This window comes from Nelumbo nucifera, chromosome 1, assembly GCF_055504915.1.
Source record: "Nelumbo nucifera cultivar China Antique chromosome 1, China Antique-T2T, whole genome shotgun sequence".
NCBI lineage: Eukaryota > Viridiplantae > Streptophyta > Magnoliopsida > Proteales > Nelumbonaceae > Nelumbo > Nelumbo nucifera.
The window spans coordinates 123,764,780-123,908,958 of NC_142649.1; the positions used below are offsets into that span (position 1 = coordinate 123,764,780).

The 144,179-nt window shown below is 39.2% G+C and overlaps 2 protein-coding genes, 1 long non-coding RNA gene and 1 other non-coding gene across 7 annotated transcripts; 2 read left to right on the forward strand and 2 right to left on the reverse strand.

The window, feature by feature from the left end:
• The first annotated feature begins 16,838 nt into the window (after positions 1 to 16,838).
• LOC104590381 (adenylyl-sulfate kinase 1, chloroplastic-like) lies at positions 16,839 to 38,519 on the forward strand. Of its 3 annotated transcripts, none has more exons than XM_010249027.3 (7): positions 16,839 to 17,449; positions 19,171 to 19,311; positions 35,912 to 36,061; positions 36,285 to 36,403; positions 36,553 to 36,637; positions 37,088 to 37,134; positions 38,180 to 38,519. In XM_010249027.3, exons 1-7 carry the CDS (start codon positions 17,152 to 17,154, stop codon positions 38,273 to 38,275), a joined length of 936 nt encoding a protein of 311 aa, XP_010247329.1. In that variant the 5' UTR covers positions 16,839 to 17,151; the 3' UTR covers positions 38,276 to 38,519. The 3 variants fall into 3 exon arrangements, with proteins under 3 accessions (XP_010247329.1, XP_010247331.1, XP_088750268.1); XM_088894142.1 differs by lacking the exon at positions 16,839 to 17,449 and adding an exon at positions 17,468 to 18,229; XM_010249029.3 differs by lacking the exon at positions 37,088 to 37,134.
• A 9,568-nt stretch (positions 38,520 to 48,087) lies between these two features.
• On the reverse strand, positions 48,088 to 88,038 carry LOC104609709 (WD repeat-containing protein ATCSA-1-like). 2 transcript variants are annotated; one of them, XM_088894144.1, is made up of 9 exons: positions 87,765 to 88,038; positions 83,350 to 83,610; positions 83,107 to 83,266; positions 82,504 to 82,679; positions 75,156 to 75,396; positions 50,614 to 50,768; positions 50,418 to 50,507; positions 48,467 to 48,535; positions 48,088 to 48,327 (listed from the first exon to the last, which is right to left on the reverse strand). In XM_088894144.1, the coding sequence occupies exons 1-9, from the start codon at positions 87,912 to 87,914 to the stop codon at positions 48,268 to 48,270; spliced, it is 1,362 nt and encodes a 453-aa protein (XP_088750270.1). In that variant the 5' UTR covers positions 87,915 to 88,038; the 3' UTR covers positions 48,088 to 48,267. The 2 variants fall into 2 exon arrangements, with proteins under 2 accessions (XP_088750270.1, XP_088750269.1); XM_088894143.1 differs by having other exon boundaries at positions 48,467 to 48,547.
• Positions 88,039 to 119,967: 31,929 nt separating this feature from the next.
• Positions 119,968 to 120,039, forward strand: TRNAG-UCC (transfer RNA glycine (anticodon UCC)). The gene has a single exon. It is a non-coding gene; the product is annotated as a tRNA-Gly (tRNA).
• A 2,557-nt stretch (positions 120,040 to 122,596) lies between these two features.
• Positions 122,597 to 123,319, reverse strand: LOC104609710 (uncharacterized). Its single transcript, XR_737315.3, has 2 exons — positions 122,765 to 123,319; positions 122,597 to 122,655 (listed from the first exon to the last, which is right to left on the reverse strand). It is a non-coding gene; the product is annotated as an uncharacterized LOC104609710 (long non-coding RNA).
• Positions 123,320 to 144,179: the final 20,860 nt, after the last annotated feature.

Here is a 144,179-nt window from a genome sequence, read left to right on the forward strand (position 1 = left end):
GAGAAAATTTCTCTTATCTATTTATTTCATTTTGAATCAAAATGATTTCAATTTGGAAAGACAATTTGAAGAATGGAAAGTTGCGATATGTTCCGAATTGCCGCCTTGAAATCATGTTGCCCCTACCCACTCCCATTTTGTTTCTAGCCAATTCAGCATCAACTTGTGTTTCTTCTAGGCTTCTTCTAAGATCTTTTCGGAATAACAGATAGAAAACAAATGCATTAAGTATCGTAAGAAGATTTGAAGAAGAAGAAAAAAAGGGAACAACGACAGAAACAAATGCATTAGATTTTGGATTTTTTTTTTACTTTGATTCTTTTCTTTCTTTATTCATCCAAGGTTCACATGTGTATACGAAGAAGGATTGAAGATAATATAGGGGATTGGATTTTTCAAAATTCCTCCTTTTTGATTGTTTGATTTGTTATATCTCATGGTGGATCTCTTCTTTACTCGTTATCTTTCAAAGAAGTTTGTCTATACATTGTTTCATTTGGGAACGTTTCTGGCACCCACGTGTGGAGAGGTGGTTTTGATTTCTCATTCTCTTTCAAAGAAGTTTTATCAGTTTTTATTCAGCCCATATGTTTGTAGATTGATTAGTTTTTCTTGATTTGATTTTTTCTTATGTAACGTCTTTCATTCATCTTTTGGATTTTTTTTATCAGTTGAGTTTTATTTTCAAAAATTGAAAAATAGTAGAGGACAAATTTGATATTTTATTTTTTTTGTTATGATTTAATGATGGCAACAATTGTCAGAAACAGAAGGGGTATTTTAAGACGACAGTCAAATAGTAAGGGTAAAGTTAGTCAATTATTTGCTAATACGACTGCCCATATACAAGGGTGTTCTACGTATTTTCGTTTTCTATTGATATTAAACTAGGGTTAAGGAGAGAACTATTGTTCTTCAGGAGCTATTAAGAACAAGATAGGTTTGTAATTCTAGTTGACAACCTGGTGAAATTTTGGTGGGTTCATCTGTGGACATAGGAATAGATAGCCAAACCACGTTCAATCTAGTTCTCATTGTCTATTTATTTGCTTTGTTTCTTGTTTACAGTTTGCCTCTATAAGTACTTGTAGAATTGTATCTTACTAGTAAGACAAACGAATAATCACAAAAGAATGTAAGATCTAATGATTCATTCTACATAAAGAAAAACCAAATAAATAAGTTCATAATGATTGTAAGTACTACCAACCTGCCTTCTAGAGTTTTGAACTTTCAACAAGATATTATTTCAATACCAACCCCCAATTGGTATATTTTAATCGAATATAATGAAAATGTCAAAAAAACAACTTCGGGATGAGCCTATTTGAATTAAGGGTGAGCAAACGACTTGTTCGGTTTAGAACCAAACTAGAAAAATAAATGAATTTTCCAAAACTGAATTAGCAAAATTGAAAACTGAACCAAAACCAAAGTGTGATTAAATGAAACCAAATTTTTTTCAATTAATTCAGTTGTTTCGATTAAAACCGAAATGGCTAGCTTCACAAGCCAACATGGGGATCTTTGACTTTGAGTGGTTCTGGTGAAGGTTAAACCAAAAGGTAAATATAATAAGGTTGTGTTTGGTTCTCAACTTTCTGGTCCTCTCATATTTTCTATCAAGAAGATGCCAAGTGATAGCAACATCTAGTCATCTACTGCAACCGACTACAAACTACAGTCCACAATTCATATCTAAATGGCTAAAAAAATCAATAAGAGAATAACTGAAGAGTAAAAAAGGCGAAAACAAAAACAAAGAAAAAAAAAAAGAAAAATTACATTTACCTTAAGTTGCAGTCTCACCAATGTCCGATGAGGTAGGTTCATAGTTGTAGACTCGTAGATGCTTATAGTTGAAGAGTACATTCTTCACTGAACAAATACAGAAATAATCATTGCTTGAGGCTGAAATAATCTAGAGAAGTTGAACTGGAAGTTGCCGCCGCCGGACTAACTGACGTCACTGGTCGCCGGTGGTAGATAACGGAAGAGGAAGCCTAAAGGTTGCCGACACTAGGGTTTTAACTATAATCTTTGGAGGGTATTCAAGGAACTAGGTGGGAAAATGAAGGGGAAGGGGTTTTGCATTTTTTTGGAAATTGCCTAATGCCCATTACTATTAGGAGTAAGGAGGGAAGCAATTTTACCTATTTACCCCTATACATATATACATTATACATGTATATATTTATATATTTATAATATATATCATAAATATAAAACCCAAAAATAGAAGAATCTAAGTGGTCAAAAACCAAATCCGATCAACTAGTGGTACCAGTTGTTATGGAACCAATGATAAGGCCCTACATAAGTAATAAAATATATGGAATTGAGAAGTTGAGTGGATGTAGATTTGAAGGTCTAGTGTATTTCAATCACCAATGTGTAAGGCTAACGGTGTGTTTGGAAGCGTGTCGTCAACCACTTCAGAACACCGGTTTCAATATTTGTAAAATTTCTCCGTTTCTCATAACAATTACAAACGCAATAAATGGTGAGAACGGCTCGTATCCACAGGGAAGCGAGGGAAAAATCGTTACAAACTTTAATCCAGATAAAAGAACACAAAGGGAAATTGCAGAATCACAAAACTTTAATTAACTAATTTGGAATTCATTAAAAATAAAATTCGAACACTACTGAAAGTGAAAAGTTCATAGAAATAAATAAATAATAGAAAATAAATAAAAAAAAGTATGTAATCCAATTAGAGGTAGCAGTCTCCGGATATCTCCTTTGACCCTCGAACTTCTCGAGCTACGCCTTCTGTATTACCTGGCCGAATTCCAGATCTACAGAAAACAAACAAAGCAAAAATTAAACTAGATAAAAGTAAATTTGCAGGAAGGAAAAATCAGACTGGAAATTAAAGTACAGAAGTTAAATCTAAAACTGAATTAAAATGGTTGGGATCCGATTCCAGAGGTGGCAGTAATGGCTTTGGCGAACTACAAACTGGAACCCCTCCTCTTGCCTGGACATATTCTCCTCTTCCTCTACCCTTGAACTTCTCAAGATCAGCTTTCCGTCTTACCTGGGGGCAGAATCCAACCCCTTCTTAGGAGTCTTTGGATCCTTTTTATAGGGAAAGGTGGATAAAACTTGGATTAGAGAGAAAGAGGGGGCGGCAACTGGGTTTTAGCAAAAATATGGGTGCCCTAGGGTTTAGAATGAAGGGTTATGATGGTTCTAAGGTGATCCTAAGGATGAGAAGAGAAGGAGAGGGCGCCCAATATTATGTAAGGCTGAGATTTGGGCGCTCAGAGTGAATTGCTGAGATAGAAAGTGGAATAGAGGGTTGAGATCTAGTGGCTAAATGCTGAATGGTGAGAATTAGAAGTTAGGTGGCGCCCTAGGGTTGGAATGCTAAAAAGAGAGTGCCTTATAATGAATGGTGGAGATTAGAAGGGATGGAAGGTGAGGATTTAACAGTTAGGGGCGGTTAGGGTTTGTTAGAGATGAAAAGAATGAGTGGAGAGGCGCCCTAGGGTTTTGTAGGGAGAGGGGAGAATGCTAATATAGTAGGAGGGGCGCCATTCTGGGTTTAGCAGATAAGAGGCGCCCTCCTGTGCTCAGTTTTTCACAAAAATACCCCCTCTCTCAGCTGGAGTTCACACCAGCTTCCCAAAAACTATATTTCAGCCTTGAAACTTCCCCAGTTTTCCCCAATATTTGCACGAGACCCTTAGAGGTCACAATATTGAATTTAACTGGGAAAAGGGGACATTTTAGCTATTTTAAAGCCTAAAGTACCTCTAAAATGATACTCTTAAGGCATCAAACTACAGAGTTATCACACCCCCAACTTAACCATTGCTAGTCCCTTAGCAATGCAGCCTTAAAATTACATTGAGTAAAGAGATTATTCCCATAAAATATAAAAATATATTTTTGTATTCCATATAATATAAAAATATATATATTATAAAAATATCTATATATAATAGAAATAGAAAAAAGGGAGGTGAGGGTCCTATCACCACAGAGCTCACACGTACCTCCTCCTCCTCTCCATTCTCAGACATGTGCATATTTATTTTTAGATTAAATCATTAAAATCTCATGGGTCTATTGTCTCTCATAAAATCCATATACAAATATATTTACTTTCAAACCGAACTCAAGTTCATTGAATATTTAATTGAATCGAACTCAAACCGGAAAATATATTTTGAATCGAATGCAATCTCAAACATGAACCTATTAGTATTTTAGTCAAATTGAGCTAAGACATGCTAAAGTTCGGCTTGGATCAATTGCACCCCTATTGGCGAGGGGCGTTAATATTGGTTCCATAGTGTAGTACTTCAGAAGAAAAATAAAAAGCCCACTAATGATAATAGTGGAGAGTGGGTCATGATCAGTTGTAGGAGGGAGCTTGTTAGAAATATATTTTGAGGGAGACCACTTAGAAGAAAGAAAGAATGTGTTTAGAAAATAAAACCTAATTGTTAGGTAATGCAAGAACTTTTCCTCTTTTCTCTTTTCAAACCTAATAGAAGGTGAAGACAATCCATTATTAGAGAACCAAGGTGGGGATTTATCTTAGTGATTTTTTTGGGCACCAAACTGCTCATTAGGTAAGCCTTTTTTTCCTTTGAACTTTTTTTTTCATTTTCTTGTGTATTAACTTAAAATTAGGATTTTTTTATTAGATGATCATTTTTGGGTCATCTATGGCAAGGAAAATAGTTTTAATAGAGATCTCTTGACTTTAGGAACCCAACGAGTCTGGTCTCTTTTGGATTTGTTGAAGGAAAGCTATATTAAATTTTAGATTGAAACATAGTGGACGTCAACCAATTTTTGGTCTCCGGAAGCAGGCATTATGGTGACATTTTTTTTCCAGATTTTGGTTCTTAATTGTAGTTCTCAATGAGATCTTCAAAACAACACCTAGAACTCCTCGTTTGGAATTTTGTAATAAAAATTATGATTTTTTTTTAAAGTTGGTATTCTAAATATGTTAAATATGGGAATCTGAGAAAACTTTAGAAATCAGCCAGTTTTAGGCCACCAGAAAGGGTCTATCTAGTGATATCTTTGGTTGAGAGTAATGTTTAAAGTGTAGTAGTCCGTGAGACCTTCATGGCAATATATCACACTTGTGAAATGGACTTTTGAGCTAGAAGTTATAAGTCCTAAAATTTGGGTCCATGAGCACAGTAGATTTGGAAATTCCAGGAATGTTGGTCGAAGGCCTAAATTAATGTAAATCATGATTTTGTGATATTCCTAAATGGGCAATGATTCTAAATTGCAACATATTGTGAGAAATTTATGTTCGAAGGATAAATTCTTATCTTAGGGTGTTGGAGTGTATATATGCTATAGATGCGAAAATTTGGTCCTATAAACATTTAAGCTATAAACTAGAAATATAGGAGTCTTACAACCTAAGCTAGTAAACTGTCGGAGGTTTAGGTAGACCGATAAAATAAGTTAGAAGTTTTTACATAATGAATTTAGCAAAACTAATCTTGAAATTAGTTGGAACAATTACTCATTGATTTATAAGCTCTTGGATATGCTGTGACTCACTTATATTGGTATTTTGGACTTGCCATGTTAAGTAAGTGATTTTTTGTCTTCTAGTTATTTTATTTCCTTTCATTTTTGTCAACTTTTAATTAAAATAGAAAATGATTTATTAGTCATATACACGTGTATTTGCTTAAGTTTATTTGAATTAGGATCCAAGTATGTTGATATTATGAATTCGAAATATAAAGATTTTTGTTTTGACTATTGTAATACACTAATATTATTCCAAAACTTATTTGGTACTTTGTTATCCCTTAAAAGAGTGAATTGTTTTTTTTTGAACTTGTTATTCTTTATTTTGCTAAATTATTATTTTTAGGTTAAATTAATTTTGTGAAACTCATGGGTGGATTGATGTGTTTGTTATACTCTAATAATATATGGCTATATTTTCAATCCCGCCACTAGGGATAAATACGATGGTATCTTAGACTAGTATACGTTTGTGAATTGCTATATGATTCTGAATTTGAATTGGAATATATCAATATTAGCCCATGACATGCATTCTATTTAGCTTGTTCTTATGATTTCGTAAACTTTTAGAAAATTTGATACTTTTTTTTTAGTGTATGAATTTTCTTTTCTAAGATAGATTAAGTTGTTTTGGAACTTATATTGTGAATAATATGTGGATTTTATGAATTATTATTGTTATTAGTATTTTTATTATTCTTTGGCATGCTTGGTGCAATTGGGATGCTAAAATGTTACTTACTGAGAGTTGTACTCATTATTCTTATTATTCTTTTTTTTTTTTCAAATGTCAAAAAAGAATAACTACCTAGGATTATAGTATCGATATCGTGTATTGTACCGGGCAGCTCGAATACGGATACATATACACTATGGATACTCATGAATACCATGACTGGAATAAAAACACTTGGATACACTTTAAAAATGCATACAAATCATATAAATACAATAATAACATAAAGTTTAAAGATGAATTATATATAAATAAGGTATAAACATATGGAAAATGCATATTTTAATAAGTTGAAAGAAGAAAAACATTATAACTAACAATAAACAGTAAATCTAAATCATGTACATGTCATAATAAGATTACAAATTTTACTAAACAATGTTTATAGTTTTAATTTAATAAAAAATTATTATTAAACACATTAATTACAATGAAATGAAGATGATATAAAATAAGATTGTACCTTTGAAGTTCAATATCTGCAATCCAAGTGAATTCAATCCAACAATTTGAAAATTTTCTCATTACCTAAAAATATATAATTAAGAATGAGAAAATATTGCATATAAATAAAATTGTTAAAAGATAATAAAAAGGCTTAATCATTTAACAACATACTTAGTATTAATACCACATGGAGCTACGTGGTGGTTGATAATAAGGGTCGAGGTGGTTAATCTCAATGTTATGCATGTTTTTAATATAATTGCAATATTGGTCCCAACTCATGAAATTGCGCTGATAATTTCTGAATCCATTCAAAATTTGTTGATATCTCTATTAAGGGACGTATTGTGTTTTAAATTCATGTAAAGATACACCACAACGATTGCAATTTTGAATCGTGGACATGGTTATGTTCATATGAATCATAACAATACGTCCCTAAAAAAGGACATGGTTATGAAATTGCCATGTCCCTCAAGAAGGACATGGTTATGAAATGGCAATTTCATCATTATGAAATTGACATGGTTGTGAAATTTCCATGTCCACCACGACTGATTGTCCACGATTGTCCATGGTTATGAAATTGCAATTAATTCAAACATAATCACTCAGAAAGACCATAATCAAAAAGCTAAAAATTTACTGCAGTCTGTTATGAATTACCATCTCCATATGAATGATAACCATAACCATATGAATCATATCTTGAAGTTGATGAAAACAAAACTCATACTACTAAAGTCTTGCATCAGTTCATCATAATAAAGAGATCGTCTTGTACGATTACAACTTGGTTATCTAGTTCTACGACTAGAATGATCTTGATCTTGTGTGGCATAATCAAAATATTGTTTTTTAGTAAATACAATCCTATTATCATTATCAAAATTGAGTATTGGTGGTGTATATTGAGTTTTACTATAACCACAACCACCACATTCCTTATCATTGCCACCTCCACTATCACCACTATCACTACCATGACGATCATTTCTATCATTATCATCAGCTGGTTGTGTTTCATCAATATCCCTTTGGGTGCATTGTTCTTCAACTCAATTATTAACATCTAGATGTAATTTTTCAACAATGAATGTGCTGTGTCTAGGTGGATCATCTGGTTCATTTAACAACATTGTATCTTTTTCAATACTTTGAACTTGTAGTCATTTAATTAGCGGATCATCATCATCATATATGTCATCCAAATTTATAGGATCAAAATATCTATCTGAATGTTTCCCATCATTTATAAGATTTATAATATTTAACCTCATGTTGTAGTGGACGTAAACTAACATTTTTTTATATGATAGACGATTTCACTGATTTGAGTGTATAAGGTCAAAAGTGCTCCAATTACGTTCACACTCACTAGATGATGCAATTTGTAACCATACTTTCATTGCAATGGATTGTATATTTATAATGTTTTCTCCAAATGAAAACCACAATTCAGTTACAAAAAAAAGAAAGTCATATATTAGTATAATACATAATTTATCATCAAATATTTAATATTATAAAGGTTATAAAAATTAAATTACCTGGATCGGAATTGTCTCTTAATCCCTACCTGCCTTATTTTCATCTCTTTCTAGCTTCATTATAACAAGCCTTAAGGATCTTAATAAATCTTGATTAACACCGAGATCCAAAGAGTATTGATATTTTGGGTGTAAATAATATGCTAAAATTCAAAAATAAAAAATATTATTAATATCAATTTGAATATTCAAATTATGTAAATATAATTATAAATGACTAACCTACTACATGCAAATCATGAAGAAGCTACTTATTCCATATATTTTTTATAATAGTTAATATCTGTTTGCAAGATCTTGGAGCGACTTTTTCAATAGTAGGACATTCTATGCATGACTTCATAGACAACACCCATCGTTAAGATCTTGGGCCGATTTTTTCAATAGCAACACATTCTATGCATGACTTCATAGACAACACTCATCGTTACTTGTTTCTCACTATCTATAATTCTTAGCAGTTTTACAATTGGTTCAATCATTTGACAATATAATTCACATTGCCTCCAAAAGTTAATGTTACTGGTTATGGTTTATACATCTCTCCCAATTGATGTTGATTTTGCTTTGAACTGTCTCAATTCCTTAGAATCTATCATAACCTTCAAACCTACTTTTTGACTAAAAATGTTTTGGAGTGCAATAAAATTTGTTGCAAATCTAATAGGCCATGGGCGTACTAGCTCACGATTTGTATCTTGTCTCATTAGATGAAAGATTAAATGATGATTATAAATAAAATTTGTAACTTTTCGACCTCCTCAATGAGTTTAGCAACATGTGGAAGTTTTGAAATATCCTCCAACATTAGATCAATACAGTGAGTTGCACATGGACTACAATATAAGTGTTTTTTCTTATGCTCTAATAACTTTCTAGCTTTTTTTGTATACACTCCCAGTGTCAGTGATTATTTGAATGACTTTTCCTGTTCCAAATTCGTCAACAACTGTTTCAATCAATTTATACAAATAATTTGCATTATATGTCTTTACTGATGCATCAACTGACTTGTGAAAAACTATTTGTCCATTACGATAAACCATGAAATTGATGATAAAAAATCTTGTAGGCCCCGTCCAATCATTACATATGATGGTAGTCCATATGTATTAGTTTTTTGAAAATAAGAATTAAAATATTGTTTAAGTTTTTCAATTTTTCATGAAGAAAAGTGCTTATAATCTCATATAGTGTAGAGCCTTTAACTTATTTTCCTACTGCTTCTATCTCATCAATCGTTACTTGATAATATGGGGAGGTGTCAAAATGAGCTGGTATGTGATTATAAAACATAAATTTTTCAATTGACCTTTTGGCATTAAATCCATAACATTTACCTGAAGAAGCTCCTTCATAGCATTCCTTTATTTTCTTTTGTCTCACATCTTGACGTCTATACATATATGGGTCAATTTATTCAACACTTTGAGATTGTCCTTTTGATCTTGATTGCTTTTTGGAAAAGCTAAATTTACCTAACAACTCTTTTACAAAAGATGATCATTGTGTTGTTGTACTTTGGCTTTTATTTAATGATGGTTGGGATAAGCCTCTTTTTTAATGTTGTGATTCTTAAAATTTATGTCTTTCTTTTTCTAATCTGCGTCTTTGCTCTTGGTCCAATCCTCAGCTTGGGACATATGCCTTGTTGTATTAAAAATTCTTTCTTCTTCATCATGTTCATCATAATCATCATCCTCATCAATAATACCACAACTCCCACCTCTTAGTGATTCTTGTAAATGTTGATTCTCTATTTCTTTTTGATTCCTAAGTGCTTTTTGCTTTTTAAGATGTTGCTTCATTAGTATAGAAATTTCCCATGGATATGCATTGCAATCATTAGAGTTTGAAAAGCCACCAGCTAAACGTTGTTTAAGTCTTGTAATGCCACCACCTTTTGATATAAATCCACAAAAATTGCATTTAATGTGAAATCTATTCCCTTCAACCTTAATTCCAAACTTCCATCCAATATCTTCTTCTCGTTGCTTCTTTGGTGCCATTTCAATACAAAAATCTTCTCATAATATTTGCTTAGACTTTGATAGTGATGATACAAAAACAATATTTATTTTATTATGCAAGAACAATACGCAAATTTTGTATATGTATAAACAAATAACATATATAAACAATTTGTATAAATAATAAATATGCTTTCATTTTAGTTTTTTATATACTTATTTTTTAATTTTATTATAATTATAAATATAACTTTTTATTTTACTTATTTTGTATATTTATATAAACGATAAGTATGTTTTCATTGAATTGTTTTATTAAATATATACTTTTTCATTTTTATAATTATTGGTTTGTATCACTCTATTTTAGTTTTTTTCATAACTTTAATTTTGACATTTTATGATTTTTTAAAAACATATTTATTTATTTAAATAATAAATATGTTTCTAAATAATTACCACTATATTTTAGTTTTATGATTTTAACTTTATTTATAATTATAATTATAATTTTTTTATTTTACTTACTTAGTATATTTAAGTAAATGGTAAGTATGCTTTCATTGTTAAATATATAATTTTCCATTGTTATAATTATGGGTTGATAATTTTATATCACTTTGTTTTAGTTTTTTTCATAATATTAATTTTAATTTTTATTATTTTCAAAAAAAAATGTTTAATTATTTAAATAATAACTATGACTTTTAAATAATAAATATTTTTTAAATAATTGTCACTATATTTTGGTTTTTATGATTTTAATTTTAATCTTTATTATACTTATAATTTTTTTATTTTACTTACTTAGTATATTTATATAAATGATAAGTATGTTTTCATTGTTAAATATATAATTTTCTATTGTTATAATTATGGGTTTATAATTTTATATCACTCTATTTTAGTTTTTTCATAATTTTAATTTTGATTTTTTATTATTTTTAAAAATTATTTATTTAATAACTATAATTTTTAAATAATAACTATGTTTTTAAATAATTTCCACTCTATTTTAGTTTTTTTTATTTGAATTTTTATTATAATTATAATTAAAATTATAATTAAAATTTTTTATTTTACTTATGTAGTATATTTATATAAATGATAAGTATGCTTTCATTGTTAAATATATAATTTTCTATTCTTATAATTATGGGTTTATAATTTTATATCACTCTATTTTAGTTTTTTCATAATTTTAATTTTGAATTTTATTATTTTTAAATAATAAATCTGTTTTTAAATAATTGCCACTCTATTTTAGTTTTTTTTATTTGAAATCTTATTATAATTATAATTTTTTGATTTTACTTAGTATATTTATATAAATGATAAGTATTCTTTCATTGTTAAATATAAAATTTTCTATTGTTAAAATTTTGGGTTTATAATTTTATATTACTCTATTTTAGTATTTTAATAATTTTAATTTTGTTTTTTATTATTTTTAAAATTTACTTATTTATTTAAATAATAAATATGTTTTAAATAACTGCCACTCTATTTTAGTTTTTTATTTTTATTTTAATTTTATTATAATTATAATTACAATTTTTTTATTTTACTTGCTTATTATATTTATATAAATGATAAGTATGCTTTCATTGTTAAATATATAATTTTCCATTATTATAATTATGGGTTTATAATTTCATATCACTCTATTTTAGTTTTTTCATAATTTTAATTTTGTTTTTATCATTTTTTAAATTATTTATTTATTTTCTATATAAATAATAACTATTTTTAAAATAATAAACATATTTTTAAATATTTGCCATTCTATTTTGGTTTTTATTATTTAATTTATGAATTTTATTAAATTATAATTTTTTATTTTACTTATTTTGTATATTTATATAATTGGTAAATATGCTTTTTGGAAATTTTATTTATTTAGTATTTTTATTATTTTATATAAATAATAAGTATATGTTTTCAGATAAAAATATGCCTTAATTTTAACATATTTTTAGAATAAAACTTATAAATTTGTTATATTAAATTGTTTTTTATTTTTTATTAATTTTTAGTTTAATTTTTGTAAAATTATAAATAGAACTTCAAATTTGAGCATGAGTCTTCAAACTAACAATAAATGTTTCTATAAATTAAAAAACACAAATAGAATATAGAACTACAATTGTAAATATATTCTATATATACAAAATAAACATATAATTCATAAAATTTTAAATAAGAAAATATTTAAAAAATACCTTACTAATGAATTCTCTTCCTCCTCTGTTTTCTCCTTCTTTCTTCCTTCCTTCTTCTTCTTCTTCTTCTTCTTCTTCTTCTTCTTCTTCTTCTTCTTCTTCTTCTTCTTCTTCTTCTTCTTCCTCCTCCTCCTCCTCCTCTTTTCTCTCGTTTTCACTCCTTCCCAAGTCTTACAGAAACTTTTTTTACTCATCTTTTTGTCCTAATGCAGGTTTTCAATTGTGGAATATACTTTCCACCGAAAGCAACTCAAGACCGACCAACAAAAGCTGAAGCGTGGTCCTTTTTAACCAATCATGAACCCAAGCTTGGATACGGCTCCATATCGGAGCGTATAGTATCGATACCGACGATCGGCACAGGAGTGTACCGATTGTAAAGTATCTCGTATCCCTGCTCTGCAATACCGACACAATATGCCCTGTATCGAAGGTATCGTATCGATATTTTAATCCCTGATAACTACTATATGAGATTACTTAGAGAGAGAGCATTAATATAGATTTCCTTACATTAAAAGTTGTTGTAGACTTTATTAATTAGATTTTAGATTTATAATGTTTTTGTAGATAAATCTTTAGATTAAATTCAAATTATTAGAAACCATATGATTTTACATTTTTTAAATTTTATTTTAAGAATTTTGGATTTTGATTGTAAATGATTAAGGCGTTAATTTTAGAAAGGGTAAATTACAAAGACCCCCCTATACTATGGGGTCTGTGACAAAGACCCCCTGTACTTTGTTTTGCGACAAAGACCCCTTCCATTAGCCTTCCATTGAAATCCGTCGTTGCAATATCTTTAAATCCACATACTACCCTTGTAATAACTATTCGGAAAAAATACTATTCATGTTCCCCGATCTCACGACTCTCTCTCTCCCCCGATCTCTCTTCTTCCCCTTCCCCTTTCTCTCATCCCTTTTCTTCTACCCGATATCAAGGAGAATAAGCTATGCATAACAATCACTACGAGCTAGCAGTTGTATAGTTAAAACATACGAATTTGGATGTACTTTGAGTTTTTCCACAGCCGCACTCCATAAGTACTCAACAATGATAGCGACCAAATAAGCAGGGTCTCCAGCCATCTCTTCTTCAACGAGAGCAAATACAAAATTGTACATTTCCTCAGGTGAAATTGCCACAAAAGGAACTTGTGACTACACAGAAGCATTAGAGTCAAATCGATTGCTACTAGGAATTTTGACCTCATTTTCATATGTGAACAAATCCAGCCCACTAGTTTTTACAATTACAACATCGCAAGTTGGACAATCTGTCCAAAAAAAACCCAGTATGCTCTCAGACTCCAACCTACATCTATGAATTAGAGCCTCACCAATTTCTCTGTTCTTGAACTGAATCTCATGATTTTATTGTCTCTGAGCTTTATAATTCCGAATATCTTTTGTGGAAAGACAATTTCAGCTCTATCTTGAGTAGTCACAGAAAATCCAATTCCACAATACTTCATTGAAAAAACTTCCGCCCTAGACCCCCAGTTCATTCAAACTTCATAGAGAAACTAGAGGAGTATTTCTTTTTCTATATTTCCACCTCTTCGTTAGTCATTACTCATTACCACACATGGAAAGATTCAGAACCAGAGAATATCCTCTTGTCTCCATTCTTCTCCTCTTCCTGCTCCTCACCTTCTTCTCTGTTGTTGCTTCTAACCAGTCACCCATCAAAACCATCGTAATCCTTGTCCTAGAGAACTAGTTCTTCGATCACATGCTCGGATGGATGAAGAAATATGTCAACCCATCAATCAATGGAGCCACAGGCAAGGAATGCAACCCTGTGTCAACTAAAACCCCACAATCCCAATCAATCTGCTTTACCAATGATGCCAAGTTTGTTGATCTGGATCCTGGACACTCATTCAAGGCTATCCAAGAACAGGTCTTTGGACCCAGCCTCATTCCTTCTATGTTAGGATTTGTCAAACAAGCTCCGACAATGTCTTCCAATCTCTCAAACACCGTGATGAAAGGATTCAAACCCGAATTTGTACCCATATACGCCTTCTTGGTGCGTGGATTTGCCATCTTTGATCGATGGTTCTCTTCGATTCCTAGGCCAACCCAACCAAACAGGCTCTTCGTCTACTCTGCAACGTCTCACGGTTCGACCAGCCATGTCAAGAAGTAGCTAGCTATAGACTACCCGAGAAGATAATCTTCGATGAGCACGGTGGGTTCATGTAAACAATAGGTTAAATAGGGTTGGGAGAGAGAAATAAAGAGAGAGGACGGTGAGGGAGGCCACGACGGTTCATTTCGGAGAGTTGGGAAAGAGAAAGAACGATAGAGGACGATGAGGGAGGGGAAAAGAAGAGAAGAAAGGGAAAGGAATAGGTTAAATAAGTTTTAAGAGAAAAAGGGCAAAAAAAGAAAATAGAAAAAGTTTAGTGGGGTATTTTGGTAATTTAATGCATTCCATCATCTCATTTAATGGTCAAGGGGGTCTTTGTCTCACAGTTGTAGTACAGAGGGGTCTTTATCGCAAAACAAAGTACAGGGGGGTTTTTGTCACATACCCCATAGTACGGGGGTCTTTGTAATTTACCCTTTTAGAAACAAGGCGTGGGCATGTATCATCGACTGTTTGCTTTTACCTCTTTTGGTCTTATGGAATAAGCGCAAAACTATGTGCCTGTTTGACAAGTCTTTTCCAGAAGATCTAATAGTTAAAAGACAGGGTGAGATTTTGCAAATAGATCTTGGAAGACCAAAGACTGTTTGGTTGAAATATTTTTCATAGATCTCACGAAAGATCATAAAAGTTAGAAGACCGTTTGGTAATGTAATGAAAATATGTGTTATGTATATATGAATGCCTTGTATGTGGGCAAACAAACCTTTCATTTAACACGTGGGATCCACATACATTTTCTAAGGTGGGCCCACATACCATTGGTGGACATGTATGTGGGGCCACATACATTTTACAAGGTGGGCTTGACATACCATTGGTGGGCATGCATGTGTGGATATGTATGTGGGGCCCACATACATTTTTTGGATTATAACAAATAAGGGCAACTTTAGGGCCCTAATATCAATAAAAGAAATATTTAAAAAAAATTCAAAAATAGGTTAACTTTTTTAACTTTAGGGCCCACATCGCCGTTCGCCGCCGCTGCCTCTGGCAATGCCTCTGCCTATCTCCGCCCACCTCCACCTCCGCCGCGGCGGCATTGCTGGTGGTCTTTGCCCAACGCCGCCACCTCGGCCCACCAGTGCCATCGCCACCTCGACCCACCAATGTCGTCGCCACCGCCCACCTCCAGCAACGTTGCTAGAGGCGAAGGTGGAGGTGGCGGCGTTGGGCAGAGGAATGACCACCAGCACCATCGCCACCTCTGACAACGTTGCTAGAGGCGGAGGTGGCGGTGGGTGACGACGGATGGCGGTGCTGATGAATAGATTGCAAGAGGAAGAAGATGAATAGTGTTTTTGCCCTAAATTGATATTATTTTAAAAAAAGTTAACCTATTTTTGAATTTTTTTAAAAATATTACTTTTGTTGATATTAGGGCCCAAAAGTTGCCCTTATTTGCTATAATCCCTACATTTTTCAAAGTGGGCCCACATACCTTTAGTGGACATGTATGTGTAGTTCACGTACATTTTACAAAGTGGGCCTGACATACCATTAGTGGACATGCATGTGGGATCCATGTGTGGACATGTATGTGGGGCCCACATATATTTTTCATGGTGGGCCCCACATACCATCGGTGGACATGTATGTAGGGTTCATGTGTGGACATGTACGTGGGGCCCACATACCATTGATGGACATGCATGTGGGGTCCATGTGTGGACATGTATGTAGGGCCCACACATTTTTCAAGGTGGGACCACATACTATTGGTGGACATGTATGTGGGGCTCACATACATTTAACAAGGTGGGCTCGACATACCATTGGTGGCATTGCATGTGGGGTTCATGTGTGAACATGTATGTGGGGCCCATATACATTTTACAAAGTGGGCCCGACATACCATTGGTGGACATGCATGTGGGGCCACGTACATTTTACAAGGTGGGTCTCACATGCTATTGGTAGACATACATGTGTGTCCATGTGTAGACATGTATGTAGTCCCACATACATTTTTCAAGATAGACCCCACATAGTACCTAATATAGACCCACATATTTTTCCCAAGGTGAGCCCCATATATCAATTTGGTGGATCCCACTTGCACATTCAAATAATTTTTTATGGAAAGATAACGGATTTTCTCCAAACATGTGCACCGTGCCACACGTTCGAAGATTGGGCGCGCTAAAAGATCGTAAAAGCTTCATTTTAACCTACTTAAAAAAAGCGGGCTGTTAGCTTTTTTATGCGCTGGAGCTTTTTTCCGATACATCTTTTCATGCGAGTTCCTGCCGTCGCTCGAAGCCTCAGACCATCCGTTTGCATTTTTCATTTCTTCTCCCGCCAGCACCTAAATGATATTCACTCTCTTTCTGAAAAACCAACAAAAAGAAAATGGGTCTAAATAAAGGACAGCAAGACCGTTAAGTGGATCTCCTGGAGATAGATTAGCTTCGATTCATGTCCTGATCCATTCATCGCCACTTGTTGTAATAAAAATTCTCTCTCGTTTCTATTTTTTTTTCAACCAAATTCTCTACTTCTTCCCATTTGAACAGCTGCTCCCTTTTAAGATGACTCCCGCCGGAGTTAGGCCTCTGCGAGGTTGTTATTCGTCGTCGGGCCTTGATAATTTAGTTTTCTTCGCGTCTTCCAAGATGAATTCAGGGCTCCTGAATTTTCCCGAGTCCAATGTGGCTGGATTCCACCGCAGGGATAAGAATGTGGGTCTATCCTTTGTCAATGCAAAATCACCACTCTTGCAGCCAATGAAGGCCACTCAAGATCAGAGAACGGATTACATGAATGGAGAGGCAAGAAAAATTGGAGGGTCGGAAGAAGAATTCAGGGACGATTGTGCCGGAGCTTATGGTATTCTTTGCTCTGTATACCACATTGTTTGGTTCTTGCTAGTATTTTTAATTATATTAGACAACACTACTTCATTTGGTCCCCCCCTCCCCCCGGCGAGGTAGCCACTCCATGATCGTGTTTTTTTTTTTTTTTTTTTCGTTAGCTATGTTTTTGACATAATACAATTTTCAGTTTCATTTGCAATTCCTGCTTGTTGCTTATTCCTCAAGTATAGTGTTTTAGTTTCTCTCTCTCTGGGTTATTCCGTCACCTTTAGTTATTGCATGCTTTTTTAATGGTCTCTATATAGTTGCTTCTGGGGTTCAACTTGCAGAAATGACTTTTTCTTTCTTTTTCTTTTTTATTTTTTTTTGAAATTGGCTTTATTCTGACATTGCTTATCTGCAATGATTTTATTTATTTATTTCCTATAAATAAAAGCTCTAATTTTTTTGGAGCATTGCTAGAAAGTCTGGGACATGCATGCATATGTATATGGTATTGGTTACAGTATTTTATATATAAGGTGTTGTGCTTTTACTTCAAGGAAATGACTTTACCTTCAGATCTGTACAATATATTATGAGGTTGGGTGTCGGTGGAGTAGGTGCGTTTCTACCGTAGTCATATGATTGAGAAACTAGAGATGGCCTTCAGTTGGTTCTTTTGCATTTTTTTGGCTGAAAGTTTTTCATGCTCGCTCCAAATGTGTTCAAAATGTTGGAGAAGTGGCCTGCCTACATGGTTCTAGGAGCTAGGAAACTCCTACAGGAGTTGTGGTTTGAGTTCTGTAAATTTGTAATACTCTTGTTCTCCCAGGCTTGCGATCCATTTAATTGGCATTGCTATATTTAGATGTTCATTTAATTGTTGTTTAGTTATACTTGTTAGTTGGTCTGGCTTTTGGTTCATGCTTTCTGCCTTGTTGATTAATATTAGTTCCTCTCTTAATAAGTTGTTAGGCATCTGCTATGCACACTTTATTAGATGAATCTAGTTGCTATGAATTCAGATGAATGAAGAAAGTGTCCCACAAGTGGTTCATCAATATTTCTACCTCACATGCTTTTTTTAGGTCCATGAAAAGTTAGTATCATGATACAAGAACAACAAAAAAGCATGGATGGTTAATCTAAACTATCTGTTGAATTGGCTTTTATCTTGGTCAGACACTAATTTTTTTCTTAATTTTCAATGGAATTACATCCAATTGAGATATTAGCAGAAGAGGCCATCATCTTGATGGGTTTGTTCATAGAATATCTGCACCCCTGTGCTACAGCATAATTTGTCATCAATTTGTTGCTATTAAGTATTGACAGGGAAATGCAAGCCAGTTAGCTGAAAACATCAATATGGTTAATTACCAAATTAGCAAATAGATCTGGAAGATTCCGACCAATTCTACCTCCCATATCTGCATTGCATATGATTCTAGATGAGCTTACTAGCTGATCATAAATGGCTTGGACAAAGTAGGCATTTTGCTCCAGTTCAGACTACTTTTTCTTTTTATGGTTTCTTGGGCCGAAGCTCCGGTACAATGTAATTGGTACTACTATTCTGTTTGAGTTTGAGAACTAAAGCCCTTATGATAATGTCAAAAGATCTATCAATTCCTATACTGTTGTTGCTGTAGGAGGTATGGTTATTTGATATTATCTTTAAAATCCATACGGTTCAATCATTTAGTTTTTGTTATCTGGATCCTACAGGGTACTAATATTCTATTTGGATAGGGAAAAGTAATGGAATAATGTCTACTGTTGGAAACTCAACAAACATTGTGTGGCATGAATGCTCAGTTGGGAAACATGAAAGGCAGAAATTACTTCAGCAAAGAGGATGTGTTGTATGGATTACAGGTCTGAGTGGTTCAGGTTTGTTGATATAACTTTTAGTAATCACCATCCATCTTTGGCTTATGGATACTTTTCTTTCCAACTGCTTTCAGGGACTTCTATTTTCTACAATGCATTCTTTTATGACCTTTTAGATCTTGAGGAGAGGTGCCTACTGTAATTCTTACCTATATTCTAGAATCGTGATGCAACTTTCTTAAAATACTGGGGTTGCCAGTATTTGTCTGGCAGGCCCAAATAGTGGATATAAGACTTTGTTGAATGATTGGTTTGATGAATAAGCATATTGGTGCAAAATTCATTTCCTTCTTATTCCTAGATATTAAAGTTAATTAATACTTCAAGGTGGTTCTTTATCATTTTAATTCTTAATATTTTTCTTCCTTTTCACATTTCTTTCAGTCATATGTTATTTTATAAAGAACTTTTTTTTTTGTCATTGCACACACACATACCTTTCTGTATCAAGGTTTTATATTTTGATGAAGTTTTGTTTATAGTGAACTTTGGTTTGACAGTGGTAAATTTTGAAAATTTTAATATTTCAAAATTAAGTCAGTTCCAGATATTTTATTTTCTTTTCCTTTTAAGCACCACTACATTTCTATATTGAAAGCCTATGAGATTTGTACCATAGAGTTGGGTTTTCACTTCTTACAACAACCAATTCTTGTCACCTTGTTGTGACTTGCATCACAACGTAAAGCATGCCTGGTTCTGGTAATCCAAGATGTCTTGATATTTTTTGTGGTAATAAATAAAAAAGAAAAAAATTATTAAAGAAATAGAAAAACAATACAACAAGGTGACAAGTCATCACCCACACAAAACTCAACACCCAAAACTCAGAACCCTCCAGCCCCTTAGATTACAATCTTTTTTCTTTCCAACCCTTAAACAAACTACAACCTCACTACCAAGACCCAGAGCCTTCAGATCCCAAGAAACTCTTCCTCCTATACCATCAATCCAGGAACTAGCCCTCATATAATCCCTTTATGACTCAGATCTCCACTTTAAAGTTTTCCATGCTCAATGGATATTTCATTTTCAATTCCCTAAACATATTCCTTGGAAAATCTTCCCCCCTCTAACACAGATAATCCACAGCTTGCTTACTTGGACCTCAGTTTCCACTACCTTTCCCCCCTCCTGAAAGTATAAGAATGCCACCAGGCCATCAGATCCATAATGTTGAGGAGAAAGAGACAAGACAATTCAACAGTATTGAGGAGGTGAGATTAAACTGGGCTAGCTACTTCATAGTTCACAGAGAGATGATTCATTGAATTTCCATCCTTTTTACCCATTAAACAAGTATTTGGTGACAGGGCCTTTAGTTTCTCATATTCTGGAGCATTCACATATTGATTTCTTGAGGCATTCTAATATGATCTATCTCACATGAAGTTTCTTGCATTTTGGCCAACTTTTGATTTGAGATCTAAATATAAATTTTGACCAATACTGGGAAAAAAAAATAAATCTCCTCTTGTTTTCATTTTTTCATGTTATAAGTTCTTTTTGTTATTTTTATATTCAGGATACTAGCTGAGATGCACTCTAAGATGCATTGTTTCTTTGACCAAACCTGAATTGTTGGTTTTTATTGCGCTGTTTCATAATAACATTTGAAAATTTTATCCAGCCAGGCCATATAGGAATTTTTTTGGGAGGTGCGGTGGGGTGGGGATTTTCAGTAAGTATATGAAAAAAACTGACAAAGAACAATGCATTGAAATAAAGTTTGTATATGCATGATATAGTTTGGACAATTAGACAAACCTAGGGCTGTCAATGGGTTGGGTCCAACTCGGCAGACTCGATGGATTTGAATCGATTGGGTCGGTTTTGGTTCCATGAACCGGAATCGATGTGTTGGTTCCAGTTCTTGATATATCGTCCCGATTATTATCAGTTTGGAACCGGTTCTAAAATCCAACCCAATTATATTCAACAGGTTTATTACAATCAGTTGTAATGTTTAGAGATGTTGAAGAGAGAAGAAAAGGATTGACAACATCAGTTGCAGGAATTGGCCTACAAAAGGGAGTCCGATTTTCACTAACATCCTCCCCCTGAAGAGAAGGACGGGAGATAGAGAAGAAGGGAGTAGATTCAAAGAATGTGACATCTTTGGACACATACATTTTTCCAGAACAAGGGTCATAACAATGATGTCCCTTTTGGACTACAGAACATCCCAAGAAGACACACTTAATAGACTTTGGATCAAATTTCAGCCTAGAAGGACTCATGTCATGGACGAAGCAAACACACCCAAAAACCTTGGGAGGAAGATGGAATGTATCTTCATCAGGAAAAAGAAGTTGATGAGGAGACTGAAGATGCAGGGTCCGCGAGGGAAGTCTGTTAATAAGATATACAACCGTTTGAGCAACATCCCTCCAAAACCGAGTTGGAACATGCATTTGGAATAACAAGCCTCTGGCAACTTCAATCACATGTCTGTTTTTCCTCTTCGATACCCCATTTTGTTGGGGAGTATGGGGGCAAGAGTTCTAGTGAATCACTCCTTTTTTTTCAAGGAAGGTTTGTAAGTGCTTCTCAAAGTACTCATTGGCGTTGTCAGATCTAATAATCTTAATCTTCTTCTCAAACTGTGTCTCCACTATAATAAAGAAGCCTTTCACAATTGAAGGAACTTCATCTCGGCTCTTCATCAAATACAACCAAGTATACCGTAAGTAGTCATCAACAAAGAGAATGAAATATTTGTAGCCACCCATACATGGAATGGAAGAAGGTTCCCAAACATTAGTATGTATTAAATGAAAAGCAACATTACTTCTTTTGTTACTTGCAAAAAAGGTTGTTCTACATTGCTTTGATAGTTGATAGACTTCACATTGCAGACCAGAACTATACAAGGACTCAAAAAACTAGGAAACAAAAACTTCAAGGAACCAAAAGACACATGCCCAAGACGATGATGCCACAATTTCAATTGACTTAGTTTCTCATCATGACAAGACACAGACTGACACATCAACCCTAACATTGGAGATTGATCAAGAAGATAAACTCCATCGGCTTCATTTCCACTGCCAATTGTCTTCCCCGTACTCAGGTCCACTGCCAATTGTCTTCCCAGTACAAAGTTCAAAGAAAGGCTATTGGTAAGTTTAACTTCACCCAAACCCGATATTGGGGTCTGGGATACATCGACAACGGTAATCGTACCTTTCCCTGAAAAAAGTCTATAAGTGGTAAAGTAGGAGGGCATACCAGTCATATGATCATTGGCTCTTGTGTCAATTATCCAAGAGCTAGAGGGTGGGGCATGATACACAAGTGCAGTACCTGATTTTGCGAAGGCACTAGAAGAAGCATTTGAACTAGTAGATGTAGGCAACCTGCTCTTTTCAAGATGGAGTAAGATGCCTTTCAATTTTTCCATCACATCAGAGGTGTTATGAGTAGATGCCGGAGCAGGAGGATTTCCCTTAAGCATGTGAGTCTGAGAACCATGACTTGCAGTAGCAACATGAGCATTTACTTTCTTTCCAGTTTTAAACTTCTCAGGTTTCAAGTGGGGATTTAGTTTCCAACATCTATCCTTGGTATGCTTCGGCTTCTTGTAGTATTCACAAAAAACCTCTTCATGTTTACCAAAACTCTGCTTAGGCTTTGTGGACACGAGTAGTGTGCTCACCTACAGACACTTGCATCATATTATTCCTCCTACTCTCTTCATTCTGTACAAGAGAATACGTTGTGGAAAGTGACAAAATATCAGCACTAAGGATGTGTTGCCTAATGAAGTCATAATTAGCATTCAACCCGGCAAGAAAATCGAAAACTCGAGTTTTTTCAATGTACTTTTTGTATTGTTCAGCATCAATAGGATCTTTCCACTCCAAAGCCTCAAGATGATCAATTTCTTCCCAAATTGATTATAAGGAGGAGAAATACATGGCCACTGACTTTTCCCCCTGTCGCATATTACATGCTTCTCTTCGCAACTGATAGATTCTAGTAGTGTTTTTCGCTTGAGAATAAGTTGCAGTTAGTCTGTCCCAAATATCTTTAGCTATTGGAAGGAACATATAGTTACGGGTGATGTGTGGCTGCATAGAGCATACAAGCCATGACATAACCAACAGATTATCCTGCTCCCATTTGGAATAGTGTAGATCTTCAGGCTTCAACTTAGCTTCCTTATCAGTAATAAATCCGAGCTTACCTCTTCCACCGATTGTAAGCTTGGCTGATTGAGACCATTCAAGAAAATTTTTCCCATCAAGTTTTACAATAGTAATCTGTCCTCTGGCATTGTCATTGCTTCCTAGGAGAACATAGGTAGGTATGTGGACGTCTTTGTGTGAGTCCATTGATCACAGCCCCTCCAAAAAAATTTCTCACCAACACCACAGTCTTCTAACAACAACTGAACTCCCAAACACCTTTTCCACAAGGTTAGACATGAGTTACAACAAAAAGCCTAGGAAAAATAGGTACTGGTAGCAAAATATGGGAAGAAAAAAATTCCCAAAAAAATTTTTAGGGCTCTAAAAAATTCAAGACTACTTCCTACAGTCCCAAGGGTTTACCTCAATTCAAACACAAGAGGTCTCAGCAGCAACCAATCCACCATGTGAGCATGTGAGCCCTAAATTCCTGATCTAGATTTTTCGCTAATTTTCATCCGAAAAATCCAAGAAAAATCCAAAACAACTTCAAACCACCATGAAACTTATACCAAAATTCCCCTAAAATCAGGGCGAATCAGCGACTATAAAAAACCCATGAAGATGCTACCGACTATACGAATTGTTGACGTCAACCGGTGGCATGCTGACGTTAGCAGATCTGTCTGTGAGTCATGACCAACAACAAAGAGTTTTCTTGATCGTGCGTAGCTCTGATACCAAGTTGTAAAGTTTAGAGATGTTGAAGAGAGAAGAAGGATTGACAACATCAGTTGCAGGAATCGACATACAAAAGGGAGTCTGATCTTCACTAACATCATGATCAGGTCTATTGGCTCATACCCGATTGTCCCAAGAACTAATTAGTTCGATTGGGGGTCTAAAATTACAGACCCTATTGGGTCTGGTTCGGTTCCAAGTTCTTAGTATTTCTTATCAGGTTGGTTCCAGTTCTACCTGGACCTGACCCATTGATAGTCCTAGACAAACCCAACCTGTATTGTTTAGCAATCAAAAGAAGGAAATTATGAGCAATTTCCATGAAAATTTTAAAATAGTAGGTATTTACAAGATAAATTGTTTCAAGCACCTGAAAGATACATTAAAGAGCCACTCTTCCCCATAGAATCCCCTTTTTTATTGCAAGGTTTTTAAAACCAAACCCGACAGGGAACCGTTTTAGGGCCGGTTCCTGGGTTGAATGGTCTGACCGTTTGGTCCAAATGGATGGCCTACTCTAACACAAAAAATTAAAAAATAAAAAAATTTAAAAAGATTAAAAAAACAAAAAAGGCCAAAAACCATTGTCCAGGTTGACAGTTCGACGGTTCAACCGCCCAGGTTAGCGTCTCATTGACCAAATCAACGGTTTTGGCCAAAAAGCGATTTTGGGGTAAAATGGAACTGATCAGGTGACCGGTTCCAAGTTTTTTCGGTCCAACCGTCTGGTCCGGTCCAATTTTGAAAACACTATTTTACACAAAGTTCTCTTGCTCCCTATGGGTGGACTACCAATATATTTGATCCCTTTTCACCCCTCATCTTGCTAGTGCATCTAGCATATCATTGGCTATTCTCCTTATCCATTTTTTTGGTAATATAATTCTCCTTATCCATTTTAAAATGGCTATCATCTTCCTTGCTAGACATGTTATTTCTCTCATAGTGACATAGCGTGCCTACAGAACCAAGGTCCTTTCTCTCATTGTGTAAGTAGGATCTTGTGGGACCTTTTCTTCATAGTTTATGCCAATGATTGGGTGGTGGACCAAACTAATCAAACTTGTCAAGTTGAACTGGTGCCTTTATCTGATTATTTGGAGGGCAAGCATAGTTGGACAATAGGTTTCAAAGATAGTTTCCTGATTAGATCATCTATCTTATTGGAGGCACATAGTCTTATGTTACATTATTTGGATTACTCATATTATATCCAAAGATGTATTCTCTACTTTGATTATAGAAATAGAGAACATTTCATTCTAAAGCACTTTCACATTATTATTCCCCCTCACCCCACCCCAGCCTTCTTGGAAGGTTGAGAGTCTCTTTTCTGGTAAAGCATTCGGAGTTCCCATGTTTTCTTTAAGGTTGCGTTGCTCAGCTTTTAATGCTGACCTCGAAAAATTCCTAACTATCATTTGATTTTGAGGAAAATTATCATGGGCAGCTTATGTTTCTTTCATTAAGAGAAGAGAAGGAAATGAATAAAATGAAGTATAATTTGAAACCCATCATTTCTATTTTACTTCATTGTAGTTTCTCCTAGAAGCTATGGTCGTTGCTTTGGAATTTGGATCCATTTAGTTCCATCATATCATTCCTCAAAATCTATCAAAATTTATTCATGCATGGTGATATGGGTATATTTGATTGGCTCACCAACGAACAACACGTGGCATACCTGAAGGGTAATTTCATCATCTCGGCCTCGACCAAGGGCATCATCATCATTCCAGACTGGTCATCAATGTAATGGCATTAATCGCGGACGTTACGATCTCGGCCGAGGTCCCCCCTTGCATTAGTGGCATGGTAATGCTCGGTTGTGGGGATCTCACTCCATTAATTGCTATAGTCATGGCCCCTGATGTATGGAACTATTACATCTCACCCACTACATTAGCCTCTTGGGCGAATCCAATTATAAAATGGATTCATGGCCTCAGGTACCTATCTTACGCATACTAATTCACTCGAATTGCTTTTGCTCTTTGTGCCCTCGACCTTCTCTAATCCCTTGGCTAACTTGACCGTCAGAGTCTTTTCCCTTGGGACCACATCCTGGGGACTCTGACATCTTTTGACTCCTTGTAGGTGGGACCCTCAGCCTCTTCACCTCAAAAGTTACCAACCTGCCCTTAACTCTAGATTTGGCAGGAACAATTGGCATTGTCTGTGGAAACGATTGACAAATCTTCCCTTTGAACTTTAATTCTCGTACTTCCATTGAACAAATGGCCTATCATCAAGACGTTCCCACTGCTCCTTAGAATTTGGTCACCATGGAGCAATTCAATGTGGTACTACAAAGATTGGACTACTTCACTAGTCAAATGGACAACCTGCAGCAACCAGTGGGAGGCCAATCCTAGAACAGCTGACCCATTGACGTGCAGGGCAACCAAGGTAGAAGATCTGCCCATCTCTTCATCATCCAGCGGTTGGGAGGAAGAGTCAGAGAAGAGCCCTCAGAGTCTGAGAGCAGCAACCGCCGAGCAAGCTGATGCCGCTCTCGCTCCTCCAGGCACCATTCGAACCAGCGCCTAGATCACAAGGCCTCCCACCATCACGGAAGTGTGAATGACCACAAAGAACACTCAGCCGACAGATCCACCAATAACCACAATGGGGATGGGGACGAGCCCACAGAACGCCGTAGCCCCTCTCATCAACTCGAGGCCAGCCGACGTCGTGCTTCCCCCCCTCCAAGTTTTGGACCTCTGCGAGCACCTTAACTATGAAGAATCACATTGATGTATATATTTCTGTAGTTCATGTTGTATTGTATCACCTAGTTTATTTCTTGTTTTTTTTTTCTTCTTTAGCCTTGCAAGGGCTTTTCTGTAAATATCATTATTTCATTAATATATATTAAGGCTCTTGGGGTGCTGTTGAACTCATTTAGTTCACCCCAGAATTCTGTCTTCTTCTCTGGTACAAATAGCTTGTTTGACATGGGATCTGAGTAGGCTTCTCTATAATTTGCACTCCTTGCTCACTCATTGGTCTCACAAGGGCTATTGTTTTCTGGGTGCTTCGATTGAAGATAGAGCTGTACTGTTCAACCCTAACCCTAGTTCTCTGTTCTGTGATTTCAGCAAAAGAAGTCTTCTTAGAACTCTCTTGGAAAGCATCTGTTTGGAGAGAAACTCGATTGGTTGTCTCACCTAGGCCTGTTTTACTCACTCAAAAATCTCTTTGGGATTTGACAAGTTTTGGAGGAGTTCTGGTCTTCTCTCTAGGGCGACAGCAGTCTTCTTCTTCCTTCTGTGGACTGGTTTATTCCCAAATAGCAGTACAAGCTTTGAACTTTTTTTCCTGGTTACTTATGCTTCAGACTGAGGAGTTTCAATAGATATGCGTTTTTCTCTTCAAGCTGCTCATCTAAAATCTCTTGGTTGCTGTCTTGAACTGCACTGAGTAATTCCCTCTTTGGAAAACTTCTCATTTCAGGTTGGTAAATCTCTCTATTGTCTTAATCGACTATTATCAGTCCTTGGAACCCTAGTTTTGTGCTGCCCTAGGGTATTTTCACTCCTCGGTTACTGGGTAGGAGTTTGTAATTTGTTCTGGAGGATATTTGATAATCTCCTCAGTTTCACAGTCCTGAAACACTCGGGTTTGGACTGTCAACACAGAACACAATCTAGTTGGTGCTGTTCTGGGTTGTTTCTTGGAGGATTTTCATTCCTCCATAGAGTGGCATATCTTTTCTGAAGTTGTTCTTGGTTGGTGTTGTTCTGGATCAGGTTTCATTGCTGTTTGTCTGCATTACTTGCTTCAGCCTTGATATTAATATTTTTTTTTGAGAAAGTACTGTGTTCAGCTGTTGTGATTCATTGCTTATTTTGTTGCTGATTTAAGTGAACTAATTAACAACCTTGAATTGCAAATATCAGGTGAGTAAGCGAAGCCCCCCAGCTGAAGGGGCAGGAGGAAAACCACTTTCTTTCCCCCTATATTTGCAAATCGCTTTTCAAAGATGCCTAACATTTTTCAACTGGATGTGAAAAATGCTTTTTTACATGGGCATCTAAAGGAGACAATATATATGAAACCCCCTCTAGGGTACTGTAGTGATCCTTCCCTCGTCTGTTGGCTGAAGAAATCTCTCCATGGGATGTAGCAAGCTCCTCGAGCTTGGTTTGAAAAGTTCAGAGATGTTGTGCAAGCTGGGTATAGCCAGAGTGTGTTTGACTACTCTCTTTGTTTAGAAAGACCACAGGGTCTTACCATTCTCCTCCTATATGTGGATGACATGTTGATTGATATAGATGAAATTCAGTACCTTAAGACTCTTCTCCACAATTCCTTTCACATGAAAGATTTGGGCCTCCTCAACTATTTCTTGGGACTTGAAGTTCAACGGAGTTCCCGGGCATATTTTATTTGCCAACATATGTGTGCCTCTAATCTTGTCAAGTTGGCTGGCCTTACTGATGATAAATGGGTTGATAATCCTTTGGAACTGAATATAAAATTGTCCAAGTCAAAAGGTTTCTTACTTACTCCTCCCTTTATCGACAACTTGTGGGGTCACTCATCTATCATACAGTTTGTCAATGCTCCTCATCAACCCCACTTGACTGCTATACATCGGATTATCCGCTATGTACGAGGCACTTTATCACAATGTCTCTTTTTCTCTTCGCCCTCTATAACTAAAGGCCTATGCTGATGCAAATTGGGATGGATGCCCTAATACACATCGTTTCACTATTGGATGGTGTGTTTTCATGGGTGACTCCCTTATCTCATGGAAATGCAAGAAACAACAAATTGTCTCCAAGTCCTCTACGGAAGCTGAATACAGGGCAATGTCCTTTGTTTGTAGTGAAGTTGTTTGGCTTCAATCTCTATTTCAGGAACTAGATCATTCCTCCCCTACACCTATCAAAGCTATGCAGACAACACTAGTGCTATAAAGATTGCCTCTAACTTAGTCTTTCATGAAAGAACAAAGCATATTGAGGTGGACTTCCACTTAATTCGCGGCTTGTTTCTTGTTGGCTCTATCTCTCTCCCTCATGCCGTGTCCGATGTGCAAGTTGTTGACATCTTCACAAAAGCCATGATGAAATCCAAACACTTATTCCTTGTGAGCAAACTGATTCATGCCTATGCATCAGTTTGAGGGTGAGTGTGAAGAGTCACATTGATGTATTATATTTCTGTAGTTCATGTTGTATTGTATCACCTAGTTTATTTCTTGTTTTTTTTTTCTTCTTTAGCCCTACAAGGGCTTTTCTATAAATATTATTATTTCATTAATATATATTAAGATTCTTGGGGTGGGGTCAAACTCATTTAGTTTTTTACCCCCAAACTGTCTTCTTCTCTGGTACGAATATCTTGTTTAACATTAACAACCGACAGGTTGTGGAGGGCAGGACCCGACAAACTCGGGATACTCTCGGAACCATCTAGACCTTTCTCGAGTGAGGAAGGCGCCCGAACAAGCCGGGGTCCCATTGCCTCAGGAAGACCGTCGCTTCCGCGACATTGACACAAAGCTCAGTGCCATCTGAGCTGAGATCAGGTAGGTGAAAGAAGGCAAAGCCGATGCCTCCACTAGCCATCACAACTCGGCGAGTCGCATGGAGGCCTTTGCTGACTCAATCATCACAGAGCCACTCCCCTAGAACTTTAAGGCTCTTACCTTGGATACCAACGATGGAACCATAGATTCGGAGGACCATTTAGAAAGCTTCCGCGCTATCATGCTCCTCCACGGGTACTTTGACACCTTGATGTGTAGAGCTTTTTAGACCACTTTCAAAGGGCCGTAAGGAGATGGTTCTCAGGCCTCACTCCACGGTCCATCAACACATGGGACTAGTTTGGAGACCTCTTCTTGTCCCATTTTGTGAGCATCTGACAATGCCAAAAGATCTTGGTTGCACTCATGGCAGTGAAGCAAAAGCCCAGAGAGTCACTCTAGAGTTACATCAAATGCTTCAACACCAAGGTGCTCGAAGTTAAAGACCTGGACCAAGCGGTAGCCGTAGCTATTGCCACCAACAGCCTCCTCTCGTCTCCCTTCAACTTCTCCCTTGCCAAGAAGCCACCTCGTAACATGGCCGAGTTTCTACAGAGGGCAGAAAAATACATTAGCACTGAAGAGATGAAGGTTAGCAAGCGTATCCCGATGCCTAAGCCCGTGGGTAAGAAGAGGAAAGAAAGAGCCTAGTCGAGACCAAATGACTCAAACGGCAGAACAAAGGACAAGAAGGAGCCTATGCCATCATTCAACAACTACACTCCACTAAACACATCCTGAACCCATATCCTAATGCAGGTTGGGAAACAGGAGTATATGAAGTGGCCGACCAAGCTAAAGATGAACCCTAGGAGGGGTAACCCGAATAAGTTCTACAAGTTCCACCATGGCACTAGTCATGACACAGAAGACTACCATGAACTCAAAATGAAATTGAGTCCCTCATTCGACAGGGACATTTGAAGGATCATGTCAATGGCGAGATCCCAGCAGGGTTGGCCTCGGCATCAGCTGACCCCGAAGCTAACCGACCCCTTGCAGGGGTTATCCATGTCATCTCAGGCAGAGCAACGTTAGGAGGGGAAAGCACCTTTGCTTGAAAGGCCTATGCTCGACAAATGCAAGTCCAGCACAGGTCACCAAAGAAACAAAAGTCGGAGGATATCATCACCTTCTTTGACGACGACTTAAGAGGGGTCTCTACACCCCATGATGATGTATTGGTGGTCTCCCTAATAATTTCCAACTTCGAAGTCAGAAGGATTCTCATAGACAATGGCTCTTCAGCTAACATCCTATTCAATGAAGCCTTTGAGAAAATGCAACTGACCTCGGATTGACTCCAGCCTATTGATGTACCTCTAGTCGGTTTCTCTGGGGCAGCCATAAAACCGGAAGGAAAAATCACTCTACCTCTCATGGTGGGGATAGAGCCTCAACACGTGACCCGGATGATCGAGTTTTAGGTTGTGAAGGTCGGCTCACCTTACAATGCCATCATCGGTCGGCCGACGCTTCATGCCCTCAAGGCGGTGATATCTTCATACCACCTCGCTATGAAGTTCCCTACAGAACATGGCGTAGGAATGGTTTAAGGTAACCAACAACTAGCAAGGCAATAATATGTGGTAGCACTGAAAGGAAAAAGCAAAGAAGCCGTGCTGGTAGAAGGGCTCGACCTCAGGGATGAACCTGCCAGCCGAGGTCAACCAATGGAAGACCTCATCACAATGCCCTTGGACGAGGCCGAGCCTGAAAAAACTGTACAAGTCGGGTCTGCAAGTTCCACCCTAAAAAACTGAACCCGTATCCTAATGCAGGTCGAGAAGTAGGAGTATATGAAGTGGCTGACCAAGATAAAGAAGAACCCTAGGAGGGGTAACCCGAATAAGTTCTGCAAGTTCCACCACGACACCGTTCATGACACAAAAGATTGCCACGAACTCAAAATAAAATTGAGTCCCTCATTCGATAGGGACATTTGAAGGACTATATCAATGGTGAGATCCCAGCAGGGTCGGCCTCGGCATCAGCCTGCCCCCAAGCCAACTGACCCCTTGTAGGGGTTATCCATGTCATCTCAGGTGGAGCAACATTAGGAGGGGAAAGCACCTCTGCTTGAAAGGCCTACACTCGACAAATGCAAGTTGAGCACATGTCACCAAAGAAATAGAAGTCAGAGGATATCATCACCTTCTTTGACGACGACTTGAGAGGGGTCTCTACACCCCATGATGATGTATTGGTGGTCTCCCTAATAATCGCCAACTTCGAAGTCAGAAAGATTCTCATAGACAATGGCTCTTCAGCTGACATCTTGTTCTATGAGGCCTTTGAGAAAATGCAACTGACCTCGGATTGACTCCAGCCTACCAACGTACCTCTAGTCGGATTCTCTAGGGCAGCCATAAAACCAGAAGGAAAAATCACTTTGCCTCTCGTGGTGGGGACAGATCCTCAACACGTCACCCGGATGACCGAGTTTTTGGTTGTGAAGGTTGGCTCACCCTACAACACCATCGTCGGTCTGCCGACACTTCATGCCCTCAAGGTGGTGATATCTTCATACTACCTCGCTATGAAGTTCCCTACAGAACATGGCGTAGTAATGGTTTGAGGTAACCAACAACCAGAAAGGTAGTGATATGTGGCAGCACTAAAAGGAAAAAGCAAAGATATCACCACTTTGCAACGACACAATTGCAAATGATGAGCCTCTCCTCCCTCCTCTCCTCCCTTTTAAAAGAAAATGGACGACCCATATTCCTCGCATTTGACAGTCACCTTTGCCTCGACCTAACTGCCTTCGCTGACAACCACCACGTGGTAGACCTCAAAAATTGAAACAACGCCAAAGGGTTTGGCCCTGGTTCATCTCTACCCACTAGGTCAGACCTACTGAATCGGTTCCTTCACCCGTCCCGGGTTGTAACCGCTACCAACTGACGAAAGTGCTATCTGGGCCACGGTCGAAGACTTAGAAAAATCAACACTCCTTTCCTCTACTACCTTTGGCCGACGCCGATGGGGGTGGATTTGGGTCGAGCTGAGCTGGATAACTAGCTATTTGAGCTCACCTCGCCAAGAAAGTATTCGGCTCTAGTCAAAAGCTGGTAAACTCGAGCTCAACTCAGCTTGAGCTTGACTGTGAGCCAAATGTTTTATAAAAATAAAAAATTATTTTTATTTGATATTTAAAAAAATTAAGAATTATAACAATTAGTTTTATTATTATATATAGCATTTTTATTATATTTATTATTTTATGTATATATATATATAACATTTTATGTATGTATGATTAGGCTTGCGAGCCTCACGAGCCGAGCTTTATTAGGCTTAAGCTCGGCTTGATTAGCAAACGAGCTTGTAAATTGGTTTCAAGCTTGGTTTAAATTGAGCCAAACCGAGCTTTTCACAAGCCAAGCTTGAATAGCTGGTAAAAAGCTCAGCTCGTGGCCACCCCTAGACGCCAAGGCCTACGTGTCTAACCAGATCTCGGCCTTGGGACCGGGGGGGGGGGGAAGTGATATGGGTATATTTGATTGTCTCACCAGCGAATGACACATGGCACACCCAAAGGGTAATTTCGTCATCTTGGCCTCGACCAAGGGCATCGTCATCATTCTGGACTGGTCATCAATGTAATGGCATTAATCGCGGATGTTACGGTCTCGCCCGAGCTCCCCCCTGGTGCATTAATGGCAAGGTAACGCTTGCCCTGGGGGATCTAGCTCCATTAACTGCCACAGTCACGACCCTTGACGTGTGGAGCCATTACATCTCACCCACTACACTAGGCTCCTAGGCGACTTCGGTTATAAAAAGGATTCTATGGCCTCAGGTACTTCTTTCACACATACTGATTCACTTAAATTGCTCTTGCTCTTTGTGACCCTGGCTAACTTGACGTCTTTTGACTCCTTGCAGGTGGGACCCTCAGCCTCTTCATCTTGGAAGTTACCAAGCTGCCCTCGACTCCAGATTTGGTAGCAACTTGTCAATTTGTTCCCTTGTTAATGTTGAAGTCTTTGCAATCTAATCTCTTTCAGTCCTTATTGGAGTTTCATCCATATTTTTAAAGATAAAGGTCACTCTACTGTGCATGTAGGCCTGTTTGTTTAAATTCCCTGTGCTCAAAGAATTTAAAAGGTTCAAGTATGTCTTGTTGTAGAGGGCTTGAGCCACCATCATACTTGTCTATAATTATGAAGCATAGATTTTCTCCCCATTATGATTGATTTTCTGCTGCTCTTTGATTTTAATACTGTGACATCTTTTCTATATAGGGAATCTCTCTTTCTTAGAATACTGTGAATCTTTTCTATTTACGAATTATCATTTAGTTATTTTACTATAGTTTCTTAGAATATAACAAAATCAAGCATGTTATGTTGGCATGCCTGCAATAAATGTAAGTTGAATGTTGCAACACTATACTGTATATACGTAAGACCTGTTGGCCTTTGGCATGTTAACACATTTATTAGAAAACATATGTTATATTTATCAGTATTACTGTACAGTTTCTTGGTTTCAAAAAAAATTTAGAAAGTAAAGTTTCTGATTTTCCAGATCATGCCTTTTGCTTTCACTAAGATTTTGATTCTATTCTTGGTTCTTGCATCCTTTATTTTTTGAAATTGAGAGTTATTTTGACAAAATAAATTATGATTACTGATTGACTGAATTTTATTTTATAGATTCTAGATAATATTGCATGGAATCTTTGGTTGTCTTTGTTCAGTAATAAATTAAATCATTATTCGTAAGCCTTATCCCAATTATGTGGGGATTTGGCTGCAGGAATTCTGTAAACCTGTTATGCTCTGTATAGGTTGGTCTTTTGTTTGAGAATGAGTTGCTATATCTTCTCAAACTGATTTAACCCATTTCCTTTTTGAGACTTCCTTGTCCTTTTAATTCCTTTAACTACCTCCAAACCACTCACTTCATTGGTCTTTGTTGCCTAACCATATGTATGGTTTTGTTTTGTTTTTCTTTTTTTTTGTTATCAATTGGTGGGACACCTAATTTCTCTCATTTGTGCTCACTTCAAAATTTCACCACCTAGATTTTCCACTTGTATTTGACATCGTTCTGTTCCCAAGGCTCAGTTTGGGAAGAGTACACCTACAAATATGTACAGTTCAAAACGTTGTATTTTGTATTTCTAAGCCTTGTATTTGTACTGTACATATTTGTATTTGTACTCTTTCCAAACTGAGCCTAATTGACCAGTATTCTCCTTTGAGAAGCATGATTGGTTGTATTTTGATTGATGATTAGTTATATTCTTTAACCATGACTTTTTCCTATTCTTATGTTTGTCTTTTATTGGTCAAACAAAACTCTAGGAGTACACTCCAGCAAGGTTCAAAATTTCGCAATGTATCAGCCTGTATTGGTAACCCACCAATATGCGAAATATGCACTGTTTTGGGGTTTGACACTTTGACCTATTTCATAGGGTAGACAGGCCTTATACTGAACCTCCTGATCTGATCAGGTCTGAAAAATAAACTAAAAATAGGCACCTCTCATACAGACCGATGTGCCCCATCTGGCATATTGGTCTGTATCGATATTTAGAACCTTGCACTTCAGTGTGTAGTTTGCAAAGTTTTCTTACTGCCAAAACCAAGATTTCTCCCAAAGAGAGACTTGAGCCCTCCAAAAACTCTAATGCATATCACTAAGACAATGAGATAAGGGGAAAATTCAAGGAGAACTAAATAATGGAAAAAGGTCATTACCCAATGTTGGTCCTAGCTATATTGGGTCTTGGGAGGGTGGACTGGGTATGTAATTAACCTTTGGCATATTCTTTTATGCAGCATGGCTGCTCTCAAACTCAAATCTACGTTTTCATGTTGTCTTCCCGAGATTTTAATATTGAACCAAGCAATGGACACTTTGAAAATAATAATATGATGAAAATAGTCCAATCAAAAAAATTCTCAGACATATTCATTCGTACCTGGTATGTAAGAAAACATGGTAAGCCACCTGAGAGAAAACATGCATGTACAAATTTTCACCAATGCTAGAAAAAAATGGCTTATATGGGTTGCTCGAACGTTCTTAAATCAAGGGAATTTCCTCTTTCATTCTGCTGAAGTTTTGTCCTGAGCATATTCTTTTCATGGTTTACATGTGTGCATCAAACTTATTGTTTTCCCTTTATAATTGTTAGCTATTAACCATATAATACAAGTTTCAGGGAAAAGCACTTTAGCATGTTTGTTAAATCGTGGCTTGTACAAGAGAGAAAAGGTCTCTTATATACTTGATGGTGACAATGTTAGGCATGGACTAAACAGTGATCTGAGTTTCAAAGCAGAAGACCGTGCGGAAAACATACGAAGGATTGGTGAGTATTTCCACAAGGCTTGCCCTTCTTTTCTCTATTTCTTTATAGATTTTATTGCCCAAACAAGCACATATGTTCTGGCAATTTGACATTTATGCTGCCTTAGAAGCCGGAGTTAAGGATTTGTTTCTTTATTATGTACACAAGGCCACACATATCAATTATTAGGTATGGGTCAACTTGATTTTCTTCTGAATTTTAAGTTCATCTTGTCTGACTTTAGGGGAAGTAGCAAAACTCTTTGCAGATGCCGGTGTCATTTGCATTGCTAGCTTGATATCTCCCTATAGAAGGGATCGAGATGCCTGCCGTGCAGTGATGACAGATGGAAATTTTATTGAGGTATGAACTTTGTATTGTGATGATTTTTTGGAAAAAGAAAATTAAGAGATCTTTGAGTGGATTTAAAAGTTCTCTAAATGCTTTGTACCAAAAAAATGTTTTTTTTTTTTTAAATTAATTTTGACACTAACAAAACTTACACTGTGTAGGTTTTCTTGGATGTCCCTCTGCATGTATGTGAGGCAAGGGACCCTAAGGGCTTGTACAAGCTTGCTCGTTCTGGAAAGATCAAAGGTAACTTTTAGTAATCTCTATTGGGCCTGGATGTGATTTCTGGTTATGTCCAGTTTATTCTCAGATGATTGAGTATTTTATCCTTTCTGATTCATTTCTAAAATATGATGTTGATAAACGATGCTATCAAATTGAAGATGGTTGTCTGGGGATTTTATTTTGTTCATCTACTTTCCAACTTGCCATTGCCATATTTCATAGAGTCCGTGAAGGTTGAAAATTGTCATTCTTCACTTTCTACCACTGATTATTATTTTAGATGTGCATCAAGTTCTGAGCATGAGAAACTTATTTCCTGAGATACTCGGTGTTTTAGTTTCCTTGTTTTCTCTTGTTTGGACTTGTGGGTACATAATTTTTTAGCAGCTGAATGCGTGATGCTGTTACCAAACATTAATTTTTTGTCCATCTTTAGGTTATCCTTATTGGTATTTCACTATTTTGCCACAGGTTTTACTGGCATTGATGACCCATATGAGCCACCTTTAAATTCGGAGGTTTGTAAAACTATGACCATCTAATCCAAAAGGACATGTTTCAACATGCTTAAACATAAACAAACAGTCAAACATGCTGATGTGCACTTAAAAGAAATTTACGTGTCTAGTTTTATCCTCGTTGAAAAAATCACATTTTCAAGTGGTCACATCTTGTTTCTCTGATCAAAGTACATTAGAGGAGGGAGCATAATAGAACCTAGACACATGAACTATGAGAAGAAATATTTGTTAATTAAACTCTTACAGTATAATTTATCTTCTTCAGCATTGTTAGGATTATTCTAGATTCTCTCTTCCTGTGGCACATATGGCACATAAATAGATATCATGTGTGGACATTCTGACCCACCTCTCTGTGTGTATGTGGGTGGGATTAATGGGTGAAGATAATGGAAACGTAAATGCAGCAGAAAGAGGAAAAAGGTTCGGCTTTGAATTTCAAAAATTCCATCTTGATCGTGTCATGAATCGTGTCAAGCTGAAGCCTTTCCCATTGAGAAACAATTCTCTCCACTAGGGGATCGCACATGGGTTTAGACCAAAAGATATCAGATTCAAAACCTTCAAGTGGTTCAGTGTTTACCTGATGTAGAAGTTACCACAAACACAGCAACTGTTGGTGGTAGTTCACACCCATAACAGCCAAGAGAGTTAAATGAGCAGTCAATGTACAATAAGCTTCATTAGTTTTTTTTGAAGCCTAATAAACTTAATTAATTGGACAAAAGTTTATAATGAGAGTTAAATGAATTCACAAATAGGGGTGCAACCTGGGTTGGCCCGAGTTGGCATTTTACACTGCTTCAGGTTCAACCCTTTGGACTGGGGCCATTCAAAATTTTGACATAAGTCCAAGCCCACCCAAGTTGCACCCTTTCAGAAACATGACCATCATTTGTATTGAATTGTTTGCATGTGCAAATAGCATGAACACCAAGTACTGTCTTGTTTTTTTACCAAAAAAAAGTACTATGTCTTGTTCAAATTTTGCCTTAAAATGTCTGACGAAGCAATGTGTCACTGGAACTGTTATCTTTTTCAGATAGTTTTAAAGCACGAAGAAGGCAGTGCTTCCCCATTTGACATGGCCGAAAAAGTTATATTATACTTGGAGGAGAAAGGACTCCTGCGGGCCTAAGCATGCCTTTAGAACTAATTTTTAGATCATTTAAGTAGATCTTCAATAGTCTGAATTTACAAATAAAAAAGGGAACTACTGGTTCCTGTTCTCCGTGCCTCACCTCCTGTTGTAAATTAATTGATCTGTACTCTGCAGCTTTTTTTCTTTCGGTTGCATATAATAAAGTGGAACTTATTTAGTGGAATGTAGCATTTGATCAAAAGGGATTTCCGTGTAAGATTATTGTTATTGGTCTCGTATTCTTTTCTGTGCTTATAGGCAGTTGCATATTGCACAATTCCTACTATTTATTTTACAATGTGAAGGTGCAAAATTTGAGTTGGGGTCTGGTCCCAACAATCAATTGGCAGCCAAGAGTCCGGCTTCAGTCCAGGCAGTTTCGGTGAGGGCAAGGTTCGCGCAAAAGGAAGACGCGCCACGCGTCCTCCACTTACTTTAAAATGTTTGAAACATGCGGGGGTGTTTAAGTCGTGTTTAACGCCGTTGGCTTACAAATAAAATTCACATTTTCGAATCCGCTGACCGCTCTTCTCTCTCGCTCGAGTGTTTGCAAACAAAATCCACGGGGCAATGTTATTTATTTAAAAATAAAAAAAACTTAAAATTTTAATTTTGTATGAATTTTGATGTATATAATTGTTTATATATATAATAATTAAATAAATTAGTATAATAAAATTGAAAATAATTGTTTATTTTATTAATATATTATATAATTATAATTTATATAATATATTATATGTAAATGGGCCGTGCCGGCACGCTGGCCATGGGCGGTTTGGATGGTAGCCATCGGCGACTGTGACACCGGATACCGGCAATCTGTGACAATCAGTTTTAGGCAATGTTTTAAAAAATGACCCAAAAATGGAACCGTTTTGGCCATCGGTTTCTGAGTTGATGGTCTGACCGTCCGGTTCGAATAGATGATCCATTAGGTTCGAACAAATGACCAATCTAGACAAAAATAAAAAAATTAAAAATAAAAATGGCAAAAAATCATTGAACGGGTCGATGGTTCGACCGCTCGAGTCAATAGGTTGTTGACTTTTTCAACATTTTTGGCCAAAGACCAGGTTTGGGGTAAAATGGAATCAATTGCTTGGATGGTTCCCGGGCCGAACGGTCCGATCGTTCAGATCAACAATGATTCGAAAACCATGGTTTTAGGTATGTATATCTTTTTATACATTAAAAAATTAACAAAGACAAAAAACAAATATTGTAGCATTATACATTAAAAAGCTAACCCTAACTAATTTGTTTTGTGCATTAATAAGTTTGGTTTTGGGGAAAACAAAAGGAAGGAAGATGTACGTATGGCTGCCATTCAAACCGATTAAGGTTAATTTTCATGGAAGAGATGAAAGGGAGAAGAGTTAAAAAAAAGACATTGCTTGAGGTTGACCATGATCGTCGATGATGATTGTTTGTCGCCACTAGAGGTGTAAGTTGAGCTGTGCCACCTGTGGCCCGACAAAGCCCGGCCTGACATGGCCTAACATGACGGAATGCGGGTCGTGCCAGGACCGACACAATCATGTGGGTCATGCTAGGCCTGGGGTTTTAGGTCTGCGGCTAGGTTAGCACGACACGACTGAGCGAGCCATGCTGCCCGCGGTACGCGTGCCAGCACGGCCCAAAACAACCCATAATTATATATAATATATTATATAATAATAATAAAATAAATAATTGTTTTCAATTTTATTATACTAATTTATTTAATTATTGTATATATAAACAATTGTATACATCAAAATTCATATAAAATTAAAATTTTAAATAAAATTTTAAGTTTTTTTTCAAATAAATAACTTTGGCCCGACCTGTCCCATGGGCCACTCCGTGATTTTATTTGCAAGAAACACTCGAGCGAGAGAGAGGAGAGAACTTGAAAAGATGGATTTTATTTGCAAGCTAACGACATTAAACATCTTGCATGCTTCAAACATTTTAAAGCAAGTGGAGGATGTGTGGCGCATCCTCCTTTTGCGCTAACCTTGCCCTCACCGAAACTGCGTAGACTGAAGCTGGACTCGGCAGCCAACGGGCCGACAGTAGTGAGTCCGGAATCCGGATTACCAATGTGATCTGACACCGCGCATCTAATACATGGCGGGTCCCAGTTTCATGGTAAGATATGTGATGTGAGATCACGTTCGGAGGGTATTAGAACTTGTTTTGTTGGTAGGTGATACCAATTTGGCAATAGTATGGTTTAGGGTATCAATAGAGGTATAAAATGGGCCGGGTGAGATCACGTTTGGAGGGTGTTGGAACTTGTTTTGTTGGTAGGTGATACTAATTTGGCAGTAGTATGGTTTAGGGTATCAATAGAGGTGTAAAATGGGCCGTGCGACCCTCCCTAGGGATAATTTGGGAGGGTTGGCCCAGCCCGACTTGGCCCATGGCCCAAGCTTGTGTGGGCCCATGCCGGGTTGGGCCACAGGCTGGGCCATGGGTGTGGGTTGAATCGGGCCTTTTTTTTTGACATTTTTGAATTTTTTTATTTCTTTGTTAAGTAAAACGAAAATATGTAACTTTATTTTTGGGAATTATTTGAAAAAATAAGAAATCTAACAAAGAAATGAAAAAAAAAACACTTAACCAAATAAGAACTCAAAGAGACAAAGACTCAAAGTGAATAACAAATTGGAAGAAAAATAGGAATTTTATTTCATTTAAATTTTAATGATACAATGGTTGAATGAATGAAATATGAAAATTGGAATAAATTAATAAAATATAAAAAATACAATATAGTTACCAATTAAAAATAAAAAATTATGTTATTAAAAATATCAAATAAATTAAATAAAATTAAAACAAAATTTACAATAATTTGAAAAATGCTATACAACTATTGAGTATACAAAAAATATTGACATCATCATTTTCTCCTATTGTTCTCAAGGTTCAAAGTATCGACACAGGGCGTATCAGCCTGTATTGGTATTTTTTTTAAGTTTTACTTATTTTTTCGAAACCAGTTCAGAGGGATCGGTTTAAGGCCCGACTACCCTCTGAACTAGTGTTTGACCCGATACAACCCCCAGAGGGGTGTATCAGTAAGTCATCGGCACGATACGTGTTGATACTTTGAACCTTGATTGTTCTTGACTTTGATCATCTACTTCAAGTGAAACATCAGGTGTAGTGTCATGCCCTCCTTTGTCTTGTAATTTATTTTTAGCATCCAGTCAATCTTTAAAGCAAATGCACATCTTTAGACTTTCATCATTCATATAGTTTTTCTTGTTGTCCAACACTCTAGTACCTGCACTAAAACAAGACTTCGATGAAACTATAGACACCGAAGGAGTTGGTAGATCATGTGCCATGGCGGAGAGAACTAGATAATTTTTTGCATGTTCACTCTACCAGGCTAAAATGTCAAAATTATTTGTTCCTTCCGAGGTGAAGGAAGAATCACCTAAAGTAGAAAAATTTGCTTGTAAATAAAAATTAAGTTCAATAAATAAACTTGTTGTCGAGGTTGTGAATTTCTGACTCTTATTAAATAAAATGTTTTTCTCTTCCACTACTGGACTCAAGTTCAAAAGTGGAAGATGTAGCTGTGCAAGTTGTAGAATTTTTATTATTCCATGTTACTTCAGATTCATATAAACTATACACTTCAAATAATAAACTATTAATTTCTTTTTTTATTTCCAATTTCAATATTCATATTTTCACAATATGTTTCAAGTAAAATATCGAAACCATCTTGCCTAATCCTACGATCTAATATTGTAGCTAAGCAATAAAGAGGAGAAATGTTCTCCCAATATTTTTTAAATTTATTTTCCATTATTTCAACAATACTTTTAAATTGCAGATTCTTTCTATATTTTGCAAAACAATCACTAATCATCATTAATTGATAAGCTAAATTACAACTAGTTGGATAATAAATTACCGATAATTCATTAGTTGCATCATAAAAATGTTTTAAAAAATCACTAAGAATTTGTTTGTGAGAAATACAACTTTTTAATATAGCATAGGTAGAATTCCATCTATGCTTAACATCTAATATAAAATGTTTATATTTTAAATCATAATTTTGATATAAATATTTAAATTCTAGTTTTCTTACTCCAAAACTTTTAATATATATAATACAACTTCTAATTTTAGAAATATGAGTAGAAATAATATTTAAAGCATCATGAATACATAAATTTAGGATGTGTCATGCACATCTGATATGAAATAATTTACCATTTAAACATTATTTTAATTGAAATTTTAAAATATTTATTGTTGAATCATTATTACTAGTATTATCAAAACTAATAGAAAATAATTTATTGTTATTTCCCTAAGCATGTAAAGTATTTAAAATACTTGCAACAATAGCCAGGCTAGTATGTGGTCATTCAAGCCTATTAAAACTTAAAATTATTTTATTTAAAAGCCAATTTTCATTAATAAAATGACCGATAACACAAATATAACTTATGTTAAATTTAGAAGTCCAAATATTAGAAGTAATTGCAACTTTAGAATTAAGATTTGATAACATATAAATTAAATTTTGTTTATATGAATAAAAAAATTTTAAAGCATCTTATCTAATAGTACTCTTAGAAACTTTTTTAAATTGTGGATTTACAAAATTGTATAACTAATTTTCAAGTTTAGTGTCTTCAACTAACAAAAATGGTTGTTCAGCATGTGTAATGTATTTTGCTAATTTTTGTATCATTTTTTCTTGAGAATATTTAAAAGTACCCCCCCCCGACGTACAATTTGTGTTTGTGTTTTTTCTCTCCCTTCTTTTTTTTTTTCTTTTTTTCATGGGTGAGCAAATGTGTTCCTAAATGGCCAGTACCACCCTTGCTACAATAGCTAAAGTCTTTCTGACATTTTTGAAAAATAACTTTTTCCTTCCCTTGAGCCTCCTCTACTTTAAATATTTTCCAAACCGGGCTAATCAACTTAGTGGCTTTCTTTTTCTTTCCCCTAGTATTAGTATTAGGGGTGGAAGTTCTGTCAATATCAATAGCATCCATATTGGTGCTAATAATACCATGTTGTCATTGAATATCGTTGACATTGAACATGTTGGGGAATTGGTTTTGGGAGGAGCCGGTCATTTTTTTTTAAATTCTAAAAAATAAAAATTAATTTAATTGCACTTACCCAGATTACTGGTTTGGAATCCCGACTTGATTTCAACGGTTGAAGCCTTTCAACTCCAAGAGTCCAAGCCTCCCAAATTGCTAACTTGAGCTTGAGCTATTGAGAAAGCCTTCTTGTTGAAACTTCAATAAAGTTGAGAATTGGAGAATCAAAGAATGTATGAGAGATTAAGAGATTAAGACTTGAGAGAGTATGAGAATTAGAGCCTAGAGAAGAGATTAAGAGAATTGTTGAATTGGTGTGATGAGAACAGTGGAGGATAGGGCTATTTATAGGAATTGAAAATAATTCAATTGCCCAAAATACCCTAAAATATAGTCGTTTTTTAGTTATTGGGAGGGGTATTTTGGTTATTATAAAGTTATTTATCACTTTACCCAAAATGCCCCCCCAAACTAGCTATTATATAGCCGTTGGGGGGCATTTGTGTCAATCTATCTCCCCTTTAAAACTAAAATACATAAATACCCCCCAATATAGCTATTTATAGCTATTAGGGGGGTATTTCTGTAAAAAAGCTAAAACTAGCTATTGGGGAGGTGGGCCGAGCGCAGCCTGCTACGGTCCCGTAGGCTGTGTTATTCCACGGGTGATACGATGCCAGTCCATGGACCTGGAACCCCAAGCTCACCATGGCTTGGACCATTGTGTCGAGTTTGGCATAACCTGCGTGCCATCGTGTCGTGTCGTGTCGGGCCACGGGCGGCACGACCCAATTTACACCTCTAGGTACCATTAAGTGAATCCATATTTCCTAGCCTCCTAGGGGTGCAACTTGGGTGGGTCCAACTCGAGCCCGAACCGACACAACTTGAAATTTTACATTGGTTGGGCTTGGTTTTTTTGTCCTCAGGCCCAAGAAGTCAAGCTTTTTTGTTTTTTGGGCCTAGCCTTTAGGTAGCTTGAACCCAACCCAACTATACAATTCATAAATGCATATGTATGTATTTGTATACATATTTGCATAAATACATTTATATATGTATAATTTTAGAATGGGTTCATTGACCAACTCAAGCCCGGCCCGGGCCCAATCCCAACCCGAGTGCATCAAATTACAATGCGAGCCAAGCTCAAGTTGGAAAGGTCAAGCTTGATCTCGGGTTCGGGTCTTAAGCCCAAATTTTAAGGTCGGGTTTGGATTGACCATAACTTGGTCAAACCTGCCTGACTTGCACCCCTAAGATTTCCTACTCACTTTCTCTACCCACGCCTTACCCATAGTTTACTATAGTTGCATATCTCACGAGTCATGACTCACAAAGACGGTGATGTGTGGCTGCAATTCAAGGCGGATAGGGCATGGGTAGGAAATTCAGTGCATAGGGCGATGCCTAGGCGACAAGGCACCCTTTGAGGCTCACATCACCTAATCGCCAAGTAGTTTTGTACTATGTATTATAAAATACTTTTTTATTCTTTATTTTTTGACATTATAATTATAAAATAGACACTATTAAACTAAAATATTCATTTTGTGTGTTTATATGCTAATTTATTTTTATTATTTTTTTATCTGTTAGGATTTAATCAATACAAATATTGCTAAATGCTGTATTGAACCCTCAAAGACTTTAAAACCTGAACCAATAAGTAAGGATTAACTTAAAAATTTTGTCTAATCAACACATTTTCTATTACTACTACTACTACTTTTTCTTTTCTTTTCTTCTTTTCCTATAACAAAGGGTTCAACCCCTATATTTTTTGAATTTTCTTCCTTTTTTTCTTCTCATGAATATGTTGATTTTTTATACTTTATCATGAATTCTATACTTTTCTTTTGAAAATTATGAATAATTATTAAGGAAATATAGCTATGGTACATAGGAAACTACCCTAAGATCTATATTTTCTATATAAAAAAAATCTATCACCTAGACAATTAGGCGACAAGGCATCCCTGGCCCTTGACACCCAGCCTTGCCTTGGTGCCTTGAAAATTATGATCCAGTGTATCATTAGGTTAGCGGCTGGCCTGGCTTATGTGCATCCCTGTAAAGGATAAACTATGCAAATGGGCTGCACGGTGGCATTAAAGATGATTGTAAGCTGGTCTTAGATTGGTAAGTGTGGGAACACAGATCTTAGTCTGAGGGCGTCCACTTTGTGCAAAAAGAAGAAAAAGGGTCATAGGTTGGGGCCGTGACCAATCTACCCCTCCCATGGCCTAGATAACTGGGACCAATATTGGGTAGTGGAACGCCGTGCTCTCAATGTTTTCACATGCTTTTTTTGTATTCAGGAAATCCTGCCCATGTGTAACGATTGTTTTATGTAATTAATATGTAGATCCAAATTTGATTCATTTATATTTGATTTTGAAACGGATTTTGTCCATTGGATTTATATCAAATTTGAATCAAATTCGGATTGAAATTGGATACTGAATAGCATAAATGAAATAAACTAAAAAACATATATATGATATATTATTACTAAAATGAGTTAAAAATGACTTCAATTCTGTATTTCATGAACAAAATAAATTGGAAATTACTTTGATTCACCCTCATCAAATTTGAATTCGGAAAGTCAGATACCATTTTCAACCCTAACATAGCTTGTTTCACACACCAGTGTTTGCGGTAGATTTAGTATGGACAAGAATATGACTCTCATAGGAGTTATGAGCCGGGTCAGGCTGAATATTAGATTATTTGAGTTTGGCTCAACAAAAAATCACAAGGCTTGAATTCAGGCTTGAGCTCAATTCAAGCTAGAAATACTAGCTCAAATTCAACGTGACTCAAAAGCTCATATATTTGAGCTTGGTTCGGCTCAAGCTTGACAAAGAGCTAAGCCTACTGGAGCTCGAACTCAAAACTTACCCTGGTTGTTCAACATTTAAAACCCACTAAAACACATCAAAATTGCTTGCTCTTATCAAAGTAAGAAGAATAACTTGCTTATTTAACATAAAAAATTCACAAAAACACTATCAATTTTTTATTGTTTTATCTTATTTCTTATTATACAAATAAAAAAATGAAAAGATTATATATAAGCTTGATGAAGCCTGCAAGTTTCACAAGTCGAGCTTCATGCTATTTGAACTCGGCTCCATTAACAATTAAGCCTATACGTTGGATTCAAGCTTGACTTAAAGCTCAATTTGGCCTGGGTTGAATTGAGCTTTTCATGAGTGGAGATTGAATGACTCGCAGATAGTTTGCTTCAGATCCATCCGTGTCAGCACTTGCCCTTCTCATACTATGTGATCTGTTTATTTTTTAAATAAAAAATATTTATCAAAGCCTGTGTATCACATGAATTCCCATGCGTTTTGTTCGATGGTATAATAAGGCTCAATTTTGATTTGACACTTCAATGCTGTGTTTGGTTCGAAGGAAAAAATAGGGAAAGGAAGGAAAAGGTTTTGTTGTCATTAATCCAAGAATTCAACCCTTCTTGGATAGAAAGTAGAAACAGACTCTAGCCCTTTTTCTCCTTTTGAGTTCCCCCCCCCCCCTTGTTGTTTAATTGGTTAATTTGTAATTATTATTATAATTGCTGTATTTTTTCAATATAGATGCCCATTATGTTGTGTAAAAATTAGGGAAAGTAACATGGGATCAATAATTCTTTTTAGAAAAGTACACGCAGATTTTTGATTTCCATTGCAAAACTATAAACATTCAAAATGTCAAAAGACCATACTCTATGCATCATACCCACCTGTAAATTGACATCAATTCCAAGCTGGCACACCCTGGTCTGAACAGTCGTTCTCCCAATTTCTTTAATCAAAATCCATCACCTAGGCTGGCATGGCATCTAGTCAAGGCAAATTTAGAGGTGAACATGAATCGGTTTGATTCGGTTGGATTCCAAGGTAGAATTTGGAACTTACCCTGTGTAAGGATTGGTTCCAGGTTTCTAATAAAATCATGATTGATTCTAAATCGTCTTTGATCTATCCATTAAAATGTTTAAATTTGATTTTCAATAATGATAATATATAGTTTAAAACTTATCATTACAATTTAAATTTTATAAACATTACTTATTATACATATTCAAATATTAAATTGAAGAAAAAAATTATCAATTCACTTAAGTGGTTCAATGGTCCAGTGAGACCATTCAAATATTAAATATTAAATCTTCACATCTATAAAGTATTTTAAAATTTATTTCAAGACAAGTTCAGCTCCGAAGCTAATTCCACCAAGACAATCAATATCAATTCTCCAAGTCAGTTTGGATTAGGATAAACCCCCCAAGACCTTGGAACCAGCTTGGGTGGGGATCGGTTCCAAAAATTAGAACCGGATCTTACCTGATAACATGTTGGATAGGTCAGTTTAAGGCCAGTTCCATTCGGGTCTGGGTAGAACCAATCCATTTGCTCAACCCTACGCAATTGGGTGATCTCCTGTCACTTAGCTTTCCCTTGTCACCTAGAAAACTATAGCCATTCCTTTGAACAAGGTCAAAATCCAAACATAAAATTATTCAAAAGACTAAACTTCTTAATTATCCTTTTGCCACAAATTTACAAGTTAATAAAATAACTCGATAATATAAAATAACAACAAAAGAAGTGAAAGAACGTAGCAGATGATGATGTTTGTCGCTCAAATTTCCATCTGTAAATACCTGTATGAAACAAGTACTCTTGCACTATAAATTAACCAAAGGGGGGAAAAAAGATATGAAGGAAAGCTCTAATTGGAACCTGCCTTAATGCATTGTTTTTTTACTTGTTTCATTGTTTTAAAATTCTGTGCAAAGGGGTATAAGTCATACTATTGTTTAAATCCAGATTCATGATGATGGAAAATAACAGAATAAGAAGGTTATATACAACAGTTGGTGAAGACCACATTCAATCTTCAGTCACTCCAATAATCGCAATCCAATGTAGGTCTCTGCCCTTTCATGCTCCCTTCATCCTGTAGGTTCATTTAATTTAAATGACATACTGGTAATTGTCTTCTTACTATATAAAAGTGATTTAAAGAAAGAGTAGGTATTGATGACTATCAGTTTGTATCATGAAAATCTATGAGAGAGAGAGAGAGAGAGAACCACCTCGGTAACTATAGATTTGGATGGGGACCATACTAGAATTTGTCTATCATTACTGCCTGTGTACAATTCCTGCAAGAAGGACTGAAAATATATCTTCATTCAATACATATGATGTACAAAAACAAACTGATGTTCCAAAAGTTGGACCCTTTTACATGGTTTGATCCTACTTATCATGAACGCAGTGAATATATTACAGGTCAACTAGTCCTGGATGATTTCCCTAAATTTTAGTTAGCTGAGTCCTGTAATAGTATTAATAACATAAACATACATGTACTTTTGGTTCCCTTCTGTTTTCTTTTTCCAAGATTTTGCAGTAAACTTTCACCATATATGTCACAGTTACTCGTGTCAGAAAAAAATTAACAGGCGTTTAATGCTTAAAATATTATAAATTACTATACAGAAAAATGTAATGCTCAAGTATGAATGTCACATTAATCTTTTCTGCCTCACGGTTACTATTGATTAATAGATAGAGGTGTAAATTGGGCCGTGCCACGGTCCAGCACGATTGTATGGGCCGATGGGCCGTGCCAGGCTTGGGGTTTCAGGTCAGCAGGCCGGGTCAACATGGCCCGCACTGTTGTGCCGTGCCACCCGTGGCCCGGCCCGGCCCATATATATAATATAATATAAATTATAATTATATAATAATATATAGTACATAATATATTAATAAAATAAACAAATTTTCAATTTTATTATACTATTTTATTTAATTATTGTATATATAAGCAATTGTATACATCAAAATTCATATAAAATTAAAATTTTAATTTTTTTTTCAATTTTTTTTTTAAATAAATAACTTTGGCCTGGTCTGGCCCAAGGCTCAGCCCACGTTCCAGCCAGCCTGGGCTCGTGCGGGCTCGGGCCGTGCCAGGCCAACCCCCCAAAATATCCCAGGGATGGAAGCACGGCCCATGGGCTGGTCCCAGCACGACCCGTTTTACACCTTTATCATAGTTTTTAAGGTGCCAAGGCAAGGCTAGGTGATAGGAGGGCGCCTTGCCGCCTAGTAACCTAGGTGGGCACCTAGGCGATGGATTTTTTTTAAGTAAAACCATATATCCTAGGGTAGTTTCCTAGGTTCCATAACCATCTTTCCTTAATAATTATCCATAATTTTCATAAGAGAAGTATAAATTTCATCTTTTAAGTATAGAAAATCAACATTTTATGAGAAGAAAAGGAACAAATGAAAGAAAATTCAAAAAATATAGGGGCTGAACCCCTACTTTTGTTATAGGAAAAGAAGAAAAGAAAAGGTGGAAGAAGAAGATTTGTAAGAAGAAAATGTGTTGTTTAAACAAAATTTTAAGTTCTTCCCTTGCTTATTGGTTCAGGTTCTAAAATCTTTGAGGATTCAATCAAGGATCAAAACTTCGATACGATATGCCCCGTATTGGGTGTATTGTATTGTATCTTTGGCGCCCCAATACACATGTTTACAGGTAGGTGTTTTCGGGAACCCATTTTTTAAAATAATATATATTTAAAAATGAAATTGAAAACTATTTGGCAACTGGGCGAGGCAAGCCTCCTAGGGCGCCTTGTCGCCTCTTGACAACTATGACCTCTATTAATAGATCCCTTGCAATAATACATATTGACATTGCTAAAGAAGTATTTCATCTAGGAGTGCAAATCAGATTTAAAGAATTTCACCTGTATTATGGACTGGAGCCCATTCAAAATTTAACAAATGCTCAACCCAGGCCCACACAAGTAGCACTCCTAATTTTATATTTCTCTCACTTCAGTTTATATTTTTGTTGAAATCAAGTATATCTTTTTATACAGAAGGTGTGCAACATGGAATGAATCAATCTGGGAAATCTGTGAATAAATACATTGTGCATTTTCATACAGACCACATTTTTACCAGTTTCTAACATTTTCAGATTGACTAAATTCTGAAATTAAAGGTATCTGAGATAAATACCTGATCCTGTGAACTAAACCAACAACAGTTCACATATTCATAGTGGCCACGAAATGTTGAAGATGTCTGACCAGTCCACATGTCAAATGCCTAAGAGATTCTCAAAATATGTAAAAGTTTAACCAAAAGTAACTCAGCTTCCTAAGAGTAGTAGATTTCCAGACAATTAAAAGGCTACGAGGAAGGGAATTATTACTTTGACAGCACTCATGCATGGAACAAACACAAGGGATGAATTCTGAGTGATTGCAAGCTGTAATGCCTTGCTAGTTTGTAGGCGTACAGTTTCGAAGTTCACAAGTGTGTTACAACCAGAGTCAATATCCCATAACCTTAATCTTGAATCAGAACCTGAAATTCACAAGCCAGGAGTGAGAATGTTCATGAGTTGGTTCTTAAATTGTGACATTTCTAAAATTCACAAGCCAGGCGTACAGTTTCAGAGTTCACAATTGTGACATTTCTTTGATAAGGTTAGTTGACTAAAGGAGACATTTAACCTAAGTTCAATCAGGCTGGAAAGCATTTAAGAACAAGACGACTCAAGGTAAACTATTAAAGGCAACAAACCAATGGCCGCAGATCTCATCTATGGGGATGGGAGTCACTTTCAGATGGTTGATGGTTCCCACCTACAAGATTGACCCACACATCAACCAACTAGATGACATCATGACAATAAACCACAATAGAACTCGTTATTGGACCCTTTCAATATTACGTCTGATCATCCAGACAATGAGAAAACTTATCAGACTTATCAGAGTTGATCAAGTTGATTTTTGGTCTAGGACGTCCCACCTGATAAAAGCTGTCCTTGCATGTTCCCTTATACCATTAGGAGGAATATCTTCAGCATTTGCATATTGGAACCCCTTTTACTAAAGTTCTTCCACCACATTAGAAGCTTTTTCCCAGGATAATTGGATAAATCAACAGGTTCTTTTTTATCATCAACTAGATCAATGAGGGCCATTACTTGTAAGGGTGAACAATCGGTTTATTTGGTCAAAAAAATGAACTGAATAAACTTAAATTTTTAAAACTGAAGTTTTAAATGGAAAACCAAACCGAAACCAAAATAATGGAAAACTGAAATAACTGAAACTGAAATTTCCAGTTTGGATTTTCGATTAAAACTAAATTTCATTAATATATTAACATATTAACATATATATTATACAATATATATAAACATTATATATTTTAATATATAAGATAATATACATATATATTGTGTATAAATAATAAACTTTGATTAATTAACTCAGGTTTTTTGGTTAACCAAATTTTCAAACCTGAAAACTGAAACAACCGAAACCAAAATTCTCAATTTGGTTTTTCGGTTTTAACTGAACAATGCTTACCCCTAATTGCTTGGTGCAATGGTAAAACTTTGGGCTAATGTGTGAAAATATGGGTTTGAGTCTCAGGATGGTCACTTGGTGCTGAAGGTCAGGTCCTTATCCAGTACACCCCTTCTGAGACCCCAGATAGCTGGGACAGGCGATGGGTAATTGCAAAAAAGTAAAGACATCTGTTAGTGTAGGGGTGTTTCTGTCTTTATACTTAGATTAAGGTTGCTGATCTGTAATATTGTGTTGAAACCAGTGCTCATTACTTAAATAAGGGCACATATGTCTTTTCCATTAATTTTAATAATAAAAGCACATGTCTGGCCGAATGGGAGTTATGTTATTTGACTTCCAGTTCGAACCAGATTTTCTTCTTTTCTCTCTCTCTCTTTCTTCCACCTTTCTATCTCTCTCTACATGACTGATCTCAGACAAACAGAACTCCAAGGCAGGCCGAATCATAACATGGTATCAGAGCCACTCGAATCTGCTTAGATTTCTGTCTGCCTAGATTTCTATTCTCTGCGCACCCTATCTAGGGTTTCTCTTGATTTTCCTGCATTCAACTGGAGATGAGGGAAAGGGCTGAAAAGGAGTGATCGCCCTCTCCCCTTGGAGGTTTCTATGCCTCCAGTTGTGTCTTGTGTGGTCGGTTGCTGTGGTTTCTAAGATCGCCCTCCCCTAATCGATGAAGAGAAGAGGGCCGATCTGTGTGGTACAGTGGCTGTCTTGTGTGGACTGATTTTCTGCTCGTGTGGTTGTTCCTTCAGTGATAAGGTAAGAGATTTCTGTGCATGATTTCTGTTGTGGATCAAATAGGAAGTATGTTTCAGATCATGTGCTAGGGTTTATGCTGTTTTTGTGTATTTCGAAGGAAGAGTTGTGATCATATAGTGGTGAGATTTCAGGTAGCCGTAGGAGTAGGGTTTGTGGTGTAAAGAGTATACTTTTCAGCAACAACAAGTGCTGAAATCAGTGTGACGAGTGTGATCTAGTCGTGTGCAGTGTGCAGAATTCAGTAGTAATAGAATTCAGCAAGTGTGCAGAATCGGTGATAACAGTGATTGTAAACCTAATGTGATGGTGCCTACAGACTACCTGAATGTTCAGATGACCTCCATTAAACTAAATGGAGAGAATTATGTGCCTTGGGCTAAATCTGTTGAAGTCTTTCTGAAGGCAAAGAAGAAGGTAAAACATATAAGAGAGGAGAAACCCTCCACTGACTCTCACGAGTATGAAGACTGGGAGCAAGAGGATGCTCAGATCATCACATGGTTATGGAATAGTATGGAACCCAGGATTAGTGTGAAATTCATGTTTCTTGACACTGCCAAAGATGTGTGGGACCATGCGAAGAAATTGTATTCAGGTTAGGACAATACAACCAGAGTGTATCAGCTGTATCAGAAGTACTTTAATCTGCAACAGGGCAATCAGAGTCTTGAGGAGTACTATGCCAGTATGAGAAACATACGTAATGAGTTGAATGTCTATCACCCTCTCACTTCTGATGTCAAGATTCAGCAACAACAAAGAGAACAACTTGATGTGACTAGATTTTTGGTGGGACTGAAATCTGAATATGAACCAGTACGGGCTCAGATACTAGGAGGATCAACTCTCCCCTCTTTAGAAGAGGTATTTGCTCGACTCCGGAGGACTTCTATCGGATCTACTGAGAACTCTAATATCTCAGATAGATCTGCCCTTGCTGTGTTGAGAGGCCGTGGTGCTAGAGGTGGAGATCGGGGAGCTCAGTCTGGCCGTGGTGGTAGTAGTTGTCCGGTGTATGGCCGAAGTGGCAATGGTGGGCCTACTTATAATCGTGGTGGTGGTCGTACTGGGGGCAGAGATTCAGGGGGAGTCCGTGGTAGAGGACGTGGCTCAAGCCCGAGGAGGTGCACTCATTGTGGTATGGATGGACATACCATTAACTATTGTTATGATCTACATGGTCCACCCTCAACCTAGGCCAATCATGCCGTGACTAGCGACACCAGTTCCAGCTTTAGACAGGAGAATCGTTCATCTGATCAAATAACTCCTACATCCATAGATGGTCCCATGAAGGAAATGGTGAGTGTTCCTCGTGATGAATATGAAAGGTTTATCCAATCACAGCAGAACACGACGACTTTCGCTCACTCAGGTATGGCTTGTTTGGCATCCACACCCAATCCCTAGATCATTGACTCTGGAGCCTCCGATCACATGATTGGAACTGTAGGTGTGTTTTCTTCCCTATCTCATTGCTCAACATTACAATCTGTCACCCTTGCTAATGGTTCCACATCCTCAATTTGTGGTGTTGGTAATGTTGACCTAGACCCTGTATCCCTCTCCTCAGTTTTGTATGTTCCTAAATTGCCTTTTAATCTTATGTCTGTTAGTAAGCTGACCAAATCACTTAACTGCTCCATTACTTTTTATCCCTCTATGTGTGTTTTTCAGGATCTCAAGACGGGGATGAAGATTGGTGGAGGGCATGAAGCTGGTGGACTGTATTATCTTGACGGTGGTGGAAGAACTTCAACAGCTTTCCAGTCATCCCTTTCTCCTCTCTAGTGGCATTGCCGATTTGGTCATCTGTCGCTAAAAGTCTTGAAGTCTTTAGTTCCGTCTTTGAGTCAACTTTCTGTTTTGGATTGTGAGTCGTGCCAATTTGGGAAACACCATCGTGTTCCCTTTAGTTCTAGGTGTTAAGATGTGCCGAATAGGGGTAGTTTAGTCTTCTTCTGTTTATTAAGTAACTTGCTTATGTGGCAGTGTTATTAGAGTTACTCTGCCCCACACTTAAGTAAGGGCATTTCTGTCTTTGTAAACATTATTAGAATCTAATATAGATTAAGGGGGTCGACTGGATGGGTTAACCATTAGATTTTCGATTGACCCTTCTCTTCTTCTTCTTCTTCTTCTTCTTCTTCTTCTTCTTCTCCTCTTCATGTTCGGACTACTGTAGCAGCAGTCGAAACATGGTATCAGAGCCATGCTCCTGACCTACGTCAGTTGGTAAAGCACCTCAGCATTGTTCGTGACTCTTCACCTTCATTTCTGGTCAGTCGATGGAGAGAATTGGTTCGCCCTAGGTCAGAAACATTACAGCTTGTCTCTCTGCTGCGCATAACCTTCTTCAACAAGGAAAGTGACTTCAGCAGTGAATGGTTGATTGATATTCTCAAAGGAAGGTCGGTTCTCTCTTCTTCTAGTGTTACTTATATTTCTGGGTAGAAACCCTACAAGAAGTTGTTAGTATTGAGTAGAACCTAGAGAACTAGGTTCATTGTTGCCCTAGGAAGGGCTGTGTGTGCAGTAGCCAAATGGTGTAGGGCTGCTGTAAGTTGTTGAATGGTGTTAGGGCTGCTGTAAGTGGCCGAGTGGTGTAAGGTAGAATGCAGTGACCTTGCCGAACTCCTTGTGGTTGTGTAATGCCCTCTTAAGTGTGTTAAACAAGTCTGAACTGGGTGCAGCAGATTTGGCTGTGTTGTGGTGCTTGAGTGGTTGTAAGAGGGCATCTACTTGTGATTAGTGAATGGTAAACTGATGCTTATGTGGGACGTGTGTGAAGTCAGCAGTAGTGTGAATAAGAACAAGTGTGTGCTTCCACTGTGGTGTTTTGAAGCTGCAATAGGTGCTGAAATATCAAACTGTGAACAACATCAATCAGCTTGTAGCTGAGAAGTAAAGTTAGAGACAACTGTGAAAGAGTATAATGGCAGCAATAGGAGATGGCTACAATGATCAGAAACCTAGTGAAGTAATTTCCTCCGACTACCTAGGGGTACAAATGACCTCAATTAAGCTAAATGGGGAGAACTATGTTCCATGGGCTAAATCAGTGGAATTTTTTCTCAAGGCAAAGAAGAAAGTAAAGCATGTAAGAGATGAGAAGCCACCGGTTGACTCTCCAGGGTTTGATGATTGGGAACAAGAAGATACTCAAATCATGACTTGGCTGTGGAATAGTATGGAACCCAAAATCAGTGCCAACTTCATGTTCCTTGATACAGCTAAGGATATATGGGAGCATGCTAAGAAGCTATATTCTGGACAAAATAACACAACAAGAGTATATCAGCTGTATTAGGAGTACTTTGATTTACAACAAGGAACCAAAACACTAGAAGGGTACTATGCCTGCATGAAGAATATAAGGAATGAACTCAATGTCTATCATCCCCTTACTCTAGATATTCAAGTTCAGCAACAACAAAGGGAGCAGCTAGATGTTACAAGATTTTTAGTGGGGCTGAAGTTAGAATATGAACCAGTTAGAGCTCAAATATTGGGGGGCTCTACTCTTCCTACACTTGAGGAAGTATTCTCAAGACTTCGTAGAATTTCTTTGGGCTAGACAGAGAACCCCACACAGTATGATAGATCAGCACTTGTGACAGCTAGAGGTGGTGGACATAGTACAAGAGGGGGCCGTGGCAATTCCATGATTGGTCGGGGTGGCCGTGACTCAGGGGGAGGCCGTGGCAGAGAAAAAAACAACTATACAAGGAAGTGTACTCATTGTGGTAGGGATGGACACACATGATTGGTCGGGGTGGCCGTGACTCGGGGGGAGGCCGTGGCAGAGAAAAAAACAACTATACAAGGAAGTGTACTCATTGTGGTAGGGATGGACACACAGTGAATTTCTGTTATGACCTACATGGCCCTCCCTCTAAATGGGCTAATCATGCTGTAGCAGGCAAGGTTGCTATTAGTGACAGTAAACTGGCAGACCGAACACCTCCCACATCTACATCTACTTCTGGGAGGGAGATGGTGAGTGTTCCGCGTGATGAGTATGAACGGTTCCTTCAAACTACTTCACAGCATACCACTGCCACATATGCCCAATCAGGTATTGCTTGCATGTCATCTAAAACTCCTTCCTGGATTATTGACTCTGGAGCCTCAGATCATATGACCGGGACTCCAAGTGTGTTATCTTCTCTTTCTGAAACCTCCACATCACAAACTGTTACACTTGCCAATGGGTCCTCATCTCCTCATCCAGTGCAAGTCACCACTGAACGACCACCGATCCGACAAGTGTATATACGTTGAACGACACCGGCCCCTCCTCCTGCTTCTACCTCATCTGCGGATCCTCTCATGGCTCCTATTGCTGAACCTTCAAATCTTGACCTACCCATTGCCTTACGGAAAGGTAAACGTAGTTCTACACTCCATCCCATTTCCAATTTTGTTTCATTATCTCGTCTTTCTACCTCACATCGCCAGTTTGTTTCACTTTTGTCTTCTATTTCCATACCTAACAATGTTCAAGAAGCTCTTAGTTCACCTGGATGGCGGCGGGCAATGGAGGAGGAACTTTCTGCTCTTCAACATACTCAAACGTGGGAACTTACTACTCTCCCACCTGGTAAGTATGTTGTGGGCTGTAAATGGGTGTATACTGTGAAATACTTGCCAGATGGTAGTGTGGAGCGTCTGAAGGCCAGACTTGTTGCTAAAGGTTACTCACAGTTGTATGGTGTGGACTACATGGAGACATTCTCTCCGGTGGCTAAAATTGGTTCCGTTCGTGTCCTAATTTTCTTGGCAGTTATGTATGATTGGCCTCTCCTTCAACTTGACATAAAGAATGCCTTCCTCCATGGTGATCTAGTGGAGAAGGTATATATGGAGCAACCACCTGGGTTTGTTGCTCAGGGGGAGGGTGGTAAGGTGTGCAAGCTGAAGAAAGCAATTTATGGGTTGAAGCAATCTCCACGTGCTTGGTTTGGGAAGTTCAGCGAAATGGTGAAGAGTTTTGGAATGAAGCAATGCCAGGTTGATCACTCAGTGTTCAGCTATGACTCATAAGCTGGGAATATTTTATTAGTGGTCTATGTGGATGATATTGTCATCACTGGTAGTGATAAATTGGGGATTGGCAAACTAAAGGTATTTCTGCAAAATCATTTTCAAACAAAGGACCTTGGAACACTAAAGTATTTCTTGAGAATAGAGGTTGCCAGGTCAAAACAAGGTGTGAATCTGTGCCAAAGGAAATATGTCCTTGATCTATTGGAAGAAACAGGACTGTTAGGTGCAAAACCGGCTGAGACCCCTATGGAACCAAATGTTAAGTTGAGCAGTGATACAGGAGAAGTATTTGAAGATCCTGGAAGGTATAGACGACTAGTGGGAAAGCTGAACTATCTGACTATCACGAGACCCAACATCTCCTTTGCAGTCAGTGTGGTGAGCCAATTCATGCAAAACCCTCGTATACCTCACTGGGATGTAGTCCTTAGAATTGTGAGGTACTTGAAAGGAGCTCCAGGCCGTGGGCTATTGTACAAACTAGGAGGAAAACTTGAAGTAGTTGGGTATACGGATGCAGACTGGGCAGGCTCAGTGAGTGACAGAAGATCTACTACAGGCTATTGTTAGACAGTTTTGTATGCCCTTAGCTTCAATCATTTTGATGTACTTTTGTTATTTAGTGGAAATAAATAAAGTGCATGTTTGATTCATGTTGTTTGGTTTAATTCTGTGTAAAACCCTAAAACTGGACATTTGTAGAGACTCATGTTAGTTTTAAATGTTCACAGCCGTTGGATAAGTCTGGGGAGATTTATCCTGCCAAGGCTGATACTGGTGTGCCACCAAGTGTTGGGATGGCCTGTCTCAGCCATCAGGGTAAGACCCGAGGCACATACAGCATGGGATTACTTGAATCCTTGAACCGGACCAGATTTCCAGTCTTGCCCTGGACCTTGGAGATAGATGGGCAAAACTGGAAAGTTACACCTGACCCCTAGACTCGATTATGACACTTCACTAGGTGCTGGATCAGGCAGCCTTTGATATGCCAATCAGTGAGATCCTTAGTGGGGATCAAAACCTGGGTATGTTGGGGCAGTTTGAGAATTCATCTGAGTGGGTGGTCATAGTGACAGAATCAGCCACTTTGTCGGACAAAGGGTAATGATCGGGAATGCACTCTCTCTGATGGAAACCAAACTGCCGGCAGTTGATTTCAATCGTTGGAATTTTGTTTTTGCAAAATTAATATATTTACATATATATGTACGGTTTCAAAATGTTTGCAAATGGTTTTAATTCCCGGGATCCATGAGAGAGGAGAGTGCGGCACTGTTCCTTGCAGCCGAGGGAGAGGTCCTCTCTTGTCGGGCAGTGCTTGATCATTAAGGGCTGAGAGGTTAAGTGTAAGACCATTTAGGATAATACCTGATGGGCTAATCTTGCACCTGCCCACAGTCCCTGGGTTTTTATAAGATGGCTTGGCCCAGGGACCACTTAATGTAAGTGTTGGGCCCATAGGGTTCATACGATGGACTCAAGGGGTTCATTGAGATTTTCAGTGAATTCGGCTGGGCCTTGTATTAAAGGCTGGGCCGAACCCATGTGGCTGGTGTGTAGATCAATGCTTGGGTCCCACGCCATACAAAGAAGTCCAACTGGGCAGCAGATTGGAAACTAATTAAACACTGAATACTTAATGGGCCAAAAGCCCATTTCGAAGTGGGCTGATATGATCACCCATCAATGGGGCGAATTTGAGATTGAAGTTAGCAAAAAGGATTGGGCTCTTAGCCTTATCCACTCTTAGAGACCAAATTCAAATCAGATTTGAATCTGGTAACCTCCTGATAAGATCAGGAGTAAGCTAACTCTATCTGGGAAAGGGATTAAGATTATCCCCTATCCAAATACTGATTTGGATTGGGATAACTCCTAATTAGGAGATTTCTTAATCAAGAAGAAAAGAGAGGAGATTTTCGAATGAACCAAGACAGGGAAATCAGATTTCGATCCAAGAGGTTCTGGTAAGCAAGAAAGGTTCCTGCGAATTGAGATTAGATCTCATTCTCTCCAGAAAAGAAAACAATTCAGCTTTTTCGTTTCTGGAAATCTCCTCCTGCCGCCGCCATCTGCATTGTTGCAAGATTTGATCTTTGCAGAAAAGAAAGTCAAGAAACCAGTTCTTGACATCAGTCTTGCAAGAAAGACTGAAAGAATTCAGTGTTTAGTACATCCAGGGGATTCTTGTGAAGGATCCAGTGTGTAGGACGCACCCTGCTGGTTCTGTTCCATCCACAGCTGTGTCATCTTCAGCAGGGACAGATCTTGGAGCATTCTTTGGGCGTGAACACCAACTTTGGGAGATACTGCTTCTCCGGATCAGGTATAATCCTCCCATTTATCTTTTGGTACAGATCTGGTTTGATTAGGGTTCAAGTAGATCCTTGAATATTGTATTCTAAATTCAGGGAATATGATTCCCAGTTGGGAGAAGGTAGGAAATTTTTGAAATTCGCCCCACCCATTCCGCAACCTTTATGGCGTCCATTAGATGGATCCTACCATTCTTTCAGTGGTATCAGAGCCACAGGTTCGAATCTTGAACCAAAAGAAAATCAGATCTGACCCTGCGCAGATGGATAGAAGGTGTTCTTTCAAGATTTGCGCAGATTGTTTTCTTTTTTTTCAAGAAACTGTTTCTTGTTAAGGGCGATTGATCTGAAATTAATTTCTGTTAAATCCAAAATTTATTTGGAATTGTTCTTTATTTATTTTGATTTAATGGACTGTTCAAACCTGGAGATCGCAGTGCAGTTTTAGCGCAGATGGTCTGCGCACCCTTTTTCTTTTCTATTTATTTATTTCATTCAATTCGGTCTGTAAATAATTTTTTTTTTATTTTTTAGACTGAATGTATAGGATTTGATCAAGAATGTAATTAATAGAAATAGGATTTCTGTTATTTTTCTTGATTAAAGAAGATGGAAGAAGATGGCGGCGCTGGAGATTTGCAGATGGAGAAATCGTTTTCTGCGATTTGCAGTTTATGAAACTGCAACCCTTGTGATTAACCTCTGTTTTGCAGGTGGTGCGAACAGTCCATAATTGTTTTGTGTTTGCTAGAAATCAAAACTATTAATTTCAGATCATTCAATAATTAATTCTTGAATTGAAAATCAGTTTTGGACCATTTCGGACTAGATTGGACCAAAACTGTTTGGACCGAATCTGGGTTTCGAAAGGGGCTGTTCTCAGTCCAATTGTCTCACACTTTTGTTCCAAATCTGATGTTCAATTACAGGGATTAATTCGGCCCACCTGTAAAGCCCAGTTTTAAAGGGTTAAAACTGCAAAAGCCCATTATTGTGAGATAAGCTGTATGGGCCGAACTGCTATCTGCGATTCAGCCCATACACCTAGTGGACATTAATCGTTAATGACTTGGTTTTTAAATGGGCCGTTGAATGGGCTATACAGCAATTAATTGATTGGATCAATTCCTCCTTTACATGTGATGTTTGGATGTTTGATGTGCTGCGACCATGGGCCATAAGTACTTGGCCCGTGATGACTCGTTAGTGGCTCTTGCGCACACCATGGCTGAATGCACATCATTGCCATGGTGTCCCTGAAGGTCATTGGATGACCCCCCTCTTTGCCTGGTGGGCCCCACAACCCTGAAAAGGGATGCGTACGGAACCCCTAGCCGATTAAGGCCCACCAGAAATCTGACTTTATGAAAGTCAGTGGGAGCCACTTTGGTTTGACCTAAATTAGAACTAGGCCGTGATTTTGTTCCCTCCAGCAAATATGAATGCAAGTGATAGGGAGATCCATATGATGGACTCTCTAAAGGCCTTCCGTCATTAGCACAATGATGGGTCCATCAGTAATGAGGAAACGCACCATAAAATTGGGCTATCCATTTGCTGTTGGATCTGTTAGAGTGTTTCATAAGATGATAGGGGCGTCATAGACCGATGTGGGAGGGGCTTCACCAGAAAATGGGAACTCTCTCACGGTACCTTGGCGTAACCTGAATATGATGGGTGTGCACTCACTGACAGAAGGGTTTACCTGAAAACGGCTCTGAACCTTGTCTGACAGAGGCCAAAGGGAAACTCATTTGATGAGTGCATATGATCCGTCACAGAAAGGTGGTGGGGTTATGCAGCTGAAACAGTTGGCTTCACGCACCCCATGTGATTTCCCACATTTCCAGAGACATTTCATCGTCTCCGTCACTGAGATAGGAGGGAAATCTCAGAGATGAACAAATGGGAATGGAACATAGATTAAAAGCCATATCTATGTAGGTAAACATGAATCAAACTAAGGTTGTGGACTAATGATTTTGCTGTTTTATCAGAAAATGGCAAACGGTCAATTTGCAAAGCTTCTAGACGATAACAAGCTTAAGGGCCCAAACTATGCCGACTGGTACAGAAATCTTATGCTGGTCCTAACTTCTGAAAAGTTAGACAAGGTAGTGAAAAATCCTGCCCCGGAACGTCCGGGTGATAGGGCTTCTGAGGCCCGTAGGAGGGACTACCAAGATTGGGAGGATAAGAACTCCCTAGCCCGCTGCTTTGTCATTGCCTCATTAGACAACTCAATACAGAGGCAGTTCGATCAGATCGAACTTGCCAAGGACATATTGGACAGTCTAAGGACAATGTATGAGGAGCAGAACCGTTCTACTCGACAGAAGGTCCTGAAATTGTTCATGACCGCGCAGATGACCAAAGGGCAGAAAGTTCATGACCATTGTCTTCGGATGATGGGATACATCAACGAACTTGAAGCTCTTGGATCCGGGCTAGATCTTGGCACGCAAGTGGATGCCATCCTAAATTCTTTGCCCTCTTCCTTCAATGCGTTCACTATGAACTACAATATGAATAAGCTGAATGTCAGCGTCCAGGAACTCAGCAATATGTTGCAGAGGGCCGAGGATTTACTCAAGAAGGATGAGCCTGTGGTTATGCTTGCTGAAGCTAACAAATCGGGCAAGAGAAAGAGAAAGGCAAAGAAGCCTCAGAAGAAGACTACCAAACCCAAGAAGCAGAAGAAGAACAAGGCATCTGATGTCTGTCACTTCTGCAAGCAGACCGGCCACTGGAAGAGGAACTGTCCTACCTACCTGGAATCTAAGAAAGGTAATATCGAAACTTGTGTCATAGAAACTAATATGTTAGTTACTTCTGTGTCCTGGTGTGTTGACTCCGGGGCTTCAACTCATGCGTGTAATTCACTGCAGGGGTTCAAAGTTAGCAGAAGGCTGAGTGAAGGTGAAGTGACACTGTTCTTGGGAACAACTGCAAGTGTTGCAGCTGCGGCAATAGGAACCGTAGAATTAGTTTTTAAAGAAGGAGTCCTTGTACTTAAAGATTGTCTTTATGTACAGAACTTGAGAAGGAATTTAATTTCTGTTTCAAAATTGTGTGCTGATGGATATACTGTTTACTTTAGTAATATGATTACTGTTAAACGGAATAATAAATTCATCGCATGCGGGGAGCTAGAGAACGGTCTCTATGTTCTGCATCCTTCTTTGGAAACTAACTTAACCGAAACTACGTCGGTCGAAAATCCCAAGAAAAGGACTCGTGATACAGTAAATCTCACGTGCCTCTGGCATTACCGACTTGGCCACATCGGTGTCGACCGAATCACAAGACTGGTAAAGGATGGTCCTTTGGATTTTCTAACCGTAGAAAATCTTCCCACTTGTGAACCTTGCCTCCAAGGTAAGATGACTAAGCGGCCATTTGACGGTAAGCCTGAAAGATGTGCAGGCACACTTGACCTAATACATACTGATGTATGTGGTCCCCTGAGTGTTAGGACACGGAATCAACACGTGTACTTCATCACCTTTACAGATGATTTTTCACGATATGGTTACGTGTACCTAATGAGACATAAGTCTGAATCATTTGAAAAGTTCAAAGAGTTCAGACAGGAAGTCGAGAAACAGTTAGGGAGAGAAATTAAGGCCCTTCGATCAGATCGAGGTGGCGAGTATCTCTCTGACGAATTCAGGGACTACTTAAAGGCCAATGGGATAGTGTCACAACTGGCTCCTCCTGCTACACCTCAACTCAACGGTGTTTCAGAGAGGAGAAATAGGACCTTATTAGACATGGTCCGGTCACTTCTCGTACGCTCAGAATTACCCACATCCTTTTGGGGATATGCATTAGAGACTGCTATCTACGTGCTGAATAGGGTTCCAACCAAATCAGTTTCGAAAACTCCATATGAGCTTTGGACCAGAAGGAAGCCAAGTGTGAGACACTTGAAGATTTGGGGTTGTCCTGCACACGTTAAAAGAACAAGTTCGGACAAGTTGGAATCTAAAACCAGCCGTTGCCTGTTTATAGGCTACCCAAAGGATTCGGTGGGTTATCTATTCTATGACCCAAGTGAGCAGAAAGTGTTCTGCAGTCGAAACGCCCGATTCTTAGAATCCGATTACATCCTGGACACCCATCGTCAGGAAATAGTTCTTGATGAGGAGAGCTCAGGAGCAGTGGGAGATGACCCACAAGTTCCAGGTAATGACCAACCTAGAAGGTCCACCCGGGTATCCAGACCACCAGTCCGATATGGTTATGACCAGGATAGTTACCTGGTGGAAGCCTTGACTAGTGAAGAGGATCCCGTGTCTTACGCGGAAGCTATGTTAGACATAGACTCCCAGAAGTGGGTGGAGGCCATGAGAGCCGAGATGGACTCAATGGAGACCAATGGAGTCTGGACTCTAGTGGATCCGCCCTCCGGGGTAAAAGCAATTGGTTGCAAATGGATCTACAAGAGGAAGAAGGGCCCCGATGGCAGGATTGAGACCTTTAAAGCTCGTTTGGTGGCGAAAGGGTATACTCAGAAAGAAGGCATCGACTATGAGGAAACCTTTTCACCGGTGGCCATGCTTAAATCCATTAGGATCCTGCTAGCTGTAGCAGCGTACCATGATTACGAGATTTGGCAAATGGATGTCAAAACAGCGTTCCTGAATGGAGATCTTAGTGAAGATATCTACATGCAGCAGCCGCAAGGCTTCATTGCTGCTGGTCAGGAACACATGGTATGTAAACTTAATAGATCCATATATGGACTTAAGCAGGCTTCTAGGAGTTGGAACATCCGTTTTGATTCTGCAGTCAAAACGTTTGACTTTGAGCAGAATCCGGATGAGCCCTGTGTTTACAGGAAATCCAGTGGGGATAAGATCACCTTTTTAGTCTTGTATGTGGACGATATCCTACTCATTGGGAATGATGTAGGAATGTTGACTTCGGTCAAGGTATGGCTATCACAGCAGTTCTCCATGAAAGATCTTGGAGAAGCTTCATACATACTGGGTCTTCGACTCTATAGAGATAGATCGAAGAGGATAATCGGATTATCCCAGGCTGCTTACATTGACAAAATTGTCAAAAGATACAGCATGGAAAACTCCAAGAAAGGAAACGTTCCTTTCAGGCACGGAGTCACTCTCTCCAAGAAGATGTCTCCCAAGACTTCTGAGGAGATTGAGAGCATGAGAGACGTTCCCTATGCCTCAGCTGTGGGGAGCATCATGTACGCCATGTTGTGCACTCGCCCGGACATAGCTCAGGCGGTGAGTGTGGTAAGCAGATTCCAGGCAAACCCAGGACAGGAGCATTGGACCGCTGTGAAGAACATACTCAAATACCTTCGAAGGACGAAAGAGTTTTGTCTGGTATTCGATGGTAGTTCACTGCAAGTTCTAGGGTATACCGATGCCGATTTCCAGTCGGATCCAGATGATAGAAAGTCTACATCTGGGTATGTTTTCTCGATAGGATCGTGTGCTGTTTGCTGGAAAAGCAGCAAACAGGGGTCCACTGCAGACTCCACAACCGAGGCCGAGTACATTGCCGCAAGTGAAGCTGCCAAGGAAGCCGTGTGGATGAAGAAATTCATACACGAATTAGGAGTGATTCCATCCAGCACATCACCCATCCCGTTGTTGTGTGACAACAATGGAGCGATCGCCCAGGCTAAAGAGCCTCGGGCCCACTCGAAGTCAAAGCACATCGAGAGGAAGTACCATGTACTGCGGGAGATCGTTGGTAGAGGGGACGTCCTAATTCAAAAGGTAGCATCAGCGGATAATGTGGCAGACCCATTGACAAAGCCACTGACACAGAAGGTGTTTGAGAAACACGTGGAAAGTATGGGACTCCGGCTTGTACCAGATTGGACCTAAGTGCAAGTGGGAGCTGTTAGACAGTTTTGTATGCCCTTAGCTTCAATCATTTTGATGTACTTTTGTTATTTAGTGGAAATAAATAAAGTGCATGTTTGATTCATGTTGTTTGGTTTAATTCTGTGTAAAACCCTAAAACTGGACATTTGTAGAGACTCATGTTAGTTTTAAATGTTCACAGCCGTTGGATAAGTCTGGGGAGATTTATCCTGCCAAGGCTGATACTGGTGTGCCACCAAGTGTTGGGATGGCCTGTCTCAGCCATCAGGGTAAGACCCGAGGCACATACAGCATGGGATTACTTGAATCCTTGAACCGGACCAGATTTCCAGTCTTGCCCTGGACCTTGGAGATAGATGGGCAAAACTGGAAAGTTACACCTGACCCCTAGACTCGATTATGACACTTCACTAGGTGCTGGATCAGGCAGCCTTTGATATGCCAATCAGTGAGATCCTTAGTGGGGATCAAAACCTGGGTATGTTGGGGCAGTTTGAGAATTCATCTGAGTGGGTGGTCATAGTGACAGAATCAGCCACTTTGTCGGACAAAGGGTAATGATCGGGAATGCACTCTCTCTGATGGAAACCAAACTGCCGGCAGTTGATTTCAATCGTTGGAATTTTGTTTTTGCAAAATTAATATATTTACATATATATGTACGGTTTCAAAATGTTTGCAAATGGTTTTAATTCCCGGGATCCATGAGAGAGGAGAGTGCGGCACTGTTCCTTGCAGCCGAGGGAGAGGTCCTCTCTTGTCGGGCAGTGCTTGATCATTAAGGGCTGAGAGGTTAAGTGTAAGACCATTTAGGATAATACCTGATGGGCTAATCTTGCACCTGCCCACAGTCCCTGGGTTTTTATAAGATGGCTTGGCCCAGGGACCACTTAATGTAAGTGTTGGGCCCATAGGGTTCATACGATGGACTCAAGGGGTTCATTGAGATTTTCAGTGAATTCGGCTGGGCCTTGTATTAAAGGCTGGGCCGAACCCATGTGGCTGGTGTGTAGATCAATGCTTGGGTCCCACGCCATACAAAGAAGTCCAACTGGGCAGCAGATTGGAAACTAATTAAACACTGAATACTTAATGGGCCAAAAGCCCATTTCGAAGTGGGCTGATATGATCACCCATCAATGGGGCGAATTTGAGATTGAAGTTAGCAAAAAGGATTGGGCTCTTAGCCTTATCCACTCTTAGAGACCAAATTCAAATCAGATTTGAATCTGGTAACCTCCTGATAAGATCAGGAGTAAGCTAACTCTATCTGGGAAAGGGATTAAGATTATCCCCTATCCAAATACTGATTTGGATTGGGATAACTCCTAATTAGGAGATTTCTTAATCAAGAAGAAAAGAGAGGAGATTTTCGAATGAACCAAGACAGGGAAATCAGATTTCGATCCAAGAGGTTCTGGTAAGCAAGAAAGGTTCCTGCGAATTGAGATTAGATCTCATTCTCTCCAGAAAAGAAAACAATTCAGCTTTTTCGTTTCTGGAAATCTCCTCCTGCCGCCGCCATCTGCATTGTTGCAAGATTTGATCTTTGCAGAAAAGAAAGTCAAGAAACCAGTTCTTGACATCAGTCTTGCAAGAAAGACTGAAAGAATTCAGTGTTTAGTACATCCAGGGGATTCTTGTGAAGGATCCAGTGTGTAGGACGCACCCTGCTGGTTCTGTTCCATCCACAGCTGTGTCATCTTCAGCAGGGACAGATCTTGGAGCATTCTTTGGGCGTGAACACCAACTTTGGGAGATACTGCTTCTCCGGATCAGGTATAATCCTCCCATTTATCTTTTGGTACAGATCTGGTTTGATTAGGGTTCAAGTAGATCCTTGAATATTGTATTCTAAATTCAGGGAATATGATTCCCAGTTGGGAGAAGGTAGGAAATTTTTGAAATTCGCCCCACCCATTCCGCAACCTTTATGGCGTCCATTAGATGGATCCTACCATTCTTTCAGCTATTGCACATTTCTAGGAGGAAATCTTGTGACATGGAAGAGTAAAAAGCAGACAGTTGTAGCCAGAAGCAGTGCTGAAGCCGAATATAGGGCCATGGCTCACACTACCTGTGAATTAGTGTGGCTGAGGAATCTCCTACAAGAAATTGGGTTTCACATGGATAAACCTATGAAATTGTACTGTGACAACCAAGCTGCACTCCATATCTCATCCAATCCTATCTTTCATGAGAGAACAAAGCACATAGAGGTTGATTGTCACTTTGTGAGAGAGAAGGTTTTTGCCGGAGAGATAAATACAGAACATGTGGGCTCCAATGACCAGTGGGCAGATTTGTTTACAAAAGCTCTAAGCTCAGGGAAAGTGAACTATCTATATATCAAAATGGGATTATGACATATATTCTCCAGCTTGAGGGGGAGTGTTAAGATGTGCCGAATAGGGGTAGTTTAGTCTTCTTCTGTTTATTAAGTACCTTACTTATGTGGCAGTGTTATTAGAGTTACTTTGCCCCACACTTAAGTAAGGGCATTTCTGTCTTTGTAAACATTTTTAGAATCTAATATAGATTAAGGGGGTCGACTGGATGGGTTAACCATCAGATTTTCGACTGACCCTTCTCTTCTTCTTCTTCTTCTTCTCCTCTTCATGTTCGTACTGTAGCAGCAGTCGAAACACTAGGGTTGATAACCGTGTGTCGAGTCCTTTTTCTTTGATTCACTCCGATGTTTGGGGTCCTTATAAAGTGATGTCATATAATGGATATAGATATTTTGTCATTTTTGTAGATGACTTTTCAAGGATGACGTGGCTCTATCTAATGAAAGAAAGAAGTGAATTGTTTACCATTTTTTAGAAATTTTATGCTGAGATTCGTAATCAATTTGGTATTCACATTAAAGTTTTCCGTTTTGATAGGCAGATTCTCAGTTTCCATTAAGTGCAAGAATGTAGAAAATGGGTGTGTATGGATCTTAACCAATGTTTATGGCCCTAATTCCTATAGAGAGAGGAATGAGATGTGGGAAGAACTATATGCAATCAAGGGGCTATGGGATGGTCCTTGGTGCCTGGGCAGGGATTTTAACGTCATTAGATTCTCTGATGAAACCAGTAATCCCCAACAGGTAATCTCAACAAGCATGAGGAAATTTAATGGTTTTATTGAAGATTGTGAACTGAAGGAAATACCTCTGTTGCAAGCCAGTTACACTTGGTCCAACCTTCAGGAAACCCCTTTGTGCTCGAAGTTGGATAGATTCCTTTTTAACCTTGCCTGGGAGAATAGTTTGGAAAACTTGGTTGCTAGGGCATTACCCAGGGTCACCTCTGATCACTGTCCTATCCAAATAGGAACTGAGTCTTTTCCTATAGGACCCAAACCTTTTAGATTCGAAAATATGTGGCTTACCCATCCAGAATTTGTGAAAAAAGTGAAGGAGTGGTGGGGTGAGGAGGAGAGGGGGGTAAGATGGAAGGGGATCAAGTTCCATAAGAAATTAAAAAGGTTGAGAGCCAAAATAAAAGAGTGGAATAGAGATCAGTTTGGTAGAATTGAGGAGCAAAAATTGGGCCTAATCTTTCGAATAGAGAATTTGGATGTAAAGGAATCTCACAATGGGCTGACTGAGGAGGACAGAGTGTTAAGGAGACAATTAAAAAAAGGAGTTGGAAGAAGTGTTATTGAGGGAAGAAATCAGTTGGAGACAAAAATCTAGACACAAGTGGATTAAGGAAGGTGATGGGAACACTAGATTATTCCATGATTTGGCAAATGGGAGACGAAGAAAGAATTTTGTGACCAAGCTAGAGATAGAAGAGAAGGTGATTACCAACCAGGATGACATAGCCAGAAAATTTGTGGACCACTTCAAATCGATTTATAGAAGGCCTTTGAGTGAGAGAACAGTCATGGAAAGGGTGGATTGGCCAAGAATTGATGGAGTGACAAGGTGGCTGGAAAGGGATTTTGAGGAAGAAGAGATTAAGAAAGCTGTCTTTCTAATGGATTAGATCCAAGGCTCCGGGTCTAGATGGCTTTACAATGGGTTTTTATCAAGACTGTTGGGAGGTGTTGAAAGAGGATTTAGCTGAAGTTTTTAAGGAATTTGCAGACAATCACACTATAAGCCCAGGAATTAATGCCACCTTTTTGGCCATGATACCTAAGAAGAATGATGCCAACCACCCAAAAGATTATAGGCCTATTAGTCTGGTGACAAGCATCTATAAAATTCTGGCTAAAGTGCTCTCATTGAAGTTCAAAACAGTCCTCCTTACCATCATTAGTGAAACTCAGGGGGCTTTCATTCAAGGGCGACAAATAACAGATCAGATCTTGATTGCGAATGAGTGTGTGGAGGAAATGAAAAGGTCTAGTAGGAAAGGATTCATTTGTAAAGAGGATTTATCCATTAGATACCTAAGAAGAATGACAGCTTTCTTAATCTCTTCTTCCTCGAAATCCCTTTCCAGCCACCTTGTCACTCCATCAATTCTTGGCCATGATACCTAAGAAGAATGATGCCAACCACCCAAAAGATTATAGGCCTATTAGTCTGGTGACAAGCATCTATAAAATTCTGGCTAAAGTGCTCTCATTGAGGATCAAAACAGTCCTCCCTACCATCATTAGTGAAACTCAGGGGGCTTTCATTCAAGGGCGACAAATAACAGATCAGATCTTGATTACGAATGAGTGTGTGGAGGAAATGAAAAGGTCTAGTAGGAAAGGATTCATTTGTAAATTGGATCTTGAAAAGGCCTATGATTTGGTGGATTGGGAGTTTCTATTATAGGTTATGCGAAATGGTGGATTTGGGGACAAGTGGTGTAGTTGGATCTTTGGGTGTATCAGTACTTGTCACTACTCTATTCTGGTAAATGGTACGGTGAGGGACTTTTTTCCAGCTTGCAGGGGTGTCAGGCAAGGGGATCCACTTTCACCCTTCCTTTTTACCTTAGTAGCTGATGTGATTAGTAGGATCATTACTAAGGCTGACAGCGAAGATGCCATTAGGGGTTGGAGAATAGGGAGACACCAAGTCCCCGTCACCCACCTTCAGTTTGCAGACGACCTAATGATTTTTTGTGAAGGAGGTCTTAGTGAAAAGGTAGCAAACCGAAAGGAGCTAATAAAAGGATTTGAAAGTGTCTCTCATTTGAGAATAAATCTGGAAAAGAGTTGCGTAGCAGGTATAAATTTGGAGGTAGGGGAGGTCGAGGCTATTGTGAAGTGTCTTGAGTGTTCCACCTCTGCTTGGCCTATGTCATATTTAGGGCTTCCTTTAGGGGCAAATCCTAGGGAGAGTAGATTTTGGACCCCAGTGTTCGAAAAGTTTGAGAAGAGATTAGTCTCATGGAAGAGGAACTATATCTCTTTAGGAGGAAGAATTACCCTAATAAGAGCTACCTTGGCTAACTTACCTACCTATTATTTGTCTGTCTTTAGGATACTAGTTAGGGAAGCTAGGAAGCTGGAGAAGTTGATGAGAGACTTCTTATGGGAGCCGGGACAAGAGAAAAAGGATCACTTGGTTAATTGGGAAATTGTGTGTAGAAGTAAAGAAGAGGGGGGTTTGGGAATTGGGAGGGTAACTAGAAAGAATCAAGCTCTGTTAGGGAAATGGTTGTGGAGATGGCCTTTGGAAAGAGAGATTGTGGCATGAGGTGGTGGGAAGCATTCATGGGAGGTCAGAGAATGGATGGGATGCTGGTGTATCGAGGCAAGGAACCTAGCAGCACCTTGGAAGGCTATTCACAACACCCTTCCTCAATTCCTCACTTTTATTAGGTATGAAGTTTGTTCTGGCAACTCTATCTTTTTTTGGGAGGATATTTGGGTAGGAGACTCACCGTTAAAGGATTTGTTCCCTTTGCTTTTTTCTATTTCTTTGTACAAAAAAGAGGTGGTCTCAAAATTTGTCTCACCTTTGGGAACACCCTTAGATCCTACTTAGGATTTTGGGTTTCGTAGAGGACTTAGGGATGCTGAAATTGAGTCTCTTTCTTTTTTGCTTGGGTGTCTTAATCAGGTTTGTTTGGATCCCTCCAAGCCAGATAAGAGGGTTTGGACTCCTAAACCCAATGGAACCTTCACTTGTGCTTCTTTTTTCAAGTCCATCTCTCAACTTTCTACTCACCAACCCTTTCCGTCAAAAGAAATTTGGTGTAGGCCAGTTCCCCCAAAAATTATGGCTTTTTGTTGGGAAGTTTTCCATGGGAAAGTAAACACTTTAGACAACCTACAAAAGAGAAGACCTTTTCTCTGTATTTCTCCTAATTGGTGTATCCTCTGTAGAGCTCACAGTGAGGATTGTTACCATCTATTAGTATCTTGTCCCTTTTCTGCAGACCTTTGGGCTTGGCTACTTTCGTTGTTTGGGGGTAGTTGGAGTCTACCAGCAGAAGTTCACATGCTCTTCAACCATTCTACCTTTTATTGGCCTACAAAAATAGGGAGAATTATGTGGAGATGTGCTCGTGCTGCCTTGACTTGGACTCTTTGGGAAGAAAGGAATCTCAGAATTTTTCAAGATAAGGAAAGGAACAACCAAGATTTGAAAGACTGTGTGTTAAACAGGGCAATACATTGGTTGAAGACCTTGGAAATCTTTCATCAATTCTCCTTTAATGACATTTGGAGAAATTGGTCAGCGGTAGCAAGGTGTTCATCTTTAAAGGCCAAATCAATTACAAGCTGGTCTCCTCCACCCGAAGGTTCAATTAAGTTGAACTTTGATGGAAGCAGCATGGGTAATCCAGGATTATTCGGAGTGGGAGGTGCTTTGAGAAATGAGAAGGGAGAGATTTTGTTGCTCTACTCAGGTCTTTTGGGAATTGGGAATTTCATCAGGGCAGAACTTTTAGCTGTTGTACAAGGGGTCCAATTTGCAAACCAGCTGGGGGTACAACACCTAATAATCGAGGGGGATTCCAAAGTGGTGGTGGGTTGGTTGAAAAATTCTGAAGAGGCTATGTGGCGATACAAGAATGAAATGAAGAAATTTAGTTGGTTGACAAGGAATATTTTGGTCACTGTACAGTGGGTGGATAGATCAACAAATACCTTGTCAGATGTGTTAGCTAAGCAAGGGGTAAATAGGGAAGAATTATTTTGGGCTCAGTTGTGATTCTTGTTTTTCTTTCCTAGTTTACTTGTAAGTTTCAAGGAGGGGCTGCAGCTCGCGCCTCTCTAGGGTGGTGCTGTGCGATGGAAGAACTTTCAGCCCTTCATTAGAACCATACTTGGGACCTCACCGTTCTTCCTCCTGGGAAGCAAGCTGTTGGTTGTAAATGGGTTTATACAGTTAAGTATTTGCCTGATAGTAGTGTTAAACGCCTGAAAGCGCGATTGGTTGCAAAAGGGTACTCCCAAACCTATGGTATTGACTACACAAAGACCTTCTCACTAGTTGCTAAGATAGGGTCAATTCGTGTTGTGATCTCTCTTGCAGCTATGTATGATTGGCTGCTATATCAGCTTGATATCAAGAATGCCTTTTCGCATGGTGACTTACTCGAGGAGGTCTACATGGAGCAACCTCCAGGGTTTGTTGCTCAGGGGGAGGATGGTAAGGTGTGCAGACTAAGGAAGGCTATATATGGGCTTAAACAGTCTCGAGTATGGTTTGGTAGGTTCAGTGAGGTAGTAAAGAAGTTTGGTATGAAACAGTGCCAAGTTGATCATTCTGTATTCAGTCATGACTCTCCAGGTGGAAAAATACTGTTGGTGGTGTATGTAGATGATATTGTTATTACCGGGAGTGATAACATGGGTTTTGTGACAGGCTGAAAACTTATCTACATAATCATTTTCAGACAAAGGATCTTGGTAAATTGAAATATTTCTTGGGGATAGAGGTGGCAAGATCTAAGTATGGTACTAATCTGTGCCAAAGGAAATATGTGCTTGATTTGTTGGAAGAAACAGGCTTGTTGGGTGCTAAACCAACTGAAACACCTATGGACACAAATACTAGGCTAAGCAGTGATATGGGTGAAGTGTTTGAAGACCCTGGTAGATACCAACGACTTGTAGGTAAACTGAACTACCTAACCATTACTAGGCCAAACATTTCATTTGCGGTTAGTGTGGTGAGTCAGTTCATGCAGAAACCTCTAATTCCTCATTGGAATGCAGTTCTGAGAATTGTGAGGTATTTAAAAGGGGCTCCAGGTTGCAGTTTGATATACAAAAGTGGCGGAAAACTTGAAATAGAAGGGCATTCTGATGCTGACTGGGCCGGTTCTATGTCTGATAGGCGGTCTACCACAGGCTATTGCACTTTCCTGGGAGGTAACTTGGTGACATGGAAAAGTAAGAAGCAGACAGTTGTGGCAAGAAGTAGTGCAAAAGCAGAATATAGAGCTATGGCGCATACTGCTTGTGAATTAGTGTGGCTAAGGAACCTTCTACAGGAAGTAGGGTACAACATCAATACTCCAATGAAGCTCTATTGTGACAATCAGGCTGCAATTCATATTTCTTCGAATCCGGTGTTTCATGAAAGAACCAAGTACATTGAGGTTGACTGTCACTTTGTGAGGGAGAAGGTGCTGAATGGAAAGCTAGACAATGCATATGTTAATACAGGAAACCAGTGGGCAGACTTATTTACAAAAGGCTTGAGTCGGGGAAGAGTGGACTACATATGTAACAAGCTGGGAGTATATGATATATACTCACCAACTTGAGGGGGAGTATTAGCGTAGGGGTATTTCTATCTTTATACTTAGATTAAGGTTGCTCATCTGTAATATTGTGTTGGAACCAGTGCTCCTTACTTAAATAAGGGCACATATGTCTTCCACTAATTTTAATAATAAAAGCACATGTCTGGCCAAATGGGAGTGATGTTCTTTGACTTCCAGTTCGAACCAGATTTTCTTCTTTTCTCTCTCTCTTTCTTCCACCTTTCTACCTCTCTCTACATGACTGATCTCAGACAAACAAAACTCCAAGGCAGGCCGAATCATAACAACATCTCTACCTTCAAAGAGGTGAAGAAACAGTTCCAAGCACTAGTACACAGTCTAGATCATAAACAAGAGAATACAAATTTAACCCTGGCCTAGAGCACCCCAGGACAGATTTTTCCACCCCTGTTCATCTATAGTAAGATTATCAGCTAAATCCTTGGCTGATCTTGGGATCTATCTGAATAGATTTTCATTGCAGATGCCAAAGACCTAGCCTCTGTAATGGTGTGCCTTAACCAAGGACCATCTTCTAATGATGGAATCATTTCAACCACTTGTAAGCCTATTTCCACCACCACCTGATCTATGTCCAAAGCAAACACAATCAACAGAAAATTCTTAACTAATAAAGTATAAGAATTCTAGAATCCTGAACTAGTATCAATAATTACTGATTATTGCCGAAAAACTAAAACTGTACCCGCACTTAACAAATACATGCCATCTCCAGTAACTCTAAGCCCAGTAACAGCACCATAATGAGCAGTTGCACGATCATGACTAGATAACATCCCTGGATGTAGTCTTTGCCTGGTTTGACATGAAACTCTAGAAAAGCTTGGTGAATGCTTTGTGCCATTACCATAAGCTATCTTCCTGTTTGGCGTCTTGGTTTTTACACAAGAATACTGGGCTGATGGAACAGATTTGGTTGCTGATCCCTGAGTAAGAAAGAATGCCAAATGATGGGATTGATTAAAGAGCACAACGATTTAATGTTACAAGTTGTTTACTTGAAAAATAATGTCAACAGAAGCAACTTATATCATGAAAAGTTCCAAAATTGAAGAGAAGAAAAAGTAATAAAAGAATGTATCCATGATGTTTTAAAGTTGGAATAAAATTTATGGGCAAGAATGGAGAGGAGAAAGTTTTGATGCCCAGATAAGAGTAAGAACAAAGTACTTGGTCATGATAAAAGAAAGAGGAAAATAAGCCCAGCTCCAAATAAGTTCCTAATATTATCAGCTTGTTTAAATTAGTATGTTATAATCAAGGTTCAAAATACCGATACAGTCCGATACACTGGTAGGGGCGTATCTGACTGTATCGATGCTCGCATCCTGTTTTTCTAGTTTTTTTTTTTTTTTTTCTAACCTGGTTCAGAGGGGTCAGTTTAAGGCCCCGCCTACCCCCTGAACCGGGTTAGACCCCAAAACACCCCCTGTAGGGGCATATCGGGAAACCCACAATACGATACGTATCAGACAGCATTGGCTGATATGCACATGCACAAAGTATCAGCCAACATGCACACTTTTTGAACCTTGGTTATAGTCAAACATAAATGCATATGCACAAAAGCTCGAGCAACAAACATGCACACTTTTTTCTTTTTTCTTTTTTTTTTATTGAAAACAGTAACTTTCATTAGAACAGTTGATACATAGACAGTCAACCACTTCTAGCATGAGTGGTGGTGACCCCAACAGTATTACATGATTTACAACACAACCCAAAATAAGTTTTCCCTGAGGGTCCCCTGCTTTGCCAAAGTATCAGCCACAGCATTGGCTGACCTCCTTGTCCACTTGAAGATTACTCCAGCTAACCTTGCTAAGCAAAAACTCTTCCTCATTTGCTGTCTAAAGGCCCATACCCCCAAGCTTTTTGTCTGCAGCCATCCTATTAACAGTTTAGAGTCTCCCTCCACCTCAAAATTTTGAAATCCCCACTGCTTGGCCAGCCTCAAACCTTGAAGTAGGGTCATAATATCAGCTCTTAAAGAATCTTCCACACCTATAGGGCCAAAGTATAGTGCTGTCAATCTGCCTTCCCCATCCCTGAATCTTCCACACCTTGATTGGACTTGCCTGGAATCTGAAGAAGCTTGCTGGACGGAAAGGAATTTTGGAGAAGAGGAGATAAGAAAGGCAGTTTTCTCAATGAACAAATCGGAGTGAGATTGCTAGGAGATTTCTAGACCACTTTAAATCCATCTATAGAAAACCTTTGATTGATAGAGTGGATATAGACAAGTTTCAAAGTATTGGAAACGCAAGGTGTATTGGAAAGGCAATTTTAAGAGACGTATCGGGATACGCTTTGGATACATATGGATACAGACAAAAAATCAAGATACGCATAAATATGGTAAAAAATTCAAATAAATCTTAAAAATATATTACTAACTATATTTACAAATTTTATATGATTGTATATAAGTAATTTAAATGTAAAAAACCATAATTTAATGGTTTATATAAAGTGATATAAAGTGACATATTAGGACACAATTAGTAACCGTTGAAAAAATGATGGAATAATTAAAATGTAAAAAAACAAAAAAAAACTAAAATGTGAATGTCAATTTTCAAAAACAAATATAATTAATCTCAATATAAATTAGTATATAAATTTTAATAATTAATTCTAGCATTTATTAATAAAAACTTGTCACACATTAAGAAAAGTGAAAATTTACTTAAAATTAAAAATACATATAATCATAGCAAACAAATATGTATGGCTGGCAAACTTGTGGTTGTTAAAACTTACAATTAAGTGACCAAGGTTCGAATCTTGCTATAGCTAAAATTTGAATTTTTTACACTAACAAAACAAAATTAATGATAGGGGATCATTAATTAAAAGAATTAATGAGAGAATTTGAATTAGGCGCTAAAATTCAAATTTAAATTTTAAATTTGCCTTGGAGTAATTGACTAATTAATGAAAGAGAAATTAGACTTAAATAAACAACATTAGTGAGAGATTCGATATTAAATATGGATTAACGAATAACGATACATATCCGAACTGTATCGGACTGTTTTGGGCCCGTATTGGTCGATATAAATTTGAAACAGTCTGATACGGGCTCGTATCGACCGATACATACGAAAAGAAACGGAACAAATGATTTATATACGTTCCGCGTATCAGATTCTTGTCGGAATGATACATATTGACCGATACATTGCGATATTTTGAACCTTGGATAGAGAGGACCTTGATTGACCTTGCTTGGAATCTGAAGAAGCTTGCTGGATGGAAAGGAATTTTGAAGAAGAGAAGATAAGAAAGGCAGTTTTCTCAATGAACAAATCGGAGTGAGATTGTTAGGAGATTCCTAGACCACTTTAAATCCATCTATAGAAGACCTTTGATTGATAGAGTGGATATAGAGGACCTTGATCGGACTTGCCTAGAATTTGAAGAAGCTTGTTGGATGGAAAGGAATTTTGAAGAAGAGGAGATAAGAAAGGCAGCTTTCTCAATGAACAAATCTAAAGCCCCTGGGCCTAACAGTTTCACTATGGCCTTCTATCAGGATTGTTGGGAAATTGTGAAACATGATCTAGTTGAGGTGTTCATTGAATTTGCGGAAAAGGGTTTCATTAGTCCAGGGATTAATGCTACCTTTTTAGCTCTTGTCCCAAAAAAAGCCTAATGCTTGCCATCCTAGGGACTTTAGAGCAATCAGCTTAGTGACCATCTTGTACAAGATTATTGCCAAGGTCCTTTCCACAAGGCTAAAAACAGTTCTTCCTACATTAATCAGTTGGTAGCAAGGGGCATCTGTAAAAGGGAGACAAATAGCTGACCAAATCCTCATTGCGAATGAGTGTGTGGAAGAAATGAAAAGATCTAGGAAAAAAGGCTTTGCATGTAAGTTGGACCTTGAGAAAGCTTATGGTTTGGTGGATTGGGCATTCTTAATTGAGGTAATGAAATCGTGTGGATTTAGGGATAGATGGTGTAATTGGATTTTTGGATGTATTAAGACTTGACATTACTCGATTCTGGTAAATGGGATTGTGAGAGACTTCTTTCCAGCTCGTAGAGGTTTGAGGCAGGGAGGCCCTCTTTCACCTTTCCTCCTTACCCTAATTGTGGATGTCTTGAGTAGAATTATAAATAAGGCTGAAAGGGAGAATAGAATTAGTGGTTGGAAGGTCGGAAGGGATATGTTACTGATTACTCACTTATAGTTTGCAAATGATATTATAATCTTCTGTGAAGGGGGAGATCAACTTTTGGCAAGGAATCTAAAGGACTTGGTGGGGAATTTTGAACTTGTCTCCAATCTTAAAATTAATCTTGAGAAGAGTTGTATTGCAGGACTTAATATGGGAGAAGGAGACCTTATAGTTGTTGCAAGTGTCCTAGATTGACCCATCTCAAGGTGGCCTTTGACATACTTAGGGATTCCCCTAGGTGCAAATCCTAGAGAGAGTAAGTTGTGGAGTCCAATCTTTGAGAGGTGTACCAAGAGACTAGCAACCTATAAAAGGAATTACATCTCACTTAGGGGTAGGATTACTCTGATTAAGTCTACTCTTGCCAATCTGCCAATCTACTACTTCTCGGTCTTTAGGATCCCTAAAAAGGAAATAAATAAGATAGAGAAACTGATGAGGGATTTTTTGTGGGAATCGGGAGAAGGTAAAAAAGACCACTTGGTTGACTAGGAGACTGTGAGTAGAAGTCTAGAGGCACGACTGGGAATTGGGAATGTGGATAAAAAGAATTTGGCATTACTGGGGAAATGGTTATGGAGATGGCCACAGGAACAGAACAAACTCTAGCATAAGGTGGTAGCCAATATTCATGGTAGGTTGGGGAAGGTTGGGATGCAGGTGTTTCGAACCGGGCTACATTAGCGTCTCTATGGAAGGCAATTCATGGAATTTTGCTCACTCTTCTCCAGTTTGACAAGTATGATGCTTGTTCAGGGGATACTATTAAATTTTGGGAGAATATTTGGATTGGGTCTCATCCTCTAAAGGATCTCTTCCCATCCCTATACTCAGTTTCTTTGTACAAAAATGAATGTATCTCTAAAATCATTGTTCACCCAGTTCACCCAGTGGATCATAACTGGGATTTTGTTTTTTGTAGAGGATTAAGGGATGATGAAATGGGGGCTTTCTGGACTTGCTTCAAATACTTCAACATGTGCGTTTTCATCCTGATAAGTCAAACAAGCATGTTTGGGTCCCTCACCCTAAGGGTTTGTTTTCTTGTGCTTCCTTTTTCAAGTCTCTTTGTAATTCTTTGCCCTCTCCTTTGGTTCCCTTAAGAGAGTTCTGGCGCAAACCCACTCCCCCGAAAATAAGAGCTTTTTTGTTGGGAAGAAATTCATGGGAAAATTAATACTTTAGAAATGCTACAGAAGAGGAGACCCAATTTATGTCTCTCTCCAAACTGGTGTGTTTTGTGCAGATCTGATAACAAGTTGCTATCATTGACTGATTTCTTGCTCTTTTTCTGTAGATATAGGGAGTTGTTTTTTTTTCTTTGTTTGGGTGCAGATGGTCCTTACCAGCGGAGGTTAATTTGTTGTTTGATCCTTATATGTTTACATGGCCAAAAAAGAGGGGAAGAATAATGTGGTGTGTTAGAGCAGCCTTGGTTTGGACCATTTGGGAAGAGAGGAATGCAAGAGTCTTCTTTGATAAGGAAAGAAGCAAGGAAGAAATAACGGATTGTGTGATGGTTAGAGTGATCCATTGGATCAAATATTTGGACCAATTTTCTCAAATTTCTCATGACTTAAGGAGGAACTGGGAAGGTGTTGCAAGAAGCTCTTTTAGAAAGGAAAGAATAAATGTTGCATGGCTTCCCTCACCTCAGGACTATGTAAAACTGAACTTTGATGGGAGTAGCAGGGGGAATCCAGGACCTGCTAATATAGGGGGAGTTGTGAGAAACATGGAAGGCAAATTAATAGCCTTGTTTTCTGGTCCACTGGGGCATGGGGATTCTCTCAAGTTAGAATTTTTTGCAGCCTTACACAACTTGCAAATGATCTGAACATAACCAATTTGGTGATTGAAGGGGACTCAAAATTGGCGGTGGGTTAGTTAAAGGATCCAGAATCTGTGATATATGCTACAGGGATGAATTAAAAAGGATTTTATGGATCACCAAGAATATGAATCTGATGATTCAATGGGTGAGGAGATCGGCAAACGGATTAGTTGATACTCTAGCCAAGCAAGGGGTGAATACACAATCTTTGTTTTGGGCTCACTTGTAATTTCTCTGTTTTGTTTATAGAGAGGTAGCATCTTGTGCCTCTCTAAGGGATGCTTGTAATGATTATATTTTTCAAAATTAATGAAATCTAACTTCACTTATCAAAAAGTAAAAATTTGGACAAAAATGGAGGAACTGGATTAAAGCCTGTGTCATGTCTCCAATTCTGTTCTAATTAATGGGCAAGTGGCAGGATTCTTTGAGAGCGCTATAGGTACTAGACAAGGGAACCCTCTCTCCCCTTTGTTATTCATTTGTTTCATGGAAGTGCTCTTTCAATTCAATAAGTTGGCTGTCTCTGGAGGTTTATGGGATGGTTTTGAAATCTCTCCAGGTGGGGAAAAAGAGCCCAGATTTCCTACTCACTTTTCCTACCCACTCTCTACCCTCCATGAATTGCAGCCACACATCTCTCAATTCATAATAGAGATGTGTGGCTCCAATTCACGGCGGGTAGAGTGGGTAGGAAATCCCGACTGGGGGAAAAAGTGCACCTTCTCCAATTTGCTGATAATACCTTGTGTTGTGTTTTATTGATGCTGCCCCTAATCAATTGGAAGTGATGCTTGGTATATCCTTTGCTGGTTTGGAGTTGTATCAGGTCTCAAGGTGAATCTAGGGAAGAGTGTAGTCTTTCCTGTGGGTCATGTTGACAATGTGGAGGTTTTGGCTGAGGTGCTGGCTTGTGAAGTGAATCACCTTCCTAGAAAATATTTGGAGCTCCCTCTTGGAGAAAAATGCAACTCTACTCCTGTTTGGGATCCTGTAATTGAGTGGATCGAAAAGAAGTTAGCTTCTTGGAAGGCAAAGTACCTCTCCTCGGAAGGCAGAATGACACTTGTAAAGAGCACCCTCTCAAACCACCCTACTTACTTTCTTTCTCTCTTTCCCATCCCTTCCGAGGTGGCAAAGAAATTGGAATCCCTTCAGAGAAATTTCCTGGTGGGGTGGGGGATCAGCTTTCTTGCTTAATCATCCTTGTAGTTCTTTTAGTGCTGGTCTGTTTGGAAACATAAAGATGGTACATCCTTAATCTCTCCCTCTTAATAAAATTTTTTCTCCTTACCCATAAAAAAATGAACAATGACATAATTTTGTACCAGTTGTAGCAATTTTTCAAATACAGAACATCTCAAAATGCACATCTGACCTGACTCAAACCTAACTCAACAAACCAGCTTAACTTACAAGTTTTAGTTGCGACCTTGGGTTATGCTTGGACAGGAAAGTTCACTGCAAGGGGTGGAGCCATTTAAAAGAACTAGGTAACCAGAGAATGACAACAGATATTATATAATGTGTGTTTCTGGGAATAATGCAAACAATTAAAGTTTGATCTACCATCTTGCACTGTACGTGAAATGACTACTTGATTTTGAATCTAACAATGCTCATACACATTCAATTTATTTATTTATTTTTTATCTTGTCCAATAACTTAAACCAAGCATAATACAGCATAGCCCTATTGAAGCAACAGATGAGTTGTACTCAAGTAAACTAGAGTTGAATTAGGCTCAGGTTATAAGCTGGCCATCCAATTCTTGGTACTGTGCATGGGTTGGCTACAAAACCCATAGAGTTACATCCAAAAGAAAGACTACTAAAAATATATTTTTCCCTTCATTTTTTTTATGTTGTGTACGCTGAAGAGATAGATAGATAGATAGATAGATAGATAGATAGATAGATAGATAGATAGATAGATAGATAGATAGATAGATAGATAGATGGATAGATAATAGATATATATATATATAGAGAGAGAGAGAGAGAGAGCTTACTCTTGTAGATGAGTGATCAAGGAGTTGTGGCCGTCTTCCTAGCTGAGAGTGGGACTGATCTAAGACAAGAAAACACCCTGCACGTCTGATGTCCCAGAAACGTATTGCCCCATCACATCCCCCAGTTATCAAAACCCACTCATTAGAAGTAGACCATTCCACTGTCATTACACCATCTGCAATTGCAGGCATGATAGAATATAGAAGCAAAAATTTATGCCAATCCTAAAAGTATGACTACAAGGACCTTTCTTCATTCTTACATTAAGCAAGTTCTGAACAAATTAGAATAATGAAACAACTGATTCAAGACATGTGAATAATGAAGGTGATTCTTGTGGTCATTCAATTTCTGAAAAAAAATGAGTGTGAAGGATATTGAGATACATCTTTTCAAAAAAAAAAAAATGTAAGATTAGTAGGAAGATTAATAAGACTGTCAGGCATGAAAATTTAGGCCTCATCTAGGCTTGAGAATATTAAAATTTTTAAGCACATCTTTAAGGGAAAAAATATCAATGCTGATAGAAATATGAACAGAAAAAGGAATGTTTTGGTAGAAACAGAAAAAGGAATTAAGGCCCGCAACAATTTATTATTTACCACGGTGTCCTGATAATGTGTGAGTAAATGCCCCTGAAGAAATGTCACATAGGCGAACTTGAACATCTTCAGTTCCAGCAGCAATTAGCATGTGAGATGTGGCTACTGAAGACATAGCTGTCCTGTACACCTTTCCAGGCATTTTAAAATCCATGACCACCTAATGACATAATGCAAAGTATCCAATAAAAATCATAAATCAAGACCCAAGCTCGAGGAAAGAGAACTATGGAAAATGCATACCCGTAGAGTATTTGTATCCCAAACATTGATGTAATGATCAAATGAACCTGTGATGAATAGTCCTGTGTCAACAGGATACCAAATGGCTGAGGATACAGCATATTTGTGGCCATGCTCATGTTGTTTGTCAACAAAAAATAAGCACCGGTGCTTTGCAACAAGGCCACCTCCTTCATAATCTGTGGCATGTTGGACATCATAAACAGCAGCTGAACCATCAGCTGCACCGGATAATAGATACCTTCCCTCTGTCAAATCAACCTAACCTCATGGTATAGATAGGTGATCAGACAAATAACATAAGAAATGAAAAAGTCTATATCAAAAGGAGTGCTCAATACATGTGCAGATCAAAGCATGTATTCAAGTAGCCAAGCACGACACCTGGATATGTGAATTTACAGAAAACATAACTTACAGTCTGAAAGTCTAGTGGTATTTGTTTGCAAATACTAGGGTCCTAGATTGATAAACTCAATCTTCAATTATGTTGTTTTGTTTAACCAAAAAATGTCTATTATTTTGGGCTTTCACATGCTAATATGAATACTATAGGAAGATCTAAGGATTTCAAAAAGAAAAAAAAAAGTTGCATCTATATGGATGATCAACACCAGAGGAATTGACTAATCATGCACTTTTTTTTGACAAATAACAGATCATTAAAATTTATTAAAAATCATAAAGATATGCATCGTTACAAGCATCCCACAGGGAGGCGTGAGATGCAGCCTCACTATTAGAACAGAGCTAGTACAGAATTACAATTGCGCCCAATACAACTGATCCCTAATCGCCCCTTGCTTAGCTAATGAATCAGCCAAAGCATTAGCCCTATTGACTTATTTTTGTCCCAAGGGTTTTCTAACAAGATTTCAAATCACCTCTATTGACTTTCTAGAACACCAAAAAGACATAAGACCTGCAATAATTTCTTACTTCTAAGGTTATGGATTATGATGCAGGATAGAAAGGTAATTGCCAACTTGGTTCTAGGATTTCTTCCAGCAACCAGCTAAAGTAATTTTGGCAGAAATTAGTGAATTCTAATGCAAATAATGGGAATAAAAGGGAATGGCTGAATGGATTGTCTATTCTTGATGTTGATGAATGGAGTAGCATGTGGGAGCTTTAAAAGTTTGAGAGGAATAAGACAAGGTGATCCCTTGTTTCCTTTTCTATTCATTTGTGTCATGGAAGCTCTAAATAAGTTGGTGAAAAGGGATGTGTTGGGAGGTCTCTTAGAAGGTTTTGTAGTAGGAGAAGAGAGGGTGGAAGTTCCTTTATTATAATACGTCGATGACACTTTATTATTCTGCAAAGCATCATATGAGCAGCTCAAAAACCTAATGGCAATACTACTGTGGTTTGAAGTGGTCTAAGGCTTACATGTAAACACACATAAAAGTGGATTGATAGCTGTGGAGAGATGTAAAATTTGGAGCAGTAGGCAGAAGAGTGGGAATATAAAATGGGAAAATTGCCTTAAAATACCTAGGAATTATGTTGGGAGCCAGACAACTGGAAAACAATTTGAAAACCAATTGTGGACAGGATGGTTAAGAGACTAGCCGCATATTAAGCTAAATACTTATCCAAGGGTGGCAAGTTGATTCTGCTGAAAAGCAAACTTTCTTCTCTACCCATGTATTTGCTCTCAATGTATTTACTTGGATAATAAGGGGAATTCAAGATAAATACAGATCAAGAAATTGGGGATGGGATCCAGGAGACTCAAGCCAATCATAAGGATGCTCAGTTTGGAAAGGAATAGAAAAGGCATAAAGCCATTTTATGAAAGGAGTAAGATGGTGGGAAATGGCCAAAAAATGACATTTTGGAGTGACTGCCGGTGTGGAAACAGCCCCCTAATGGAGGCCTACCCTCCCTATTTGAATTAGCAACAGATAAAGAAGAAGGATGGCAGAGTATATGCAAGAGCAAGATGGAAACATTGAATGCAACCTGCAATTCCAGAGAAATTTAAATGATTGGGAGGTGGAACCATTGCTGGACATGATGCAGAGATTGTATAATACACAGGTGATAGCTCACACCTAGAAAAGCCCTTCTAGAGTTGCCACAACACTAATAAGAAAGGATCCCTTCTAGGGCTGGATAATACTGTGAGATTCATTCATGGCCTTGAAATTCAAATCATGCCTTCTAGATGTACAGTTCACTTTAAAGATGTGAAGTCCTTCTGCTTCAGGATCTTCGAGTATCACATGGTTCTCTCAATTGTTGCATTCAAATGGGTCCTAGATGTGCCAACAGCTTGGCTGATGCCTTAGCCAAATCTGGTGCTGTCAAGGAAAGTCTGGAATGGGATGAACCAGGGTTGTCCCCCCCTCTCTCATAATGATGAATAACTGACACATGAGAAAAGCTACACTCATTGGGACTGTTAGCCTCAGCTAACAATAACATAAATCATACAAGACAGGAAACAGTAAAATAGCAGAATAATCCCCTGTCTCTGTTATGTGCCCATTAGTGGGCCCACAGGTTGGGGGTCAGTTGGGTTGGTTGCTATAAATCCCATCAATAGTAATAGGGGGTCAGTTGTTGTAAACAAACAAGTGAAGTTAGTGAGAAGGGATCTTTGGCTCATCGTTATGGGTTTGAGTGACCGTGTCAGTTATAGAGTCCATAGAGTTATGGTGTGCCACGTAGGTGAAGTAGTGTGATGTGTGTGTGAGTAGTGGGTCATGAGAAGTAGAAGATCAGTAGAAGTCTTGAGTCTTGATACAATCCTGTTTAAGTTACTTTGAAAACTATTATTGAAGATTATTTCCCTTATCCATTGGGATTTTTATTTGGAGGTCTCTCGTTTCCCTTGAAATAGACAAAACTGCTGTTATGTCCTGCTGGGAACGTAATAACTGGTATCAGAGCCAGCAATGAATCCTGGTTATGAATGCGGATTTCACAACTAGAAAGGAAAGTCAGGGGTCAGTTGAGTTGATAGTTGTAAATAAGTAGTCAGGGTGGAATGGGTCTTTGGCATGTTCTTAGGCATGTAGCTAGTAGTTTGTTGAATCAGTTATTGTGTTATGGGTTAGCAGAGTGGTAGTGGAGCACATGTGTAGGTGCCTTTATTATATTATCTTGTAAGTTCATTTTCAAAAATTATCCATTGAAGAATATAATTTTCATTGCAATTTTGCAATCAGAGGTCTCTCGTCTCCCTTGAAGCAGACGAACTGCTGTTATGCCCTACTGGGAATGCAACACTCTTTGTTCTCTGCTCGAAAGGTCATTGCCCACCGAACATTGGTACTGGTTATCTGGGGTCTTGGGAGTGATGGGCTGGATATGAACCTAACCTCTGGCATTTTTGCACTATGGTTAATAAGTCCTTCAACTGCCAATTTTTTTGTTGCATTATTAAACATTTTCAGAGCTAAAGATATTGCGTAACTGATCAATAAAGTCAAAGATATTGTGTAGCTAATGAGTAAATCCCCTGGTCAGATAAACGAAAAACAAAAGTGAAAGGGAAGAAAAGGTCCAAGCTGAAAGAATAGTCTCACATGATCTTTTTTATTTTTTATTTTATTTTTCCTTTCAGTTACATTTTCATAATACTCAATCTCAATAATTGCAATTCTTTTGTATGATGATTCAATATGATGACAAACTCTGCCACTTCAGCCGTGAACAAAAAATTCAGGGAAGCAATCAATCAAACACATAACAGAATAGAAGAAAAGACGCACCACGCTCGTTGCACAAATGGGATTTCTTCAGGTGAAGTAGGAAGTAAACATGCAACCAGCCTACCACATGACATACAGGTAAATGATATCCACTAAACTTGGCTTATTACCTCTTCTACAAAGCTCAATTCTGACGACTTGCCTTAATTTCCAAAGGATTCTAGATACCATAAATAGTTAAGATGTTCTTTCCATGGTAGATAAAAAATCCACCATTCTGTAACTGGGTAGGTGATGTCCAATTTCGTACTTTAAAATGTGCACCATTGTATTTTTCAGTCTATTTTACTCACCTAATTTCTTCCTGCTTTTTAACTCCCACAGAAAGAAACTATCAGTTCAGCCAGAGACAGGAAGGACTACACATCATTTTGTTATGTCTCCCTCATACACAACGAAAACATCACAATGAAAAAAAAAATAGAGAAAGAAGACTAAGAATAGAAAAGAAAAGAAAGAAACGAGCTGCTGGAGCAAAAGACAGTAAGCAAAACATAATTAATTTCGAACTAACAAATTGGAATCACCAAAACTAGAATAACTACGCCAACGCAGAAACAGTTTTAAAAAATACGTAGGTCACCAAAGAGAAAGGCATCGAAAGTAAGGATTATTTTTCTTGTTGCTACAGCCCACAGGAACCAAGGGAATAATGATGGAGAGAGAGAATCGAACAGCGGGGAGAGGAGGAACCTCGAGAGTATTAATGGCGCCTCTATGGGGGGAGATGATCTCCTTGTGATTGGAGAGCTCAAGAGAGGCGATGCGATCTGACCTAACGCGATTGGCAAATGAACAAGGACGGAGTTTACCCGATTGTCTATCCCAAAACTCCTTCCACATTTCCGGCGCATCTTCTCGGAAATCTGACCCAAATCTGACGGTACCGGCAAACTCAACGGATATATGTACGAGAACAGCGAGAGACTATCACAACGAGATCCGGACGCGTATACATTACAATGTCATTCTTGTTTTCGGTATAACACATTGTCAATTCAGATAATCGTGTATAGATGGATCAGATCTAGACGCGTGGCATGCTACGAAGATCAGGACCCACAAGTTGGTGATATGATATCTGGACGCGTGTCGCTAGATATATTTCATAAGTTGATTTGAAATCAGTTGAAGACGACGAAGATGGCAGTGATTTACATCGTGGGATGTATATTACAGCCAATGATTCTTATATTCAGACTAGGAGATATCAATAATATGCTTTGAAAATCTTAGATACGAACAAAAAATGTATATAAATATATTAATACTTTGTACTTTGTGTCTAATGTCTTGTTATTCGAAATTTAAAATATGATAATTCAGTAACTTAACTTTCAAAACATGTCAATCCGGTACCTTCTGTTAATTAATCATTAAGTGGCATTTGAATTTTTTATTAATTATTCAAATACCGATAAAAAATGAACATTTTTCAAATTATTGCTTTTTTTATTCAAGAAAGTTGGGGTTGTCTCAACGAGTATTTTTGTGGCCCCAACTTTCTTGAATAGAAAAGGCAAGGATTTAGGATTGTTCATTTTTTTATCAACGTTTAGATGGTTGATAAAGAAAATTAAATAACACTCGAAAGGCATTTGTGTCTTTTCAAATGCCACTTAATGACTGGTTAATGGTAAGTACTAGATTTGCACATTTTGAAAGTTCGGGGTAATGAATTGTCACATTTTAAAGTTCGGGGACCAAAGTGGCACTAGGCCCAAAGTACAAGGTATTAATCAGGAATTTTCCCTTATATTTAAAGTCAAAATAACCATAATTAATATATAAATACATGTCAATTGTATATTATAATTAATATAGTGGGATACATAGAAACCATACAATTATATTGATAATGTATCAATCAAGAGTGCTGGAATGTATTATATTCCTTTTTACAAATTAATACATGCACAAAGTTGTTACTATTATATTATTTTCTATTGAAGTTCAACTCACAAAACATATATAACTATTATATCTAATTATTATCAATTATTTCCTATTTACTATTTCTATTTTTTAACATTAACAAAAAATTCAATTAAAATTAATTCTGGTAAACAATATTTTTTATAATTTTAACTTAAAATATGTAAAATATAGTATAATTTCTAAGATACATGTCATATGCAAATTGATAATTTTTAATTACTAAAATAATTATTCCATTAATAATATTTTTATTTATATAATTTTTATGAAATAAAATAATCAGTTTTTATATGAAGGTAAATTTGCAGATTTGACAAATTCAATTTATATTATATTCTCAAATTTTTGTATATAACATTTTTTTTTTTGTAAATGATATTTTTATTTTATAAATAATAAATATGTTGCTATTTAATGCAAATTAAAATATTAATTAATAAATTTTAAAAATTTTAAAATATACATCATGTTCAAATTTTGACAAAATCTCAAATTTACAATGAGGAAACATTAAATTTGAGCTTGGATGGGGGCGCAGGTCGTAGGAGCATTGCAAATTTATGCTATCTATATTTTGTCAAAAAAAAGAAGGTAACCATGAGCAATGGGCCGAGGGAGAAAAGAGTTTGAGAAACCTCTTCAAATGTCGAAAAAGCCTATGAAATGACAAAAATGAAGCATCGACCCCAACTAATAGAAATCATTTAAGTAAATGCAATTCTTTTAAGCATTAATGGTAGATATGGTTTTAAATAAAATGGATTTGTAGAGGTGTAAATTGGGTTGTGTTGCTCGTGATTCAGCACGATTTTGAGCGGGTCAGAACTGATGGTTCACGAGTCATGTCGCAGCCCTACACGATTTGTATGGGCCAATGGGGCGTGTTGGGCTTGGGGTTTCAGGTCAACGGGCTAGGCTGGCATGGCCCACACTATCGTGCCATGCCGCCCGTGGTCTGCGGTCGGGCACGGCCCGACACGACCCATATTATTATATATAAGCAATTGTATACATCAAAATTCATATAAAATTAAAATTTTAAGTTTTTTTTCAATTTTTTAAATAAATAACTTTGGCCCAGTCTACGACCCGACCTAGCCCAAGGCTCGGCCCACGGACCAGCCCCGCCCAACATAGGCCCACGCGGGCTCGAGCCATGGGCCTTGCCAGACTGACACCCCCCCCCCCCCCCACACATATCCCAAGGGAGGGAGGCATGTCCTAATTCCAAACCCATATACCAACCCCATATAGTTGGGATAATAAATGATGACGAAGAGGGTGCACTCTTTTAATTGTAAGACTTGGGTATAAAGAATTTAAATTGCCATGGCTAATTCCAAACCATGGCAAATCAAAATATTTCAAAGCTTACATGACTCATGGAGATAGAGGTGCTCATGGTGGGCATATATTTCAAATCGAATTGGTCCTTTAGCTTTTGTAATGTTCCGAACCAAAATTGAATTAATTAATTAGTTAATCACTTGATCATTTCGGTTAATTGAATTTTTTTGTTGGGTTTCCTTAATTTGGTTTGATTTTTTGGTTTGTTATGACCATCCATCCCTACCTATAGAGGCCAAGGACCTCTACCTGCAAACTCGGATAATATTTCCTTTATTTTAAAATAAACCATCTAGCCCAACCATTTAAATCCTGTGAAAAAGGGAACAAATGTTATTTGGAGTGGTAATTATAAAGGCACAAAATATGTTGCCTATCCTTATAATAATGAAAACTGGAAAAAAAAGAAACACGCATTTGTATATACTATTTATTTGAAAGCTCTCATGTGTAATTTGGTTAAGGTTGTTAATGGGTCGGTTCTATCTGATCAACCGAACTGACTATATTGATTTTTATGATTTTGTTCTGATTAATAATTGAGTTGATTCTAGTTGTTGCTTGTTTTAAACTTAAACCAATTCAGATCTGAATTGATTATTTTCTTAATAATATATAAAGGTTTCTTAGTTTTCTTTATAATTTTATCATATTTTATGTCTAAAATCATAAATTTACAGATAATATATATAAGATAGTTTTATTTAAAAACACTTGATTTATTAATGTATAAATAGTTCATTATTTTACTATCATTTTTATTAAGGTATATTATTAAAATTAGTTTTTAAGATATTATTTATATAAATAATTATAGTTGTTGGTATAATTAGGTTTATCAGGTTGAACCAGCTGATTGTTAATCAGGATAGCTCTAGATCTATGATTTTGTCCCGATTAATAATTAGTTTTGGATCTATCCCAATCCAAACCCAACCCATTGACAACTTTAGATTATGTAGCTACATGACTCCATTGTTAGTGTTTGATAAACTTTTGGTTTCAAGTTTCCGATTGTGGAAAACAAAATTTGAGCCAACATATGTTTTGAACTTTGAGAAAATCTCATCATCAGGATCCATGTTTATGAGAGATATGCAAAAGTTTTAGTGTGTGACTGTCAATCAAACACCCTCCCCTATTCGGGCTTGAGACTAGCAACATAAAACAATAACCTTACAATGGCGGAGTTGTCTTTGGGAAAATCTATTATACTAAAAATCTAAAATGAGTTAGGTTGCATTTGGAAGAAGTGTAAAACCTCACCACATGTTTAATTTTGTCAGTGTTTGTTTGGAGTGTAAATCAAGATCAATGTAAAACTCCACTTCGGTTCAGACTTGTTGGCATTTGGATGGAGTGAAGTTTTACGTTGTAAATCAATATAAAACATCACTTATGATGAGGTTTTACATCGATTATCGATGTAAAAACTACATCGATAAAATCAATGTAATACTACGTCAATAAGCACGCTTTTTTATGCTCAATGGTTCACATTTTCAAACGATTTGGTGTGAAACGTCACCAATGGTGTTTTACACCGCTTACAAATGCAGCCTTAAATTTTGAAAGCATTATAATCTGTAGCCAAAACCATTATAAGCCCCAAATACAACCTTACTTTTGCATACACTCACATGGATACTTCTCTCAAGCTTTATTTCACTCCTACTGTTGTAGTAAATACTTTTTCATTTTCAAGGTGGATGTTAAAATGAATTCACATCTGCGCTTCGCAAGCGCCCCACATGCACATTTCAACATGCATTAGGAACATCTCCTGTAATTGTTATTGGGAGACATTCCCAATGCACAGTTGGGATGTGATGTGGGGCACCAATACCAATTCTGTTAAAACCCACCTCAACCAACATTTGATTTCCATTTCTGAGGGTTGGAACTCAACAACTTTTGGCTCTACATGGACAACCTACAAGCTATAAGACCGGATCCCCTGCCAACAAAACACGTTTCAACCCTCTATCGACATCATCTCACACCGCACATCTCATACATGGTGGGTCCTAGTCTCAAGTTAAGATGTGTAGCGTGAGATGATGTTGGTAGAAGGTTGGAACAATGTTTTAAAAACCGACTTGGAGGTCGAACCATTTTTCCTCTGGGTTGTGGGTCACCCATTTGGTCGAACATTCAGACCGTGCCACGTCAGTGTATATATGTATATATATGTGTATAAATATATATTTTAGCAATCAATAATGTATAAATATGTTATATGTATTATTTTATATTTAATATATGTTTTTTAATTCAATTTTTAGTTTTTTTTCTAAAAATATTAAAATTTGTAATTTGAGGCCAAAAAGGGTTTTTTTTTTTCGTGTAAATAGTGGGGCAAGGTGCCTACGTCGCATTGATTTCGAAAAGTTACCCAAAATAAAAAAATCACCCCAATTAAACATCGGAGTGCAAAGTCATGAACTCCGAAAGTTTGCATGTATTTAGTGTGCAACCCGCGACTTAGTCACCGGGTCAAACGGTTCTTGACTAAATCAATGGTTTTGACTGTCTGATGGGTCTTGAATGAACCAAACCCAAAATCCTGGCCAAGTGATGGTTCGACCAGTCGGGTTAACGACCGATTGAAAACATTAGGTTGGAACATGTTTTGTTGGCAGAAGATCCAAATTCATAACCTATGCTTGGTGAAAAAATATAGGGAGTATTCTGAGGCCCCATTTAGTTTGCGAGAATAGGGATCTGGAATCGGAATGGGCTATTCCGATTCCAATTGTTTGGTTGGGCGGAATTGAAATCCAATTCCCATTCTTGCTAAAATGGCATTCCCCCATTTGAGGGAATGGCCATTCCCTACCCCTCCCTTGGGAATGAAATCCCATTCCTGCTAACTCCAATTTCCATTCCCATTCCTGTTTGAACCAAACAGATTATGGGAATGGACCATTCCGATTTCGATTCTAATTGTAAGCTAAACGGACTCTGACTTGTTTTAAAGAAGTTAACCAATTTTGTTGAATCTTTAAATTTTGTTGGATATATTGCTGAAACCTCACTTATACTTTATGATAGTTGCGGTTTAGTACCTACTTTATGCTCTTGACACCGTTACACCTATATCCCTTCCGGTACAATCAACTAACGAAATGGATAAAATGACCAAAGTACCCATTGACAATCGCCATCTTCTTCTTTCCTTTCGTTTTTCTTTCTTTCTTCCATATTTTCTTCATTCTTCTCTATCGACCGGAAGCAACACAGGCCTCCCATCTGCCACTACCTAAAGTTCTAAAATTTGTCTTTTTTGCCATGTTCTCCATTGTTGGAATGAATGTGAGTCTAATTAATATGGAACTTAGTGGAATTCTATCAAATTGCATGCGAAGCTAAGTATGATCTAGATTTGTATCCTATCTTCACCTTTACTTTGATAACATGAATAACAATCTAACAAGAGTAAATGCATCTAGGGGTGCTCACGGTTCAGTTAATCGAACCATTGACAGTTTTCTAAAATTGAACCGGCCTTACTGGTTTTTGTATTTCTCCAAATTGAAACTGAACTAGTATCACTGGTTAACTGGTTCAGTTCTTTGGTTTTTCGGCTTTTTATATTTATAACATATATTATAAATATTATATATAGATAATTATAAATATAATATATAGAAAATATGTGACATATATTAAATATATATATATACACACATATATACATATTAATATATACCGATCGGTTTAGTTAATCACTAGTTTTTCTAGGTTAACCGGAAATCGAATCGGTCCTTTTGTTTTTCAAAAATATTGAGCTAAAACTGAGCCAATCGGTTTGGTTAGCCATCTTTTTTCAGTTGAATTTTCTTGTTTTATTTCAGTTTTTTCAGCTTTTCGATTTCTTATGAATACCCTAAATATATTCTAAAAATTCAAAAGACTTCCACATGGAGAATTGTTGCATGGAATTCAGGCTCATGTATACCATTTTGTAAGTTTGGAAACACCTCCTAAGATTAGGAGAGAGTTCCATTGATGAGAAGTTGCATGACGCGCAAACTACTTTGTTACACACGACTTCATGGATTTGTTCACTATAGAAGCTTTACACTTTTTGTAAACGCTCATTGTTTATCAATTGCATGTGCATTAAGTGCATTTAAAGCATTGACCACATAACTGGTAATTGCACATGTTTGAGTCCAAATTGTTGAGTCCATTGATAGTTAATATATGTGCTTGAGTTCAATGCCCACTTAAGTTGTTATTTTTTAGTATTAGTATTTACTGAGTCTAAAATGTAAAGGAAATGTGCTCAGCTTTTCTAGTAAAGAATATCCCATTTGATTCCAAATTGTTGAGTCCATTGGTAGTTAATATACGTGCTTGAGTTCAACGCCCACTTAAGTATTATTATTTACTGAGTGTAGAATGTAAAGGAAACGTGCTCAGTTTTTCTAGTAAAGAATATCCCATTTTCTTATTGCCATTGGATTTTATTATTTTTATTGCTTTTCTTTGGTTGAATAATTAACTATAGAAATTCATTGCAAGTCCTAAGAAGAATCATCAAGTGGGGAAGGAGCTCAAGGTTCACCATTTCCCTAAAGACACCAATTAACTGGTACATGGCATTATTGTGTAAATACTAAATAGTGTCAGAATCTGTAAATCTCCCTGAGCAAAAAACAAGCCATTGTCGTGGCAGTAGCTACGTTGCATGTCTGTAGCTGTGGAGGCAGCCAATGGCCATGGCATCGGCCCAAGCAGTTGTGGAAGTTTTTTGGCTCACTACGCCTTATAATCTCGTTATTCAAACAACTTTTCAAAGGATACCTGATAATTAAGGAATAGAAACAAAAGACTAAGATTTTTTGTTACCATGTTCTAACTAGTATTGGAGGTTAAGATATCAAATGAGATTGTTGGTTGATTTTGTCATAGTTGTGAAGGCAAGGAGAGCCCTTAGAGGACTGGTGAACAGTTGCAACTTTAGAGAGAGATTGCATTGTGACTAACGTGATCTAAACTCACTTCCATGCCGGAATTGCCACATCCAACAACCACGAAATGCACCGGATTTATAGTCATAGCAAAGAAGTCGATGTAAGAGATGAATGGACCTGTACTCTACGAAGTCCTCCGGGAAGCCTAATAAGGGAAACTCATAGCTAGAACTGCTTGGGGAGGTTAAGCATTAATTAATCAATCTTAAGCCATGTACTCTCAGAGAGAAGCTATGCAATCACTCTTCTCTAATGGAACGAAAGTAGGGATGGCAATTTCTACCCTACCTAGTGGGCACCCACCCCTACCCTCTCTGATGGGTTTTGGGTCGGGGACGAGTTTTGGGATTTTACAAACTGTACGAGTGCGGATAGGATACGGTATTAGGCTAAACCTGACCCTCCCCGACCCGCATATTGTTGGAAAGTATAAAAACTTTATGTACTAGGTTTTAAATTTAATAATATTTTAAATTTTACATGAAGGATAATTAATAGTTTGTGTTTTTTATATGCCTTAATCAAATAATCGGAAATTTTGTTGTTTATTTGTACTATTTTACTTATTTTTTACTTATATATGACAAAAAATATAATAGGAAATTCGATGTGGATTCTAAACCCAACCCGCCCCTACCCTTGAATGCGGGGAGGGTTTTGCATTTTCATGTGTGGGGAGGGGTTTGGATTCTCAAAATCCAACCCGTTACGAGTTTTGGGGCAGGTACTAGTTGAGAGGTTTAGAGAGGCAAGTAGAGTCTATAATTTACAAAACCCTCCCCGAACCCGCCTTGTTGCCATCCTTAAATGGAAGGGATGCCATTCTAGGATGAGCAAGCGGTGAAAGCTAGCTAGACCCGAAGGAGTCCGGAACTGCTCCTGACAAAGTATGCCTCACATTGACCTCACATCATGTCCTGACCGCACATCGAGAATATTTCCTATACTTATATTTATTATTCATGGGGAGATATTGACAATATAGGTTAGGATGTGGCTGTGAGGCCGGTGTGAGGTGTGTTTGTGAGAGCAGATCCCAATTCGACCCGAAGGGCCTGCACCAATGGTGATAATGATAGGTCCAATTATGCAAGTACAATTCAACTGTTTTCTTTGCAATAACCCATTTCAAAAATCCCCTGTTTTCTCATTTTTGAGAAATTTACTTGGAGCATTCAAATGGATTTTGGGATTTTGAGTTAATTAAAGGGAGGTTTAAGGAGCCAAATTCTACATGTAAAATTTACAAAATTTTATATAAGTACGGGCCGGAGTTTGGGGTAATGTCTTCTCAATTAAGGATAATTTTGGCGTTTACAAAAGTTTAAATAATGACATTGGCATTTTCTGTTAGGACTTTTTGCAAAAAAAATTGACCAAGTTTGGTTAATTGACAATTTCAGTGATGTTTTAAAAATAATAGCGAATTCAGTGAGCAGGAGAAAACAGACTTGTTATGACAATATTACCCTTTTGTTAAAAACCGAATCCAAAAGACATTCATGTTTCATTCATCTTCTCCAAGTTCGAGTTTGAGTGATCTGGCGTCCCATTCTCTATCCGAGTTCGAGTGATTTGAGGTCCCATTCTTCTCCAAGTTTGAGTTTGAGTAATTCGGGGTCCCATTCTCGATCCAAGTTCGAGTTTGAGTGATTTGGGGTCCCATTCTCCATGTTTGATTTTGAGATTGAAATTATCCTGTTTGGTTGTTTGTCTTCTCTCAAACTTTAGAGCTAGTAGGGAGGGGTTTCTTCTTCTAATCTCAAAGGCTCCATCTTTCCAAGTTCAACCCTGTATCGTACTTCGCCACAATAAGGTGTAAACATCAATCTGAGCTTGTTGTCATCTACCAGAGGTATCATATCTTGGGTTTTCTTATTTTGATTTTGCTATTTAAGTTTTATTACAAATAAACACTTAGTTTGATTTCGTATACCGGGTTTTTCTTTATTTTTTTTCTTGTTTCTCTATTTGATGGGTAGAGTCTTGAAGGAAGATGAATGTAGGCTTTATTATTTTTTTTCTTGTTTTCTATTTGATGGGTAGAGTCTTGAAGGAAGATGAATGCAGGCTTTATTTTTTTTTCTTGTTTCTTGTTTCTCTAACTCTTTTTATTTGTTGTTTATTTGTATTTGTATTTTATTGTTTAAGTAATTGATGTTTTCCAACAGTCCAAGATTAAAGCAATTAACTTTGGCTTCTTTTGATTCGTAGCCCTTGTTTCATGTATTCTTTGTTCATTTGGTTGATGGATAACTAGTTCCTTCTGTACTTACTAATTTTTAGTGTTATAGAAAGTTAAACTCCCATCTATATGATGAAATGCCTAAAAGGAGAAAACGTTGGTTGTTGAAGGCCAACAGCCTAAGTTGTTGGGACTTGGTATTTTAACCCATTCAACCCCTTGCTAACATTCCCAATAGCCAACAACCCCTAATTTAGAAGAGCATAGTTAACCAACAACCCCCAATTATTAGTTCCCCAGATTATTTTTGTTGGCCAACAAGGAAGAAACTGCTTTTGAGTCACATGAGGTGGTTAATGATTGGGAAGCCAATACTTTAAGGTCTTTGATTAGCTGAATTTAGTATGTCATGGGGGTGAGGATAATAGAACTTGAGTATGAATCCTTCTTGATCCTTCATGGTTAAGTACAAGCTCTAGCAAAGGGAATGGCTCCTTCCCTTGGCAGTGTATATGGTCTACTCACATTCCAACCAAAACGTGCTTTTTCATGTGGACAACTTACCTGAATAAATTCTTGAATACCATCAATCTGATTACAAGAGGAAAAGCCATGAAAAATGAATGTGTTATTACCTCATCCTTATTAATAGTTTAGAACTTCCATTACAGATTTCAACCTTTGTGTGATGTCATTTAGCTAAGTTGTTAGGATCGTAATAGGTTTTCTTGGATCAATAATTGTAACTTTCATTAGCTTAAAGATGAGAAGATGGTAATAGGTTATTCCAGATGACTTTGTGGGGTTAGTAGCTTGCTGGCCAGCAAAAGATTCTAGTATAAGGAACATCTTATGAAATTGACTCTTTTTTCCTATTTGTCGCTTCCTTTGGAAAGCCCATTGCATGATTGAAATTTTCATGGACTTTAATCCTTAGATAATTTGAGGGGATGCAGAATTCTAACTTCTGTAACAAGTAGATCTCTTATCATTTATGATAGTTAGAAGGGGTGTTTTTCTAAGTAGTTGTTTGAAAGCTCTCTGCTTTCCTCTTGTATTGGAGTGTTATCCCCCTCACATTCTCCAGTAAAGTTAGTTTTTGGAATGCAATCAAAGAACAATTCCAATGAATTTTTAATTCTATGAATCACTTTTAAGATTGGATGTCTGAGAATTTGTAGAACTATTTCCTTTTATGAACTCATTCTAACAATTGACTTTTGAAAATAAATCTTTTTTTTTTTTAAAAGAAACATTTTTGGCTCAAAACACATGCTTCAAATAGTAATTATTTGGAGTATAATTTTAATAAAGCATAGCCTTTAGTTCTACATTATTATCAAGAAACAAGAAAAAAAAAAGATTTCAAATCCACAATTAGGCAAACCAACTTGGTCAAACCAGTGTCTCACAACATCAAGTCAATTGAAAGCAAAAGATTGTCCAAAGATAGACAAGAAAATATTAATATATATTGAAAGGAAATTCTGTATGCACCGAGATATCACATGAGAAGTATTAATAGGGATAGCCAATGACCAATTCAGGCAAATTTTGTATCTTGTTAACCATAATAAGTTTTTCATTTGATAATTATCATTCCAAGATTTTAATATGGATCAATTACCAATCTGGAACTTGATTCCTCTAGAAAACTGAATGAGCATTTTTCAATCCCTTTCATGAGTATATTCCTAAGAAGTTTTGCTTTTATTTTGCTTCCATCATATGTGATTACTTTTAATCCCTACAAGCATTTGTCTATCACTTCATTTGGTTCCATGAAATTGCAAGAATCTGAATCAAGAAAAAATCCATAGATAAAGCTACTATGAATCTGAATCAAGAGAAAATCTGATTAAACAATCTATACAAAAATATACTAACAAGTGGTTTACATATGCAATATGGCACAAAATCATCCAGGATCTGAAGATCCATTTGTTTTGTATGCTCAAGATAGCCACGTCTCCAAAGAAATATGGCTAGGAAAGGTAATAGGAATAATTGATTTAATAATTAACTAAAGCATATAACCCAATAATTATACAATACATAATCACTTGTTATTTCTTTGTAGGAAAGGGGAATGTTGAAATGTATTGAGCATACAAAGGCTTTATCCCTGTGGGCTATTGAAAATGAAGATATGAAGGGTCTTATTAGGCAAAGTGACTTAGAACCACTTTGCGCAGTTGGACATATACACATTGACCATCTTTTGGTCAATACACTTGTTGAGAAATGGAGAAATAAAACAAATACCTTTCATATGTAGGGATGGCAATTTTTCACATTTCCCCGATCCCCGTGGGGATCCACCCCGAATGGGGTGGGGATGGGGATGATTTTTCCCCCACGGGGCGAGGAATGCTTCAATTTTTTCACCGACCCAAGCCCCCAACCCTAGACGAATCAATCAGTTACTCAGCTACTCAGTTTAGGTTTATTTTTTTTACCTCTTCTTTTTCTTTTATACAGTGACGGCGCTGGAGTCTCAACTCTCGACTGGATTTATGCATTCTTCTTTTTTTTCTACACAGTGACGGTGCTAGATTGGATTTATTTTCTTCTGCATGGTGACACTACAGTCGGTGCTGGACTGAATTTCTGCATACAGCAGAATAGTGGATTGTTAGAGTTGGACGAACAGATTACAAGTATGAAATTTTTTATTATTTTATTATTTTTCATTAAAATATTTTTTATTTGACATCACTGGACAGATTACAAGTATAAGATTTTTTTAATATTGTCCTTGTGCTGCAAGTTTTAGTTCGTTCTCTTATATAGTTTTTTATTATTTTGAAAGCTTGTATGTGGCAACTCCCCATCGTTTCTTAGTTAAATCACAATTCACCGAACTTGAATGATGAATCTACTATCATTTAATATTCATTTGTTCGCCTCTATAACTCAAGTTTTGGCGTATAATTTTTTATTGTTTTGGAATTTGGGTGGGGGCAATTCCCCCATTAATTGTTTTTGTCTTTATAAAATAATAAACCCCCCAACTTTATAATGTTTTGTCCTTTTCGAATATGGATAAATAGACTATTATCAAAACACTTTCGATTATTGTTTTGACTTTTGAATCAAATTTTCACAAAGTAATCCACTGATGTTGATGGAGGTAAATTTGACCTGACCTCTTAATCTTCCGATGCATGGAAGCAGCCAAGGGTGATCTGGCAAGAACGAGAGCTCGGCACGGTAGTGTCCAAGGTGCGAGCTCCAATAAGAGGAACCCCGAGCTCCCCCAAGAGAGACCTGTGACCCGAGCTTCCCAAAAGAAGCCCAAACTCTCCCTTTGGCCCTAAACCTTGCGAAGAGCACAAAGGGCCACAACCCGAACTGGCCCACCCCAAGGTAGTTCGGGCCACACTTCTATCTGAACTCAAGACTTTATCTCGCGCACCACTTCGGCACTGTTTCCTGGCCATCGAACTGAACCACCGTACCTAACACTAGAACCCGTATCCTGAAGCGGCGCACCAGACTGACTTGGGATCTGACGCTTGACAGCCGCACTTCAACGATCACCTGCCATCGCCACCTCCAATTACAGAGATGGTTCCGACAAAGAGAGCAGTGGTGGTTGTCTGCCTCAATAGAGGTGACGACACCCGAACTGGCAGAAGTACAGAGGTAATGATATCCGACTTGACAGGAGCTTAGGAGTGAGTGCGCGAAGTGATTATAAAAGATCCTCTTCCCCCCGAGAATGGAGGTACGTGATAACTTTGCGCTATCTGGTTTTGATCTTGCCTTCGAGGAAATACTAACTTGAGCTTCGGAGCACTCTCACCGGGTTCCTCCCCGGAGACTCCTCGCCTTTTTCTCCGTTTCAGGCACTTGTTGTTCCAGTCGGAGGCAAGGTCGTTGACAGTTAGGACCAACCGGATTGCATTGCATCATTTGGCGCCGTCTATGGGAAACGTTTCTAAAAGCCTCCCTCTAAAACTTTCGTAGCACCTTCTGACCAAGAAACCCCAACACCTATGGCTTCTTCCAGCAATGCCGGACGTAGCACGAAGATGAACGCCACCGGGGAACAACTTCAAGTCCCCGTGGTATGCATCAGACAGTTCACCATCCCCCTTTCGGTGGATGGGACCCCTAGCCTGAGTATGCCGCGAACAATGGCGCCTATGAATCTTCCCTCCGTGAACATCCCCCTTCCTCCCTTTGTTAGAACCACCTTTGCTGAACCTACCATTGTTCCCCCGGCAACTAGCCAGAACCAATTCGATGACCTGATGCATGGCATGCGGGCCATCCAAGCCCAGATGCAGCAGCTTCAACAACAACAAATCCACCAGCAGCAGATGTTGCATCATGTCTCCCAGTACCACTACCAGTAGCAGTTCCCCCAACTGCTTCAAAGTCAGTCGCAACTCCCACCTCGGCACCCCACCGTTAGGCGAGCCAAGCCCTCCCCTCAAGGCGGGCGCCCCCACCAGGAGGCTTCCTAAGCTCAGGCCTCCCAGCCTCGGAGCCCCTCTAGAAGCCAGGCCTCATCCCTTGGCAGGAGAGAGCGAGCTGCGGCCCCCGCCTCGCCACGCGCCGACGGATCAGGAACCCGATCTGCCAAAACAACATCACTTCGGCACCCTTAGGACGAGCTCTTGCACACAAAGAACCGATTCAGTGCCTTAGCCGCGGACTACCCCCAACAGTCCAGGCCCATCGAGCTCGAGAACACCGAGGCAAGCAGTGCCATCGCTGGGCCTTCCAAGCAACAGAGGCGCCATCGGCAAAGTCGCCAAACTGCAACCCGCGTCCTACCCGAGCTCTGGGGTAAAGAAAAAGTGAGCTCGGACGAGGTAAAAGCTACCCCTGTCCTCTCAATTCCTTCCCCCTGTCATCAGAACTCCTTGCAGTCCTCATGCCCAGAGACTTCAAACTCCCCCCACTTGACAAGTATGATGGGTCCTTTGACCCCAGCGACCATGTCGATGCCTTCTAGTCCCATATGCACCTGGCGAGAGCCAGCGACTCCTGTATGTGCGTAGCCTTCACCACCACCTTCAGAGGAGTGGCTCGCATCTGGTACAGGAACCTGGCTCCCAGGTCAATAAGGAGTTGGGCCCAGTTCATATAAGTCTTCACCGCGCACTTCGTAACCAGCAAGCGGTGCCCCCGAACCGAGGAGAGCCTCCTCGGTGTGGTCCAAAAGGAAGGAGAGCCCATCCGTAGCTACATCAAGCGGTTTAACGACGTATGCCTACAAATCCCACGCCTAGACCCCGTAGTTTAGCTCGCGGCGGCCAAGATGGGAGTGACGCACAAGGAGTTCAAATGGCACATAGTGGCCAACCAGTCCACGACCATCGCTGAATTCCTTGATCTCACGGACAAGTTCATGCGAACGGAAGAGGAGATCCATCAAAGGACTGGGGGCGGGTTTGAAAAAAGAGAGAGAGAAGAACTCCCTAGCCAAGGAGACAGTTGGAAGGATCCAACTCGAGCGCCGAAATCGAGCCAGCCGTTCTGAGCTCCCATGGCAGGTCGGACAGACTATACACCCTTGAACACAAAGCGGACTGAGATCTTAATGACGATCAAGGACGCCCTATACGTAAAGTGGCCACCTCGCCTAAAAGGGAACCCAAACGAGAGGAACAAAAACCTATACTGCAGTTTCCATTGAGATCACGATCATAGTACCAAAAATTGTAATAATCTCCGCGACGAGATAGAGGAACTCATCCGCCGCGTGTACTTAAGAAATTTTGTACAACATAGTAGTAACAATAATAATAATAATAGTAAGACAGGTCGGCAAGGGGAGCGCGGCAAAGATACTCTTGAATCTAGCAGCAGGCCGGCCGAACAGCCACAGAAGCAGCCTCCGGAAGAAAGGCCAGTTCGGGGGACCATCTACGTGATAGTGGGAGGTTCGGTTGTAGCAGGGTGCACTTCGGCAGCGGCCTGGACGTCAGTTCGCGAAGCTGCCCGAGAAGACCAAAATCCTCCAAAGAGGTCGAAGGTGGAAGAGCCAATTCTTTTCACAGAAGACGATGCGCGAGGGGTCCACTACCCTCATGACGATGCACTTGTGATCAAGCTGAGGATCAACGACTTCTAAGTCAGGCGCGTGCTTGTTGACTCAGGCAGCTCGGCAGACATTCTATTCAAATCGGCGTTTGACCAGCTCCAGCTGCGGGGAAGTGACTTGAAGCCCGTGAACACTCCCTTGGTGGGCTTCAGTGGGGAAGAAGTCAGGCCCCTTGGGAAAGTGATAGTACCCGTCGAGGTCGGCATGTGGCCCTGTGCGGTTAGACTCAACCACGACTTCTTGGTGGTCGTGACCCCCTCCCCATACAATGCCATAGTGGGGCGGCCAATCACCCACGTCTTACGGGCGGTTGTCTCCAGCTACTATTTGGCGATGAAGTTCCCCACGGACTTCGGTGTAGGAGTAGCGCGGGGCGACCAACTCGAGTCCCGCAAATGCTATGTGGCCGCCTTGAAGGGAAAAACCAAGGTGGCCGATGAACTCGAACTGGAACGCCCTACGGAGCAAGGCGAAGAGCGAGTTGTGCCCACATAAGAAATGGTTGCGGTCTCAACTTCGATGATAGACCCAACTTGGACGCTATAGATTGGTGCTTCCATCCAAGAACCTCTACAATCCGAACTTGTAAGTTTCTTACTTCAAAATTTAGATATTTTTGCTTGGTCCGCGGCAGAAATGCCCGGCATAGACTCTGTGCTCATAACTCACAAGCTCAATACTGACCCCATAGTCAGACCCATTAGACAGAAGAAATGCAACTTAGCCCCAGAACGCTGGAGGGTGGTCGATGAGGAGGTCGAGAAGCTCCTCGAGGCAGACTTCATCAGGGAAGCTCATTACCCGAGCTGGATAGCCAACCTAGTACTGGTAAAAAAGGCAAACGGCAAATGGTGCATGTGCGTCGAATACATCGACCTAAACTGAGCTTGCCTGAAAGATTGCTTCCCCTCCCCAGGATTGACCGCCTAGTAGATGCGACCTCGGGACACGAGTTGCTAAGCTTCCTAGACGCCTACTCGGGCTACAACCAAATCAGGATGGGCCCAAACGACGAGGAAAAAACAACCTTCATAACTGAGTTCGGCCTGTACTGTTACAAGGTCATGCCCTTCGGACAGAAAAATGTTGGGGCGACCTTCCAAAGACTTGTGAATAAGCTGTTTCGGCCCTTAATTGGCACAAAAATAAAATGTTATGTAGACGACATGGTCGTCAAGACACAATTTTCGCATGAATTAGTACAAGATTTGCATTCTGTCTTCCAAATTCTTCGACAATTTAACATGAAACTAAACCTAACTAAGTGTGTCTTCGATGTCACCTCGGGCAAGTTCCTAGGGTACATCGTCAACCAGCGCAATATTGAGGCCAACCCGGACAAAATAAAGGCCATCTTAGATATGAGACCACCACGAAAAGTAAAAGAGGTTCAGAGGCTAAACGGCAGGATAGTCGCTCTGAGTCGTTTCATGTCTAAATCAGCAGACTGCTGCCTGCCCTTCTTCAAGGCGATAAAAGGCAAAGGGTTCGAGTGGAACCCGAACTGCCAGCTCACATTTGACGAGCTCAAGAAATACCTCGCCAGTATCCCGGTGTTGACCCGGCCCGAAGAGGGCGATGTTTTAGAACTGTACCTTTCGACAAGCGACGAAGTGGTCAGTTCGGTACTGATAAAGGAAACAGATCGGGTCCAACGACCCATCTACTATGTTAGTAAAATATTGCAGGGAGTAGAAACAAGATATCCAGAGATAGAAAAGCTAGCCTATGCGCTGGTCATCGCGGCCTGCAAACTCCGCCCGTATTTCCAAGCCCATACCATCGTCGTCCTCATCGACAAATCCCTAAGGCAAGTATTACTTAGAATCAAGGTCTCTGGACGATTGACGAAGTGGGCCATTGAACTCAGTGAATACGACCTCCAGTACAAGCCCCGAACTGCCATCAAAGCCCAAGCCTTGGCAGACTTCGTTGCAGAATGCACATTCCTCTCCGAGACCCCGGACCCAGCCGAGCATGAGGCTCCCAGTTCGGGTGAGCTCGGTGCTTCCAGGAAAGTCGAGTCTGAGCTCCGTGAGGTCATACCCAGATCGGTATCTCTCCCGGTTAGGCCAAGTGCGAAGTGGGATGAGGAGCCCTGGATCCTTCACGTGGATGGCTCCTCGAATCAGCAGGGCAGCGGAGCCGGTGTAGTTCTTCGCGGCCCGAGTGGCATAAAACTGGAGCACGCGCTACGCTTTGAATTCGCGGCATCCAATAATGAGGCAGAATATGAGGCGCTGATAGCCGGGCTAGCCCTAGCACAAGAAGTTAGAGCGAAACACATAGTCGTTTGCAATGATTCCCAACTCGTGGTCAACTAGGTCACCGGCGAATATGAAGCTCGCGAGTCAACCATCATCGCCTGCTTAGCAAAGGTAAAAGAGGCTCTCCTCAACTTCCAGTCACACTTCATCAAACAAATCCCGAGGTCAGAGAACACTGAGGTCGATGCCCTGTTCCGGTTAGCTAGCACCAGTGACAACACCATGAGAACGGTGTATATAGAGGACTTACCTCGGCCTAGTATTCTCAGGGGGGCAGAGGAGGTCGCTCCTGTCCTTGAGGCAGAGCCGAGCTGGATTGATCCACTTGCGAGCTTCCTACTACACGGAACCCTCCCCCCAGATCGCAACACAGCCAGAAGGGTGCAGCGCTAGGCAGCCAAGTATGTCATAATAGACGGACGGCTGTACCGACAATCCTACACGCTCCCCTATCTGCGTTGCTTGTGACCTACCGAGGCCGAGCTCGTCCTCGCCAGAGGCACGCCGACATCCACCATCAGCCTACCGCCGACCTCAAGTACCTCACTAGTCCATGGCCCTTTGCATAGTGGGGCATCGACCTACTAGGACCATTCTCGCCAGCAACAGGTGGGAGGAAATTCCTAGTAGTGGCGGTGGATTACTTCACGAAGTGGGTAGAAGCCGAACCTCTCGTAACAATCACAGCCCGAAACGTCCAGAATTTCTTTTGGAAGAGCATAGTATGACGCTTTGGGTTACCTCGGGTTCTGATCTCCGACAATGGCAAGCAGTTTGAGGACATCAAATTTCAGGAATGGTGCCAATATATGGGGATTCGGCAGAACTTCACATTGGTCGCACACCCGCAGGCAAACGGTCAAACAGAAGTTATGAACAGAGCTATCCTCTGCGGACTGAAAGCGCGACTAGACTGAGCTAAAGGGTTGTGGGCGGATGAGTTACCAAGTGTTCTATGGGCTCACCGAACTACCGAAAAAACCGCTACGGGAGAAACCCCCTTTAACCTCACCTATGGCACCAAAGCAGTAATACCGGCGGAGATTGAAGTACCCACACTGCGATTAGAAGCATACGTCGAGCAGACGAACGGAGAAGAACTACGTACCAACCTCGATCTACTCAACGAGGTAAGAGATCTCGCGTACATCCGGAGTGCAGCTTACCAGCAAAGAGTAGCTCGGTACTACAATGCTAGGGTAAAAAAGTGGAACTTCCACGTTGGTGACTTGGTTCTCCGTAAGATCATGGCACCTGAGCCCGACGTCGGCAAACTTGGACCGAACTGGGAAGGGACCTACCGAGTAAAGAAAGCGCTCATGGGAGCATACGAGCTCGAAACTTTAGAGGGCAAACAAGTACCCCGAGCGTGGAATGTCGTTAGCTTGAGACGATACTACCTATAGATCACCAAGCGAAGTGGACTAAGAGTCGCTACCAGAGCCTAAGGGCTAGAATGCCGATCTAACAAGGACCTCGGCATGGGCAAGCAAAGGCCAAGTGTTAACAACGAACTAATAGGGACATCGACACCTCAGAGGTCAAGTGTTAACACCAAAACAGGCCGCACAAGTGCAGTAACCCAGTCAAAAAACGGATTGGGCATATGGTCAGTTCGGAAGAAAGAGTGACAACAACACTTAACCAAAAGAAGAACATTCTATTGCATGATACTTCGTTTACATTCCAAAAAAAAAAACAACAGAAGCGAGCTCATAGGCCCGGAGGTACTTCTTCACCATCGGAAGGCACTTCAGCGATACCCGAAGGTCCTGCCTCGTCCTCAGAGTCCGGTTCACCGTCAGCAGCATTGGCCATTTCCTGAGTAATGCGCGAAGTGGTTATGGCGCTAATATCGAGCTTGGGGTACATATTCCGGATCATCCACTAGCTCAGTTTAAAACCCCTTTTGTACGAGCCCACCATCAAGTCGTCAAAGCGCGACGAGGCGATATAGTCTTCGACGGCCTTCTTCTTGGCATCCTCGATGCCCTGAGAGAAGATCTCGGTCCTCTCCTGAATGTCCTCCTGAAGGTATTCGACCTGGTGCTGCAAGTCCAGCCTCAGGTCCGCCATATGCTTCACCACCACTCCCATGGCCTCGATGTCTTCTGAAACCTCGCCAGCTTGGCCTATGCAGCGTGAGAAGCCGCTTCGGCAACTCGGGAAGCCTCTTCGGCAGCTCGTGCTTGCCTCAATCTCCTTTCCACTTGGGCCGCTAAGGCATGGATGGAGGAGTTCACCTACTAAAAGGAAAAACAACGAGAATGTTAAAAGAGTAGCAACGAAAAGGGTAACGACAAGGAACCCAACAAGAAGTCACTAACTTACCACCATAGCGTAAGAAGCAGCACGCCCGACCACATGGTTCAAAGGAAGCCCGGCCCACGCCGCGACCTCCTTAGGGTAACAGGCCTCCTTACTTTTTTGGAGAGCTTGGTTCGGCGACAGCACACTCCCGAGCTCGCCTTGGCCTCCCGAGCCTGAAGGCCCAATCCAGGTATAAGCAGCCTCGGTGTGAGGTGCCCCCGTATAAGCAGCCTTGGCGTAAGGGGCCCCTGTCCCTTCTTGTGCTGGAGGGGCCACTTTGGGCTCCCTGGGCGGAGAGCTCGGCACCTCGGGCTCCGCATCTCGGGGCAGTTCGGCACGAGTCCGCTTGTAAACTCGCTTCCTCCTCTTCATAGCATGAAACAGGTTCCCGCCGCGAGTCTTTCTGAGTCCATCGCACCTGCAAAAAGCAAGAGAGAGCTCGACATAAAAAAAAAACAGGTAGTATGCCCGATGAACCTACCCGAACTCAGGCCGGCCTGGATGAGCTTGGCCTTCGTCAAATAGTGGTAGCATTTTAGCCCAAGCTGGGCCCACTCCCGGAGGCCCTTCACCGTCTCCCTATCTAGCGTAACACCGGGGTCAGGGGCAGCCAACCCCCACCCGGTTTGAAATGGCCACCCCGATACACTTCGTGCCACGAAGTAGTCCCGTTTCCACGTCGGGACCTTGTTGGGGAGGTTGTGTAAAAGCTTGAACCTCGGGCGAGGAGACAGGTAGTATGCCCGCCTACGCCCGGGAAGGGGACCCGCTTGCTTCTTAAGCATAAGGATAGAGGAGAAGATCTCTAGGTCTAAGGGCAGAATGTGTGCGCAAAAGAGGGAGATGGTCCCAACCAAGTTACGGATAGAATTCGGGTGAAGCTGACTGATGGTAATGCCGAAGTGGTTCATGACCTCGACGATAAATGGGTGGAAAGGTAGGCGCAACCCAGCGACGAGCTGCTCCCGAAATACCACGATCTCATCCGGACTGTGATCCCAAGGGAAATCACTCGAGGGTATAGAATAAGTGCTCTTCGGGCAAGTTGAACTGGGCGATAAGGGAGTGCAGCCCCTCGGGCGTCATGGTTGAAGGCCCGAACTTGTCTAACGTCCGACCTCGACGGGAGGAGGACGCCAAACTACCCGAGGCAACTCGGCCTACGGGTTCCAACTCTTCCTCGAGCTCCACTTCGGGTTCCGCCTCGAACTAACTAAGGCTGTTGGGGGCCGCAGCTCGGTTCGAAGAGCCTGTGTATGACCCCCTCGAGAAGCTGTCTGAGCTGTTCGAGCTAGACATGGCGAGGAAAGGAAAACCAAAATGAAAAATAGACTCACCCGGAAAAAGGTAAACCGACTACGGAAGGTTGACGCGAGCTAAAAAATCTGGACGCGAGCTCAAGAAGCAAACGCAGGAAAATGGTGGAAGAAAACGACTGGGGGTCCCCCACTATTTATACCCACAGTGACCAAAAAACCAACGGCTCTGATCAAGACAAATCCAATGGCTCACAACTAGGCTGACCGCATGCCTGCTAAGACCGAGACGTGACTGGCTGCACGTCTTTGGAAAATGAAGTAGCACCAGCGCACGTTTCCCAGTTTTAAAAGCGGCGGTGGTGCGTTTTTTGAATTTAAATAAACGCCCGCCGCCACGTCTCCCACGTCTCCCAACATTGAAGGCTACAACGACGGGATTTTTTGAATTTTAAACGCCTGCCATCGCGCCTCCATTGAAAGCGAACTGGCGCGTTTTTTTTTCCTGACTTTTTGGCGCTCGAGGAAACTCCTGACGTCCGCGCACTTCACGCCGTTAGTCAGACAGTTTGAAAGAACGGGTCAAATCCACCCGTCACCTCGCGAATTCCCCGCACTAGCGCAAAGACCCTTGGCACGAGGAGTGGGGGGCAATTGATGGAGGTAAATTTGACCCGACCTCTTAACCTTCTGACGCGTGGAAGTAGCTAAGGGTGACCTGGCAAGAACGATAGCTCGGCATGGTAGTGCCCAAGGCACGAGCTCCAAGAAGAGGAACTCCGAGCTCCCCCAAGAGGGACCTGTGACCCGAGCTCCCCAAAAGAAGCCCAAACTCTCCCCTTGGCCCCAAACCTTGCGAAGAGCACAAAGGGCCACAACTCGAACTGGCCCACCCCAGGGCAGTTCGGGCCACACTTCTATCCGAACTCAAGACTTTGCCTCGCGCACCACTCCGGCACTGTCTCTTGGCCATTGAATTGAACCACCGTACCTGACACCAGAACCCGTATCCTGAAGCGGCGCACCAGACTGACTTGGGATCTGACGCTTGACAGCCGCACTTCAACGATCACCTGCCACCGCCACCTCTAGTTATAGAGATGGCTCTGACAAAGAGAAGTGACGGTTGCTTGCCCCAACAGAGGTGACGACACCCGAACTGGCAGAAGTACAGAGGTAATGATACCCGACTTGACAGGAGCTTGGGAGTGAGTGCACGAAGTGATTATAAAAGGCCCTCTTCCCCCCGAGAATGGAGGTACGTGATAACTTTGCGCTATCTGGTTTTGATCTTGCCTTCGAGGAAATACTAACTTGAGCTTCGGAGCACTCTCACCGGGTTCCTCCCCGGAGACTCCTCGCCTTTTTCTCTGTTTCAGGCACCTATTGCTCCAGTCGGAGGCAAGGTCATTGACAGCTAGGACCGACCGGATTGCACTACGTCAGATGTATTTTCTATTTATTTAGATTACGATCCATTAAAACTAAATCCCTAAATCCCCGATATATTGTCTACTTCGATTATCTTATTTTTTAGGTTGCCATGCTACAAACTAAAATACTAAATCCCTATAATGTCGGATAGTGTTTATATTTGTAATGAAACAATTAAATATGCCATTTTAGCTTTGGAATTTTTTTTAAGATGAAATACTAATTGAAATCAATTGTAATTACCTTGTTATTTCTTGATTCTATTTTATTATCTATTTTTAATCTTTTTAGGCAAAAATGAGTTCTACACAAGAAAGCCAAAGTCAAGATCTGAATCATCCTTCATCGAATGAGTCACCAACACCGGTTGATTCAAATCCAACTAGACCAAGTTGTTCAAGTCCAACCATGGAGGAATTTCCAACTTGTTCAAGTCCAACCATGGAGGAATTAGGTCATACATGGGCATTGAGATCAACAGTATGGAAACATTTCAAGAGGCAAAAGGTTGGAGATAAATGAAAAGCAATGTGCATCTATTGTAATAAAAAGCTTGGAGGGGAAACAGAAAATGGGACCATACACTTGCATGACCACTTAAGAGTTGCCCATACAAGAATCAAGTGGGTATAAAGCAATAATTTTTAAGATCTAAGAATACAGATGATGGGAAAGTTGCACTAGAAACCTATACTTTTGATCAAAACACTTCAAGAAGGGAACTTGCCAACATGACCATTTTGCATGAGTACCCATTGTCAATGGTAGAACATCATGGGTTTCAGAGATTCACTAGTTCTCTGCAACCATTGTTTAAGGTGGTTTCTCGGAATACAATCAAGAAGGATATCTTCTGCATTTATGATCATAAAAAATATAAAACCATGAAATTGTTGGAAAAAAATACGGGTAGAATTGCCATCATAAATGACATGTGGACTTCCAACAATCAAAAAAGGGGATTCATGGCTATCACGGCACATTTTATTGATTGTTCTTGGGTGCTGAAAAGTTGGATCATAAGGTAACTTCTATTATGAATTAAAGATTTTTTTATTAAAATTTTATTTACATTGCTAGTGTTTTTTTATTTCCCTTTAGAAAATACCATTAATGATTTATTTTGTTTTAAGCTACTTTCTTTGTGAATAATGATTGTGAATTTATGATTATTTAAAATGTTTTGTTTAGGTTTCTCTATGTGTCTTGTCCACATACTTCTGAGATGCTTTATAAGAATCTTTTTGATACTTTGATGGACTGGAACATTGATAGAAAGTTGTCCACTATAACATTACATAATTGTTCTACTAATGATGCAATGGTGAATATTTTGTTAGAAAAGCTTTCTAGTGATTCATTGTGGTTGGATGGGAAATTATTGCATATGCGGTGTTGTGCTCACATTTTAAATTTGATTGTGAAAGATGGTTTGGAGGTGATTGGTGAGGGTATTGAAATGATACGTGATAGTATTGCTTTTTGGTCAGCAACATCAAAAAGAGAAGAAAAATTCGACGAAACAACTCGTCAATTGAAAATCACACTCACGAAGAGGTTGATTCTTGATTGTAAGACTAGGTGGAATTCCACCTATTTGATGCTTCATGTTGCTATAGGCTATAAGGATGTTTTTTCTCGTTTAAAGCAACGGGAGCCATTGTACAAATGTGTGCCATTTGAGAGTGACTGGGAAATGGCAAAAGAAATTTGTGAGAGGTTGAAATTGTTTTATAATGTGAATGAATTGTTCTCTGGGACCAAGTATCCTACAACTAATCTTTATTTCCCTAAGATTTGTGAGATTAGATTAGCATTGAGGCGGTGGCTTAATTGTGGGCATGATGTCATAAAATCAATGGCATAAAAAATGACATCTAAGTTTGACAAGTATTGGTGTGAGATTCATGGTATTATGGTTGTAGCTACTGTTTTAGATCCTAGATACAAGTTGACATTGTTGGAGTATTACTATAAACTTATTTATGGACAAGATGCATATTTGGATGAAATTAGAAAGGTCCAAGAAATTTGTGTTGACTTGGTTACTCAGTATCAATCAAGGTATAGTGGTGGAAGCTATGAGTTCGAATCTTCAATGGATACAACTTCTCAGTCAGGGATTGCTACTCTTGATAAGTTGGATCGCATGTGTGATTATGACTTGTATGTAGCTTTGAAGAGTAATGTTGCATACGTTAAGTCCGAGTTGGATCATTATTTGGAAGAACCTGTTATACCTAGAACAGTTGATTTTAACATATTGGAGTGATGGAAGATAACCGGGATTAGGTATCCTACTTTGCAATTGATTGTTAGAGATGTCTTGGCCATTTCTATATCCACTATGGCTTCAAAATCTACTTTTAGTACTAGTGGAAGATTTGTTAGCCCACAACGTAGCAGGCTTCATCCAGATACATTGGAGGCATTAATGTGTGCACAAGATTGGTTATGGGCTGAAATACAAGGTATTTAAGTATTTTAGTATAATTATTTAAGAAATTTATATATTTTATAGAATGCATGGCTAATTAAATTGAATTGTTTTTTCATCAGATTCTTGTTCCACTACTCATTCGGGATGTTGCACTTTTTTTGAAGATATGGATATAGATGAGGTATATTAAAATTTGTATTTTCTATGCTATCTTTATTTGTTTACCACCTCTCTTTAAGCATATTAAATTTAATTAATAATGACCAAATAAAATTTATGATTTTAGGACAAATAATCATGTTGCGACAATGCTTCGAGTTGAAGGGTAGTTTTTGAAGAAAGTAAGATTACACGGAGATGTTGATCACTTGAGTTGATTAGTTTTGCATGGCTAATTAAAACTATGCTTTTACATTTCTTGAGACTTTAACTAAATGCGTTTATTTCATAATAAGTTGATTAGTTTTGCATGGATTAATTGTTTCTTTTGACATTTAAATATTTGTACAATCAATTTCTCTTTTCAGTTTATTGTTATTTTGTTTGAGTTTAACACAAACTTAATATTGGAACATGAATTTCTTTCTTTTCCATGTAAACTCCTATATTTAAAAGTTATTGATAGACCCGAAATTCCGAATGCTAATTAGAACTTTCTTGTTCATATTTGGAGGTCCTCTCCTTTTGAAGATAATCAAATTCTGTTTTGAAGAATCATTTTGATAATTTAATATGCCAAAAGTTTAAAGTTTGAAAGTTATTGATGGACCTCAAACTCGTGTCATGCTTTTAATGCAGGAAGGAGCAAGAGCCTTTTAATATGCCAAAATATGTTTCTGCAAGCAATTCAATCGGCTAAATTTAAGAGGTTTGGCGTGTTTTGGAAAAAAATCCAAACTATCTTGTCAATCAGTATTTGACCTTAGTAGGTTAAATGATTTAATCTACTTCTTTGACCTTAGTAGATTATATACAATAAGAGGTTCCATCCCCGGGGATGGGTAGTCTTGTCCCCTTTAGCGGGGACAGGGACGGGAATAGGTTTTTTTGCGGGGACGGGGATGGGGAGTGGCTCATCGTCCCCGCCCCATCTCATTGCCATTCCTATTCATATGCCTTGGAGTAAAATGATAGTTACATTACAAGTGGGGTATATCATTGGCCTTCAAGTTTTTGGTGTTGCAGTATCAGGTTCAAGCATGAAGGCAAAAGATCTATGTTTAAAATATTTAGGATTTAGAAACCCACAAATAAGAAACGTAAGAGTGTCAATAAAATGGTTAAGAGAGACTTTCAATCATTTGCTGAGAAATCCTAATGAAATGATCATCTTACATCATACTAGAGCTTATTTGTTATATTTGCTGGGATGTACCATTTTCTCTGATAATACCAAGTTTTCTATTAATCCGATTTATCTTCAATTATTCGAGAATATTACAGAGGTAGGGAAATATGCATGGGCGTTGTAGCTCTTACATACCTCTATACATCATTATCAAAGGTTACATTTCCTGGTTGCAGAAATATCTATTGATACCTAACATTATTGCATGTATGTTTTTTATGGTATTTTGTATTTTTTTTTTCAATTTATGCACTATTATACTAAATCAATATTACTTAGCAGTGCTGGGTGCATAAATGTCTACTAGTTGGTCGTCTAGAACCATCCCTCATTGGTTATAGAGGAAAGGCACCGCTTGCAACATGTTGGGTGCATTGATCCATAATAAACCCTCATCACAACCATTTGTTTTATCACTAAGAGCTTGAGTTGCTCCGCATAGAGCATGTAAGTAGTTTATATTGGTAATGCTTTTTTTCACTACTATAGATACACTTATTTATACTCTTTATTTTAGTTATAGGTTAAATGGCAACCATATGATGATTTGAGTGTTGAAGAAGTCCCATTAGAGGCACTAGAGGCAACGATTTATGGTCGTGCACAAACATGGCTTGTGTGTTTTAACATTGTGGAATGGAACCTGCCTAATAGATGCATGATGCAATTTGGGGTAGAGCAACCCATACCCATTAATGTGTCTAAATGGAAAATAGTTGATCTGCATGGAACACAAGATTGGATTGCTAAGATGAAAGATCAAATAGATATGTTGAGCACCTTGGCAAGCAGCATTAACCGATGTGATGTAGTTGCACCCACTCAAGTGATTGGTGGTTTAACTTCGAGTGAGTACAAAGAATGGTTTAATTAGATAAGATACAAATAAATTCATCATCTTCGTGGACCATCAAGTATGATCTATGAAATCGAGGTTATGATGAGGCAAATGTGGAGTCTTTGCAAGCTCAATTACATAATGTGGTAATAAATTAAAATTTTGTCATTTTTACTTAATAGCTTCTTTTGTAATTTAGACCTTTATACTCTTAAGTGATTAATTGGCATTTATTATGTTTTATTTTAGCAAGAGACCTTGAAGTGTCTTCTCCCTACACTACTCCCGTTTGCAAATTTAGAATATGAACATAAGCAAGATGTTCACGAAGCATTAGATGTAGTGATTGGTGGTTTAACTTCGAGTGAGTACAAAGAATGGTTTAATAAGATACAAATAAATTCATCATCTTCGTGGACCAAAGTATGATCTATGAAATCAAGGTTATGATGAGGCAAATGTGGAGTCTTTGCAAGCTCAATTACATAATGTGGTAATAACTTAAATTTTTATGTCATTTTTACTTAATAGCTTCTTTTGTAATTTAGACCTTTATACTCTTAAGTGATTAATCGACATTTATTATGTTTTATTTTAGCAAGAGACCTTGAAGTGTCTTCTCCCTACACTACTCCCGTTTGCAAATTTAGAATATGAACATAAGCAAGATGTTCATGAAGCATTAGATGTCATTGCTTCATTAGTAGGTGTATTTGTAACTAATAATGCCACCTCAAATGAAGTTAAGCCTCCACCTGGTAATCTGATACATGCAAGACAAAAGAAAAAAAAAGTTTGCAAGCGTGGTGCGGATCTCGCTATTCACGTTTGGTTGATGAAGTGACACAAGTGGAAGATTCTCAAGCCAAGACATACAAAAGAGGATATGGGCTTAGGAGTACACCCAAGAGGAAAACACAATGGAATCCTAAATAATTTTTGTCATCAATTAATTGTATTTTGGTTTTAATTATAAAAAAAATGTAATTGCTTTTGGGATTGTACTTATACACATGAGAATGGATTGTTTCCTATTTAATATGGACTGTACTTATACACATGAGAATGGATTGTTTCTTTGGTCTATTTAGTGTTGAATGGCTTATAAGTCTAGAAATATGGGAATCATACAGAACCAAGCAGTTTATTGGGTTCTAAATGATTTTGATGATGTTTATTCATAGGGGGATAGATGTTCTAAGTCGGTAATTTATGTTTCAAAATTGCAAACTATCTTCCGATCTATTTAGTGCCGGATGGTTTCTAAGTCTGTAATAAACCATCTGGTCTGTTTAGTGTCGGATGGTTTTTAAATTTGTAAACTTATGAAAATCATACAAACCCAAGGAGTTTATTGGGTTTTACATGATTTTGATGGAGTACCTACCTATAAGGGGATAGATGTTTGGAACTATAATTTATGTTTCAAAATTGCAAACAATCATCTGGTCTGTTTAGTGTCGGATGGTTTTTAAGTCTACAAATATATGAGATCATACAAACCTAAGGAGTTTATTGGGTTCTAAATAATTTTGATGGCATAACTACCTACCGTGGAACATATGTTTGGAACTATAATTTACGTTTCAAAATTGCAAACAATCATCTGGTCTATTTAGTAACAGATGGTTTCTAAGTATGTGATAAACCATCCAATCTGTTTAGTGCCTGATATTTTTAAGTCTGTAAACTATCATCCTGTCTTTTTAATGCTGGGTGATTTCTAAGTCTATAAAACATCATTCGGTCTGTTTAGTGCTAGATGGTTTTTAAGTCTATAAAACACCATCCGACCTGTGTAATACTGGATGGTTTTCAACTCTATAAAACACTATCCAGTTTATGTAATGCCAGATGGTTTCCAACTCTGTAATAAACCATATGGTCTTTCCCTTACCAGGTGGTGTATACCACGAACGAGAATCATATACTATTATTTTATGGAATGTTGGGATTTATATGATTTTTAGGGTGTAAATACTATTTTACCACTTGAGGGGCTGAAGTTGATAATTAAAAATTGAAAATTCAAAAATGCAATAAAGCATCTGGTCTGTGTAATGCTGGATGGTTTCCAACTTCACCTGAGGGGTTGAAGTTTACAATTACACTTGAAAATTAAAAAATGCAATGAATCATCTAGTTTGTATAATGTTGGATGGTTTCTAACCCTATAATAAACCATCCAATCAGCATAGTGCCAGGTGGATTCAAATTCTATAAAGCACCATCTGGTCTTCCCCATGCCGAATGGTTTCCAACTCTGTTAAACACCACCCGGGTTGCTCCATACCAAGGACTCTAGGCACAAAATATGCTCTTGTTGTTGATCATATAAGTAGTTATGTAGTTTGGGTATTAATCAGTTTGGAACAAACCAAAACTAGTCCAAATCCAATTGATTGAGATATTCTATCACAATACCTCCCCATAGAGGAGTTTGGCTTTAGTCTTGGCATGGTTTGTGCATTGGGAGGATGCGCCACGTGTCCTCCGAATCGTGTGAGGTACTGAAGCGTGCAAATAGGCTCTTAACTCTGTTAGTATTGTTTCCCGTAAGAGTTCGGTTAACCTGGATGAATCGACTCTCTCCTCTCCGCCCGCAGACTCTTGCTCTCTCCTCTCCTATCACAGACTCTTGCTCTCTCTTCTCTGCCCGGTGGCAGCCATCACCGCTGGCAACAAACAATCATCACCGGCGGCGGAAGAAGAACATTAGGTATTGTCTTATTTTTTCTAGTTTGTAACCCTAACCCTAGTCTGTGTATTAGAATCGCCAGCTTATAAGAATAGTTCTGCTTTTACTTATTTTATGAATTTAAAATTTTAAGATCTTGGAAATTACCTTTCAATATTCTTGTTCCTTACTTTGTTGATTTCCACCCCTTCAAATTGCAACACGTATATTGATATTGTAAATGATGAATTTTCTCCTTAATCCGCCAATCATTTTTGAGTTTAACTAGCGAGCGATGTATTTTTTGTAAGCTTGAATGTCTTTGCATTGGATGATTGGGGTTATTTTCTATGCTTTTAATTTTTTATGTGATTTGTGTGTTCGCAATGCTTCTTGTTCATAAACATCCTGATTAGGATTTAATCATTTACTTATTAACTTAAAGATAGAAGAAAATTCATTGGGTGTATTGTATTGTTGTGCCACAATTAGCTAGAGAACCAGTTGTCATTAGCATCAACTAATGTGGGTTTTCGTGAATTTAGAGATCATGACTAAAGGGTTTAAATCTTATGGAGATTTTCAGTTATGATTTAAATACTTGTTATTTTAGTTCATTGACTAATGCATTCAGGTTTGAGGTCCCATCTGGTTGTTACATATTCAAATTTAGATATTTCTTGCAGAAACATTCATTGATCTTTTTGGCTTTCTCATTCTCCTCTTTAGAACTAATATTGTAGTTAAATATTTATGATTTTTTTCCTCTAACCAATATGTTTTAAGATTAACTTGGTTCTACTTTTGCAATTGATGTTTCTCTGTGATGCCAATCTAATTTGAGGAACCACTGTTTGTTGGTTAAGATTTACTGCATCATCTACTGCTTCTGCAATTGATGTTTCTCTATCACTTTTTGTTGTTGTGTTTAATAATTTGTTAAAATTTGATGTGTGAAACAGTAAATGGATAATATCCCCCACTTCATGCAGAAACTAGACTTTGAATTGGATGAAGACATACCCTTCACTCAACACCACACTTGATCCGAATGATGTACAACCTTCTCTTGACATAAATGGACCATCCAATCAGAATGATGATTTGCCTACATCTAAAGAAACTATATGCATTGATAGAAGCTTACAAAATAAGATTAGAGAAAAATTAAGTCTCATTCCTAAAAAGTGGACACCAAAAATTGGTATGATGTTTCCAACAGTGGTGGAATCATATGATTTTATAATAGGTATGCTGGAAAAGTGGGATTTAGCATTCGGAAAGCAAGGGGGGGTCTCAACCCTACCAAAACTAACATGTAGGGATGTCAACAGGTCGCTAGATAGGGGGTCTTAACTCGTATCTAACATGTGGAATTGGAACCCTGCATGCCCAAATCCTACCTTGAACATTCTGATCTAAGTCATTACCCATGAATCCATTACCCACAATAGTTAATAACAACAAAGACCATATCAAGGAAGGATAAGATGAGAAGTTGAAAATATTCTTTATTCTATGTAAGAAATGAAGTTGATTCACTATTATTGTTTGCACCTTGGAGATACGAAACCAAGAATTAATGAGCCAATCGGATCACTATTATTATTTGCCACATCTTTTAACTGTTTGGAAGACTGGATAAAGACTAGGGATTAATACTTTGAATCCTTTAGTAGGGATTAATTGTTCTCTTCCCATTATATAACATGACAGAAATGTTTTTGATGAAAAGCGAGTGATCAATATTTGAATACTCAATGAGAGGGAGATTCGGTTAAATAAAAAGATGTAAGTGCTTTATTAAACAATAGCGTTTGTAGTCCAACGGTTAGGATAATTGCCTTCCAAGCAATAGACCCGGGTTCGACTCCCGGCAAACGCAAATATTTTTTTCTTACTTTTCCTCTTTTTTTTTTTTCAAATTAAACATTCAACCACAGGATAAATTCCCTATCCATTCAAAATAATACACGAAAATTTTAGTATTTCCAGCAACTAATAAGCCGGTCAATTTAGGAATATACAAAAAGTTACATAAACATCCCTCGAATATTATATACTCCACTCTTTAAGCATTAATGACAAAAAAGAAAATGGTAGTTATACAACATTGATCCTAGTTTAAGGGTAGTGTCTAATCAAAGAGTAAAAGGTACAAGTTAACATTATAAGTTTTAAGATTTAATTAATGCCTTTTTGGTATTATAGTTGGGATCCATACAAATTAGCATACAACTATTGTTTAATGTCATTTATGGTTAAGGGGTTGTTTAGTTTTATTTCCATTAACCGCCACATAAGTGAAATAGTAAAAAAATAATGCCTTTCGTGCAACCTAAGAAAAACATTTTATTGATTAGCAATTTCACAAAAAAAAAAAAAAATCAAGCTTCATTGGAGAAAACACTTGTTTAGTGATGAGCTGGTGCCGATTTTTTGAGTAACCGCAATGGAACCAAAGACCATTTCAAACAAATGCGCCTTCAAAATGTATGTATGAGAAGCTTATCATTAACATTTATAGTTGAAATTAGAGGTGCCAATAAGACATTGAATTGGAGGGACCAGCAAAACATATTGAATTGGACCAGTTTAGACTAAATGGTATAAAATATTTATTGGATTAGATTGGATTTGGTCTATCCGTAATGAATTTATATTGGATTGGGTTGGATTGAGCCAATATTTGATTTATCGACAAAAGATAAGAATATATAGGTGTCAATGGACCAGGTTTGGGTTAGAATAATTAATTCAAATTAAAACAAATTTGAATAGATTGAATGATTCAAACATTGAATTGGACAGATCCAAAATTGTCCAAAATGTTCATTGGATTGGATGGGAGCTGGTCTATTTATAATGGACTCACATTGGATTAGATCAGATTGGACCAAATCCAGCCCAATTGACACTCCTAGTTGAAATGTTAAAATTGATGTTTATTACTTATGTTCTATTTGGTACCATTATTGTTTGTACAACATTTTGGGTTGATGAATACAAATTGGTGACATATATGTAGTGGCAGAGCCAAGAATTTTCGTTTAGTGGGCAGGTTAAATAAGAAAATGAGACAGGGAATAAAGGGGGTAGGGTTTGAAAGAAATGGAGGTTTGGGTCTAATACAGATTTTTAATTTTGGGAGTTAGAGGAGTGTTAGAGAGAGTTTTTTTGGGGGAAGGTGTTATTACTTATTACCTCTACTTACTAATTATATAAATAATGATTTTAATAAAATGTTAATGTTTGGACGGGCCAATAGGGGTGCCAATTGGACTGGATCTGATCCTGTCCAATATGAGTCCATTATAAATGGATCAGGTTCAATCCAATCCGATAACTCTTTTAGACTATTTTGGATCAGTCCAATTTAATGTCTGAACCGTCCAATCTGTTCAAATTAGTTTTAATTTAGATTTATTCCTATCAAAACCTAGTCCATAGACACCTGTATTCCAATTCAATCCAATAAATAGACTGGTCCAATTCAATCCAATAAATAGACTGGTCCAATTCAATGTCTTCCATTCAATCCAAAATCAGTCCATCGACACACCTACCGGCAAAGAATCTGACTGATATAAAATCCCAGCTTGTGTGGGAGGGTTTGTGGGAAAGAGAAAAAAAATAAAATAGGAACTTGCCATCAACCCCTTAACCTAAGGCGTAGCATATCACAACCTAATCTATGATACGGGAAAGATATGATATGGAAAGAGATTTGACCATTCAAAACCCATCACTTGGATTCATATATAAGAGATGTAAGTTGAGAGAAAAGCTATGAAGGTTGCGTTTAGTAAAATAAAATTTTGCACCTGGTCAAGATTTGAACTGCAATCTAAAGTAGTCTAAGAAATTTTACAAAGTTTGACAAGAACTTTTGTTCAGATTTCTGTTCGTCTTTTGTTTTCTATCAAACCAAACGCTACCTAAGAATTTTTTTTTTCTCGATTCTCTGTTTTGGATGGAATGTCCAATGGCATGGACGCATGGTCTCACTTTGGTTGGTTAGTACTCGCCTACTCAGTAGGAATTCTAGTTCTCGATTCTCGATTCTTGCTGTATAGAGTTCTCTCACGGTTTTTGCTTTGAGGAAATCCCGTCTCCCCACTTGGATACTGATATTTCATTTTGTAGTTGGAAGTTGGAACGGGAAGGTTGGCCATTGGGCAACCCAAAGGCCAAAATCCCAAACTTTACTCAGTATAAGCCCCAGTACTCATAATTTACTTGCATCAAACATATAGTGGATATTACTTACATGATGCCACTGAAAGGCTGAATTCAGTTGCAGTGTTGCGGTTACCGACTGAGGCGGACCAAACGCAATCCGGGGCCCGCCTCAACTCAGTCACAGTCATAGACTCTCGTCATGCGTAGTGGTTCATTTATGCCGTTTATCTGAAAAGGTTAAACACTGCACGAATGCCAGATCCATAAGCCTTTCTTCGTTTCCAAAATTCTCTCAGACTCGGTAACAAACAGACTTCAACTGCATAAACAACGACAAGAGCTAACAATACACCGACTAGGGAATTCATAATCCTTTCAACTACTATGCATTATTATCAAGCGAAGTAAAAAGTATCACTCACACTCACATTCACATATCAATATAGAATCAAGTAAGAAATTCCCCTCATCTTCTCCTGCGCCGTATAGAACAGAAAGCAATAGTCATGATAGCGGATCTCGCAACAGAACTTACAGAATCGAAAATGGCGTTGAACCGCCTCTCTTGCAGAGCCCAGAGAGTGGAAACAAACAAAGCCAGTCCCTCAAAGATTTCCAAAAGAATCCCCATCTTCTGAGACCCAAAACGAGAGTCCACCCAATAAAAAAGAATGCAGAGAAAAGGAAAAACTTTCAGAGCTCTCGTTGTTCAATCCTGGAAAACCCAACATATAATAGATGCAAGTGGATTCATTAACACGTCACACCTTGTCCGAGAGGGGCAAGAGAAAGGCAGAGGGAGAGAAATGGGGGTATGTGTCGTCGTGCTTGTGCACTCACCCTTTTCGTTCAAAATGCGCAATCATATATCTAGGCAATGCTTGTGACTTGTGAGGAGAGGAGAAGAGCATGTGATATAATAGCAACTTAACAAAGGCCGTGGTTTGGAATATGGATTTTGGTAAGGTTGTTTCCGCGATGCTTCTCCCTCTCTCACCGGGAAATGTTTTTTATGTCCTTTGGCTCCGTCTTGTGCTAATAAGTAATAAACAAGGTACGAATTCGATTGTAGAAATGGGCCATTGTTTCATTGGGCCCACCAGTGGATGTTAATTAATACGGCTAACGAGTGAGAGTTTTTATTCTTCGCCTGAGTTTCTACCTCTCCTGTATTTTCACCGTAATAGAAAGCAGAAACTTCTCCTGTAATTTTGAGGAAATTATAAAATTGCCCTTACTACCCAAACCCTTATCTTGTCTTCGAAAAATACATCAAAGAAAATAACATAAACACAATGAATGTTATCAGTTTTAAGGGAAGCAAAGACCTAGGCTGTATTGGATTTATAAAAACCTTTATAAATCTTCTATAGGTTTTTCTATCTTTTCCTTCAAATCAAATATAGCCTTAAAGATTATTTTCTTCATCCTCCTCCACTTCCTCTTCCTTGTCATCTCCCACACTGAAATACCCAAATCTTTCCTCTCTAATTCAAGAAAATCCTTAAATTCCAGATTCACTCCATTTAGTAGAGGGAACATGGGTGAATGATTTTTCTTGTTCTTTCCCTATAGTGGCTTTGACAATCAACTTTTAGAGCTCAAAAATGTCATCTTAATGGCTGTCATTCTCAATCCAACCTTAACCATGCTGCCTCTTTTGAATCACCCATTCGTTGCTTTAGGTTGTTCTCCCAAATCCAGGGTTTTATATGTCAAAGTATAAAACTACAAGGCATATATATATACAAAACGGTAAGAGGAATGTGAAATTAGGGATTCTCCCCCTAGAAGGCTCCATTGGACTTGGGCATGGTGTGCCATTGTAGTAGCATTGGAAGCCAATATTGTTGCAGATCATTCAGAAACCTAATCATTTAAGTTACATCGTTTTCAGCCATTTCACACATCTTCCAAGCATATAGTTTGATTGTATGAGCAATAACATTTTTTTGATGATTTTTTAATGAAAGTTTCATGAACAACCAACCCGTATTTCTTTTTTTATTCAGCAATGGGAACATGGCAACAACAGTTATCCGATGCTTGGAAACGGGGGAAGTTAAATTATCTATATAACTTCCCCCTTATCTATATATATATATATATATATATATATATATATATATATATTGCAAACCAATGCAAAATTCTGATTTAAAACGGATAATTTCAGTAAATAATTTTAACATTATTTGTTGCCAACGGAAATAATAATTATTAACTTCCCTGTACTAAGTAATGTTAATTATGATTAACATTTAATAATTAACATTACGTGTATAATTATAAATTAATTATTATGAATATAAAAGAATTATTATTATTTTTGTTATTAATTATCAGTATTTAATTTAACCGGGTTTGATAATAAATGATAAATATCATTAATTTATTTTTATCTTTTGGAAAACTGAATAAGAGAAAAATAAAATGGTTAGTATTGAAAATGAAAAATTATTTGGATTTTTGCAAAAAAAAATATTGAACATAAAAAAACCAATTATTCAAAGATAAGGTCATTAACCAAAGAGTAATTATAAATATTGAGTGAAAAATAATTTTAAGAAATTAAATTTATTAATTAATAATCTGTTTGAATTAAAACGGGTAGTTTCAGCAAAGATTTTTAAGTAATTAAAATTAGTTATTAAATTATTATTATTATATTATTGTTATTATTATTATTATTATTATTATTATTAAGTAAGTAAGTAATTTGTTATAATTAAGATTTTTAGTTAATCCATGAAAAAAATAATTGCTGTCATAATTCTTTTAGTTTAACAATATTGAAGAATTCAAAGTTTTATAATTTAACTTTCACTAAATGAAATATTGATTGAAGAATAATAGCAGCATTAATTATAATTACTTATAATAATAATAGTGTAAATAATTAACAATAAATATATATAATTATATTTATATTAATATGAATTGATTAACCTAATAGAATCTGTTTCTTAGAGATTGCAAGATTGTATGAGTTGTAGACACGGAGAAGTTTAGAGAAGTTCAGTTAACCTTCACTTAGAGAAGTTCAGGAATGACATTTGTTTAAGCAAAAAAATGCCTAATTTATTATTATTATTATTATTATTATTATTATTATTATTATTATTATTATTATTATTATTTCTTTACTTTTTGAAAGATTATTTGTATCGTAATATTTAATTAATTATTATTAAGTATTTAACTAATGATTTTATTATCATAATAATTGTTATAATTAAAATTTTTACTATTAATCAAAATATTTACTGATAATATATTTTTTAATTACACTAAATTCTGATGATTTACATAACTTTAATGCACAATTAATTATAACTAAAATTAATTATCAGCTTAATATTTAAAAAGCATAAAAGGAGAAAATAAAGAGAAAAATATAAATACAAAAACATGGAATGGGGTTGAATCTCTGGTCATTGTCATAGGCATGAAATGAAAAACAGGGGATGTGTGGAGGTATCATTTTTGATTGATTTTCAGAAGGGGCACACCTAAGAGAAAATTTTCTCTCTAATGTTTGTTTTCATTTTAAGAGAAACAGGTCTTAGTGAGCAGCGGTGTTGACGATCATGTTCGTCGACTCTTCACTATAGTTAAGAAGAGTTTGTTTTCACACCGGCGATACTGTTCGCGAGCTGCCAGCAGTGTCGGCGATACTATTCGTCGACTCCTTTGTTCACCAACAGGAGGTGAACAGGCGCATCTCTACTTCGCTCCAACATAAGTTGATGCAGCCAAAGCTTCTAGGTCACCGAAAAGCTGTTTTGCTTTCCATTCGGCGTCAGAGCTTCTGCAAGTGAAGACTCCCATTTCTCCCTTGCCAAAACTTCTGAAACGCCTTCATCGGAGGGATGGAGCGAGAGAGAAACGGGAGGATTGGATTTGTACTGCTCTGGTTTTTGCATCGTTCAAGTACAAAGATGATGAATAATTGGGTTTAAAAATAACACCCGGAAGTTCCTCATTTTTCCAGCAATTGTTCTCTCTCTCTCTATGTAATTCCTATTGGCCAACTGCTCTTTCACTCTATCACTATTGGGTATCAACTATGTGTGCGTATGTCTATCTATACTTCCGTTGCCATTATGGTATATCCTTAGTTTGTTTTATCTACTTTTATTTATTATATCTCAGAATCACTTAGTTGAGACGTCTTGGTCTCAGGCTCTCAGCCAGTCTAAAACAATACAGCATTGCCCTATAAGTGACCACCCCCAACCACTGGCAGCCACCCAGAAGTGACCGCCGGTGGCTGGCGATGTCATCTACATTAAATGTAAAGACTGTTAATGGCTAAATAATAACAGCAAAAAACAAAGCATGTAATAACTATAAAACACAGAGAGGTCCGGTCTAGAACAATACAACGACGGCCTATAATTAATTCATATGACCATCCCAACCACCGACAGCCACCCAGAAGTGATCGCCGGTGGCCGGCGATTAATAACTGTAAAAAACATAGTATCTAATAATTGTAAAAAACCTGTAAACTAACCGGATTGAGACAATCTACTAAAATCAATTCCCAGAGATCTGCAAGCTCTTTCATTCGTATTTAACAGAGATTAAAAAGCGAAACTACTCTCCTTACTCATGCAATCGGTTTCTCTAAAACTAATCGGAAACTATTCTAAAAAAATACAGAAATTGAAGTTTCTGTGAACCAGTTTCTGAACACTAAGCAGATTGAATAAGGTTCTCTGAAATTGCAGTAATGCTCTGAATTCGAAGTTTCTTTGAAATGCAGTTTGAAGCAGCTCCTGTATTGAACTCTTCTCCCGTTTCCTGAACTTCTCTGAGATTGCAGGCTTAAACAAATGTCATTCCTGGCCGTTCGAATGAAGGTTAATTGAGCTTCTCTGGGTTGCAGATTTATTTCAGTTGCAGAGCTTTGTAAGAATTAATTTGCATATTGATTGCTATTTCGTGAGTTTTCTATTTCCTTAAATTCTTAGTTTCCTTTTTTTAGGAAAGAATTGAAAGTGGGAGATTCCCAGTTCACACGACTTTGCATTGTGATGGGCTCAACTATACATGTTAATAGGCTTTGTTCTCAAAGATCACAAATCAGAAATAGAGTTTGGAAAGAAATGTATATGAATGTAGGAGGGCCATGTGTTTGACTGGGGGAGGCTCTGGCTGAAATCATTCTTTTATATATATGTATATAAGCGACACTGCATTGCATAACTATTGATCTACGATGAAGAAATAGTGTTGAGTCTTTTGTAATCATTTATTAACAACCGACTAAATACATCTCCACTAGCAAAACCTAGGAATGAAACCTAAGATGTGGGGATATAGAGAGGAAGAGATGGTGAGGCTTTAGGTAGGGATGCAAATGGACTAGATCAGATTCAAATCAAGGTATATTTGAATCCGATCTGACATTGTTCATGTTAGATTTAATCTAATCTGAAGATTCGATCGGATCTGATAAGACTCGATTAAATTCGAATCCTATCGGTAAGTCTGATCTTTGGATCTGATCCGATGGGAAGTCAAACAAGGAATTTAATAAAAGGTCTTTTTGAGGGTTGAGTGTTATGCAATCAGATATTCATAATCGAGTAATGCCATGTTTGGGAGTGCTTATTTGGGCAGGGACCACACCATTAAGCACTTATTAGTGTTTGGGAAATAAGCCCGAAATAAGTGATTATTTTTAAAAATAATGGCTTATTTTTAAGCCCAGATTTCTAGCTTTTTTTAAGTGCTCATACAATAAGCACTTATTCAATTTTTATCTCTCATAATTGTCCCTAGTTAATTTTTAGAATACCAATTATAACCCATTTACAAAAATAATTTTACAAAGGCACTTTTATAAAAGTATTTTACAGAAGTGCTTTTATCAAAGTACTTTTATGAAAGCACTTCTATCAAAGTACTTTTATTCATTTACTTTGGATTGGATATTTTGAAAATTTGATAGAAAATGAAGGACAAAAAGGTCAAAATTGCTTATTGGAGAAAAAGACCACCAAACACCCAATATAAAATAAGTGCTTATTTTTTAAAATAAGCACTTGAAAAATTTGGGTGCCAAATGCAAATAAGTGTTGTTTGAATAAGCACTTGCTTTTAACATAAGGCCATGTTTCGGAGTACATAAAAATAAGTGTTTATTTGGATCAGGACCACACCATTAAGCACTTGTTGGTGTTTGGGAAATAAATCTGAAATAAGTGCTTATTTTTTAAGCCCAAATTTTCAGTTTTTTAAGTGCTTATATAATAAGCACTAATTCAATTTTTTTCTTCCAAAATTATCCCTAGTTGAATTTAAAATACCACTTATAAAATTTCCCCTAGTTGAATTTTATAAAAGTACTTTTGTAAAAGTACTTCCATAAAAGTGCTTTTGTAAAAATACTTTTATAAAAGTGCTTTCATAAAATTGGAAAGAAAATAAAGGAAAAAATAGTCGCAAATGCTTATGTAAGTGCTCAGTGGAGAAAAAAGACTACCAAACGCCCAATATGAAATAAGTGCTTATTTTTTAAAATATAAGCACTTGAAAAAGTTCGGTGCCAAATGCAAATAAGTGCTTATTTGAATAAACACTTGGTTTTAAGCACCTATTTTTAACATAAGCACTCCCAAACATGGCCTAAATACATCTCCACTAGCAAGACCATGAATTACAATGCCTCTACTTGGAAAAAAAACCTAAGATAGAGATATAGAGAGGAAGAGAGTATGGGGCTTCAAGGAAGAGATCACATCAGCGGGTGCACCCCACAACGCTCCATAGTACATCTTGATGAAGGGTGATTTGGCCCGACCTAGTTAAAAGGGGACACGTGAACACGACCTGACCAAGAGATGACAACTCAGCCTGACAAGTTTAGTTCGCAGCAATTGAGCTTGGGTATTCAGTCACCTCAGCACAAAGGCCGCATCGGCTTTAGGCTCACCTCAGTGCAGGGCCACCTCGGCGCAAGTCTCACCATGGCATCGAGGCACCTCGGTATTCAACCCAGTTCGGAACTAAAAGACCGAAGTACCAGTTCGGAACCAACAACTCGAATCGCCACATAACTAACACCCGCGTAACCAACTCCAGAGGTCTCTCCAACGGATCCTGAATCCCTCAAGATCACGATGAGTTAACAAATCTTGACTTTTCCGGGATCATGATAAGGACTTATCCTGACTCCACCGGAATTGAAAGTGGAACAAGATAAGCCTTACCTATATACTGCTCCTTCGGAAGCAGAGCGAACTCTATCTCCACATCCCGGATATCCCGGAAATCTTTCGTGTGCCCCATGACTACTCAACTTAATAAAGGCTCCAACCCCGATGGCACAAGGTATGCGTGATTTTTCTGCTCTCTATCTCTCTAGATCTCTATCTCTCTAACTCAAAGCTCTTCAGCTCGCATTAGATTACTAACTTAAGCATCGGAGCGACCTCGCCGGGTTAGCCACCCCGGGTTCTCTGATCCTTTCTTGTAGATCCACTTAGCTCGCCGTTCGATTGAAAGCCAGATCATTCTCCAGTAGGGAGCAGTCAGATCGTGCTACATCAATTAGCCACCTCAAGGACTTCAAGATGCCTCCCCTAGATAAGTATGACGGATCTTTTGATCCTAACGATCACGTGGACTCCTTCCAGTCCCAGATGCATCTAGCTGGGGCTGACGAGTCCTGTATGTGCGTAGCTTTCTCCACCACCTTCAAGGGAGTAACTCGGACTTGGTACCAGAACCTCGCGCTAGGATCAATCAAGAGTTGGGCGTAGTTCGTGGAGTTATTTACCTCGCACTTCATCACCAGCAAGAAGTGCCCGTGGTTCCAAGAGAGTCTGCTTAATGTAGTTCAAAGGGAAGGGGAGTCCATCAAAAGCTACATCAAGTGCTTCAACGACACCTGCCTACAGATCCCCGACCTAGACCCAGCGGTGAGACTCACGACAGCCAAAAAGGGCATAACTCACAGAGAGTTCAAATGGCATGTGGTGGCCAACAAACCTAAAGACATCACAAAATTCTTCAAGCTCGCCGACTAGTTTATCGGAATGAGGAAGAGATGAATCAGAAGACTGACAATCTAGTAGAGAAAAGAAAAAGAGATGGTGACAACACAGGTAATGATGGGAATAAAAGAAGAAAGAGTAAGTCCCCGACCAGGGTTGGAAACAAGTCTGCAAGCCAATCTCCTTCGCAATCTCACAAGTCAGGTCAGCGCTCTAGGACCCCACCTGTTGAAAGGACGAACGACACACCCCTCAATGCTAAGCGAGGAGAAATCCTGATGGCTATCAAAGACTCCTCCTTTGTCAAGTGGCCTCCTAGGTCGATGGGAGATCCCGCCACCAGAAACAGGAATGTCTACTGTCACTTCCACAGAGACCACGGGCACAGTACGGAGAACTGTAGGAACTTCCGCGACGAGATCAAGAAGCTCATTCGTCGCGGGTATCTAAAAAATTTCATACAAAGAGAAGAAAAAGCCAGGCAGATTGGAAAATAAACCGGCAGGAGACCCAAAGAAGGAATTCTCCTGAGTCTAGTAAGAAGCAGAACGAGCAGCCACCACGACAGCTGCTCGAGGATAGACCGATCTGCGGGGTAATCAATATGATTACCGGCGGGTCCATCATCGCGGGATGTACTTCGGCAGCAGGACGAACTTCAGTCCGCAAACTAGAAAGAGAGAAGGAGAACCCGCCGAAACGACCTCGACTTGAAGACCCTATTTACTTCACGGAGGATGATGCATGCGGGATTCAGTATCCTCACAATGACGCCCTGGTGATAAAGCTGAGGCTAAACGACTTTGAAGTCAAGCGCATCCTGGTAGACTCGGGCAGCTCGATGGACATACTATTCAAAGACACGTTCGACAAGTTGTAGCTCCAGGAAAGCGACCTAAAGCCGACAGATACCCCTTGGTAGGCTTCAGCGGCAAAGAGGTCAAACCTCTAGGGCGAGTCTCAATACCTGTAGAGGTCGGCACGTGGCCGAATATTGTAAGGTTCGAGCACGCATTCCTGGTGGTCGCAAATCCCTCACCTTATAATGCCATAGTAGGTCGGCCCATTACGCATGCCCTATGTGCGGTAGTATCCACCTACTACTTGGCAATGAAGTTCCCTATGGACTATGGGGTAGGGGTTGGGTTGTGCGAGGTGACCAGCTCGAATATCGCAAATGCTACGTAGCCGCCCTCAAGGGGAAAGCCAAACTAGCGGCTGACATTGAGCTCGAGTGACCAACGGAGTATGTCGACGAGCGAGCTACACCAACAGAGGAGACGGTCCATGTCCCGGTCTCAACCGATGACCCAGCTAAGACTCTCCAGATCGGCGCTTCGATCGAGGAACCGTTCGCTCTCAACTGGTAAGTTTTTTACTTCAAAATTTAGATATATTTGCTTGGTCCGTGGTAGAAATCCCTGGAATACTCTAAAATTTTAACTCACAAGCTAAATATCGATCCCTTAGTCAGGCCAATTAGACAGAAAAAGCGCAACCTTGCCCCGAAATGCTGGAGGATAGTCGATGAAGAGGTCAGGAAGCTCTTAGCAACAGACTTCATCAGGGAGGTCCATTACCCGAGCTGGGTAGCTAACCCAGTTCTGGAAAAAAGGCCAACGGTAAATGACGCTTGTGCGTCAATTATACTGACCTGAATAGGGCTTACCTAAAAGACTGTTTCCCGTTGCCCAAGATCGATCGCCTAGTGGACGCGGCCTCAGGGGCATGAGTTGCTGAGCTTTCTGGATGTATACTCTGGTTACAACCAGATCAGGATGGACCTCGCTGATGAAGAAAAGACAACCTTTATAACTGAGCTTGGGTTGTATTGATATAAGGTTATGCCCTTCAGATAAAAAAATGCCGGGGCAACCTTTCAAAGACTTGCAAACAAGATTTTTGAGCCGTTAATCGGCAATAAAGTTGAGTCTTATGTAGATGACATGGTCGTTAAGACCCAATTTTCAAAATTTTTATTAAACGATTTGCAAAGTGTTTTCAAAATTTTGCGAAAGTGTAATATGAAATTAAACCCCAACAAGTGTGTCTTTGGGGTCACCTCGGGTAAATTCTTGGGCTACATAGTCAACCGACGTGGCATCGAAGCCAACTCGGAAAAAATAAAGGCCATCTTAGATATGAGACAACCCCGCAAACTAAAAGAGGTTCAGAGGCTGAATGGCCGGATAGCCGCTCTGAGCCATTTTATGTCTAAGTCGGCAGATCGCTGCCTACCTTTCTTTAAGGCCATAAAAAAGAGTAAAGACTTTGAATGGACTGTGGAGTGTCAGCTTACCTTCGATGAGGTAAAAAGATACTTAGCTAGTACCCCAGTTTTGACCCGACCCGAGGAAGGGGATATTTTAAAGCTGTACCTCTTCGCGAGTGACGAGGTGGTCAGCTCGGTACTGATCAAAGAGGTAGATCGGGTCCAACAACCCATCTACTATGTTAGCAAAGTTTTGTAGGATGTTGAAACAAGGTATCCGGAGATCGAGAAACTGGCGTACGCGCTAGTCATAGCAACTTGCAAGCTTCGTCCATACTTCCAAACCCACACCATCGTTGTCCTCACCAACAATTCTCTAAGACAGATCTTGCTCAAGCCTGAGGTGTCTGGCAGATTGACGAAGTAGGCTATTGAACTCAATGAGTACGACATCCGGTACGAACCTCGGGCGGCAATTAAAGCCCAAGCCTTGGCTGATTTCATGGCAGAATGTATGTTCAGTACCGCAACTTCCGATCTGGCCAAGCTCAAGCACACGATGGAAGCTTCAACTAGAGCAACACCAGTCCCGGTTAGAGCTGGTCCGACCTGGGACGAGCAGCCTTGGATCCTCCACGTTGACGGCTCATCCAACCAACAAAGAAGCGGTGCGGGAATAATTCTATACGGTCCAAGCAGGGGTGAAACTGGAATACGCTCTCCGGTTCGGGTTCCCAGCATCGAACAACGAAGCAGAGTACGAAGCATTAGTTGTCGGGCTCACTCTACCAAAGGAAGTGAAGGCTAAGCACCTTGTCATATGCAACGACTCCCAGCTCGTGGTCAACCAAGTCAGCGGTGAATATGAAGCCCGCGACCCCACCAAGGCAGCTTATTTGGCCAAAGCCAAGGAGATACTGTACGACTTCATCTCCTACTTCATCATGCAGATCCCGAGATCTGAGAACGCTGAGGCCGACACCTTGTCCCGGTTAGCCAGCACAAGGCAACACCATGCGGACCGTGTACATAGAGGACTTACCTCGGCCTAGCATTCTCGGGGGGGGGGGGGGGGGCAGGAGAGGTCGCTCCAGTAGCACTAGCAGAGCCGAGCTGGATTGACCCACTCGTGAGTTATCTGCTTCACAGTACCCTCCCTGCAGAACACAATGCGGCCCGAAGGGTAGAGCGCTAGTCGGCTAAGTACATCATTATAGACGGACAGCTGTATAGGAGATCTTTCACGCTCCCCTACTTGTGCTACTTGTGACCCTCAAAGGCCGAGCTCGTTCTCCATGACACCTATGAAGGTTTGTGTGGCGGACACTTGGGGGGCAGGGCTCTTGCCCAGAAAGCGTTACGACAAGGTTACTACTGGCTCACGATGAATGCAGACGCACTCGAGCTCATCAAGAAGTGTGACAAGTGTCAAAGGCACACCAACATCCACCACCGACCTTCCGCCGACTTCAAATACCTCACCAGCCCATGGCCCTTCGCACAGTGGGGAATCGACATACTTGGCCCATTCCCGCCAGCGACAAGACAGAGGAGGTTTCTGTTCGTAGCAGTGGACTATTTCACGAAGTGGGTGGTAGCGGAACCTCTAACAACAATCACAACCCGCAACATACAAAACTTCTTTTGGAGGAACATAGTGTGTCGCTTCAGGCTAACTCGGGTACTCATCTCTGACAACGGGAAGCAATTCGAGGACCTCAAGTTTTAGAATTGGTGTGCCGAGATGGGAATTCAGCAAAATTTCACTTCGGTAGCACACCCCCTGGTGAATGGGCAAGCGGAGGTCACCAATAAAGGCATACTCCGTGGATTGAAAGCTCGCTTAGCTCGAGTCAAAGGATTGTGGGTAGACGAACTGCCTAGTGTACTTTGGGCCTACCGGACCACCATCAAGACTACCACGGGTGAGACTCCTTTTAACCTCACTTTCGGCACGGAAGCGGTGATCCCAACAGAAATCGAGGTGCCTACGCTACGCTTGGAGGCCTACAATGAGGAGACAAATGATGACGAGCTCCGTACCAACCTAGACATGGTGAAAGAAGTACGAGACCTCACATACATCCGGACTACAACCTACCAACAGAGAGTAGCTCGAAACTATAACGCCTGGGTCAAAAGTGACACTTCTATGTCGGTGACCTGGTTCTTTGGAAGGTTATGGTACCTGAGCCCGTTGTTGGTAAGCTCAGACTGATTTGGGAAGGTTCGTATCGAGTAAGACGGGTATTCGGGGAAGGTATGCACGAGCTCGAGACCTTGAAAGGGAAGCAAGTACCTCGAGCGTGGAACATCGGCAACCTGAGAAGATATTACTTGTAATCGCCGAATTGGAGAGAGGACTGCGAGTCACTCCTAGAAGTCTAAGGGCCATAATGCCGAGTTGGTATAAGACCTCGGTACTATGATAAGTCCCAGTCGCCTCTTCGGCATGAGCGGATAAATTCCAGTCGCCTCTTCGGCATGAGCGGATAAATTCCAGTCGCCTCTTTGGCATGGGTGGATAAGTCCTAGTTGCCTCTTTGGCATAGGCAGGCAAGTCCTAGTCGCCTCTTCGGCATAGGCAGACAAGTCCTAGTCGCCTCTTCGGCATAGGCAAATCAGCCTTCATGCCTAAGGCATAGACAGTTCGGGTATAAACCCTATGACGTCTAGCCCACCTTAGCATATAACAACAGGCTGATCCCATTTGAGGTCAGGCCCGATGGCTCGGCTCTAAGGGACAATCGACACCTAAGCGAGTAGCCCGTGTGCAGATAGGTCGGGTATATACCCTATAGTGTCTGCCCACCTCGGCGTACAATAATCATAAGTTACCCCTACTCGTAGTTCAGCTCGTTAGCTCGATAGTTCGGGGTAACCAACACTTAGAAAAATTTACTTCGGTTATTCCTACTCCTATTTGGTTTAGTTCGCCAGTTCGGGAGTTATTTACACTTAGAAAATTTTTGCACAAAGATAGTCAAAATGTTTGCATTTCATTGATATAAAATTTTGAGTACAAAAGGAAGGAAAAGGAGAAACTTTCACTATAAACCGAGCTCAGAGGCCCGTGGTATACAGTATAGAGAATCAGGAGGCTTCTAGTCATCTCGGGGCTCCTCGCCCTTGTTCTAGGCTTCAGTGGGAGGGTCCGTCTTCATGCAGCTCTCATCAGCACCAGTCTCCTCGACATCATCGAGCAGGTCGCTGTCGCTTTCTGCTTCGGAGTCCGGATCTTCAGCAGCTTCGGCGAAAATTTCCTTCATGATCCTCGAGGTAGTAATGGTACTGAGATCGAGCTGAGGGAACTCACATCGGGTCAACCACCTACTGAGCTTGAAGCCATTGCGGTAGCTCACTGTCCCCACCTCGATCATCTCTTTCCGGTACTCCTCCGAAGCCTTGTATTCCTCGATGGCCTTGACCTTGGCCTCCTCCATTGCTTGAAGGAGTATCTCAGTCTGCTCCTTTACGTGAGCCTTGAGGTTCACCATCTCCCTCTTCAGCGCTGCCTTCTGCTCCGTGAGCTCCTTCTTCTCGGGCATCAGTAGGGTGATCAGCTCCTTTTTAGCCCACGCATCCTTCTTCAGCTGGTTAAATTCATTGCGGGCCAAGTTTAGCTCGGTGTGGGCTTCGTGGGAAGATTCCTTGGCTGTGAGAGCCCACTTCAAATGCACCTCAGACTGATAGGTCAAGGCGTGGATAGCAGAGTTCACCTGCCAAGAGAAGAGAACAAGTGTTAGTACATGAAAAGCTAAGTACAAGATCGAAGAAGATAAGTCAGAAACTTACCACCATGCAGTGGGTAACTGCTCGGGCTCCAAGTTGAGCGACCGGCAGTTCGACCCATCTAGCAACCTCCTCGGCGTACACTATGCTTTTGCTCTTGAGAAGGCTGTATTTTAGAGTCAGAATGCTCCGAGCTGCTTCATCGCTGCCTGAAGAGGCGGCAGCTGCAGGGGCGGGCTCCGAAGACATCGCCTCGCGCGGGGCAGGGAGAACTTCCCGGATTCCTCCTCGACCAAGTCAATCACGGGAGGTTGCTCGGCGGACGATGGCTGCTCGGGCTCGGGAACGGCAGCCGGCGGAGACTCAACGCGAGCTCTTTTCGAAGCTTGCTTCTTCCCCTTCTTCATACTTCCGAAAAGTTCGGTCGCGGGGATTTCCATGATAGCTGCAACCAAAGCAGAGTCAGAAACAATACCAAGATAAAGCAAAGGAAATACAACAAATGGCGACCTACCAGGACTTAGACCAACCTGCACGAGCTTCTCCTCGGTCACATAGTCCACGGACTTCAAGCCGAGCTCCACCCAAGATCGGAGCGCTTACCTTGTCTTTAGGTCCAACCTAACACCGGGGTCTTGGATGGCCGCCCTCCAATGGGTCGGGAAAGGCCACCCCTCAGTGTTGCGGACCACAAAGTAACGCCTTTTCTAGGCCGAGACCTTGTTCGGGAGCTCGTGCAAGAGTTTGTAGCCCAGACGTGGTGATAGGTAGTAAGTTCGCCTGTGTTCGGACAGAACACAGGACGAGTTCTTTTTTATAGAAAGAATGGAGGAGAAAATGTCGAGGTCGAGAGAAAGGTTGTGGTCGTGGAAAAGGGAGATGGTTCCTACTATGTTACGAATGAAGTTCGGGTGCAGCTGGTCAATGGTAATGTTGAAAAGTTTTATGACCTCGACTATTAAGGGGTGAAGTGGAAGACGAAGACCAGCTATGAGCTGCTCCTCGAAGATCACGATCTCGTCGTGACCGTGCTCCCAAGGGAAGTTACCTAGGGGAATACTGTAGACTAAGTCATTTGGAAGCCTATACCGGGCTACTAGGGACAAGAGCCTATCTGCCGTCATTGTCAACGAGCCAAAGTTGTCTGGCTGCCGACCTCGATGCGAGGTGGAAGCCAAATCACCTGAGGCCTCTCACTCCCCCCGAGGTGACTCCACCTCAGAAGGATCGCAGACCGCATCCTGACCCGAAGTAACTTCTTCGGTAGGGTGATCTACGGCCCGAGCCGAGGTACCCACCTCGGCTCCAGCGGATCCACCGCTCCCATCTAAGAGACTATCAAAACTGAAACTAGACATAATGGAAGACACTTTATCGGAAAAGAGAGCTAGGGAAGACTCACCAAGGGAAAGACCGAGAGGAAGGCGATCTCGAAAAGACACCGAACTGAAGGACTTGAGTGCGACCTCAGACCGTAGGCTAGCAGATTTGTGGCGAAGCAAATGAGTCTCAGGCCCCCTATTTATAGTCGCTGTGTCCGAGAGTCAAAGGTCGAGATCGTAGTGATCCAATGGCTCCTACGAAAACCGGCTGTGCGACCCCCGAGGTTGAAATCGGTTTAGCGTGTGTTTTGACGTCCGTGGAGTTTATAGATAGCATGACGTCTGCGCGTAGACTAGACGCGACCTAGGTTATTCCTGGTTGAGTCGGGTGGCCGAACAGGTCCGACCAACGATTCGCCCGACAAGACACCTGGACCTCGTGCCAAATCCACCTAGACTCGTCATGAACTCCCCGCACCGGGTCGAGACCCCTGGCTTGGGGAGTGGGGGCAATTGATGAAGGGTGATTTGGCCCGACCTAGTTAAAAGGGGACACGTGGACACGACTTGACCAATAGATGACAACTCAACCTGACAAGTTTAGTTCGTAGCAATTGAGCTCGAGTATTCAGTCACCTCGGCACAAAGGCTGCCTCGGCTTTAGGCTCACTTCGGTGCAAGTCTCACCTCGGCATCGAGGCACCTCGGTATTCAACCCAGTTCGGAACTAAAAGACCGAAGTACCAGTTCGGAACCAATAACTCGAATCGCCACATTACTGACTCCCACGTAACCAACTCCAGAGGTCTCTCCAATGGATCCCGAATCCCTTGAGATCACGATGAGTTAACAAATCCTGACTTTTCCGGGATCATGATAAGGACTTATCTTGACTCCGCCGGAATCAGAAGTGGAACGAGATAAGCCTTACCTGTACACTGCTCCTTCGGAAGCGGAGCGAACTCTATCTCCTCATCCCGAATATTCCATAACTCTTTCGTGTGCCCCACGACTGCTCAACTATATAAAGGCTCCAACCCCGATGGTACAAGGTACGCGTGATTTTTCTGCTCTCTAGCTCTCTAGCTCTCTAGCTCTCAAAGCTCTCAAAGCTCTTCAACTTGCATCAGATTACTAACTTAAGGATCAGAGCGACCTTGCCGGGTTAGCCACCCCGGGTTCTCTGATCCTTTCTTGTAGATCCATTAGCTCACCGTCCGACTGAAAGCCAGATTATTTTCCAGTAGGGAGCAGTCAGATCGCGCTACATCACATCCTAACTGTGTATCGGAGTATGGGAGATGTTCCCAATACACGTTGAGATGTGCATGTGGGGCGCCTATTGTGGGGTGCTGATGTGATCTCTTCAGGGAATGGATTAGTTCACGAAACCAAGGGAAGTCAAACAAGGACTTTAGTAAATGGTCTTTATGGGGATAAATTTGGCAATTTGAAAATTTTAATGTATGACATCAGCACTTTTTATATATACTAGTAAACTTGTACGTGCATTTGCACGTGGCAGTATCTTTAAGACAAAACTATTTATAATTCATGGACAGTGTTTGAACAATTATAAGTGGGTAGTTTCTAAAATGAGAGTAAAGGACATATATACTATCTTTATGTCCATTGTATGTTTAGACAAGAGGGATAGAAAACGTCCAATTAAAATTCCAGAATGAAGTATATATATATATATATATATATATATATATATATATATACCATTCGAACTTTGAGGGAAGAAAGAAATAACGGGTTGGACTTTGGAGGAGGAGGGGGACTGATCAGAGTGAGAAGTGGGGAAAAATGTAAATCATCAATGGGTTGTCTTAAAATACCAATTTAGGTTGAGAAGATCAAAGGAATTTGGAAGAAAGTAATGGTGAAACAGGATTGATGTTTGGAACAAAGCGTAGATGATGATGATATGATGGTTGGAAAGGCAAACGTGCAAGATTGTCCCAGAGATGATGTTAATGGATGTCCTTCAATTTGGTGGTTTAGTGGGGTTCAACGTCTACCTTATCATCCTCAGAATTTTAGATGGGATTGCGTATTGGGCATTATTGAATGTGACAAGGAAGTTTCGACGACGTTTTACAGTTAGCAGCAGAGACCTGGTTTAATTTTTCTCATATTGGTCGTGATGGGAACCGACTGGCTCATCACGTGGCTAGACGGGGTTTTCTGAAGCTGGTGCCTATGACTTCGAGGATCCGCCCGACTGGGTGAAGGGTGCTGCCCTGGTTGGGCTGGGATTTCTCCCTTAGGCCCAACCAGGGATTTGTTTTTACTAGTGTCCTTTTCGGTTTGTTTTCTTCTGTTTTTCAGTTTTTGTGGTTCAGGCCTTATGATTTCGTAGTTGTGTTTTTATGTTGGTTGTATGCCTTGCATTCTGGCTTATTGTGAAATGGAATGAATCTCATTTAAAAAAATCTACATAAGGGAGTAATTTATTAGACAAGAAATCATTCCAATAAAGAGGGTGTTCTCATCTAAGGGTGTATTTAGTGTCGTTGTCATTTTTTCATACAATGGTCATATCTTGTAATTTGTTAAAATAAACCCCACGAGATGTTACATAATCAAAAAGATGAAAATATTATTCATATATTATATGTGGAATAATAATTTTGATACCATGCTGGACATCAAGGATTATGTTTTTCTTTTAATTTCAAAAATAAATATTTTTTTAAACCATCAATGGGAAACGGTTTTCTTGAAATCACAAGCAACTATCACGTCAGCAAAAGCAATATAATTTTGATGATGTAGAAGTTTTTTTTTTTTATCTCCTAATACAAAGCTGAAATGTCCCGTGCGTAGGGTTATGGGTAGTAGATTCGTGCCCTTTTTTCAAAAACAAAATCAAGGATAGGCTATCAATAGACCCGGTAAAAAGTTGACCCAACCCATGAATTTTTGACAAAAAGTTAGGATTTATTTATTTTTTAATTATATGTTTATGTATGCATGTTTTTAGTAGTTGAATGTTCGATTATATGTTTTACATAAGAATGTTTTTTTATTCATGTTCTGATTTTTTACTGCATTTATTTAATTGATTATTTTACATTGTTCTTAAGGTTTTTGGTTTTGTTATACATTGTACATATTTAAATTGTCAACAATAAAACTGATTTATCTTTTATTGCAATTTATTAATAGATTTATATGTAAAATATATTCCATTGTTCTATATGTAAAATATTTAAAATATATTAACACCCCAAACGGGCAACACTCTGCACCAAATGTTCATCTTCATAGAAGGGTTCAAAGTCCCCAAATCATCTTAAAAACCGCATGGTTTGGTTTAGTTTTTATGCCAAAATGGTTTGGCTTGGTCTGAGAATTTCTCAAACTGTAATTTATTGATTTAGTTTGAGATATTCTCTAAACTGTACTAAATCGGACCGTGAGTACCCAAAATTGACAGGGGGTATATTGATAATTTAAATCATGCGATATAATACAATATATGATCCAAAGATACAATACAATACATCTGATAAATATCGATACATTTAACCTTGTGCCAGCAGTTCATGGCTGCTGGGAAAAACCGAATTTCTTGTAGTTGAGGGTATCCATTGATTACCCCATATACATGTGGGTTCCAACACCAATACCATTAGAAATTCTGACACAATCCCTACGAGGCTGACGGTAGGCAATTTGCTTCAAATAATAGCCTAATAGGGGTCAGACGGGAAATATTACCTTTTCAGACTTCGGCACCAAAGCCCAAAGCGAGTCTCAGACGCCACCCCTGACCCCACCAGCCCAGCTCACACCAGTGCAATATTCTGTTCATAAAGCCTTTTAACTCCAAGTCCACCGAAGCATTTGGGCCTAACAATTAGGGTCCATGCAATAGTAACTCTGCTCTTCTTATTCGATCCACCACCCAGCGAAAAAAACATAAAAGAATTCGCATAAGTTTGTCCATCTTCAGATGGATCTTCCTCGCAATCCATCCATTATTATTTGAATTTGATATAAAGTTAGAATTTTCCAATGAATTTAAACAAGGTTTTTTTTTTTTTTTTTTCTTTTATTCCTCGACCCATGAACATATACAATTTTACACCTGCAGTGTAGCGTGGGTAGGGCGCGGGTAGACAAAGAGTTGGAAATCTTGGTTGTTCTCTATAATCTATCACGCTTTGATACGATAAAAGGAAGATCCCATCCTATGTGGCTCTGTGTATCTGGTGTGCTACCTACTTCTACTATAGTACTAATTCGTCTATTTTGAGCAAAATACGACTAAGGTCCTGTTTGGCTCCATTGCCGTTTATGAAAAAATAATTTGTATGGAAATTGTATTGTAAAACAAAAAAGTGGCTGATGACGTTGTGCACATAACCTGGTGACATTTTTTATTATTTATTCAAGACAGCTAGGCACTGTTAAGTGCCACATAAGCCAAAAAGTGAGGAAATGTTTGTCACATAAATCGAAACAAATGTTTTCCTGATAAAAAATTCAACCAAAGAAAAGTTTGAGGCTCCATTGCAAGAAACACCTATTTACTATTAACTTGACAATTATTTTTTAATAAATGGTTATGAAGGGTGATTTGTCACGACCTAGTAAGAAGGGGACATGTAGGTGCGATCTGATTGAAGGATGACAAATCAGTCAGGCAAATCCAGTTTGCAACATTTGGAGTTCGGTTATTCAGCCACCGCGGCCCAAAACCCACCTCGGTGTAGAGGCACATCGATGCCCAATCCAGTTTCGGATAAGGAATCGAAGATCCAGCTCGGAGCTAATGAGCCAAAACACTACATAACCGACTCCAAAGGCCTCCCCAACAGATCCTGAATCTCTCGAGATCACGATGAGCCAACAGATCCCGAATTTCCCAAGATCACGGTGAGAACTCGTCCCGACTCCACCTGAATCGGAGGTAAACGATAAACCTTATCAACATACTGCTCTCCTTAAAAAATGGAACAAACCTTATCTCCATAGCCCGGAGATCCCGGAGCCTTTTCGTAAGGCCCACGACTACTCCAGTATATAAAGACATGAAACCTCAAGGCAAAGGTATGCGTGATTTGAAGGGATGAGAGATCCATCATAAGGATGGCCGAACCCTATAGGTAGGTTGGGAAAATTTTCAAAAATTTCTCTCTCTCCCATGTGGGAATCACATTCCCTATTTTAGAAAACTGCATTTTCAAGGATCAATCTTGAATCTAAACCGAACCAGATCTGAAACCAAAAGGTAGGAGAGGGATATACCTGATACGGAGTAACAATAACTCCCAACGAAGGTGTTCACGCCCAAGGAGATTACCAAAGACTACTTCCACTAAAGATGGCACAGCGTAGGGTGGAGAAGAATCAGTAGGATGGCTCTTCAGCAAGAACCTGATTCTTCACCAAGAATCTGATGGAGGGCGAGTGAGCACGACTTCATATCACCTTTTTTGCCAAAAGGTGATATCAAGAACCCTTCTTGATCACTCCTACAGGTGGAGATCGAACTGGTAATGGCGGCAATAGCAGGAGAAGGCAAGAGCAGAAGATGGCATCAGTCTAACTGTATATTGTCTTCTCTCTTGTATCAGTAATCTGATTGATCAATTGGGGTTCGCCCTCCTCCTCTATTTATAGCCTTAAAGAGAGGTTCTCCTAATCCCATTAGGAGTTTCCTAATCCAAATCTTGTATTTGGATCTGGACTCTCTTTAAGAGATAAGGATAATCCCTTATCTTATCTGCAGATAAAGATCAACCCTCCTAATCTAATTAGGAGTTTCCTGATCCAAATCTTTATTTGGATCTAGACTCTCTGAGTGGATAGGGACAACCCCTTATCCTATCTGCTGATCTAAATCCCAGAACTGGCTCTCTTTAATTAATCTAATTAAGCCAGTTCGAATTGGGCTTTAGGCCCATTAAGTCTGTGTGCCCACTTATCCTCCAAACTGCTGCCCAGTTGGATATCTTTGTATGGCGTGAGACCCAAACATTGATCTACACATTAGCCACATGGGTTCAGCTCAGCCTCTGTTACAAGGCATGGCCGAATTCATTGTAGGAGATAGTGAACCCCTGAGTCCATCATCATGGGCTCTTAATGGGCCCAACATTTACACTAAATGGTCTTTGGGTCAAGCCACCTTATAAAAACCCAAGGACTGTGTGTAGATGAAAGATTAGTCCATCAGGTATTACCCTCAATGGTCTTACACTTAACCTCTCAGCCCATAATGATCAAACACTGCCCGACAAGAGAGGACCTCTCCCTCGGCTACAAGGAACAGTGCTGCACTCTCTACTCACATGGATCTCGGGAATTAAAACTTTTTGCAAACATTTTGAAACCATAATATATATATGTATATCTCTATATAAATATATTTTGCAAAATAAATTTCAACGGTTGAAATCGGTTGACGGCAACTTTGGTTTCCATCAGAGAGAGTGCATCCCTGATCATTCACTTTGTCCGACAAAGGGAATGATCCTGTCACTATGATCAACCAATCAAATGAATTCTCAGACTGTCCCAACATACCCAGGTTTTGACCCCCTCTAAG

What these genes read in the sequence shown, in the direction of transcription:
- LOC104590381 (XM_010249027.3), top strand. Translation starts at nt 17,152, where the DNA reads ATGACTCCCGCCGGAGTTAGGCCTCTGCGAGGTTGTTATTCGTCGTCG. An exon ending in CGATTGTGCCGGAGCTTATG is followed by an intron (nt 17,450 to 19,170) that starts GTATTCTTTGCT and finishes CTATTTGGATAG; the next exon opens with GGAAAAGTAATGGAATAATG. An exon ending in TCGTTCTGGAAAGATCAAAG is followed by an intron (nt 36,638 to 37,087) that starts GTAACTTTTAGT and finishes ATTTTGCCACAG; the next exon opens with GTTTTACTGGCATTGATGAC.
- LOC104609709 (XM_088894143.1), bottom strand. Translation starts at nt 87,914, where the DNA reads ATGTGGAAGGAGTTTTGGGATAGACAATCGGGTAAACTCCGTCCTTGT. An exon ending in GCGCCATTAATACTCTCGAG is followed by an intron (nt 83,611 to 87,764) that starts GTTCCTCCTCTC and finishes CCATGAGGTTAG; the next exon opens with GTTGATTTGACAGAGGGAAG. An exon ending in CACATTATCAGGACACCGTG is followed by an intron (nt 82,680 to 83,106) that starts GTAAATAATAAA and finishes CTGCAATTGCAG; the next exon opens with ATGGTGTAATGACAGTGGAA.